The sequence below is a fragment of the Amphiura filiformis genome, chromosome 6 (assembly GCF_039555335.1).
Source record: "Amphiura filiformis chromosome 6, Afil_fr2py, whole genome shotgun sequence".
Classification (NCBI taxonomy): Eukaryota; Metazoa; Echinodermata; class Ophiuroidea; order Amphilepidida; family Amphiuridae; genus Amphiura; species Amphiura filiformis.
The window spans coordinates 51978864-52123042 of NC_092633.1; the positions used below are offsets into that span (position 1 = coordinate 51978864).

Below are 144179 nucleotides of genomic sequence, written 5' to 3' on the forward strand. Positions count from 1 at the left end.
TACAAGCAGGGGATGCGACTGTGCCACAGGTTTTGTCTACGGAATCGGTATAGGCAATTTGTACAGAGTGCCGCTAGCCTGTCTCAATACCATTCAGGTAGTACAGAGGAATGTGTTTTGGATTATTAGCAACCATCTTCAGGGCTCTGCAATCCACCTTTGCACAGTATTTTTTGTGAGACCAGAGAGCATATTAGACACACCAAATTGCATTTCAGTGGAATGTCCTGATGATATCAAATAATTTAGAATTTTTGAAATTTGCGATATAATACAAATTTTATGGCAAATTATGCGATTATGGCCAGTGCTAATCACTGTAATTGTAATTACGCTTGAGAGTACACACTCTATTATCTCTGCATTCTCTGTGTCATTTCTAAGAAGGGAATTGACTTTATTTTAAAATCATTTACAAGAGAATAAATCATTACATGTTTAATTCGCCAGCAGATCCATCAGGAGCTGTTATGGCATGTGGTGGTGAACTCATTGACATGAAATCATGAGTGTGTGCTGGTTCGAATCCAAACGGTTCTGATGTTTTCTCTTCTTTATTTATATATATAGTGCCAGTTCACCTGAGCTTCACTTCTTCATTTATTTTTAAATCAATGTACAAAAGTATATTTGTAGCTTTGGGTATTTTTACTGAGAAGTGTGCATAGAAATTATGACATGTAGCAATTAAGTCTTAAATGCTTAAATACAAAATCCTCGATTAAAAATCAAACGTATATGTATGTGCTCAAGGCGTACACCTAATTTGGGAAATGCGAAGGGAGAACATTCCAGATCTTCTTCATTAAGTAAAACAAAAATACTAAATCAGAATACACTATTTGTTAACCTGAATAAAGATAAATACAGCAAAATTACCATTTGTGTGTAGACAGATTCATTTTATATAGTACTTTTAAAAGTTTGAACACTTTAAGTAATTGTATTGTCATTTCATTGTCTATGGTAGTACCATCAACCATATCACAGACTTCAAGTACTTCCAAGATGGGCTCTAGTGTTGGAGATCTAAAAAGAAGAAAAGCACTAGCCTGGCAGCTTTCTTGAAGCTGGAGCGCCTTTGGAGAAGCCCATCCCTGCCAATTGAAACAAAAATCAAGCTGTTTGAGACAACTTGTGTTACTGTCTTTCTGTACGGGTGTGAGTCATGGGTAATCACCTAGGACACCTAAGATCAATGCCTTCCAAATGAAACCATCTACAATCTGACCAACACCACTCCACTGGTTGCCAGAGTCAGGATTCTCAGCCATATACTGTGTCTTGAAGACGACAAGCCTGTGAAAGAATATGCCCTGAGATACTGAAGAGATGCTGCAGCCAAAGAAAATTGTTTCGCTTGCCCAAGATCCCAATAGTTGGAGAAAGCTTGTAGGCGCCTGCTCCGCAGCCGACTGATGATGATGATGATGATTGTCATTCCATTGTACTTCATTTCTTCTATGTCAATTATATTGCTACAATTCTTATTGAAATACTTTGACAATTACCAATTATATTTGGCTCAAACCTGCAAGGACATATTGCACCATATCAACATGAAGAGTTCAGATGCAAAGGGCTATTCCATTTGATATACGCCATACCCGTGTGGAAGATATAAGAAAAGTCTTTCACAGAGGGAGTATGTTTTTCAAATGGAATTGGTTAGAGATCATTATTTTGACACCCATACTCCCGCTGTATATTGGTTTATCTATATCTTCCACAGCTGGAGTGAGTATTGCAAATGGAAGTTACCCAATTGTCTATTCTATTTGAAACCCATACTCCCTCTGTGGAATATTTGAGCTAAATCCTGCACAGAGGGAATGTGGAATTCAAATGTAATAGCCCAAAAATGTGATGTATCATAAGGCTGCCTTGTGTATATTTCTGTAATAATTATTGCAATTTTTTTGTCTTTATATTTGTGTGTGCTTATTTCTTTTTAAAGGCCAATTAAGTGATCCCAGCATAAGTGTAACAAAATTAAAATTGTTTATAAATTGCCTAAAAGTAAAGGATATGTCATTCAAATTGTTTTTTGGTATTTTTGAAAAGTTTGACAAAAAACAAAGAAAACGGTAAAGTTGAAGCCCAATTCAAAGCTAATTTCTCTACTTGAGTAGAGGAATTTCAGATTTGTGTAAAATGGCTTCTACTTTGTCTTTTTATACAAGGCTTTCAGCTTAACCATTAATAGGCTATGTTAGCACATCTCTGACAGTCCTCCCGATTAGCAAATCACTGAATGGGCCTTTAAGGGGGTACTACACCCGGCCTGCCCAATTTTGTGCCTATTTAAAAAAATTATAGAGCATTGATGACAAGTAAGATATGTATATTATAGGGGCAAGGACTACAACTACTGCACTGGAAATTGTATTGTAGTTGTAGTCCTTACCCTATAATGTATATTTCTTACTTGTCACCAATGCTCTATAATTTTGAGAAAAATTTAAAAAATAGGCACAAAATTGGCCAGGGGTGAAGTACCCCCTTAATGCATATTCATTATTGTGGTATTTTCTTGTATTAAATTATTATTATAAATGAAAAGCACAAGTCTGTGATAGCATATCACTTTTTGCATCTGAAATCTTCATTTAGCCAATCACTCAACATACATGGGAAACATCAAAACAGTTTCAACTGAACATAGCTCTTCCTGAGCATGTGCAGTAGACAATGCGCTTTAATGTTAAGGTCAGGTGAACATAACTGTCTGTGAAATGGCGCAGTTACTCCAATCGAAAACACAAAATCGGTGTTCTCTTTCGCAACAACCGCAATTTCAGCGTGCTTGTCGTAAATGGGTCGTGTCCATGTTGCAACATGCACCACTGAAAGGAACATTGAATCCCACTTTTGTGGGTTTTAAATATTAAAGTAAATGAGTATGTAGTATAATATTTTACATGATACTGGTGGTGTAACAGTCTGGTCAATTATGATTATTTGAACCCACTTTACCCCTGACTGCCCCTACCAAATGTTTTATATATAACAAAAGCATTAGGTCATACATAGTTCAAAGTAAACTTAAGATTGTGATATCAAACCACAACCTGAAGTACAGTCTCTTTGTACAGATTAATTGGGCTTATTAGAGCCACTGAAGTTTCCCCGACAGCCCGGCAGAGTCGTTGCTTTTTATTTTTAGTCTTGCCAATCCGTATGTTGTGGAGTGTATGGGGAGTTTAATTTGTTAACAATACAGGTAGATCGGATGTTTTCAGTGTGATTAAGCAGCTTAATAGCGGCAATGTTTATGTACAGAATGTAACTAAATTTGATTAGAAAATTGTGTTTCAAAGATAATTTAAGGTAAAGTCGGGAGGTTATTGATTTACAATTCACCCTTAAAATTGGATTTAAGTACCACTTAGGCTTACAGGATTCTCTTGCTTCAAATGTGTGGTATGCTTGCAAACGGATAATTAAGGATGTGGTGCTTTTTGGTGTGTTTCAGTTCCCCCCTCCCCACAAAAGTGAGTGTTTGTTTGGAGCCATTGGTTTAACTCGCAAAGCTTTAAAGTTATGGGCCCCATACCTCATGCATAAGTATAGTGTTTATTTGACCCTGACAGTTGTCACAGGTAGGCTGATCACACACCCCTCCACATATACACCTAATCACCTCAGAATACATGTGGGGTACCTGAATATGGGGTACTGTGTGTACATACCAGATACTCTTGTGGAAACATCCTTGTGGGGTCCTGAAACTTCTTTTGTGGGGTCTTCATATGCTTACCATAGTATTCGCGTGGCGTATGCAAGCACACATAAATTTTCCTTGTGTGGAACAATTTTGTGCTTATTTTCACACAGGGTTCACATACACCCCCTATGGTGTATCTCTAAAAAAATGCCATTTTTGACGCTTTCATGCCATATTGGGTCTGTTGAGGTACTTTTACACTGGGGTTGCAAGATTTATACCCCACAGTGTAAAAGTTCCCCACAAGGGGTATGTGGTACGTACCCGATAACCCACAAGAATGCTGGCACACGTGCACACCCTCACATTTTAAACTAATGAACTCTGCTGTATTGGATTAAAAATGTGTACACCATCGTTTCTTGTCAAAGGTTGCAAGTCGAATAATAATGATATGTATCCTATATGGTGAACATAACAAAGGTTTGTACACACATGAAGCTTGTGATTATCACAACACTTTCTCCTTTTGAGGAGAGTGAGAGCAGTCACTCTTTACTGCTCTCCTTACATTCTATTGTAAATGCTCTGAACAGCATTCCTTGCATTGCAAGGCTCCAGAAGAGCTATTTTATGCTCTCCTGCAAATTCCAAAAGACAGTCCCTGTTGTCAAGTACATGACAAAATATTTTGGAAGTTCACAATTTTTTTCTTCCATCAGTGACAGCAACAGCCTCGTTCAACCTCGTAATATACATATATAGCATTTTCATGCATTTCTTATAGACACTTACAACTTCAATTTATATAGGAGTGGCTCATGTAATGAAAAACTGATGGTTGAATTCGTCATTTTGTTATTTCGTCATACAATATAGAGTGGCTATATGTAGAGTTACAAACCGATGGTCGACTAGGTCATTTAGTTATTTAGTCATACAATATAGAGTGGCTATATGTAGAGTTACAAACCGATGGTCGAGTTTGTCATTTTGTTATTTCAGTCATACAATATAGAGTGGCTATATGTAGAGTTACAAACCGATGGTCGAGTTTGTCATTTTGTTATTTCGTCATACAATATAGAGTGGCTATATGTAGAGTTACAAACCGATGGTCGAGTTCGTCATTTTGTTATTTCAGTCATACAATATAGAGTGGCTATATGTAGAGTTACAAACCGATGGTTGAATTCGTCATTTTGTTATTTCGTCATACAATATAGAGTGGCTATATGTAGAGTTACAAACCGATGGTCGAGTTCGTCATTTTGTTATTTCGTCATACAATATAGAGTGGCTATATGTAGAGTTACAAACCGATGGTCGAGTTTGTCATTTTGTTATTTCGTCATACAATATAGAGTGGCTATATGTAGAGTTACAAACCGATGGTTGAGTTCGTCATTTTGTTATTTCGTCATACAATATAGAGTGGCTATATGTAGAGTTACAAACCGATGGTCGAGTTCGTCATTTTGTTATTTCGTCATACAATATAGAGTGGCTATATGTAGAGTTACAAACCGATGGTCGAGTTTGTCATTTTGTTATTTCGTCATACAATATAGAGTGGCTATATGTAGAGTTACAAACCGATGGTCGAGTTTGTCATTTTGTTATTTCGTCATACAATATAGAGTGGCTATATGTAGAGTTACAAACCGATGGTCGAGTTTGTCATTTTGTTATTTCGTCATACAATATAGAGTGGCTATATGTAGAGTTACAAACCGATGGTCGAGTTTGTCATTTTGTTATTTCGTCATACAATATAGAGTGGCTATATGTAGAGTTACAAACCGATGGTCGAGTTTGTCATTTTGTTATTTCGTCATACAATATAGAGTGGCTATATGTAGAGTTACAACCCGATGGTTGAGTTTGTCATTTTGTTATTTCGTCATACAATACATAACGCGTGCTCGCGGTGCGCTATCGCGTAGTGCGCGGATTACCGACGGGCGCGCGCAGTGCGAGCATCGGAAAGCATTACAGTGTGGTTAATCGTGTGCATCTCATCGGATCAATAGGCCTATTATCACGTGCAGAGCATGTTGAGAGACGTACGGTAGGGCCTATATCATAGTTAGTAAAAGGTCAGGGCAAGTAGGCCTATATGGGTAACGGGTGTTGGGTAATTAGAGATAGTCACAAGAACCACCCAACCCGAGAACCGTGAAATCTAGTACAATATAAGAGTGGCTATATGTAGAGTGAGAAACTGATGGTTGAATTCCCCATTTTGTTATTTTGTCGTACAATTATAGACAAAATAAGTGCAATCCGCTGCAAGTTATGTAGAAGGTTGTCAGATGCACTCTTGCCTTCACACATTGGCGCCATCTCAAAGTGTTTATGTAAAGATGCAATAATTGGGCATTGTTGCAGCTAGGATACACCGTGCGAGTAGAGACGATATCTTACAATCCCACAATGCATTGCTTCTATTTCAGCGTTCTGCACTGGTTTGCGATCTAGTTCAACATGGGTTGATATTGGCTACTTGCGTGGTTCCGCCATTATGCACTATGTGCGGGGAGAGCCTCGAACTGGCAGCAGGAGGAAGAATTATGTAACCTTACACAAAATATGACTGGTTCAATTCCCATTCATGTATGCTGCCAGTTTGAGGCTCTCCCCGCATAAAGTGCATAATGGCGGTCGGCGGAACCATGCAAGTAGCGAATACTGACAAAAGGTACCTCAATGAGCAGAGCACATCCAGATCTTGCAAATTAGGTTTTAAATTATTTCATGACTATCAAACCAGTGTGTAGTCAATCTATTCTCAAATGGAACATGTAATAGTGTCATTTGGTGAAATAAGATATATAATGTTGCAAAGAATCCTGGGAAGGGGAAAATATCTTCTCTGCTTCCAAGCAGGTAACCAGGTTTGAACTTTGATTCTTTTCAGAAAGTTTAAAAGTGTAACTTCTGTTTCTGTTATTGGCTCATTACACACACTATTGATATCCCAATTAGGTAGTTTGTGGATTATTAATCACTCCAAAACCGGGGTTCATATTTTTCGAGTGTTTTGGTTAGAAAACAAAGGACTAGACAGGTAGCTCTAAGTACTGTTTGTGACATAATTAATTTGCATCCCTCCCCTAATAAGTGCTGTCTATGGATTTGTTGTTAAGTGACAACATTTTAGTGCGCCTATTCATCTAAAAATGTCAAAATAAATTATGATTTGTTGGGTTTTTTTGGTCTGTGCTTACTTGATAGATTTACAACTAACATAGCAACCCCCATAGCATGATATTATTTTGCAAGGGCAAGGGACATTCTTACATGTGCCATGCATAATGTTGAGTTACATAAAAGATTTATGCTAATTCAATACCGCACTTTGCAATTTGAAACATTTAACACATGTGATGTGATCAAGCAAAATGAGTCGGATGTCGGAAATATTGATTTTGAGGTATAACCAATAATAGTTTCAACTTCCTTTGTATTTTATTTTTCTGATCAACGCTAAAATGACCAAATCTCTGGAACCGTACATAAGTCTAATTATGATGGGGTTTTTCAGCCTCAAAATAAAGCTCTGCAATGTAATGAAATTGATAACTGAATTTTGATTATGATCAACATCGTGCTCATTTAGCTTGATCGCATCACATATTTTGAGCGGAAATTACAGACCGCTTGTTGAGTGGTGGAATTCTGACTTCAAATTATGGCCAGTTGTTATACAGCCATTGCTTAAACTGGTTTGGTCGGAATGTTTTTAGCATAAATACCACCACGTATTGAATGCGGTTATGAAAAAACCATGGAAGTAACATCCAAATTAAGTAGACCACAGTAAATGTGATCTTTTTAATTGCAGTGGATAACACTCATCCATTTCGTTTGAGGCTTGATGAAAATGACGTTCTAGTTGCAGCGTGGTTTTCTGAAACTGATGCCAAAAATTTTGAAATTGGGTTGTTGACCAAAAATATGTGAATGAATGTGTCAAATGAGGTAATGAGGGGACCATAATTGCATAATTTGTATCAAAGTAATAGTGACAATGGTGAATTAATTGTCTAATGACAGGACGTTGGCCTAGTAAGCTATTCCATTTGAAATCCTCACACACCCTATGGATGTTATGGCCTTAATCTTTCACACAGGGAATGTGAATTTCAAATGGGGTTACCTGAATGGGTGATTCCTTTTAAAATCTATATACACCCCCTGCATGGAGATTAAGGGTGTGTCTTCCAGAGGGTGTATGGATTTCAACTGGACTAACCCAATAGTCATGATAGCTTCAAGCCTGTAAAATAAGTTAACGTATGTGCTCCGATGCTGACGCAAGAGGTTTTCTCCCATAACAAATAAGGACTTTTGACATTTCGGTGGCGCCACATAGTCGCTGCTATTTGAGACGATATTTTGGTGACCGGGTTACCTCATATTCTAACGTATGAAAAACGGTGGCGCCAACTGGTTATTTGCATGTTACAGATGAACAAATGCATAGTAACACCTGCGTGATGTGTTTGTAACCGTCCAATAGGGGTCATGCTCTGTATGTGTCGGCCAATCATGTACCTGGGTCCGTGGGTCCATTACTATATTGTGACATGCTCATTCACCGACATTTCAATGTTGTGTAATTTTGCTGCAAAAGAAAGGACCGAAGGCAATTGCTGTAATTATATGTTTTATGTTAATATATGTATACTGCAATTGTATTATGCATCCACAGATTGGTAATATTCTTTTCTAAATCATTGAGAAAAAAAAAAAAAAAATTGTTTTCTGAAGAAGCCGGTTAGCGACATTACGATCGGTTATTGAACTGTGATTGTTATGTTGAAGTAAATTAGAAGTTGGGAAATTGTGGTGTTCAGGGTTAATGCCTTTTCTTTCTTAAGAAGGGTTTATTGCCCCCAGATCTGAATAGAACATGAATACCATTAGTCCATTGCCATAACAATAGCATAGAACAAAAACCAGACCTGAAGGGGCAATTTGAAAAGACATTAACTTCGGGGAAACACTTCTGAGCATGTGCAGTGAAGAATTTAGAGATTCAGCAATCATGTCGATGTGAAAGTTAGGTCGACATGCATGTCTGCATGCATGCGTGCGACCGACTTACCCGCTTCGCAGACAAACGGAGAAAGGTGTTGGCTTTATTGCAGTGTAACGGCTCATTATTATGTATTTGCGTGGGAAAGTAAGCTACCATTGCATTTAACCAAACAATGTCAAAATATATTTGCGCCTAAATAGAACACTGTGACTTGCGGTTTAATAAGCAAGACCTGGTTTGTTGTACGATAAAATCAATAAGCCCATCCGCTTTGAAGTGCGGACATTGAATGGAAGAAGATTGGCCTACAAAAAAGTACGCGAAATATGGTTACTTACATAAATTGTAACCTTGTGAACTGTATATTGGAAAATGTAGGCTCAATGAATATGTTTTAGGATTTACTATAATGATATTAAAACTTACAGGAATTGTGACCCAATTTATTTGAAAAATGGAATTCTTTTAAAACTTACACGGAGCCCCTAACATAAAATGTTGTCCCCTTCAAGCATTCATGCAAAAAGAACACATAAATGTGACTAATTCCACAAGTTGCCACCACTAGGAATTGAACCTGGGACCTCATGCGCAAGACCACTAGGCCATGCTTTCTCTTTAAACAATTAGGTAATGCTTTATTTGACCAGTAGTTGCACTAGAATTTATCTGGGGGCAAGAATAATGAAATATACCCAAATATTCTGCAAGCTGTTTTTTTTCTGGGGTCAAGGCCCCAAATTGGGTGAGTGATCAGAATGCCCCCATGTACCTACATTGACCCTTATAACATCATACATGATTATTTGTCTCAGTGTGCCTACTACGACCCTTGTAATGTGATTACTTACCTTGGCCCTATTGGGCTATTCCATTTGATATCCATACTACCCCTGTGGAAGATTTTTGAAATAGGGGGAGTATGAATTATGGAGTGAACACATCAGCAGTCCCATTTGAAACTCACCCTCCCTAAATGAAAGATTCAGGTTGAATCTTTCTCGGAGGAAATTCAATAAGCTACCTAATGTGTTCATTCTATTTCAAATAATTCATACTCCCTCTGTGGAAGATACTTCCAAAATCGTCCATAGGGGTAGTGTGGATTTTAAATGGAATAGCCCAATCATTATGAGACAGTTTTTATCTTGCTGTAGGTAAGAGCAGGCGGCGGATGACATGATCGAGCCGGCAACTAGTGAAACTGCCCGGCAGTATGGCATTTTCCATATACTCGGTTAGTTTTGTGGGGTTCATTATCGAACCCCAACGGTTTTAGCTAGTATTTATATTATTTATCAACATAGGCCTATTTGTTTGTGATATTTCAAGTGTTTTAAAATTTCAAAATAATCCCATTCAATTACACGGTTGACGATGAAAATTTACTGAATTTAGGGACTGCATGTCATACACCACCTGGGTAAGAGACTTCACCTTTTTGTCTGTATAGATCTCTGTACTGATTTCCAAAATTTTAACAAAATGCTCTCATCAGGTAAAGAGTTCAAATCTCCTTGCAAGCAAACTTGGGGCATAGCTGTAGAATGTGGATCTTCATGTTATGGTTTTGTGTCACAGAATTTGAAGATCAGTTCAAGGTCGCAGAAGGTAATTTGAGGTCAAATTAATGAAGCAATATAATAAAATGGTCTGGGGTGAAGAGTAGCCTAGAGTTCAAATCTCATTGCAAGCAAACTTAGGGCGTAGGTGTAGTAGGGGTGGGGGTAGGGGGTAGGGTATTCATGTGATATTATTGTGTCACATAATTGAAAGTTCAAGTAAACTTGGGTCATAGGTGTAGTATGGTGGTCTTCAACTCAGAAGTGGTGAGGGTCAGAATCAGGAGGAGTGTAGATTGGGGCTTGGTTAGGGTTAGAGGTGGGGCATTTGTATGTTGTGGTAGGGCTAGGGTCATGGTAGGGTTGAGGTATGGAAAGTGTAGGCAGTGTGGTAGGTAAGGGCAGGAGTGGGGTTGGTCATTTCAAGGTTAGCAGGGGTCATCTGAGGTCAAATTTAGAAAGATTGTTGGGATTTTCATAAAGCTTGGGAATTTTAGGTCACTCAAGGTCAAAACAGTAAAGATTATTTTGATTTTTAAAAAACTTGGTACTTCTACTTGGAAAAAAATAGAAAAATTGTTTTCTACCAAATAATCAGCTGCTTTAGCTTATTTTTGAAATTCTTCGTGATTTTAAACAAGTGCGAAGGTATTTTACGATTAAGGATTGGGTCACGAATTTGAAATCAGTATTTGAAGAGCTTTGTTTCAAAACCCCTTACATCCACTTGCCCATTTTTGAGAACACATTAAAAATTTATCAAAAAAATCACTGATATATGGGGGTTTGCAACAAAATCTGTTTTTGGCGCAATACTTGGTAGGATAAGCATCCCGCCAAAAACTGCTTTTGTTGAAAAACACCTTATATCAGTGATTATTTTGATGATTTTTTGATGTGTTCTCAAAATTGGGCAAGTGGATGTAAGGGGTTTTGCAACAAAGCTCTTCATTTTGCATTTGAATGAAAGTTTGATTTTTATTGCATAAATTGGAATTGCCAAGTAAATATTGAACCATCCCATTTAAATTCCACACTACTCGTGTGGTAGATTTAGCTAAAGTCTTCCACAGAGGGAGTATAAGTTTCGATTAGAATAGACAATTGGGTAACTTCCATTTGAAATACTCACTCACGTTGTGGAAGATATAGGTGAAGCCATATACAGGGGGAGTATGGGTATCAAAATAATTAACCCCAACCAATTACATTTGAAAAAAAATAGGGGCCTACTCCCACTGTGGAAGGTATTTCCAAAATCTTCCACAGGGGGAATGTGGATTTCAATCGGAATAGCCCATTGCACTGAACCACTTTGGTTGGTTCAAGGTGGTGTTGTGGTTGTGAAGGGGGAATAGATTTGTCAGCTTCTTATTTTCAATTTAAGGTTTGTGGTTTGAAAAGTGAGGCAGTTACAAACGATATCATTACTTCAGTACAAAATTAGGGGACAAATTATATGTCCAATGACATCATATAAATGAAAGTCTTTGTTGGGAGGCTTGCCCCTCCCTCCCTCCCTCCTTCCAAAGTAAGTTTAAAATGTTGAAAAATTCAAACCCAAACAACTCCTTTGACCTATATTTTAAACTAGCTTTTTGCTACATAACTTTTTGACCCCCTCCTCCCCCTAGGACATCATCAAACGTTTGGGTTGTTCCCTAAGTCAAATCATGGATCCCATATCATGGGTCCCTTACCCCCTTACAAATGTCAAATACATGTTGAGCAATGTAAGAATTTTATTCACACCTTTCATGCATATAGTTTATGGCAGTTTATTTCCCAAAGTTGTGTTGATAAGGTGTGGACATTAGAAGGAAGATATTATCACTAAGGTCACCCCTACTCTGTTAGCTATTCATTGTACCCTAGTTGGTTTCAACTCTTTGACCCCTGTTTAATTATAACAATTAGTTATGCTGTTTAGTCAAGTGGTTCTGAGGTGCTACCGGCCCCTTAAGGCAAATGTGATAGGAGAACTAGTCAAAGAAAACTGGTTGTTTTCTGATAGTATTTTGTGGCAAGAATTTTGTTTCATATGACTACTGGCATCGCGTAGTACTAGGGGTAATGTACCTTGAAGTAGTTCGGTACTATGCGTCCTGTGCTCACAACATGCAATAGTAAAATCATGAGGCGCCACAGGTGTGTACGTGCACGATGGATGAACGCAAATCAAAATATTATACGTAGGCGAAATATAATGGAGCGAAAAATATAGGCCGAATAGTATATGGTTGAATGATAACTGCGGCATTTTCTCACGTGCCAAACAATTGTGGAATTGACGACATTGAAATTGCTGCCTTTTGTATCAGGGCCCTTTTACCGATGAATGACATGTATTGATATGAGCTGCTTAAATAAAAACGAATTAAATTGGCTCGATTCCATTTCGTAGATGCTCTGTAGATGATGAACTCCTCAACTAAAAACAAAATTAAATTGGTTTGATTCCATTTCGTACATGCTCTAAGAGCTGCTCAACTAAAAATGAATTAAATTGGTTTGATTTCTTTTCGTAGATGATCTAGATTTGATGAGCTGCTGAACTAGAAATGAAGTAGATTGGCTTGATTCCATTTTGTAGACGCTCTGTAGATTTGAAAATTAATACCTCATAGTAGAGCATTTCAGAGAAAAACATGAATGGGTAGTTTAACCCAAGGGTTTTATGTGAAGTGTCCTCAATTTGATATTGTAGAATAAATGTGTTTATAATAGAATGTTTAAAGCAAATATGGTTCATAAGTGTGGAGTAACCTGAATTGGTATTAACTGGTATTTCGAATTCAACACAAGTACGCAAGTTTTCCATGCATTATCAGTTGAAATCGAACTTGGACTTCAAAAGACCGTTACAGATTAAGATAAATATAGATGGGTTCTCAGATTTCATACACTAAATTATTCATCATGTGAAATTTTCTATTATATCAAAGTAGAGCGGTATATGATACCTCAAGGTAGAGGATATCCGATAAGCGCTTTTTAGGACAAGTATTTAAGCAAAACCTCAAATAGATATATTTTCTTTTGGATTCAGAATGTGTGTTGCTTAGGGCGATTACTCTAGGTCCTGCCCACCATCTTTTGTTTACCCCTAGACTGGGGTCAAAGGGCGGACGTACCCTCTCCCTTGTGCCCATGCATGAAGTATAACAGATAATGAAGGAGTCCAAGCCGTAACAATGGGTAATTGTTACGCGACATACCGATACGATTGTTGGCCCTTCTCCACCCAAATTTAATTATTTGAGAAAGTTCATGGATAGTTGAAAGTCCTGCAATTCAGTGAACCAGCAACATGCCTGTACTTTAGAATTACTCAATTTTTTTTTCTTCATTTTTCTGCAAAATCTTTAACGAATTTAAGTATTATATATACTGGGAAAAAATCACTAGTGCGTAAAAGTTTCGTCATAATCGAGATACTTACGGTAAACAACTGTGGATTCAGAAACCCAAAGTGGACCATAACCGGAGGGACTTCAAAAGCCATAACCCCAGACTTTGTTGTTTCCCCCTCCTTAACTTTTGATCCCAATCTTTCTTCAGCTGCCCCAAGGTGAAGCCACAAGTGAAACCAATCCAAAAGACTCAGTCAGCCTCCTTTTTTTGTCCTTACCATGGTTGTGAGTTATAACATGAACATAACATAACCCTATTCCAAAAGACTCAGTCAGCCCCCTTTTTTTGTCCTTACCATGGTTGTGAGTTATAACATGAACATAACATAACCCTATTCTCCTAGCCGCTGCTGTTAATTTAACTAAATATATTTTTGATTATTGTACTTGTGACCAGTGACTTAATGTAAAGGAAGAACCAGCAGTTTGTATTTGTGACTGTCCAGTGACTATAGTGGATGTTTGTGAACTGAAGCTGCTCTTCAAAACGGAAGAGGTGCATCTACACAAAAGAGGAATTTCCAAATTGAAAACAAACAAATCTTATCATTCATATATACTATACGCTGGCGAAGTTACGTAATAAATCCGATTAACTACCATAGCAATAGGTGAAAACAATTTTGAACATATCGCGCTGCACTACAAGCAGATTGAACTAATCACCTGTGTATGTCTGCAATCATAGATTGAACACAATACTGGTCTTTTCAAAGATACTAATCTTACAGGTGCAAGTGATCAGCATGATATGGTTCAATGCAGAGGTACCCGTGAAAGTATCAGTGCAGCGGTATATTCAAAAATTGTTTTCACCTATTGCTATGGTAGTTAATCCGATTATTACGTAACCGCCAGCGTATAATTTTAAGAAAAGGGACATAAAAGGGAGAATCCAAAGACTTAAAAATTACATTCAAGGGCTATTATTCAAACTTGTTCATCTTCATCATTGAAAGTTCTTTGTTGTTTTGATATGGTACCATCTTGACACAAGAATGTGCTAATCATAATGATGTTATTTGCAATGGGTGACAGCAAAGCATTATCAATTGTTTTTCAGTTTAACGGAATTATTTTATGTGAACCATATGCCTAATTTGTATTAGAGATATCATTGTTACAAATTGTAGGTATTGCAAATATGTGTTATTTTCGATTTTGACGGGAAACTTAACAATTTGAATAATATTTAGCAATTATACAATAAAACTTAATTGGTGAGAAAATAACTGGATATATATAGATTTATTTTAAGTTGTTTTATGTAACATCTACATTACACTTCCTCCTACGTAATGTACCGTAATAATCACCAACAACAGGTTTTCTTAATGTTGCTTTGACCATACCTTTCTTTCAAATTTATAAACATGCCGAAAAAACAAAATAATTTCAGATCCATGTAAAGCTGTTATATTACTCATTTACATTGTGATTTCCCCATACGTAAACAGCTAGCACAGATGTTGAAAATGATGTTTAATACGTGCCTTTCTCTTTTGTATTTATTGTTTTATATCATATGTGGGTGGCACATTTATCATTTGATAGGTGTGTACTGAACGATTGGCGTAAGTTCATTAGTGTCTTTTACAAACTGATTTGACACCAGCTGTGATTTGGAATACTCAGTAAACTTAGGGGGGGTCTATAATGTGTCTAAAATAGGCTGATTTGTCATGTGTTTGGCATAAACCAGGAGGGTGGATGAGAGTAGTGGGTGGGGCCCGGGGTGGGGCTCCCAAGCCACCCACTGGGCATTCACATAATGTTATAATCATGTCAAATGGTTATAGAACAGATACTTTTTTTTTAAGGTTAATGACTGCGCATTAGTTGTTTTGAGGGTATTGTGAAATATGTGGAAATATCTAAACATTTTGCTTTGAAACTGAGGAATATCCTGAGATATTTCACAATACCCGAAAAATAAATGGTGCAAAGTCAGGAACCTCAAACATAAGCATCACTTTTAACTTTTTTAATTCAATTTACATCACACATTTTCTTCTTTTAAATTTGAAAACAAAATACAATTTTAATGTCCTCGCCTCATAAAGGCATTATTCCTTACTATGTGCAGTTGCACATTTTAATCCATATGATTTATGAACAAATGCCTACCGGAACATTTTCTCTGCAGGGGGTTCCATGGACCCTCCCGGGGACCCTCCCATCCCCAATTCTGTGCAGACAAATGCTGCTGAAGTGTTAAAAATATTATTGCTAATTGCTAAAAAAAGATTTTGGTTGTTTTGTTTGGTTTTTTGCCTGTAAAATTGTAATTGGAATATTATTGTTCCATAAATTATTGATAATCTATGATTGTTCTTCCCGACTCCCTGGTATCCTTTGCCCATGGTCAGTACTAGCTAGACTTGAGTCCAGTCTTTGTTCACCGAGTTAAGGGTTGGGGTAGGGCAGTCTTGTAATAAATCTAGTAGAGTTGCACCCTATTTGGTAACTATGTAATTATGCTTACATTCTAGTTCTGGGTCAATTGTAAACATATTTTTAATGTAAACGTTGCTTAAAGTATCACATTGGATTTTGTTTTTATTAAAGACACAAGGTCTTTGATTAAAACATTTATTAAAACACCAGGATCATGGATGAAAGACATGATTTCTTGCAGGTCCTACAAATTGGCAAAATAAATGGTCAAATTCAACCTAACTGGATCATAAATGTGACCCGGCAGCACAAATGAGCCGTAAATTCCCTAAATTGTATTCTGAGTTACGGTGTAAAATGTGTACGAAGGTCGTATTCATCGGTAACTTAAGCTGGCCCGACATCTGTCTCATTTTGATAGTCAAAAACTTATCAATAATCCTATTGTTGAAGTGGAGCTTCTACCTTAGATGGCTATAGAACTTTTAATAGCTCTGGTCTTTGTTTGTTTTTGCTAAATCCTGTTCAAGTAGTGGGTTACCAGGCATTGTATTTTGTACAGGTATGCATAACCAACAATTAACAATGAGAGAACTTTCTTAAACCTCGTTGTCTTGGGGATGATTTGAAATGACCGCCAATTATGACTGTTTGATATTTATTGCCAGCAATGTGGAAAAAGAGACACATGTTAAAACGTAAAAAGCTATAATTTTGTTGAAGAAGCAAAGTTTAACAAATCATAACCCCCCTTCTGAGTATTGTTTGAAGTCAAATGATATACCATTTTTAAGTTTATGATGTTTATTTTTCAAACACGAAATAAAACAAAATTGACCGGGGGAGGAATTTACGGCTCATTCGCCGTGAACGGTCACAAATAGGGGGAAATGATCTTAAAAATGACCAGCTGAAAGCTATGGTCTCAACTTGAAAGTAAGGGGCCGTTCACAAACACTTCTTAGGGGGCCTGATGCAAAAAAGATTTGACCCTCTTAAGGGGTGGGATATGAACTTTTGGACAGTATTTATTGTGGGACATTAGAGCACATCAGACATATCAAATTGCATTCTGAATATGAAGAATGTCCTTCTGATATCAAATAATTTTGATTTTTTTAAAATTTGCAATGTAATACACATTTTATGGCAAATGATTAAAAATTGATATTTTTGATATTTATCGGTACTCAAAGTAAACTTTATAAATCTGATGATTTATACTTAAAGTGTATGTAGGTGGGATGAAAAGCTGACGATCAATTGAAAATTTTGACCTTTTGTATTGAAGATATGGATTTTTCCCCAAAACACCAAAAAATTAGATCTTTTGGGGAAAAAAAAATCCATATCATTTTCCTCCCAGCTACATACACTTTAAGAATATATCATTAGATTTATAAAATTTACTTTGAGGACTGTTATATATCAAAAATGTGAAAAATATCAAATTTTAATAATTTGTCATAAATTTTTTATTATATCGTGAATTTAAAAAAATTATTTGATATCAGAAAGACATTCGTCATATGCAGAATGCAATTTGATATATCTGATGTGCTCTCATGTCCGACAATAAGTACTGTCGAAATGCTCAAAACTCTTATTCCAGATCCCTTAAGGAGGCCTTGAAAAAAATGACCACCAATTTTCATGAGAAAATTTAGTTTATGATTTTCTATGGGGTTGACCCATATTCTTTCATGTCAAAAATGGGGGACCTGAAATTTTTGAGATCTGAAAAGGGGAGCCTCGAAAAATTTTGCGATGATTTTTTTTGCATCAGGCCCCCTAACAAGTGTTTGTGAATGAGTACACAGAACAGATTTATTCCTGACAATTTTTTGATCTAAAAGAACATTTGTATCAGAACCGCACAAAAATTATGGATCTCATACGGTAAAGTTTATTTTTTTATTTATTTTTTTTTATGTCGAGCATATCTAGGCATTAACAACTGAAATCTAAGAGATAACGCTGACAAATCTTTGGCCAGGCACAAGTGACCTTGTGAATCAAGGGGGTTGCCATAGATAGCTGGTCGGGGCAATTCTTTTTACAAGACAGTCAAGTGTAGCCAACAATCGGGCTTATTACCCTGATCGTGACCGACTGTAACAAGGTCTTTTATCATGGGTCATCTGCCCCGCCTTTACCAAATGAGCCACGGGGAGAGCAGATAAGATTTTTTTATTTCAGTTTTTACTTCTATGTACTTTTCGTAACTTTTCTTTTATTTGTCAGTTATTTTGTTTCAATTTTTGCTGAACCATGAAATGGATCAGCCTATAACTGCATATGTTACTAGGTTACTAGGTCCCTAACTAACCATTTGGTCTGAAATGGACATATCTCTAAATGCCACGAAGGTATGACCCCATGAGTGGTGTCATATGAAAGAGAAAAACATAAAGAATATAATACAAATATTTCCAAACGTCAGAGGTCATCCAGGGGTCACAGGGGTCAAAAAAGGTCATTTCAACCAAAAATGCTCCGATTGAGCTTAAATTTAAATGCAATGATCCTTATGACATTCTAAACATGTTTAAAACATTTTTGAATTTATTTAAGGGCATTAAGGGGTCCTAAAGGGGTCAAAGGTCAAGTTGTTCAAAATGCTCCAATTGAGCTGAAATTTAAACGCAATGATCCTTATGACATTCTAAACATGTTGCAAATATTCTAAAATTCATTTAAGGTCATAAAGGGGTCAAAGGTCAAGTTTTTCAAAATGCTGCAATTGAGCTGAAATTTATATGCAATGATCCTTATGACATGCTAAACATTTCAAAAACATTTTAAGATTCATTTAAGGTCATTAAGGGGTCAAAGGTCAAGTTTTTCAAAATGCTCCGATTGAGCTGAAATTTAAACGAAATGATTCTTATGACATTCTAAACTTGTTGCAAATATTTTAAAATTCATTTAAGGTCATTAAGGGGCAATAAAGGGGTCAAAGGTCAAGTTTTCAAAATGCTTCAATTGTAGGTATAGGCCTACCACAATATACTGCCGAAGCCACATGGTTCAGCTATGGTGCGGTTATCGCTCTAGTTTTGTTCCTTTTGTTTTAAAGCCAAACGCATAAATTAGCCATTCACCACTCTCAAACCAGATGTCTAGTCTGTGGAGTTTTGAATAGGCCAGTTTGTCACTTCTAAAACTGTACCTTCTCTAATCAAATGCTTGTAACTTTGCTTCTTGAAGTCGCATTTGATTCAATGTGGTGTCATAATGTGTAGGATTAGATAGTGCATCAATTAATAAAACAAATTTACCAAAATATTGTTCAGTATGGAAATTGTGATTATTTTTCCAAGTGTAAGGATACTTTATTGGCGCAGTATAGTTCGCTCAAATTGATACTATACAACAACAGTGGCAGCGAGTCGAGCACAGCAAAGTAAAAGAAAGTAATTTTAATAGAAAACAGCCCAAGTTAGATTTAATAGTGTCAATTGGCACCACAAATTGTCATGAAATTGACATATTATATTTTTATAGGCTTATTTCTCACTCCTAAATTATGTAAAATGTTTGTATCACCTGAACAATTATACATGGGGAAATTTTTAAATGAATAGCCCTAAATTCTGTATGTACATATATATGGGGTGTCTGTCCATGTGTTCCATTTTAATTGCAACTTGGTGTATATACATTTACCTAACGTACAACAATTGAAGGATGTTTCAAGGTCATATTACATGTAGCGTGTGTTCCAAGGTTAACGGTACATGTTTATTGTCTTTGTTATTTTTCTATATATATATTTAAATATGTTTTTAAAAGTAACTATCAAGAGTTTTCTTAAAATTTGAAGGTTATTTCAAGGGCCAAGCTCATCAGGAGGTCATCTGAGGTCAAATAACTCATCAGGTTGCAAATCGCTGTATTTTTGTCTTGTTCCCACCCAGATGAGGATACAGTTCAGCGGAGACCACAGTATGGACTGTCTATGGACGTATGTAGGGGTGTATGTGTGAGTTTGTTATCGCCTCCAAGTAGGGACGTAATGTCCCTGTTTAGGTTCAATGTCATAAAAATTGTGTTTAATTTGTGTTAACTGGTAAAACTGGTGGGGTAAAAGTCAGGAAGTAACATACCCATTTACATCACCATAAACATGGGATCTCTGTCTAGGGGTGCTTTCACTTCGGAGTGTACGTCGGGGTGGATGTGTCATGTGTGTGACAAAAATTTCAATCCAACATTCAATACGCCCCTTGGAATATTCCAAAGGTAACAAGCCTGGAAATAAGCAGACTGGAACCAGGAGCAATTGAACATTGCTCCTGGTTCACTGGGATTTTACAAGCACCAGGAGCAATATTTGAAAAAACAGGAGCAATTTTCAAGTAGTAAATTCCTTTTCTGCATATATACATTTACCATTTCAGCACTACTGCGTCAAGTGCAAAAACTGGAACCAGGAGTAATTTTCTACACTAAATTGCTCCTGGTTCATGTGAATTTTACAAGAACCATACAGGAGCAATTGATGGCTTTACGATGGCAAATTTGCTCCCTTGCCCGCTTAATTCTAGACTTGAAAGGTAAAATGTTTAGATTTTTCACAATGCCTTCCAAATATCCGATGCGCAGTTATTAACCTCTAATCAATGACCTCCGCGTGTGATTTACGCGGTAGAATGACTTCTGCATGTTCGCATCTGTTGCGCCTGAACACTTTACACGCACACAACTACCATATTTGCACATGGCGTGATTGCGCACTAGTGCTGTAATCGGCAAGTCCGTTTTAGCCTGTTCGATTTTCGAAAGGGCGAAATAAGAGGCGAAAGGTAAGTAGTGATAAAAATTGTTTATTTCAACGAATTTCAGATAATCAATTCTTGAGATTTGGTTGAGTGATGAGTTAAAAATAACAGTTATGAATTCGGTTAAGGGCTGGGGTATGAACGTTTGGACAGTATTTATTTTGGGACATTGGAGCACATCAGACATATCGAATTTCATTCTGAATACGAAGAATGTCATTCTGATATCAAATAATTTTGATTTTTTGAAATTCGCAATTTAATACACATTTTATGGCATATCATTTAAAATTGCTATTTTTAATATTTAACAGTATTTGAAGTAAACTTTATAAATCTGATGATTTATACTTAAAGTGTATGTAGGTGGGATGAAAAGCCGACGATCAATTGAAAATTTTGACCTTTCGTATTGAAGATATGGAATTTTTTCCCCAGAATATATCATTAGATTTACATAATTTACTTCGAGGACTATATATCAAAAATTTGAAAAATATCAAATTTTTATAATTTCAGGTCATATATCAAAAATTTGAAAAATATCAAATTTTTATAATTTGTCATAAAATTTGTATTATATTGTGATTTTCAAAAAATGAAAAATTATTTGATATCAGAAAGACATGCTTCGTATTCAGAATGCAATTCGATAGGTCTGAGGTGCTCTCATGTCCCACAAAAAATACTGTCGAAACGCAATAAACGCTCATTTTAGATCCCTTAATAACATGAAAAATCTAAACATTTTACTTTGGACCTCGGGATATTGCTCGGTTAAAGGCAAAATGTTTAGATTTTTCTCAATGCCCTCCAAATAACTGATGGGCAATTATTAACCTATAAATCATGTAATAGTTTGTTTACAATCAATCAATCAAACTGTTTACATCGGTCGGCTCATTATTTGTTATGGCAAGACCCTCTATTCGAATTATTATTAGTGCATTACATCATATGCCCCCCCCCCCCCCCATGCCCAGGTGATCTAATAATAGTACATAAGGGAACTCCAAGATGTGGTTACTATATAGTCATAACTAAAAATAATGTAAAAGCTTGTAAACATGCTTTCGAAGCAAATGTATGAAAGTGTTGTATTGCGCTGTTTGATGTGATTATACAGTTTGCCCTAAAAAAGGATACTTGCAAACTAGGCATTTGCTTTGTGTGGCTTTGTGTAGCCAATGTGCTACTAATCCAGCTAGAACAAAGGAGATTTGGAGTTTGCTAAAGTGCGCATCTTTCCCTTCAAAAGGATTATACACTGCGGTTGATGTCTGGTTTATGAAACAAGTAGGATTAACAGAAGCGAGTGAAAGGTAAAAGCGTTACCATTTTGGAAATGTCATTTGTGTGGTCTTCATGGGACATAAGTTTGGACAATACTTCATAAAAACTGATTAGCAACAAGAACAAAGAAACATCACCACGATGCCTCGACAACTACCACACCGAGGGCCTTTTCTAGGACCTGCGCTGACAGTCATATCATCCAATGTCAAAGGTTTCTCAACTGCTAAGCAAATTAGCCGAGATGTGCAATGTCCTCTGTTTGCAAGAGACACATCGAGGAAGTATTAAACAACACCTGCCCTATCATACCTGGCATGGATTTAGCCATCAAACATCCTCATCGACAGCATGGCAGTATGTCAAGACTGGTTCAATCATAGAATCTACGCCCTTCTCTGCAGATGTAGGCATTGAGATCTTAACTGTGGAAATGAGTAGGGTTGTAGTGACCTGTGTATAAACCACCACCTGTTGACTCCAAGTTCCTGCAAGCCTGCAACCTACTCCCAATGTGCACAACAAGCCTCAAATCATCATTGGTGACCTTAATAGCCACAGCACCCTGTGGGGGTATAGAGAAACCAACAAGGATGGCGATGCTGTGGAAATGTGGATGGACACAAACCAACGCAGTCTCATTCATGACCCCAAGCTCCCTACTTCGTTCTACAGTGCACGCTGGAAACGTGGACACACATTCCAGATCTCGCCATAGTGACTAGCAACATTGCAGTAGTTGCCGGCATGTGCCAGAAGTTTGTAATGGATTCCATCCCACAAAGTCAACACCGTCCAATTGGTATCAAAGTAGATGTTGTCGTCAAACCAACAACAGTGCCGTTCACTCGATGCATCAACTACAAGAAAGGCAAGTGGCAGAATTTTACTGATGAGCTGGATCTGAAAGTGAAACATTAAGCCAACGGCAGGTAACTACGACCAATTCACGCAGCTAGTTAGGAAGACTGCTAGAAGGTACCCACGAGGTTGCAGAGTAAATTACATCCCTGAACTCTCAGAGGAGAGTTCCGAGCTCTATGAGGAATGCGTCACCATGTTTGAGACAGACCCCTTCTCTGACGAAACAAAGGAAACAATTTAGTGATGGAAAGTATCTCTCAAGAGCGTCGCAACACCTGGATTGACTTGAATGGGTTAACAGGCATGTCAAAGAATAGCAAGAAAGCTTGGTCGACTATCCACAGACTCAAAGGTGATCCCAAAGCAACTCTGCAACACTCCAAAGTTACAGCAAACCAAGTCGTACACCAGTCTACTCCTGAATGGTAGAAGTGGCAAAAAGTAGAAAACGATCAGGCTTAACCGTAAGAAGTACAAGGACAGTGGTTTTACAAGACCTTTCACCATGAAGGAACAAGAAGCAGGAATCTCCACTCTAAAAAAAACAGGAAAAGCGATAGGTTTAGACAACATTGCAACTGAGCAGATAAAAACCTTTGGACCTGAGGCAAGGAAGTGGCTTCTACAGCTCTTCAACCTATGTCTGGCAAAAAAAACTCAAGCAACACTCAAGCTACCGAATATCTGGAAGAAAGCTCATGTGACAACACTTCTCTAAAACCTGGAACAGATCCATCAATTGGAAGAAAGCTCATGTGACAACACTTCTCTAAAACCTGGAACAGATCCATCAATTCCAAAGAACTTTCGTCCAATATCACTTCTCAGTCATATATACAAGCTCTTTAAACGCCTAATACTCAACAGAGTCGCACCTGTCATTGATGAATGCATCATCCCTGAGCAAGCCGGGTTCCACCCTGGCAAGCCAACAACCAGCCAAGTTCTCAACCTCGCCCAGTACATCGAAGAAGGTTCTGAGAAAGGAATGGTGTCGGTTGTGTTCGTCTATCTATCAGCAGCTTAGGATACAGTCAACCATCGATGTCTTCTCCACAAGATCCGGGAGCTGATTAAAGATATACAGTTAACAGAACTGATAGAAAGCATGCTTAAGGATAGACTCATCTTTGTTCAGCTGGGTAGCAAGAAGAGCAGATGGCGTAGGCTCAAGAATGGCCTTCCACAGGGAAGTGTGCTTGTACCACTCCTCTTCAACATCTATACGAACGACCAACCATGACAAGAAGTGAGAACACTGTTCGATTCATCTTTGCTGACGATCTCGGTATTAAAGCTCGAGATCTAGATTTCACAGTTGTTGAAAAACGTCTCTCCAAAGTTCTGGATGAACTCACACCATATGAGGATAACCACCTGCGAGCCAACCCATCAAAGACACAGCTGTGTGCCTTCCATTTACGCAGCCGTGAAGCCAAACGCCATCAGTACTTGAATACTGTGAACACCCTGTTAATCTTGGAGTTACTCACGACAGGTGTCTCTCCTATAAGAATCATGTTGAGAAGACAAAAATGAGAAGACAGTACAAGAAACAACATCTTGAATAAGCTCACCGGAACAAGCTGGGTGCAAGTCCTCACTCTCTGAATGCAACGGCCTTGGCTCTATGCTAATCAACAGCGGGAGTAGGTTTATGCAAGCCCTGTGTGGGTGAGATAGCCTCATGCAAAGAAGATGGATCCAGCCCTGAATGCTAGCTGTCGCCTGATAATAGGTTGTTGTCTTCGAGCAACACCAACTGAGAACCTTACACTCCAGCAGGTATAGCGCCACCAGATGTAAGACGTAATGTAGCAAGCATGAAAGAACGTCAGCGCCAAGCCACTGATGTAAGACATCCCTTGTTTGCACATGTCCCTCCTGAATGTCGTCTGAAATCCAGAGATAGCTTCCTGAACACTTGAAATATATTTAATCTGATGCCGTGGACACGCTAAGAAGAAGATCAACATAGAAGCCTATGGGAAAAGGCATGGACAAGCCTGTAAATGAAATTACACAAAGTACATAATTATTTAATTGCTACAATTACTGACACCAAATTGGTACTACAGTACATAATCATGGATTTTAGCTCTCAACTCGACATAAAATGGGAAAAAGTATGTCATCAAATTGTTATAACTTTTCGTGTCCTATAACATCTGTGTCCTCACATCCGCCACCCTGCAAGTTCGTTAGCTTAATTTATCATAAAGTTAATTAACATCAATAGTGGAAAATCCTTGTTTTTGTGTTAAATTTAAAAGAAAGAACTAAGCTTTAAAACAAGATAAGTATTCATCTTCATTTTGAAAATATCATTATCATTTTATTTTTTCAAGAAAAATGTCACGCCGCCACCCTTTTAAAGGTCCCAAGACACATGACCATAACTAAAACCTGAGCACTGAGCAGACGACATTTTTGCCGCCAAAGATATTCTAAGTGTGAAGTCTAGGCTATGCCGGGGGGGGGGTACTCAAGTTTGATTTTGGTTATTTTGGGAGTTGAATTAAAAATATTGAACAGCACTTTTCCTTGCCACCGTAATATGCACATAATAGTGTGATACTAGTACATAATGCCCGGATAAAATATTGCTCACACATGCAGTGGTTTAGTCCGATTTGCTTCAAATCATGAAGAGCGACCCCAGAGTGACCAATAACAAAAATCTCGGTGTTTGCTGATTGATTGGAACTGCACCTGTGGAATAATTCAAGCATCATTAGCAATATAGTAAAGCGATAGTATTTAATGCGTAATGAATTAACCAATCATCGTGATCATCATGGATGGGTAGGAATTAAGTAGGCCACTTCATTTGCTTACGGCTACATATGACCCAACCTGGATTTTTTCCCAATTCGATTGTCCGATTTGGTTTGGCACGTTTGGGAGATTTTAGTTGCTCCCAAAAGAAGGGCGTTTAGATATTGTGAAGTAATAATAATGATACTTACATAAAAAAAAACGGACACTAACGCGTTTGTAAATGCATCCAAACGAGGACCTACATATGGATACACACCATACAACGAGGACACACCTCCAAACGAGGACGTCCTCGGTTTGTTACTATGACCAGGATGACGTAAATGATGCAAAAATGCGTATAAGATAGGTCCCCCATAGGGGGTATAGGACGGGTCACAGTTGGATAGTAAGTTGTCTGTGTTAGGTCCACGGTGTGTCGATTAAAAACGGGTGTGCGAGTCCTCGGTTAGATCCTCGTTAAGTCGAGGTCCTCGTTTGGAGGTATTTACCTGTTTACAAACAGGGGTGTGTGTGTTAACTGCTTGTCGATTAGAACCACCCCGGCAGATAAAGATAATGACAATAATTAACTTTCCTGGTGCATTATGAATAACTACTTTTGCACCAGGTTTCTTTAACATGGCAACTCTGGATCTGGTTCAAAGTAAAGTACATTTTAAAGGCCCAGTCACTGATCCCAGCGAAAGTGTGCATAAATTAAAAGTGGTGCATAAGTCATCAAAATTGTCATTACGAATTTCTGAAATGAAACATCGCCGGGCCAAAAATGAGGAAAGGTGAAGCTCCATTCAATTATGTAGCTAATTTCAATTACGAACCTGAGAGCACATCAGACTTCGAATTTCATTTTGAATACGAGGAATTTTGAATGTCCATCTGTTAATTTTGTAAAGTGAATTGTATAAATCTAATGATATGTAGCTGGGATGAAAAGCCGTCCATCATATGAAAATTTTGACCTTTCGAATTGAAGATATAGATTTGACTCCCCAAAACACACAAAAATGTATATCTTCACTTTGAAAGGTAAAATTTTTCAATTGGTCTGCTTTTCCCAGCTACATGCACTTCAAGTACATATCATTAGATTTATAAAGTTTACTTCGAGGACTGTTAAATATCAAAAATATATCATAACATTTTAATAATTTGCCATAAATTTGTATTATATCGCGAATTTCAAAATTATTTGATATCAGAAAGACATTCCGCGTAGTCCCACAAAAATACTGCAAACGTTGCTATTTCTCAAGTAGAAAAATTACAGATTCGTGTATTTTAAAATGTCGTATTTTGTCCCCGGAATTCGTCTTTATTTGGCTTTCGGCAGACAGAGGCCGCTCATTATTTTATTAGTATAGATATTGAAACAATGTGGCTATAAACATGATAAAGAAAGACGATTAATTTGATATGAGTGTTGCTTCGTGTGCATGTAGCGTCAATCATAGGAATATACAGGGTGTCCCTGAAAGAACTGTGTCGTCGGGAACCATTTTTTTAGGTATTAGTATTTTAACGCATAAACCAAACATAACTACATTGTGTCATTTGTGTGTAAATACTAATAACCGATATGGTTGAGAGATATATTTGACAATTGACCGTTTTTCGTTTTGCTCCGTTTTTTGCAATAAAAGAATTTTACGAAACTACCTCATTTTAAATCCGTTCCACGGAAGCTCACGGAGTCAAATATTAATGCCTCATGCGCTGATGATGTGCAGTGATAAGCAGGTGCGGATCCAGGGGGAGCGGAGGGGGCGCGCGCCCCCCGTAAAAATAGCAAAAGTAGGAAAGATGGGGCGCGCGCCCCCCGTAAAAACGAGAAAAGGGGAAAGGAGAGAAAGAGAAAAGGAGAAAAAGAGAAGAGAAAGGCGAGAAAAAGAGAAGAGAAAGAGAAGAGAAAGGTTAAATTGTGCGTAATTGAGTCCTTCATTTTGCAAAATTTTCCCCCTCAGACACACCTACGTATGCGTCAGACAACTGGCCGTTTTTGCTTTTGTTCGGACACCCGTACACTTTAGGCCTATATTGTTTTAAGTAATAACTGAATAATAATGATTAGGCCTACAGTAATAGTGAATAATGATAATGTTCCACGAATGGCTTCGATTGGGCCTTCATTTTCACACATTTCCGAACTTTATCTAACTTAAATTTTACACAATAATACTTTAATAGTGTCAAAATCGTCCACCAAATGGCTTCAACTGGACCTTCTTTTTGCACAATTTTCCAACTTAGACACCCCCCCTGCGTATGTATAAAGAAGTTGTCCTTTTCTTTATGCTTTGGATACCTGGATCTTTATGTTTAAAGGAATTAAATTTATACAATAATATTGAAAACTTGTCCACGAATGTGAAATGAGCCGGCATGGTCATTTCACAAATTTTCCGCTCTTTAAAACTCAAATTTCACACAATAATAATGTCAAAATGGTCCACCAAATGGCTTCAATTAGGTCTTCATTTTGCAAAAGTTTCTCACTTCTGAGGGGGGCACATCCCCTCAGACACCCCCTGCGTCGCGCAAGCAATTAAATTTATACAATTATAATATTGAAAACTTGTCCACGAATAGGAAATGAGGCGGCATGGTCATTCCACAAATTTTCCGCTCTTTAAAACTCAAATTTGACACAATAATAATGTCAAAATGGTCCCTCAAATGGCATCAATTAGGTCTTCATTTTGCAAAAGTTTCTCACTTCTCAGGGGGCACATCCCCCTCAGACACCCCCTGCGTCGCGCGAACAATTAAATTAATACAATTATAATATTGAAAACTTGTCCTCGAATAGGAAATGAGCCGGCATGGTCATTTCACAAATTTTCCGCTCTTTAAAACTCAAATTTGACACAATAATAATGTCAAAATGGTCCCTCAAATGGCATCAATTAGGTCTTCATTTTGCAAAAGTTTCTCACTTCTCAGGGGGCACATCCCCCTCAGACACCCCCTGCGTCGCGCGAACAATTAAATTAATACAATTATAATATTGAAAACTTGTCCTCGAATAGGAAATGAGCCGGCATGGTCATTTCACAAATTTTCCGCTCTTTAAAACTCAAATTTCACACAATATAGGTTCAAAATGGTCCACCAAATGGCTTCAATTAGGTCTTCATTTTGCAAAAGTTTCTCACTTCTGAGGGGGGCACATCCCCCTCAGACACCCCCTGCGTCGCGCGAACAATTAAATTAATACAATTATAATATTGAAAACTTGTCCTCGAATAGGAAATGAGCCGGCATGGTCATTTCACAAATTTTCCGCTCTTTAAAACTCAAATTTCACACAATATAGTGTCAAAATGGTCCACCAAATGGCTTCAATTAGGTCTTCATTTTGCAAAAGTTTCTCACTTCTGAGGGGGCACATCCCCCTCAGACACCCCCTGCGTCGCGCGAACAATTAAATTAATACAATTATAATATTGAAAACTTGTCCTCGAATAGGAAATGAGCCGGCATGGTCATTTCACAAATTTTCCGCTCTTTAAGGGATCTAACATGAGCGTTTATTGCGTTTCGACAGTATTTTTTGTGGGACATGAGAGCACCTCAGACCTATCGAATTGCATTCTGAATACGAAGCATGTCTTTCTGATATCAAATAATTTTCATTTTTGAAAATCACAATATAATACAAATTTTATGACAAATTATAAAAATTTGATATTTTTCAAATTTTTGATATATAACAGTCCTCGAAGTAAATTATATAAATCTAATGATATATTCTGAAAGTGTATGTAGCAGGGAGGAAAAGCCGACGGTCAATTGAAAATTTTGACCTTTCATATTGAAGATATGGATTTTTTTTCCCAAAAAGACCTAATTTTTTTTGGTGTTTTGGGAAAAAATCCATATCTTCAATACGAAAGGTCAAAATTTTCAATTGATCGTCGGCTTTTCATCCCACCTATATACACTTTAAGTATAAATCATCAGATTTATACAGTTTACTTCAAGTACTGTTAAATATCAAAAATATCAATTTTAATGATTTGCCATAAAATGTGTATTACATTGCGAATTTCAAAAATCAAAATTATTTGATATCAGAATGACATTCTTCGTATTCAGAATGCAATTCGATATGTCTGATGTGCTCTAATGTCCCAAAATAAATACTGTCCAAATGTTCATACCCCACCCCTTAAAACTCAAATTTCACACAATATAGTGTCAAAATGGTCCACCAAATGGCTTCAATTAAGTCTTCATTTTGCAAAAGTTTCGCACTTCTGAGGGGGCAAATCCCCCTCAGACACCCCCTGTGTCGCCCAAGCAATTAAATTTATACAATTATAATAATTGAAAACTTGTCCACGAATAGGAAATGAGCCGTTATATTATAATATTGAAAACTTGTCCACGAATAGGAAATAGCCGTTATGGTCATTTCACAAATTTTCCGCTCTTTCAAACTCAAATTTTACACAATAATAGTGTCAAAATGGTCCACCAAATGGCTTCAATTTGGTCTTAATTTTGCAAAAATTTCTCACTTCTGAGGGGGGCACATCCCCCTCAGACACCCCTACGTCAGCGCAAGCCTGACGCCATGACTGCTTTGCGGCCATATAGTTCGTCGCACTAAAGAAATCTCATGTATTTTGCGCCCCCCGTATTTTTTCTCTCTGGATCCGCGGCTGATAAGCATTACGAATGCAGCTCATCGATTGGTATTTGATTGATATCTGTGGAAAGGCTGAAAAATGAGGGAGTTTCGTTAAATTCTTGTATTTCAAGAACGGTGTGGTCAATTGTCAAAATTCAAAAAGTATGTGATAGCTGATTTATTCTCCAACCACACCAAAGTTGCCAACACAGCCAATACGCGTCTTCATCAACCACACAGTGACTATACATAGCTACGCCGTTTTCCTTCCATCATATGGATGAACTGATTGAGTTAGTGAAGTGAAACCACTTCTGACGAAAACTTGAAGAAGTACCTTGTCTTCCTTCCGTGGACTGATTTAGTTAATTGAGTATAGTGTTTGAGCCCAAACTTAAAGAAACCAAGTAAAGGTTTTTATGTCAGCCGAGATATTACTGATTCCACAAATCGGCGCGGAATAAGCAATCTAGAGGGAGCCAAACTGATCAAAATCAAGGGTCTTTCGGAGTTATTTTAGTGAAATTTATGAGGTCTTTCGGACTAGAAAATGTATAGCATCTTTTACGCGACAAACATACCTATAGTCTAGCTATAAAGCTAACTCTTCAGCATACAAGAGATAAAAAAAAAACGCGATGACTTGTAACCAGAAATACTATGCTACAGATTAACTGTGCCAAAAATGCATTCAAAACATCTGATTCGTGAAATTAACATTTCAATTTGACTTTCATCCTAATTAAACGGTTGGGAAACATTAAATGGAAATAGAATATACCGTAATATGCTGAAATCCTAAACATGGTTATTGTTTAGTGCATATAGAGTGCGAATTGACACTACTTGGCGTAAATAGACTACTGACACTAATATAAAGAAAGTCCGCACTTATGTAACTCGCCATACACCAAACCCTGATCTTCTTGTGACAATTTGATTGATAAGGTCGTGTGCAGAATCTTGTTAGCTCTAATTTGATACCAAATTTACTACCAAACACTCTAAATTCACAGACAGGCATGAGAATTTTCAGGCTTTTGCCTGAATTCAGACAGTTTTGTTGTTCAAATTTACGCTTTTTTTTCAGCCTGTTTTGGGCCTTTAAAGGCTGAATTTACACATTTTTTCAGTCAGTTTTCTCATGCCTGCACAGAGATTGATACCAGTATGAACTTCTAAAAGTTGCAAATTACAAGCGGACCTGTAGAGGTGAATGGCAGATTGCGACCATTGACATAGCCTGAAACAACCACTGGGTCATATCGATCGCATCAAGCCCTAGTATTCATCAGTAAAGCATCGTAACAATCCATGCGTTTTAAATTAACAATTAAATAAAGCGCGCACTTGGGATAGTCAACAGGGGCCCATCGTGGTCAAGTAAGCTGCCCTTGACCAATATTGCCACGCTAAGCAATTTCGGCCGTCTGCATCGTTTTGATTTGTAACGGGGCCGGTATCAATCTTCGTCAATTTAGAGTGTTTGGTAGCAAATTGGAGCTACCAAGATTTGGCACCCGACCTTATCAATCAAATTGTCATAACATGATCAAGTTTTGGTGTAGGACGGATTACATAAGTGCGGGCTTTCTTTATTTGAGTAGTTTACATTACCTTACATGGTTACATTAAACTTTAAGTGACAGATAGTTGTCGGTATTTTCATATTTGCACATTCGTATACTTTTCATGCTCTATTTCCCACATTTCCTGTTGAACTGTAGGCTAATATAAGATAGTATTTAAAGCCTCCAGCATACTTTCCTGCCGCTTGCCGCTGCGGCAAGCGGCAGGGCGTTTCAACCAATGACAAGCCTCTATTATGTCCGTTTGTCTGCAATGCGCGTGCGCCACGCCGCTCAGCGGCAAGCGGCAGGGTAGTATGAAACCAGCATAAGTGAATGTCGTACGTCGCGGCTCCTTGTCATGAATTTTATCGGAGGCAGATTTGGCGCATTTTGGCAAAAGTGCCTTTGCAGATGGGTCAGCAAAAATTGCGAAAAAATAGGTACATGTATGATGTATAGAGAAAGTCAGCATCGGAAAGTCTGAGTGGCATAGCGTACAAAATTAGGTCTTGTATAACATGGTTATTGTAGTTTACTGGCAACTAGTTTTTCTACTTAGTTTTAGCCTACATCATACGAACATGTTTGGATGAGATAGACAGGTCCATCCTCTCCTCTCCTCGTCTCTCCTCTAAGACTGTAAACATGAGTTATTAAGGATTTTAGTGTAATTTCTAATTTTAGTGTAATTTTTTTTTAGTGGATTTTGGCCGCCATCTTGGATTCAGGAAAAAATCGACGTGGCCCGTGGGCTTTTTTTTTCCTTTTAACCCAAGCAACATATGCCAAGTATGGTTCTGGTAGGAAAAAGTGTTAGTTTTTCCCTGGGAGAGCGGTGGATAGAGACAGCGGAGTCCGTTTAATTCCACACATTCAAACCAAAAACCACAGAGCACCGAGAAACGCCTCACCAGTAGAACAACATCCAACCTTGATAAGTGACTTCAAATTCAATCGTTGCACAAATGGCCAAAGCTTCCAGAGCGCGACTCCTCAAGAGCTCAAGTCTGGTAAGCAAGGATATTTCAGAGCTTTGGAAATGATAAGAATACAACTGACTTAAACATGGAAAAGGTTACAGAAGCACTCAAGAAAATGATCGCATATGGTTGAATAGATGACCTGTCGATCGTGAAAACAAACAGCGGGTTTTCCTTCATCATGTTCATTGACAAGCCAAAGATGCCAACGAATATGTCGTGCTCTTACGCGTTTTCATCAACTACACAGTGACCATAATAGCTACGCCGTTTTCCTTCCATCATGTGCATGGACTGATTGAGTTTGTGAAGTGAAGACACTTCTGACGAAAGCTTCAAGAAGTACCCCGACTTCCTTCCATGGGCTTATTGAATTAAAGAAGTGAAGGTCTGCTGATAGGTTCATGAAGTATATAATACCGATATTGTCCATCGTATTTCTTGCTGATAGTTTCAGCAGGTATATGTTCCTCTCCTCGAATTTCTTCCTCCTCGTCTACTGTCATAGCGATAAGGATATTTAATTTTATGTATACCAAGTATAGGTTGTAACAAATGATTTATACAATTTACAAAATAATATTAGGGAAACATGTCACTTATTAATTGTATTAACATTTTACTTGCTTGTCAGATAATCTTGGTTCAAGATAATTTCTTAAGCTACTACATAAGATTTGTTCAATAAAGTCGGTGATCTACAAGCAAAGATGTGGCCAATTGTGCAAAGTAGTCCTAAAACAGCTTAATTTTATGTATACCAAGTACAGGTTGTAACAAAAACATTTATACAATTTAGAAAATAATATTGGGGAAACATGTCACTTATTAATTGTATTAACATTTTACTTGGTTGTCAGATAATCTTGGTTCAAGATAATTTCTTAAGCTACTACATAAGATTTGTTCAATAAAGTCGGTGATCTACAAGCGAAGATGTGGCCAATTGTGTAAAGTAGTTCTAAAACAGCTTGGGCCATTTTCGTGTCTTTGACTAGCAAAAGTGACTGAATTGAGTTGAATCATGAATCATGTGGTCGGTGCTCTTAAGATGGGTAATTTGAATTTGATGTGGTATTTTAATTTATGATTTTGAAATAAATAATTAAAGTATTTATTTACTTATGTCAATTAAGTAAAGGAAAAACATGAAAAACCTTTGCTTTTGTTCTGAGATCTTTGACGATAAGAATGAGAGTTTAATTTACGCGGTACACAAACTTGATGTTCGAAATTGGCTAAAAGTGGCCCAACTCGGGCAATTAAGTGAAATCGGGCATAGCGTGACACACCAAGTAAAGTTATTCTGTTATCCAAGATATTACTGCATATCACATTTACGCCATGACCCCTTTTATTTTTATTTTTCTGAAAAGCACAAGGCAATTGCTAATGCAACTTTGATATGCGCGAAAATGTCAAAAGTGGCCCAACTCGTTTTCTGAACGATTTAGATAATTCAACATAGCGTTTGAGCCCGTGCTAGTAATGAAACCAACTAAAGTTTTTCTGTTATAGCCAAGATGTTACTTTGTCAACTGCATATAACATTTTTGCCATGATCTCTTTTATTTTTTCTGAGAAGCAACATTGCAATTGTTTAATTTTTAGTGTTGCAGTCTGTACACAAACTTATTCCTTCTGCACGTTCTTTTGGCCTGGCTATTGCTTTTGGTTGCGGCCACACGTCAATTATGATTGTGTCCTGTAGTTTGACTTCAAACTTTGCTGACAAACTAGCGCAGATGTGGACAGGGGTCAGTGGATTTAAACCACCATACCCGTTTGACCTACTTCTTAATTATTATAATATCAAAGTATCACCAATTAGTTATATTAATTTATTTATTTAAAAAAAATAAATGTTAATATTTCTGATCGTATTATGTATCACGTTCTTGTTCGTTCCCTCTCTTTCTGTTCTCTTCTCATATCGTCTAACCTCTTCTCTCCTCTCCTCTCCTCTCCTCTCCTCTCCTCTCCTCTCCTCTCCTAGCTCCTCTCCTCATTCTTTTCTGTCCTTGTTTCCAATTGCTTTTTAATCTTTTATATTTCCCTTCTCTTTATCTTTACCTAGCTGGGGGACGGGTTTACACTCCAAGGTAGGTCCTGTTTTGCTATCCGATTCTGCTTTCTTTCTTTCTGGTTTATATTTTTTCTGCCTATCGAACCCTCGGTGGCCAGTCTATGGGTCACAAAGGTTTGTGCCAACGATGCGAGTTCGAGTTCTGTTTGTTCTCGGGAATAATTGAGCTAACTTGAAATTCCCCTGAGGAACTAAATGCTTCTTTCTCTCGTTTACCATGGTTCCATCAGAACTCTGGGAGCTGCTCACGGTACGGGTGCGATGGTTTATTGTATTTGCTAGAGATTGCTCTTCTGATCTACAAATCCCTGATTATTGCTGAATCATGTAAATGGTTTAAATGGTGTCTAGTGTCACAATGACCAGCGAATTCCTGTAATTCTTCGTTTACTCTGCTACTTCTCTTGTACGTTTTCTTCTCTTTGTTTGTGACCCCTTCTTCTCCTCCTCTTGTTCGTCTTCGTCTTTGTCGTCATCTCCTGATTGACATCATTGCAAGTTCATAGCCAATAGACCTTAATCACATTTCAGTGACGAAACGTTGGAATTACACAAAGGATGTATCAAAATACAAACAGTTAATGCACAGTACCAGTATGTCAACTATTTTTTTCTGAGAAGCAATTGTATAAATTTTAGTGTTACAGTCTGTACACCAAACTTATTCCTTCTTCTGCACGTTCTTTTGGCCTGGCTATTGCCTTTGGTTGCGGCCACACGTCAATTATGATTGTGTCCTGTAGTTTGACTTCAAACTTTGCTGACAAACTAGCGCAGATGTGGACAGGTGTCACTGGATTTAACCCACCATACCCGTTTGACCTACTTCGTAATTTATTATTATAAAATCAAAGTATCAACAATAATATTGATTCATTTATTTATTTTAAAAAAATAGAGTAAATGTGTTAATATATACTTGAATGATCGTATTATTGATTGTATCACGTTCTTCATCGTTCCCTCTGTTCCCTCGTTCTCTTCTCATATCTTCTAGCGTCTCCTCTCCTCTCCTCTCCTCTCCTCTTTTCATTCTTTTCGTTCGTTGATTCCAGTTGCTTTTTAATATCTTATATTTCCCTTCTCTTTATCTTTTACATTTATTTCTGCCTATCGAACCTTCGGTAGCCAGTCTATGGGTCACAAAGATTTGTACCATACTAACTGTTAATGGTGTTTGACGATGCGGGTTCGAGTTCTGTTTGAACAAGGAACTAAATGCTTCTTTCTCTCGGTTACATGTACAAGTACAGGAACTCTGGGAGCTGCTCACGGCGGCGATGGTTTATTGGGTTTTATATGTATTTGTTAGAGATTGCTCTTCTTAGCTACAAATCCCTGACTGTTGTTAAATGGTGTCCTGTGCCACACAGTGGCCAGCGAATTCCTGTAATTCTTCGTTACTCTGCTACGTCTCTTCTACGTTTTCCTCTCTATGTTTGTGTCTCCCTTCTTCTCCTCCTCTTGTTCGTCTTCGTCTTTGTCGTCATCTCCTGATTGACATCATTGCAAGTTCATAGCCAATAGACCTTAATCACATTTCAGTGACGAAGGTTGGAATTACACAAAGGATGTATCAAAATACAAACAGTTAATGCACAGTAGCAGTCTGTCAACTATTTTTTTCTGAGAAGCAATTGTATAAATTTTAATGTTACAGTCTGTACACCAAACTTATTCTTCTTCTGCACGTTCCTTTGGCCTGGCTATTGCCTTTGGTTGCGGCCACACGTCAATTATAATTGTGTCCTGTAGTTTGACTTCAAACTTTGCTGACAAACTAGCGCAGATGTGGACAGGGGTCAGTGGATTTAAACCACCATACCCGATTGACCTACTTCTTAATTTATTATTATAAAATCAAAGTATCAACAATAATATTGATTCATTTATTTATTTTAAAAAAATAGAGTAAATGTGTTAATATATACTTGAATGATCGTATTATTGATTGTATCACGCTTCTCATATCTTCTAGCCTCTCCTCTCCTCTCCTCTCTTCTCCTCTCCTCTCCTCTCCTCTCCTCTCCTCTCCTCTTTTCGTTCGTTGTTTCCAATTGTTTTTAATCTCTTATATTTCCCTTCTCTTTATCTTTTACATAATTTATTTCTGCCTATCGAACCTTCGGTGGCCAGTCTATGGGTCACAAAGATTTGTACCATACTAACTGTTAATGTTGTTTGACGATGCGGGTTCGAGTTCTGTTTGAACAAGGAACTAAATGCTTCTTTCTCTCGGTTACCTGTACAAGTACGGGAACTCTGGGAGCTGCTCACGGCTGCGATGGTTTATTGGGTTGTATTATTGTATATGTTTTTGCCAGAGATTGCTCTTCTTAGCTACAAATCCCTGTTTGTTGTTAAATGGTTTATATGGTGCCCTGTGCCACAGTGGCCAGCGAATTCCTGTAATTCTTCGTTTACTCTGCTACGTCTCTTCTACATTTTCTTCTCTTTGTTTGTGACCCCTTCTTCTCCTCCTCTTGTTCGTCTTCGTCTTTGTCGTCATCTCCTGATTGACATCATTGCAAGTTCATAGCCAATAGACCTTAATCACATTTCAGTGACGAAGGTTGGAATTACACAAAGGATGTATCAAAATACAAACAGTTAATGCACAGTAGCAGTCTGTCAACTATCGCGTGTTTTATACGTCTTGCATGTAATGAAGAACTTCCGTTTAATCGCTGATATAAGTAGTTTATAGTTGACCTCTATTGAATCAGCCCTACTTTTGCCGCTTTTCTCAAAAGTACGTATATCGTGATTCTTGCCAGCAAACTGCCGTAGGAAAATAAATGGCGATGGGTCATGATAGTGGTGATTAGCCCAAGTTTGTGAATTGTAACACCAACGTAATATCCCACGAGTAATGTACGTTTTGTGTGATGTCATGGAATGTAGTGGGTAGCACATTCACCGGCGTTTCTGGCAGATAGGCCTATATACTGCCTTACAGCAACAAGTGATTGAAGCTATCATGTAGCAAGCATAAAAAATCTATTTAGAGCAAATAATTGAAATAAAGTATAGCAAGTAAAATAATAGAAGTACGTAGCCACAAAGTATTATCTCTTCTATAAATAAATACATTATTCTAGGATACACACGAAAGTAAATAAAAGGTTTACTAACATAAGTACAATTTACAGATAATGTTATAAAGTGCGTGTTACATTAAACAATCAGTGATTGTAACCATGGTTACGTGTCAATTATAGGCGCGTGTAGGCGACGAGTTAAAATATACAAGTTTCAAATTACACACGATGCGTTATGTCTCCTTGTTGATGTCAACCATTTCCGCGCGAATCGCGATAAGATCACTTCTAGGAATCAATTGATTATTGGCATAAAATAAAGCTTTTGCCTTTCGCAAAGCGTACTTTTTATATTAATAATGACCTATCTTTCAAAGATAAGCATGACCGGGTTTTGACGCGTTCGTCTGTATGATCTAGGTTATCTGCCGGCTTTACTGGTGTATCAGTTGTTCTTGTTGATCAAACGCCCAAAGGTCAACCGAAGACGATTGATTAAATAAAAAAAGGTCCACCTTAATTTAGATTGATAAGGGAATTTCATAATGAAATGGATAGGTGACAGATGACTGATAAAAATTATATTTTTCTTTGTCATAAAATGAATCACGATCATTTATATGATCATCATAACCAGGATGGTAGTGGTGTTATGAGTAGAAGTATTCGCCGTAGAAGTGGCGTTATAAACGGATTAACTACTATATCAATAGATGAATACAATTTTTTAATAGATCGCCATGCACTACAAGCATATTGCACTAATCACTTGTACATGTCTGCAAACATAGATTGAATACTATACCGCTCTTTTCAAAGACACTAATCTTACAGGTGCGAGTGATCAGCCTTTATTTGATATCTATGGTTCAGTGCATAGGTACCGCGTGAACGTTGTAGTGCAGGGCGATATATTCAAAATTGTATGGTAGTTAATCCGATTAATTACGTCACTTCTACGGCGAATAGTTGTTATACAGTGCACGATTGTGTACTATATAAGATAATGTTGACGTTTGAATTATAATTATTGTAACCTCATTTGTAAAAAAAAAAGAAATATTTAGAAAAATGATAAGTAAAATCCAACCCATTAATGCTAATTAAACTATGGATATCGTATTTAAGTTAGCTACCCTTACAGAAGTGCACTGATTTGTCTTTAAGGATTATTTTCAAGGGTTGCTAAAGACGTGACGGAAGTAAAAGTTTCAAAGAGTAATCATGGTGAAATTTAGAGATGGTTGAACCCATGGGTTGAACTCGGGATCTCCATATTGCGCGATAAGTATATGTCTGATGTTTCAGAAAAAGGCAAGAAATTGTTTTATGATTGCAATGATCAGATTGTAATGATACCTGGAACATTATATATCTTGGTAATTTACTCTATACCTCTCACACTCTCATCGGACTATGTATCTCCAAAAGTTAATCGTTCGTGGTTTTCAAATCGTACCAAGTTGACCATCACGTATTAAGCAGCCCACCTATCTTGTGCTTGCATCACCTAATAAATTTGCTTTAATTACACGGTTAATACATATTTGAACCCGCGTTCTACTTATCCCCGGTGTACCCATCACTCGTACGCAAAAGTTCTATTTACAGTCATTCACTGTCATCTTCCATTTTAGGCTTATTATCTCGAAAAGGAGGTCGGGTCGCTGACCTATCAGTTTTTTATCCTATTTATCCTGTCATATTTTATTCTTTCCTTTTATATGATGATCATTATGTCCAATTTGTGATAGGCAATTATTTGGCATACCATATATGCAAAGAAGTGTAAAATATTTCATTTCTATAGTTATTTGTATGACCCTTGAGCAAGTATGTATAGCTGGTCACACTTTAATAGTGCATGATGATACCTTAATAGTGTGGGAGATATCAATGGACATGAAACACACATAATTCTTTGACACCTAACATTCTGAGCTATTCAGACCTAATGTTCGATGTTTCACCTTCGTCTCTCAGAGATAAGCACTTCATACCAAACATGCCAAAGCGGAAACTGAACTTAAAGATGATGAAGGAAAAAAACCCTTAATGTAGCAATAATACTTTCGCCAATGTTAGCACAAAAAAAAATCGTTGCCGTTCTTTTCCAGTATATATACACTATGGACCACTATGGCCGCATCCCTATGGCATAGTCCAATAACCTCAATTAAACAACCATAGTGCAAAATTTGACCTCAAGTTACAGAGTATGAGTTTTTGTACCCAAATTTGTAAAGGTCATTCAATGAATGTACACATTTGTTGGGGTTAAAGAACTGTGCCCTGATAGATAAGCATGTTGTGGATCCTAGTGATAGTGTGCCGGCATTTAACATGCTTTCAAGTCCATTCTTGGTGATGTCCTATAAAATATTTGCTCACTGCAACTTAAAGGCACATTCAGTGATTTGCTCATCCGGACAATCGTAAAAATTATCAAAATTCAGATTTTGGTACCTTTGTCATTGTAATAGATGTGCTAACATAAGGCATTTACATTGAATCTGTAATCATACTGACAGTATATAAATTATGGGGCTTCAACTTCGTCAACACTGCTATTTTCTTTATTTGTTGCCAAATTTTTCATTTCAAAAATACCAAATGACAATTTGAATGACTTATCCTTCACTTTTAAGCAATTTATAAACAATTCTAATTGTTTTACATCTTCGCTGGGGTCACTGAATGGGACTTTATTGGGTTTTTATTTTAACCGCTCACTATTCTGTTTATTGCGCATTCTGCATGTCTCTCAGTATCTTTTTCTCCCACGAAGACTCGTTTTTTACCAGCTGAAACGAAAACAAAGTTTGCGTTGTTACGTAGTAAGAGAACCAGGACAGATCATCTGTCGCTGATCGACAACCGTAAGTGAAGCTCTTCTATATCAAGATACATCAATTGTGATAGTTTGAAGAGGTCTACAATATTATGATCATGAAAGATAGGTAATTGGATCCCAACTTGCCGCAGAGAATTATTATTATTGCCTCAAATTTTATAGTTTTTAATCAGTAAAAAATATGGACTTCGGCCAAAGTAAGCATTTATGGAATTAAGTTAAATAAAGTGTACAGGAGGAACGCCGTAAGTCAGCAACAGTGGCAGCATGCTTCCAGCGCTGCGGCTACTAAAACCAGGACGCTCTTTCTTGGGTCATACGGTCTTCTATCATGTCTATTATGTTTATTGATGTTGTCAAAATGAAACACGTGTGTATTACTATTAATTGGTGCTTGCCTATTCTTCATACAGTTTGCCACCTCCAATACGATGAATTGCTTTACATTAACGTCTTTATTAACCAATTGATTTATATGTGTAAATATACGCACCCTTTCCTTGCGACCTACAATTTTACCACAAAAATATATGCAAACAAACGTGAAACGTTTACTTTTACGAGGACAAGAATTGCGAATCGTCTTTCAGCAATTAATGTTATTAACGTTATGAGCGTACTTGATCGATTAATTAATGAACAATTAACAGAGGCTACACAAGTAATTTCCATATTTTTGTGAAAGTTTGAATGTTGTACTGAATGCAAATCGGCATTTCCCAGCAAACACAAAACGTTTTCTACATTTATTCGCAAAAGGTTAGAAAAGGCCCGGGGGGGGGGCACTCTAACTTTGGAGGTGACGCGTATGTAGGGCTGTTAAGACCCCCTTTTTCAGCATCGCTGTCACCCAAAGACCCCATATTTTTTTACGAACACATGCCTCGCTCCGCGCTCTGTCACCCGAAGACCCCCTATTTTTCCATTTGATCTGTCACCCAAAGACCCTTACAAGTTCAATTTGAACAGCAACTTTCATTTATCACTGATTTTGTTACTTATTTTGAAAAAATAAAGAAATTTGAAGCTATTTAGAGCTAGAAATTCGATTTTCGAGGTTTTTGTGGCGCTGTTTTGGTTCTCACCCAAAGATTCCATTTAAAAAAAAGGTCATGTTCTCACTTAATGACCCCATATTTTTTACATTTTGCTCTCACCGAATGCCAAAAATCATGCTCTCACCCAATGACCCCATATTTTTTACATGTTGCTCTCACCGAATGCCCCTTAGTGCGAAAGCGCCAGCCCTACACCTATATCCATTTCAAATTGAAGTGCCCCCCCCCCCCCGGGAGAAAAGGTTGCCAGCAAACGTTTAAATGTCGGGTTATATAAAGAGGATTAAATGGGTATAAAACGTTTTCATAACATTCAAAAACATTTTTTGAAAACTTTAACTATAAAATATTCTAACATAATGTTATTTAAGTGTTCACAAAATATGTGGCAAAAATTTATGTTTGCAAAAATATTTTACAATAACATTTTGACTACATTTTTAAAATGTTGCTATACCTTAAACGTTCGCCTTATGGCGCTATGGGCTCCCTTGACATAACTGGAATTTTAGACACAAACTAAAAGTGCCCTCCCATAAAAATCCCACCAGCAAGTAAGGGCACATGTACCCTTAATTCTTGTTGGGATACTTAGAGAGCTCTCTATTTGTACATGAAATTTACCCGAGGTATAAAGGAGCACAGGAGCGCCATTAGACGAACGTTTACGGTAGTTGTTTCCATACAAAACGTTTTAAAACGTTTTCATGACCTTTATAATAACCCGATATTTAATGTTATTACAACGTTTTTACCAAAACCAAAATCCAAAATATAACATAAACACATCACAAGAAATAAGTCCCCTCTCAACATTTCGTCATAACAGCGTAGGTAAAATATTGTACCAATAAAAGTAACTTAAAATGATTATATGACTGTTTATTAAGTGTTGTGTGAAATTTAAAGATGTCCATGACTTGATAGCTTAAGGGGTGGGGTATGAACGTTTGGACAGTATTTATTATGGGACATTAGAGCGCGTCAGACATATCGAATTGCATTCTGAATACGAAGATTGTCCTTCTGATATCAAATAATTTTGAAATTCGCAATGTAATACACATTTTATTGCAAATGATTAAAAATTGATATTTTTGATATTTAACAGTACTCGAAGTAAACTTTATAAATCTGATGATTTATACTTAAAGTGTATGTAGGTGGGATGAATAGCCGACGATCAATTGAAAATTTTGACCTTTCGTATTGAAGATATGGAATTTTAACACCAAAAAATTAGGTCTTTTGGGAAAAAAATCCATATCTTCAATATGAAAGGTCAAAATTTTCAATTGATCGTCGGCTTTTCCTCCCAGCTACACACACTTTAAGAATATGTCATTAGATTTATTACTTCAAGGACTGTTATATATCAAAAATGTGAAAAAATATCAAATTTTAATAATTTGTCATAAAATGTGTATTACATTGCGAATTTCTAAAAATCAAAATTATTTGATATCAGAAGGACATTCTTCGTATTCAGAATACAATTCGATATGTCTGATGTGCTCTCATTTCCCACAAAAAATACTGTCGAAACGCCCAAAACGCTCATTCCAGATCCCTTAATGAGCCCAAATGAAAGACAAAAACTGCCCTTTCAAAATTTTCAAAGTAGGCCTTTATGATTGTCACAAAAGTTGATTCATGTTGTGTTAAATTGGGGAAAAACACATGTGGTTGTGTGTAGTTTAAAATGTGTAATCAATTCATGATCATTCAGCCATGCAAATGCCCTTCTTGGTTCAGAGCTCAGCACTGTGAACATGGTGAATTGTCAGATGGCCAGTCTCATTCCTTGTCCCAATACACCTTGCAAGCATAGACCTACTTTGTGACTTTTGGAAAGAGCAGTTTTTGTCCTCAATTTGGGCTCATTCAGCCATAAAGTCATGGACATCTTTAATTTTCACACAACACTTAGTCAACAGTCATATAATTATTTCTAAGTTAAGTTTCATTGGTACAAAATTTTACCTTACGATGTTCCCAGCAAACACAAAACGTTTTCGACATCATTCGCAAAAGGTTATAAAAGGTTGTCAGAAAACGTTTAAATGTCGGGTTATATAAAGGGTATATTAAGAGTATAAAATGTTTTCATAACCTTAAAAACATTTTTGATAATCTACTGCTCAGCAAACAAAAATGTTTTACAGAAAACGTTTAAATGTCGGGTTATATAAAGGGTATAAAAACGTTTTAATAACATTCCAAAAACATTCTTGAAAACTTTATACAAAACATTCTAAACAGAATGTTATATTGGGGAGTTGAAAAAATATTTTGCGAAAAATGTTTGCCCAAAATATTTTCAATAACGTTTAAAAACGTTTTATGACCTTTTATAACCCGACATTTAAATGTTATTAAAAGGTTTTGAAAAAACATTTTAAGAACATCTCTGTGTTTGCTGGATTCAAACATTTTAACATAATGTTATTTAAGTATTGACACAATATTTGGCAAAAATGTTTGTAAAAATAGTTTACAATAACATTTTTTGAAAACATTTAAAAATATTGTTGTACTGTGTTTTCATACAAAACGTTTTAAAACGTTATCATGACCTTTATATAACCCGACATTTTAATGTTATTAAAACGTTTTTAACTAAACCAAAAGCCAAAATATAACTTATTTAAAACGTTTTTAAAACGTTTTTGTGTTTGCTGGGTTATGACCAAATGTTGAGAGGGGGACTTATTTCTTGTGATGTGTTTATTTAAAACGTTTTAGAAACGTTTTGTGTTTGCTGGGTTCATGCTAAATCTGAGCCAAGACGTGACTTTCCTTAAATTCATAATTATTTTTCTTATCCGTCTTGATCTAAGTGCCCCTCAATAAAATACATTTTATGTTATAATAGACGTTTGGTATAAAGTAAAACGTATTTTTATAGCAGATTGTAAGCAGACTAAGGAGGTATTTTAATACCTTGACCGGCTCCACCTTTTGTTTTAAAATAACTTTGTTCTGATGGTCTTTAATCTGTCCATTAACATCTGAACCGTTGCTTTTGTATTTTACACCTTATACGCGCATCTTTTAGTAATTTTAACATCATCAACCCATTCTATTGTTTATATGGCCATTATCTCTACTGGTGACGGTAGATATCCTTGACGCACTCCCTATCCAAACATAGATCCATTCATTGTGTTGTCTGTATTTGAACTGTTGCTTTTGTACTTGTCACCAACCGTACGCGCATCCATCTATTAGTAATTTTAACATCATTTACTCTTTCTATTGTTCCTATGGCCATCATCCCTACATATATTAAGAAGAGTACTGGTGACTGTAGATATCCTTGACGCACTCCCTATCCAAACATAGATAATAGACATTTAAACCTTTTCTGTAAAACGTTGTTTGTTTGCTGGGTATGGACAGAACTGCTTCGTGAAAACCAATAATAAGACCACTTTATTTTGATATTACTAAAACTCTTGTCATTTCAAGAATATCAAATGTTGCATTCGAAAGAAGCAGATTTTCAATAAAACTTCAAAACTGATGGATACCAATTATTTAGCACCAACTGTATACAAATTGACTCCTAGTGTCATTTTTGGTTCATTATTTATTTGAATATATCTATAGAGATCAGAATTATGATGTCTTGCATAATAGTTATCTTTGAACTTGACCTTTAAAATTGGTTTAATGATGCTATATAAAGGGTAATAAATGCATTGAAATATACCTTTTATTTTGCCAAGGTGTTTGGGTAAACTAATGTTATTTCATTGTTGCTCTGGAGTTGACTTATTCAATCAATTGTGTGTTATGGTTCATTTAATTTTACTTATTCCGGAAAAGGGGTTCATCGAACGAAAATGACTTGCAGCAAAACTTTTTAAAGTGCAATTACTGTTGGAAAGAAAGGCACATTTCATTCATCGGGCGCACAATGATGTTTAATATTTTGCCTACATGTTATTGTTTACTTATTGTTTGTACTTATTTGTAAATATTTTTAATTTGTACTGAACATGGAGCGATGATTGTTTAAACAGTTTCATCAAGATGGATCTGCCCACAGTGACGGATAGAACCTAGAAGAACACTCTTCTCTATAAAGATCTCTGATCTGCCGCGGAAGTTTGAAACATTTAATTTTCCGAATTCTCCTACGTAGGCACGACCTTGGCGTTCGTCACACAATATAAGATCGAATTTCAAAGCATGATTTAATACCTCGTGTGACATTATTGTCCAATTCTATTGATATATAGTATCAGTTGATACGGGAATATAATTATAACTTGACAGGTTTGACAATCATGACAAATCATTTGTTTACCGTGTCTGCTATTATGGTTTTAAAAAAATGAGAAAAGATGCGCTACAGATAAAACTTAAGTCCAGGGCGACGAATATATGTCGCCTAATTCCACATTATAAGTAGGCTTAATCTACTTGCAGTTGTAAACCCAGTTTCTGTTGAATAACACAAAAAGGGTATTTACCGGTACGTAATTCCAGTTTTCCCTCAAACTTTGTATTCTAAAGAATGCTGGATTATTCGTTAAGCGTGTTCAGGTAGGATCATAACTGGAAAGTTGTGCAGGAACAAAACATAATTCACTAGGATCCACAGCATGCTCATCTATTAGGGCACAGTTCTTTAACCCCAATACGTTTGTACATATAATTGAATGACCTTTGAAAATTTGAGTATAAAAACTCATACTCTGCAACATGATGACAAATTTTGTACTCTGATTGTTTAATTAAGGTTATTGAACTATGCCATTGGGATGAGGCTATTGTGGTCCATAGTGATTTGTGCGATTTTTATTTACTTGATTCAAAGATCAGTCACTATCTAATCTCCACAAATTATTTGATTGACATGTGTTGAGGTAGGCGACCCAGTTGTAGCCTATTATATTTAGTGAAAATAATATAATTTCGAGTCGCAAATTCAAATAGTCTTAATAAGATAATTTTATTATAGCTTATTACATTTTAAGTGTGTAATTCTTTTTATACGTAAAATCACAGAGATACGCTTTTATTTATATTTGATACTTTTAAATGTTTAATATGTTTAATTGCTTTAAACATGTTAAATCACATAATTTCATACCTACAAAAAGAAAAATTGTCTTATTCCTCGAAGATGATCAGCATTTTTTACATCATGCGCGTATGCATGTGTTCTTTGAAAGTGGGGACCCTGGTGCTCATCTTGTTTTCGTCTTCAAAAAAGGGGCCTGGCAAATGGTCTCCCGTGGCTGACCCTAATTACATCATGCGCGTATGCATGTGTTCTTTGAAAGTGGGGACCCTGGTGCTCATCTTGTTTTCGTCTTCAAAAAAGGGGTCTGGCAAATGGTCTCCCGTGGCTGACCCTAAATCATTTTCACAGTTACCCCTAACGTAATAGCTCCAATGGAGTCTAGACTTGGCGGCGTTCATCATGTTCATATAGCCAATAGAATATACCAGACACAAAATGGTCCAAATAGTGATAACACGTAATTTCACTGATTTATTTCCACCATTGTGCAAAATGTGGGGGTGATTTATAATAGTATTTAATGGATGAAATAATTTATTTCCGCAAAAAGATACTGTTATTATTTTTTTTTCATTTCAAAATGTGTGTAAAGCGCGTGTTTCACGTCGTATTTGAGAATAACCAAGTTACTAATGGTGATGCCCTTGTCTGGTCCCAACCAATCAATAATGCCCACCTGTTTATGTATAATTAATCATTCTGATTGAAACCAAGGCTCCCTCAGCTTCAACCATCTCATGGAAATACTTTCATACATTGTTAGATCAGCGAGAACAATCCGAGAGCAAACATTAGACAAATGCTAGGAGCGTATTAATTGTCATAATTGTGTATAATCAGGGATATGAGCACATCTCTGGTATTCGCCAGCGAAGTGGTTACGTAACTCCCTGGTAACTGGATCACGCACCTTTTGGAATTGATAGTACATGTCATAGACTTTGCGTTGCGATCATTTCCTTCATGGTGCAGAACTCAAAAGCGTGATCCAGTTGGCATAGATCGGATTACACGTAACACTTCGCTGGCGAATTCGCTGTAGAAGTGACGTAATAATCGGATTAACTACCATAGTAACTAGATGAATACAATTTTTGAATAGATCGCCCTGCACTACAACGTTCACGCGGTACCTATGCATTGAACCATAGATGTCAAAGAAAGGCTGATCACTCGCACCTGTAAGATTGGTATTGTATTTAATCTATGTTTGCAGCATGCACAGGTGATTAGGGGGATCTGCTTGTAGTGCAGGGCGATCTATTCAAAAATTGTATTCATCTATTGCTATGGTAGTTAATCCGATTATTACGTCACTTCGACGGCGAATAATGTAATATGCGTAGTGCTTTCGGACGCGTTCATTCTTTTGTGTGGGTTGATGCATTTATCACATTTATCATTTATTTTTGATTGTCCAACATTTTTAGTGACACTTTTGATATAAATATAAAGAAAAGCAAATAATACTGCGGGATTTCTTCTCGTGTATGAAATAAGTTAATAAATGCGTATCACAATGGACTATTCCAGAAAATAGATGCACACCCCTATATAGGAGTTCGGATATCCGGCCTTTTGTCCAGTCGTGACTGTTGGAAATCCAGACTTTTAAAGTGCCCAAAGGCAAAAAAATCCGGCAGAAACATAGTTCAAAATCAGAAATCCTCAATCTGAGAGCTCATTTTCAACATTTCCGTAATTTTTTCTTCATTTGATTGGATTTCCAACCTTTTTCCAGTAACATTGGCAACTGGAATTCCAGTCATTTTCAGAAAGCAGACTTGGAAATCCCCTCTGTAGGGGGTGTGCACTTATTTTCTGGAATAGCCCATTATGTTGCTCGAGATATTGTACAAAACAATGCACAGGTACTTAGATGCAGCAACATCCAAGCACGCGCGTGCATTATTTTGTACAATTGCACTCCCAACAAGTGATACGCACCTATAATTATTTACAGTTTCATTAATAAATTACATGGTCAAAGAAACTCATCCATGAAATTGAGAATGGTTAAAGGAGGATTTCGTGATCCTAGCATCCTCTTTTTATGACATTTTTCACTACTTGTTTAGTGAACCGTCTTTCATAGAGGTAAGACGTGCTTATTTTGCTCTGAGCTTTGTTTGCTACTGAGTTCTAAATAATTTGAACTTGCCTTCAGTTTTTGACTTGAATTTTATTTTTACAAAATTGTTTTTTTTAAACTACAGTTACAGTATGTAGTTTTCGTTGTTTGCTTTTATATCTTGTTGTCTGTCCCTGAAGAAGAGCTGTTTATCTGCTCGAAACGTCGGTTGTATTTTTGTCAACTTTGTCTACCATCCCTGTGGTTTTGGATTTTTTCTAATGCAGACGTAACAGTGCATGTACACCATTCTGGTTTACATACTGCATTAGTTTTTATCTTGTCTTTGTCTTTGTTCCCCACACCAAGTTGGTATACCTGGCTCGAATCTTTCTGTTTTTATAAATTCTAGGTATCCTCTTGTATCATCCTTTGATCCTTGGTGTGTTTTGTACCTTGTCCGTTGGAGGCACCATTACCTACTTTGTAAACATTATGTAGCCAGAGGTTTCCAGTGGTATAAAAATCTCAATATTTTTTGAGAAAAGTGGGGGGATGAGGCTGCGGATCACGAAATGCCCTTTTAAGATCGGGATTATAATCAGGCATTAGGCCTATTCAATGGGGGGGGGGGGGCATTACCACGTACACCCCTCCCCCACACACCCCCACAATTCAATTCAGAAGCTTTTCCACATAAAGCAATATATATGTGCTAGCAGTTGGACAGGTATATGTACAGTGAAATATCGAAATTGGTCCCTTGGATGTATTTTCATGATATAAATGATGATTATAACGAAAGATTTACTGGCGCAGCCTGGGTTTTCAGCAATTTGTCGTTGGATGATTGTTTATTTGTTTGTTTGTTTGTCTCTTGCCTCTTACCAAAGGGTTTCAACAAGCAATGTCAACGGCCCGTTTTTCAAGTGGCTTCACTTCTTTTTTAACGTCATTAATGATTATTATAGCCTACATGCATTATCGGGTTTTTTTTATTCAGCATGTTCATCAGCACTGTGTTCTAAATCATGTGGTCACCGGTTATTATGTGGTCGGAGTGGTAAATAAAACATACGACATCCCCAGAATTATGCCAGTGGCCTATTGGCCTAGTTCTTCTACGTATTGGAGCGTGATACGTTGTTGTAATTCATTCATAAGTAAGGTTGTTGCCCCAAAGGTTAAATCTGTTAGTCGGTCAAACCTCGTAAATTATCGCCACCGATGAACTTGGAATGCAAGAGTTCATGATCTGTTACGCGATGGGTTACAATATCACGGTCGCGGTCGACGACGCGAGTGTCACCCCGGGGTTTCACTTATAGCTTTTTCATCAGTGTTGATGCCATTCTATATAGATGCTATAGATACTCGCTTTCAGATTGATGCACCCGAAACCGAAGCAGTTGATTTTGAAGTATAGCAGTATCAGTAGCTACTATTTTCATGACCTAACTTTATAATCTGCGCACAAAAGGTATCTGTACACTTGACAAAACAATCAAAACAGTAATTACGTACATCTTAATTTTCTAGATGTTGCACCTATCTTATTTTATATCTTATCTCACATCTTATTCTGCACATTCTGTATTGGATCTGATGCGGACTATAAAATTTACAACCTTCGTTTTCAGTTCCTTTGTTTCAGGTTTCTTTAGCTCTTTTGTTTCTTGCAGAGTCTTGTACGCTGCAGCCAGCAACTGGAGATGTTTTTAATGGATAACAACATCCTGGTGGCAGCTCCAGATCTCAAGCCTTTAGAGAACCTGTGGGACATAAGACAAGCCTGATACCGTAGGTTTGCGATGCATTGGAAGTTTGGAACCAGATTGAACAAGGCTAGATCACACGCAATAGCCAGAAGCATGCGACGTCGCACGACAGCAGTTGTGGAAAATAATGTGTTAAAAAAACTGGAATCAGATAGGCCTATTCCTTTCTCGGTACCCAAAAAGCTAGAGCAAATGTTGCTCCATGCAAAAAAGATTGCCAAGAAGCCCTGGGAGACGCTAGAGGCAATTCTTACAAAATGGCATTTCCTGAAAGACGGATAAGTTTGTAAAAATTGACCTAAGTTATGCAAGCTTGACGTAATCCGGGGAAGACCGGGGGAAGAGGGTGCGAAACGCAACCCTGTCCTATTTTTAGTCGTTGTCGAGTTCGTTCAGAAAGATCATTTAAAACAAACAAGCAAACAAAATGGTGGCCACACAAAATATCGAAGGAAACAAAATAATATACTGCCTTTCCTACCTTGGTGACAAACGATAACATTACGAAATTAAATGTTTCTTTTCTTCACCATGATCACAGAATAGTCATGAATGCTATTAAATCGGGTTTAATTTCCGAGTATTTGAATACGATATTATTTTGGGTCACATAAAATCATGTGAAGTGTTTGCTGGAGAGATGCCAAATGCACATGAAGTGGGGGAAGGGGTATAATGACATTTGTCTACCTAGAAAGAAAGGTCGCTGAACACTATGAACACGGGACTATGTGTTTGTCTGACGCAATTTTTCAAAAGGGGCATGTAATGTTCTTACGGTCGTCGACTTCTGTACAAAGAATTACGTAGGATAAGAAAATTAATGTACACCCAGCCTGCCTTTCACTTATTACCATTACCGATGTTTAGGTTAATGATGTTAATCTACGAAATTACATTCATAAATTATTATTAAGGTATTGGTATCAAATAAGCTATCATATTTGCACGAAGTTCACATACATTTGCGTAGGGATGTTTATTACCTTCTTGCTACGTTGTGAGTGATAAAACATGGAAGAGAAAACACCTAAAAAGTGCTGAAATTTTAATAAATCTTTACTAAAAAGAGGAGCAAAACCAAATTAAGGACAGGAAAAAACAGATAAAAGGGCTGAGATTTCAATAGCTCATAATTATTTAATACACATGAAGAAAAGGGGGATACGTAGCTTGCACCGTATACCCACACGAAAATTACAAACTTGGTCCAGCAACCATTTTTACATTCGAGATCATTGTTTTGTTAAAAACCGTTTTATCAAATTAAGTCTTTCCTTCATTAAGAGTTTCCACGGCAAGCAAGGGGGTTTCAAACAATGCCGTGAACCCGGTCGCGAACCCGTGGGTAAATGCATGCTTCACGCTCTTCAAGCGACTTCACTTCCTCGATAACTTCATTCATACGTGGAAAACGAAAGCGATATTGCCGGTGACCGGTCGTTGAAAACGGATGAATATTTCGTCTTGCCGTTTTGTAACTATGTAAAGTATGTTGTTGGGTTCCGTGCAACGTGTTTAGTGCTGAAAGTTTCTGGGTAGGGCACACTCGAATACTATGTTTTACCATCAGGCCCTCGCATTTCTAACCTAAAACACCGATGTATACATATCACTTCTTGACAAAGGGATCATTTTCCATGTTTTCACTGACCACTGTTTTGGATAAAATATTTTGTTGGTCTGTATGTGAAATTCGTGGTAAAATGGCTGCACTTAGTGCCTAGCCTAAGCAGTGAGTCTACTCTGAAGTACAAAGTACCGACGCGGACGCACACATTGTGCCGACTTTGAAGGCACGCATACCTGCAGCAGAGACGCAGTACTACGCACTGTTAACTCGCTGTATACGCGCGCGTTGTCACTTTGTACTTCGGAGTGGACAAACTGTAGTAACACTCATAATTAAATTTTGATCACAGGTGGTGGAGTATCAGCTTTTGTACCTAGCATATGCATTCAAATGTCATTGGATATACAAACATACCGGTTAAAGAACTGTAGCAATGGGGAGTGATGTTACTCTGACTGCAGTTGAAGTGTTTTATATACTGTATAATTGCCTACTTCTTCGCAGTATGTGTAGCCAAGGCGGGGACAGTCATGTGACTTCCATATGGCTTGAGCACTCCCTTTTAAAGGTTTTTTTTTAATTAGCAAAGGAACGTAATTGGTACACGGTCCGTGCTGTTGCAGAAAACATTATACCCTATCCCACGAATTAATCTAATCAAGCACAATCTAAAATGCTAATAATAGTTCAAAGCAGTAATGTCAAAAAATGTTCCTTTTAATAAGTTCGTTTTTCATTCAACACTCAGTGTTCACGGTGTTCCAAATGTGGTCACTTTAGTTATAATGTGGTCTGGTAAGCATGCGACAAACCCCATAATTATTACAGTGGCCTTTTGGTCTAGTTCTTCCCCGTACCGTAGGCCTACTAGAGCATGATACGTTGCAATTTATTCATAGGTAAGGTTGTTGCCCCCAAAGGTTAAATCTGTTAGTCGGTCAAACCTCGTAAATTATCGCCACCGATGAACTTGGAATGCAAGAGTTCATGATCTGTTACGCGATGGGTTACAATACCACGGTCGCGGTCGACGACGCGAGTGTCATGTCACTTAGCTGATTCTTGATCAGTATTCTTGATCAGTATCAGGCCCGTACGCAGGGGGGTGCATACAAAAGTCCCAAAATATGACAATTTGCGAGCTTTTTTGGCCAAAAAAGGTCCAAATTTTTGAGGAAAAGTCCACTTTTTACAAGATCGCCCCCCCCTTGGAAAAAGGTCTACTTTTTCAAAATCAGAACCCCCCAAAAAAAAAATCCTGCGTACGGGCCTGATCAGTATTGATGCCATTATGTATCAGATGATGCACCCGAGAGTGAAGCAGCTGTCCAAGCATGGAAGTTTATAATATAGCAATGACTAGGCCTATATTTCCATGATCTAAGCTTTGCTGTGCGATAGCTTATAGAGTGTTATATAAACTGCGGACAAATAGTATCTTACACACAAAGATGTTTTTCAAACGTTATTTAAACGTGTTATAACTGCGTTTTGGTTTTGATCATATACGTTTTAATAACATTTAAATATATATAGATCATGAAAACATTTTTAAAACGCTTTATGATGAAATACACTACAATAATATTTTTGAAATGTTATCAAAATGTTATATTTTGGCAAACATCTGCGCAAAAAGTTTGTCAACACTTGAATAACATATATGTTACAATGTTTTACATCACGTTTTCAGAAATGTTTTCTGAATGTTATTAAAACGTATTCCATGATGACAATTATGATATACCATGGTGTCGTCACCAACAAAAGCCTCATACTCATATTTGAAGCTTGGTAGTTTAATGAGGCTTATTTCTTTCATTTATTCTTTTTCAATGTAAAAGTAATATTATTTAATAGTAGTTTTTGGTCTTCAAGTTCCAGCAGTGCTCGAGGAAAAGGAGGGGACCCTTTTTCCTTTTAAAATGTGACATTCTGAGGGATAAACCCCTTAGATTACCTCAAACAATTTGAAAGTGCCCTTAAACTCATTTATCTATATAAAGTATAATAAAAATAAATGACAAAGTATACAGATTCAAAAGGTTGCAGATTTAATGATTTCGATCCAATTTCAATAATGTGCAGACTGAGGAGTTGCCTACTAAAGCAATGTTCACGCAACACAGAAATCGGCCCAAGTACTATAATGCAGTGATACTAGTATGACATTCTTTAGAAAGAACTTTAAAAGCAAACGAAAACTTCAGACAAATACAAAACATCACTTAATCAGTTAATAGTACCTTTTTCGGTTCTACATGTGTCTCTTTTTCCACATAGCTGGTAATAAATATCAAACAGTCATAATCGGCGGTAATTTTAAATCATCCCCAAGTCAACGAGGTTCAGGAATGTCCTCTCATTGTCAATTGTTGGTTATACATACCGAGACAAAATACAATGCTTTGTAACCCACCACTTGAACAGGATTTAGCCAAAGCAAACTAAAGCTATTTAAGAATTCTATAAAAATAGGTAGAAAAGCTTATTACCCTCTTCATCAATTAGGATTATTGATTGGTTTATAGGTGTTTGACTGGTGCTATCAAATTTCGCACCAAATACAATTTGCCGACTTTACGGCTCATTCGTGGTGTACGATCACATTTGTTGTAATATACTGCTCCAAAAAGTATCCTTACACTTGAAAAATAATCACAATTTCAAAACTGAACCATATTGGGGTAACTTTGTTTTTTTAATAGATGCACTATTTAATCCGGCACATTTTGACACCCCATTGAATCCAATGTGACTTCAAGAAGCAAAGTTACAAGCATTTGATTAGACGAAGGTCCAGTTTTTAAAGTGACACACTGGCCTATTCAAAACTCCACGGATAGGCATCTGGTTTGAGAGTGGTAAATGGCTAATTTGTGTGTGCCTTTAATTTAGAACAAAAGGAACAAAAGAAAACTGAAGCAAAAGAGCTGACAAATAAAATGTAAGTTATGAGAAGTACAGAGAAGTAAAAACTGAAATAAATACTGCTTTAAATAAGGCTTCATTGCAGAAACTATGTAGTCTCTTTGTTGCGCATGTTGGGATCTTTTTGCGCCTTGTATAGGCCAATTTGTCACTTTTAAAACTTGACCATCGTCTATTCAATTGCTTGTAACTCTACGTCTTGAGGTCACATCGGATTCAATATGGTGTCCTGATGTGCAGGGTTAGACAGTGCATCTATTACAAAAACAATTTTACCCCAATATGGTTCAGTTTTGAAATTGTGATTATTTTTCCAAGTGTAAGGATAATTTCTTGGCGCAGTATATATAGCTAGCTTAACATTGTGCATTTCGTTTTTTGAATATTTTGGCAGGTAATCAGGGCCAGAGGACCAGTGGCAGGTAATCAGGGCCAGATGGGCCAGGCCCCCCCAAAAAATTGCCCTGTGCTTCATTTTTAAGCCCGAAAAACACCATGTTTGGGGCCAAGATAGGGTCAAATTGCAAAATGTTGTGCGCTTCTCGTGCACTTTCCCGTTATATGGCAAAACTCACCTTCATTGTGGGCTAAAATAGAAAAATTGAAAGTTTTTTTGCGCGCTTCTCGCGCAAATGTCATAGTAAAATATATGCTTGTCTGCCGCTAAATTATAGTACTCCTACCGCCACTGTCGATCTTATGCCAAAACCAAAACTTGGTCACTTGCATGCACATGCCGTCCTCACGGTGAGTTTGCGGGCCTCCAAATTTTGGCATGGCCCAGGGTCCCCCAAAAGGTAAATTCGGCTCTGGGTAGGTTGTTTTAAAAAACAACCTGTCAAAATCGACCAAATAGTGGGATTAAGGGGATGTGCCTGGTCATGGCTGAGTGAATATAATGAAGTATTCGGTTGGCCATCCAATGTAAACTTGAGGACAATTAAATGGCAAAAAAAAATCAGTGGAAATAATGGTTAGTTATCACATTTTACGGTATATACGCCGTAGAAGTGACGTCATAATCGGATTAACTACCATAGCAATAGATGAATACAATTTTTGAATAGACCGCCCTGCACTACAAGCAGATTGCACTAATCACCTGTGTATGTCAGCAAACATAGATTGAATACAATACCGCTCTTTACAAAGATACTCATCTTACAGGTGCGAGTGATCGGCCTTTCTTTGACATTTATGGTACAATGCATCGGTACCGCGTGAACGTTGTAGTGCAGGGCGGTATCATTTATTTATTACGATTCTTATAGTGATTGCTTCGACATAATAGGATATAACATATTGTATACATGTTTTACATGGTTGAGCAGAATATGTAGATACAGAATTTAGAAACTCGGATTTAAAACCTCATTCATTGAAATCGTTTAAGAAATGCCCATGAAGACAAGATTATCCAAAACCCAAGGAAGATTCAAATTCAAAAGCTGCCGTTTGCTCCATTGCGTGCCCTGTTGATTTGTACACAGAGCGGTTCTCGAACAAGAGAACTAGCGCCGTGCTTTCCATTGATTATTACATTAAAATTAGCATCGTGCTTTCATTGATTAGAACATACAAGTGCTTGATTCGTTCCTTGCTTAGGTTTGAGATCACCGTTTCTTTAATTCTCAACCAATTCCCAGGCGTCATTATATCCACAGTCTTACAGCTAAAAGCTTATTCACTGGCGAAGTGATGTAATAATCGGATTAACTACCAAAGCAGTAGGGTAAAACAATTTTCAATTATATCGCGCTGCACTAGTACGTTCACGCGGTACCTCTGCATTAAACCATGTTGGCTTTCCTCAACGCAAACTTTTAGACTAGGGTTTATTGATTTTATTTTCATAGGTGACTGCACACCCAGCATTCTTTGTGTACTCATCTCCTTCAATCCACTCATAAACTGTTGTCCAATGTCATCATCCACTTCAGATACTTGACTGAAGTACCAAGTATAGCAATTACTTGCGTTGGAGTCACTCAACCGTGTCCCTCATTTGGAGACATTTGAGTAGATTCTATTCTAAATGTTTGCGTTGCTCAGAGCCAGTATGCCATATCCTGCTGATCACTCGCACCTATAAGATTAGTATCTTTGAAAAGAGCGGTATTGTATTCAATCTATGATTGCAGACATACACAGTTGATGAGTACAAAGTACAGCGCGACATATTCAAAAAATCAATTTTAAGGTTTGAGTTGCGACATGCGTAAACATTGCAAATATGTCAAAAAAGCAGGTTTGAAAACAATTGACCACACTCATTTTAGAAGATCGTACATTATATCTTTAATTCACGTTTGCTACAAAAGTGAAACTTTTGAACATGCATTATTTATGAAGTTATTAAAAACTGCATTTATTTACAAATATAGTCTATTAACATGATGGATGAATACAATTTATTTACTTCATGCAAATATTAACATTTTGCATTGTGTTGAATGACCATATATCGATTATTTGGAAACTATACATTTATATTAAATTTTAATACTCGTTTATTTACAGATTTTTTTTTTACAATTGGTTTTCCAGCTTTACATCAATTATATATTTTATTATCATAATATACATGTATAGAAATTATACAACACGGTATAGAGGTTTGATCGGCATAATACTCTTGCGACTCACCGCTGTCGACCCTCGAAGTTGTGATCGAATAAAGCTTTTATGATATTTATGTACTTAGTACATAACTTTGTAATGTTTTCTATACAAGCAAAGAAAATCCAGATCTGTAAACCCCAACTGATGTTTGATGCATTTTATTTCACTCTTTCACTTCTATTCGTCATTTAAAAGAAACGTGTTGTTAAATCAGCGGAACAAACAAGCAAAACAACGCAACGCCTTTCTCTTCTATATATATTGATATTGCCAATAAAAGCACAAGAGGAAATTTACAATTGACCAACCCGCAAATATTCAAAAGGGAGTATCTCTAATATCTAAAACCATGACTATTTTTCTTTTTTTATTAAAGGACATTCACTACTATTCACATCCAGTTTCTTAATGGCCTGTGTGTTAGCCATAGGCTTCAACATAAAAAAAAAAAAGTCATGAGATATTGTCTCAAAATATCAAGAGCTATCTTAAGAACCACTGAACCAATAATAGGTTTGTTTGTACTCATTTTAATGCATTTGTCATGCTGATTCCAAATATGTACAATTCTGAAATTAGTGAATTTAAAATGCTAAGCTAAGAGTAACATAGTTACAAGTATTGATTGCTGGGAGTGCCCTTGTTTGCTTCATTTACCATGTCTACAGCGTATCCCAATAAAAATTACCGGGTGCTTTTTGTTTGTTATAACTCGCAAAGTACATACTGAAATTACAACTTGTGATTAGAAATACGATTAGAGAACAATCTGTTTCCTACATATCAGTGCAAAATGCGTCCGATTCGGTTCAGTGATTACAAAGAAACATTTGATTATGTAACGCATGTCGCATGCAGCCCATGGATTCCAAATTGGTCTATTCGCTGTCGAAGTGATGATGTAACAGGATTAACTACCATAACAATAGAGAATACAAATTTTGAATAGATCGCCCTGCACTGCAACGTTCACGCGGTACCATGCATTGAACCATAGACGTCAAAGAAATGCTGAACACTCGCACCTGTAAGATTAGTATCTTTGAAAAGAATGATATTGTATTCAATCTATGATTGCAAGACATTCACAGGTGATGAGTGTATAACCTGCGTATAGTGCAGTGCGATATATTCAAAAGTTGTTTTATCCTATAACTGTGGTAGTTAATTCGATTATGTATTACATCACTTCGCCAGCGAATAGATAGATGGTCGAGGCATTTTTACAGGACAGGCAAGTGTAGTCAATAATCGGGCTTATTCATTAGGTTTCACTGCCTGAACAGATTTGATCATGTCTCACCCCTTTTTCAACCAAATCGACGGTAATAACTCTTAGAGTGAGGGATCAACATTTAACTTCAAATTGCCTCAGGCAAACCTCACTTCCTGGGAACTAAAAACCACACAAGGTCATTTTTATGTTACTCATTGACCCATTTGTGTTATATACTGCCTCTAGCTATAATGACAGCCTAGTGATCTGGTCAACACATTGACAGATACCAACCTCCGAAGGGAATTCAATTTTTGATCAATTCTCTTCAGGGAGTGAAACCTAATGTACTCTGATCGGAATCGAATGTAACAAAGTATTTTATCATGGGTCAGATGAGCCACGAGGAGAGTGGAATTAATGGTTGTTTTTTGTTTTGTTTTTTTTGGTCTTGCGAGAAACAGGGACCTCTCACACCAAAGGCAAAGACCTTAACCAGTGTGCCACATTGCTCCCCTTGAGTTACTCCCTTAATTTGGTTATTTGATGTCAATGTTATTTTCGTATGAGCATCTGGGTATTTTTCATTTACTTCACTGGCTGTTATGTATGTGGAGACTTGTGTCTCATGTGTCTAAATAAATTGCAGTTTTGTTGCGCAAAGAAAGGTTTCACATACATGGGACGGTTTCTCAATTTTAAGTGTTTGTCTATTTCCGCTATCTATGATATTAAGTTGTGCAGATTTGCATTGTGTGACTTGTTTTTCAATCAAAGTTTTCACCAAAAATGACCGAAAATACGAGCAATTTCATCAAACCAAAAATTAATCAAGCCTACGCGACGCAACTAAGCGTTCAAAAGCACTGCGTAGAGTACATTGTACACTACCAATACCCTCCGCGTAATTTTTCTAACTGCTTTTCTGATTAGCTGCTAGATATAGGCACTCAGAATGCTAGTCAGTCGATGGCTATTGTTATAGACGAATCCAACGAGCCAAGTCATGGTCAGGATTTGGTCGGCCATCACTGGGTCCCCGCAGCACATAACTGGTGCTGTGACTGCCCAATTGGGTGGATTAAGGGATCTGGAATGAGCGTTTTAAGCGTTTCGACAGTATTTTTTGTGGGACATGAGAACACATCAGACATATCGAATTGCATTCTGAATACGAAGAATGTCTTTCTGAAATCAAAAAAATTTCATTTTTTGAAATTCACAATAATACAAATTTTATGACAAATTATTAAAATTTGATATGTTTCACATTTGTGATATATAACAGTCCTGGAAGTAAATTTTATAAATCTAATGATACATTCTTAAAGTGTATGTAGCTGGAGGAAAAGCCGACGATTAATTGAAAATTTTGACCTTTCATATTGAAGATATGGATTTTTCCCCCAAAAGACCTACTTTTTTTTTGGTGTTTTGGTGAAAAAAATCCATATCTTCAATATGTAAGGTCAAAATTTACGTATAAATCACCAGATTTATAAAGTTACTTCGAGTACTGTTAAATATCAAAAATATCAATTTTTAATGATTTGCCATAAAATGTGTATTATATTGCGAATTTCAAAAAATCAGAAGGACATTCTTCGTATTCAGAATCCAATTCGGTATGTCTGATGTGCTCTAATGTCCCACAATAAATACTGTGGAAGCGTTCATACCCCATCCCTTAAAGCCGCTTAAAATTCGATGTTAGATTCTTTTGTGTTGTAAACTGTCATCATTCTTCTGTCTACGTGTACGGGTGATGCAGTTTAAAATACCCTCCAAGGCCGCATCATTTCACATTTTAGGTGAGGTTGAGCCGACGGGGACCCAGCTATGGCTGCCATTGAGGTGTAGGAATGCGTGAAATTAGTTACTGGAAACAATTGAATTCGAGGTTGAAACTAGCAAAATTTGTAGTTACACTTTTTCACTTCATAATACATTTTCTCGGTCAAATGAAAAGCAATACTTTTTATTTCTTCGGTAAATATCAGAAATAACTATAATGCTTGGTACTACTGTATATTCTTTTCAAACCCTGATGTTTAACTTAGGTGTGAAATTTAGGCTTCTAGAGTAAGATTTTTTTTTTGAGGGGGGGGGCAACGTTTTTGCTTTTCAAAGTAACATAATTCGCTAATGAAAGATATTTCCCAACTTTATGAAGCACATCATATAGGGCTGTTATAATATGTCATAGTTTTGTCAGAATTTCGGTTTTGATTGGACCATTTTTCAATTCCGACTGCCAATTGTCAAAGTCAACTCGCGAATGTACTCATGGGATGGGTGATTTTGCAAGCCACAATAGAAATATCGATTATTTCTGCTGATTATATTAGAAGTGAAGTACTCAGTCGGACATTTTGACAGTCGCAAGTGAAAAAAAGTGAAATCAAAGCGAATATTCTGACAAAACTATAATAATTATATAGACCCACACAATGTTTGTTATAGAGATGGGAAAAGTCTTTCTTTAGCGAACTATATTAGTTTCAAACGCTAAAAAGTTCATTCCAAAAAAAACTCACGGTTGATGTTGAGACCTATAAAAATCTAAAATCTTACACTAAAGACGATTGAACAGACTGATGATAGGTTGTTTCTTCAAGCTATTATATGAAACAAAATGAAAAAGAGTATCATTTGCGTCTGACGTCACTGTCAATCAAACTCCCCACAACCCTTGATTGGGTAGTAGCGCGTAACAGGAAGGTTGATTCATCTGGTGCCTTCATCGGAGAAAAGGAATCGCAGAATAAAAATTACGGTACTTTTGAAAAGCAAAAAGCAACTTTTTTAGGCATTGTTGACACGATGCCTTCATTAAAGAAAGATTCCTATCATAACAACTTACGAGACGTTTTGTATGTTTGAAGGTGCAAATTAACCATAAGGCACGCTGTTTCACCGCCGCGTTCAGAAACTCAATCATGATCATTACGACAACTCGTCCGAGTTTGATTGACAGGTGATATGCAAACTAGTCTTTTTAATTCTGTGTTCGAATAAAGCAGCCGAAATGGCATCATTGAAATGGCAGCCATGCTGGTGAACAGTCTAAGACACTGAGGGACGGGTATCTAGTTCAATTCCACAACCATTCATACATATCACTTGGTTTATGGTATTATTATCATGCGAGTTGCTTCGTGGAGGCCTCCGGATGGAATTTTATTTAAATTAGGATGAGTAACGTCGTATCGATAGGGCCTAGATTACTGTCAGGAGAGGCACTCTAAAAAAAAAAGAGACACATAATTATTTCTAGAAATTAATCAGACACATAATGACCGGTATCAACCAAATTATATAATTGTATAACACAAATGATGTGGCTGTTTCAAGAAAACCGTTGGGCTATTCCAGAAAATAAGTGCACATCCCTATAGTTAGAGGACCTTTAAAGAAAAGAAATGTCTGGATTACCAAGTTTGCTTTCTGAATAACGACTGCAATAATTCCTGTTGCCACTATTACTGGAAAATCTTGGAAATGCGATTAAATGAACGAATAATTGAATTGAATGATAGTATGGAAATAGTTCTCCAAAATGAGCTCTCAAATTGAGGATTTCCGATTTTGAAGTATTTTTCTGCTGGGGGTTTTCCCCTTTGGATATTTCAGAAGTTATTTCCAACAATCCCAACTATACTGGACATAAAGTCCGAACACCTTATTGGGTGTGTGCATCTATTTTCTGCAATAGTCCATTGTCCAAGATATTAGTTACATTGAAATAAATTTACACTGTGCAACAAAAAGTACAAACAAGCATTAAACACTACTTCAAATAAGATATAACTATAAGTTACCAGTGGTTATCAATTGAGTAATGTTTCTAGTTTTTAGTTATATAGCTAGGATTTGTTTACCAGGAGTTTGGAATTGGTAAGCGATAGTAAAGTTGATTGCATTACGTAGATTTTTGCCAATGTAGCCTACTCGGTTCGCATTACGCGTGAAGGCCCGGCCAGTGATGACCAATCGCTTGAATAACTTATATCAAAAAACACTTTCCACTATTCGCCAACGAAGTGGTTACTGGGTCACGCCTCTTTTGGGATTGATAGTACATGCCATAGACTTTGTGTTGCGATCATTTCGATCGTGGTGCATAACTCAAAAGCGTGATCCAGTTGACATAGTGATAATCGGATTACACGTAACACTTCGCTGGCGAATATCTTGTCATTCAAACACATACACATACTTGCGCACTTGACTCCGCAGCCATGTTTACTTTCCACCATCATGACCATGTGTGGTTCCAACTCTGATTCCAATGAACCGATGAAAATCCCCAGTGAAACTCTACCTTTTTATGTTTGTTGTATCGTGAATTTAAACCATTTAATATACACGCCAGCGTAAAACGCGTCAGATATCCAAATACTCAATGCATGCACCCTTACCAATGCCGTGCATTTCTTGACAGCATGACATTGTATCATTAATTGTCCCTTTATCCTCCGCTTTATCATTGTGTTATTGTGCAATAAAAGGAAATAAACTAAACATAATGTTATTGGCATCATTCGTCAGATAAAACTTCATCATGTTCACAACGTTAGACTGTCCCCTACCAACCACTCCCATTGAGGCCTTCCAAAAAATAAGTGCACACCCCCTATAGAGGAGTAACTTATCAATCAAAGAAATGCCCGGATTTCCAAATCTGCTTTCTGAAAACTACTGGAATTCCAGTTGCCAATGTTACCTGAAAAAGCTTGGAAATCCAATTAAATGAAGGAAAAATCACGGTAATGTCCAAAATGAAGTATCAAATTGAGGATTTCTGCTTTTGAACTATTTTCTGCCGGATTTATTGCATTTGGATGCTTTAAAAGTGTGGATTTCAAACAGTCACGACTGGACAAAAGTCCGAAATCCGAACTCCTCTACAGAGGGTGTGCATCTATTTTCTGGAATTAGCCCATTGCCATTAGCAAAACGGAAGGACTGAATTCTGTTCTACTGAATAACTTGAATAATGACCATTTTTGGTGTAGTTCAGACTGTAACAATAAAACATTTACAATTGCAATTTCGCTTTTTAGATAGATATAAAAAAAGATCATAGCAACAATGTTATATGCAGTGGAATCAGTAACATCTTGGAAAAAAGAAATACTTCCTTGCAGTAGAATCAGTAATATTTTGGCTAACAGAAAAACATAACTTGGTTTCTTTCGTAGTTCAGGTTCAAACGCTATGGCCCAAGTAGGGCCACTTTTTGCCATGTTCGTACGTATCAAGTTTGTACAACGTAAAATGAACTTTCATGCTAATCGTCAAAGATTTCAGAACAAAAGTAATGCTTTTTTATGTTTTTCTTTCACTAACATTGCTATAAATAATATGATATTCATTTCAAATGTATAAATTAAAATACCACTTCAAATGCCCAATTGTTTACAATTACCCATCGTAAGAGCACCATCCAGATGATTCAACTCCCTCAACTAATTCAGTCACTTTTGATACACAAAGACATGAAAGTAGCCCAAGCTGTTTTGAGACTACTTTACACAATTGGCCACATCTTCGCTTGTATACCACCGATTTTTACTGAAACAAAGCTTACGTATGTGTTAGCATTGGAAATTAACTTTACTACCAAGTAAAACTCAACACAATCAACAAGTGACATGTTTGCCTGATGCTATTTTTCTCAATTGTATAATAGTTTTGTTACAACCTGTAGATAATACGGATATCAGAAGTTTGATTATTTCTGGACACTGTCAAGGAATACGAAATGCCTTTCCAACATCATTAACACATATATATTGTCATGTACATTCTGTTCCGCTATTTTGAAACTAGCAATATCACAATCTACATTTTGTTAAAATAGTAAAATAAATAACACACAGTCTTATAAACATGATAAATATTACTTTTTATGCCATTATAACTATATAGATACAGTTAAAACACTGGTCACATGCCTCTACCAACCTGAATAGCAAATGTTTGTAAAATAATGTTCATAATGTTCCCGTGTACAAGTTCCTATCGTTGAGATGATGAATACAAGTTATGGTTTGATTCTCATGGCATGCAGTTTCTCATAGAATGGCATACTATGGTCAACGCATTTGAGAATATCGTCTGAAAGTTCGTCACGAGTTGGAAGATCACCAGTGGGGTTGAATTTAGTACTTTTCATCGCTGCCTCATAGAATCCTCCATGATCTTTGGTCATATTTCCTAACATGAACATTCGAGACGCTTTCCAGTTCGTCACCACTGCCGTACCCGGTTCCCACTGCAGCAAGTCTTCGATATTATCGCTTGTTACGCCGACGTCTTGTAAGTACTGAGAAAGAATGGAACCCGGTTGGTTCTGAAGATCGTCGGCATCGATAATAATTGGATCTGGTTCCCCGTTATTGCGCATATATTCTACAAGATCGTACAACTCTTCAAAACCATACTTGGCAGGGAAATCACTTGCTGGTAGCTCGTGCAGATTAAATTTCTGAGGAATCATCTTCCCTAACATTTTCTTCCATGATAAGAAAACTCGATGTGGATGTCTGATAAGAAATGTATGTCTGTAACCATCAGGTATTGAATTGTATTTGTCATGCACTGAGTACGCCATATCTTTACAGAACACAAGCTTCGTGTTTGAATATTCAGCTTCCAACTCTGTTTTGACCCAATTGTACGTACACTTTCTATGATCAAATGATTTTGGTAAGGCAGCTTCCATCTTTCTGGCTGCCTCTAAAAACATAGCTAAGTTTTCTGCGGACTGTTTAGCTTTCTTCTGGTCTGTTGATTGAACTCGATCAGGACCCATATGATATGCCGTGATGTAAGGTTCGTTTATGATCTGAGTTTCGCCAAGTTGGCTCAGACATTTTAACAAAACTGTCGATAAAGACCGCGGCAGGGACCACAAAAGTACCCTTACCGGGTTTTTATGAGACGTACCATTTGACATGCTCATCTGAAATACAAAAGAACGAAAAACATGATCACTGTTAGTGATAAAAAGTTTGTTTACCGGTTAAAAATAAATGAGCTACTGATAAACAGAATGTGATTGACGTTTTGGTCTTCGTGCGTGAACTTGTCATGCCAGTTGGTTGGAAATAAGTGGATCTCAATTTGGCCAAGTTTACAACAAATGCAATTAACAGGCTCGCTACGCCTCCATTTTAAAACTATGACGAGGTCCAACTTCACAGAAAATAAACAGTATGGAATACTGAGAACAATCATTAGTAGTGTTAATTTGATCGTCTTCAAACTACGTATGTTTCAAGTCGACATGTTTAACCCTGATATTTTTGGCTACATTAGAGCAACGCATCCAAGCATAGAATAAAGTATCAAACCTGTCAAACTTTCAATTGTCCCTGAAATGACTGAATTAATCCTGAAATGTAGGCCAAATATAGAAAGTGTATCTAGTGACACAATTTTTCCTATATAGTGAAGACCTGCCAAAAAAGTTATGTCAACAGTTGGTTATGGCTGATTACTAAGCTAACTGGCCATCAAAATAAGTTTTGTTGTTTAAAATATACGGTAAATAAATGTTGATAGCATATTATCCGAAGAAAATTGAATGGATTTTAGCGTTAAGGTAACATCAGATTTTGGTATACTTTACACTGCTTGTTGAAACAAATTGGCTAACACGTGAAGAAAACACCCTGATGGAATATGTTCAACATGCTTATGTCCACATTGACAGATTGGGAATGCTAATTAGGCGACAATGGACATGATGGAGGGATAGTGATGATACCTTTGAGCACGGTCTTTTGGAAATACATTTTTTCACAATGTCGATTCAACAATACTTTCGGAATTTATTTCAGATTGTCGTATTTTCATATGTCAGATTCATTAAAAAATATTTTATTTATTTGTAATGTTTATTTATTTATTTGTGATGACAATCCGATTTTAACCAAATAGGATTTACTACATATATATTCTTTATCGACATGAAATATGACTGTTTACAGCGGTGAAACTGTTGATAATAAGGCAACCTAATTTACAGGTAAACGTCGCGGTATTGGCGCCGTGGATTAACGCGCCTCATTGCACGCCAGTGTATCAGGGTCAAAACTGTCGCCTTTTCCCCGAGTGAAGAGTATAGCGACTGATTTCTATTGCAGGAATTCATTCCGTAACAATTTATTGTTTGACAAGTTGAAAGCTGGACAATCATGACAATTAACACAAAAGTCAGGTATGTGTACGTGTGTGAATCTTTACCAACATGTGTTTGATATAATACTACTATAGCATGAGTTGTATTAAAATTTAGAGAGCTGACTACCTGTGTGCTCTCACACATCTTTATCTACACGCATGACAAGCAGATATAGCGGTTAACATGCATTAGTTATCTATTTTAGCACCTGTCAAAAGACAAAAGGGTAAAAAAAAAATTAAAAAGCCATTATTTATTAGGACAAACTGTTCTATCTTACCTGGTATGTAGGGTTCTATCCTAAGTATCTTCGGTAAAGTATTTTCCGTAGTGTACGCTATTCCTCGATGGAAGCTTTACGAATAATTTGTGGCCGCTAACCTCAGTCCTCGTCAACCACATTTGTAACTTGCAGCCCATAAATGATAACAGTTCGTTAATCAAAGTCAATCATAAGTTAAATATTTGTATTGATGCCATATTGCCGGTCAGTTTACTGCTAGATAACGCAACAAAACGTGAGGCCTAGTTAAAAGATAGTTATCAACACGAACAAAAATCCAAGGTATCACAGTTTACCACTGATGCGCAATCATAACACCGAGCTCAGTCCGTATGCACCGAGTTCCGCGTGCAAAGTAGCAAGTGTTTGTGTATACGCTGTGATTTTATCCAATTTTCCGGAAATGTCGTTAATCACGCCAAGTTATATGGTCGAAAGAATCACTGACTAGCGAATCAAAGTGCCATATCATAACTAACAAAAGTAGAGTGTTGTACACGGACTGTGTACCAGCAAAGGCATTCACCCCAAGTTAGCTAAAAAGTATTTATCTTGAACCCGCCAAAATATTGGCATTCCGCGAGGAAAAATCGATCCATCATATCTTAAATGTTAGTATGTTATTGTGATTTTGGTTTGATAGTATGTCATTTTGGTTGTTAGATCTCTACAACATGTTTTCTTGTTAAGACTAAAAAAAGAGTTAATGGTGGAAATCTACCATGTCTACCGTGTTCCAAATTATATTTATCACCATTTCAGGAACAACCATTTTTCAGCGAGTGACGCGAGAAAGGCTCGAAAATAAGAGCGCGGGACAGAGAACTTGCGCCCACACGTGCAAATTTCATGCATGCGTACAGTCCAGCTTCATCATGGCATGGTGACGTCAATACATGCTCCAGTGTTCATGTACGTACACGTGAGAAGAAACTAAAAAGTAAAGTACTGACGTCACTGCTTTGAGGAAACCAAAATGACTATAATAGTTTTAGCAATGAACTTGAATCAATGTGAATCTTTCACATGCCCATAAGGAGTTTACATTGCTTCACAAACTCTTTTCATTGCTAGGTCTTTTTCTGTACATGCTATTATACGAGTTTTAGACACGATACGTCGATAGCAATGATTAGTTTTTGAAAAGGGGCAAATTGATACGAAAACGGCGACAAGAAAGACGGTATTACTTCCTGTGAAAAACGCCATGCAAGACTCGTATTTCCAATGAACATGTTTGGCTTGCGAAGTCAAAATACAGTGTCTGCTAACAAATACTATAGCAGGTAAAAAGCTTGCAACATTAAGAGACTAGAGAGACGAACTTTTACTCCCCAAATCAAAACTTAACAATGACAATAAGAACATTTCTTACTTTCGTCCATTTCTCATATACGTCAATAGTAAAGCGGTTAGTTATGCAAATCCCAGCAAACACAAAACGTTTTCGACAAATATTCGCAAACGGTTAGCAAATGTTGACGTAAAACGTTTAAATGTTATATAAAGGACATATAAAGGGTATAAAACGTTTTCATAACATTTGCTGATAATCTACTGCAAATATTCTAACATAATGTTATTACAAAATATTTAGCAAAAAATGTTTGCAAAAAATATTTTACAATAACATTTTAAAACATTTAATGTAACGTTTTAATCTAAACCAAAACCCAAAGTATAACATGTCTAAAACGTTTTAAATATATTTTTGTGTTTGCTGGGATGCTAACTAAAACTTTAGAGGCAGCCAGAAAGATGAAAGCTGCCTTACCAAAATCCTTTTATCATAGAAAGTGTACGTACAATTGGGTCAAAACAGAGTTAGAAGCTGATTATTCCACCAAGAAGCTTGTGTTCTGTAAAGATATGGCGTACTCAGTGCATGACAAATACAATTCAATACCTGATGGATACAGACCATACAGACATACATTTCTTATCAGACATCCACATCGAGTTTTCTATGGAAGAAAATGTTAGGCAAGATGATCATGATGATTCCACAGAAATTTAATCTGCACGAGCTACCAGCAAGTGATTTCCATGCCAAGTATGGTTTTGAAGAGTTGTACGATCTTGTAGAATGTATGCGCAATAACGGGGAACCAGATCCCATTATTATCGATGCCGACGATCTTCAGAACCAACCGGGTTCAATTCTTTCTCAGTACTTACAAGACGTCGGCGTAACAAGCGATAATATCGAAGACTTGCTGCAAATACAGTTCAATACCTGATCGTTACAGACGTACATTTCTTATCAATTTCTTATCATACATTTTGACTTTCAGACAAAATGTTTCCAAATTAAGTATCCAATGAATTGTAAAAATGAAACTCTCATTTATGCATTTATTACTTGTATTATTTGTGCAGGGAAACTAAATTGGGCAAACCGAATATTGAACTAAATTCGAGAATCGAGTTCACCGCCAACAAATCCGTGACCCTAAAACACTTTGTCTTGGAAATTAATAAATATAGGATATTGGTTTTGAAGAAGCGTGTTTCTTTTGTATGGAGTAGTAATGAATTTAAAAAAAGAAAGTTGTATTAAAAATATTTGTAAATCTCCAAAAAGGGGACATTCTAAATCCAAAAAAATCTCGCGATTTCAAAATAAAAAGGGTGGTTTTTACACACAAAAAAAACACCTTGTGTATCCGATAGCTTGTAGAGTGACGGGTACGCACCTAAAATGCTTACTAAAATCATAATTACAGGCACGTAGCCAGGGGGTGTGGGGTGCGACCCTCCCACCCCAAATCGGTAAAAGGTCTGCTCTGTAAAAAATATCAAAATTAGGCCAAAAATGTCTAAAGTATAGACAATAAGGATACCCCAAATCATGAACTTTCTGTGAAATTTTTCTAAAATATAGACTCCAAACATCAAATTGTAGAGGGGGTAATTAAAGGTCTGCGGGTTTGGCCGGAATGGAGATCAAGATGGTCCAGATAGTTAACGCTGAAATCCATACACCCCCTATGGAAGATATTGACCTCCCACACAGGGAGTGTATATTTCAAATGGAGTCGCCACTTAAATCACACTCCCGGTGTGCAAGAAGGGGTGTAATGCCCCGGTGTATGGATTTCAACTGGAATAACCCTATTGAACTATATGTAAACCAGAATAAACGATATGGCATGTATGAGCACCGGGACGTGTGGTCGGGAATGGAATAACTAACTGCTTAAATCAATTCCCGAATTGGACCTGTACAGCAATATTTTCTGCTTCAAATATTAGGCAAAATGAAAATTGTTTAAAACAAGGTTTTCAAGCCCGTCAGAGTTTTTGTATTTAATTCGTCAACCAAGAACCTATCCTTGACTCGACATACAATAAAAGCGTCCGTGAAACTAAAGAGAATACGACCCATTTGTCACTGATTACTCCAGTAACAACATGCAAATCATCAGAAATAACTATAACATTCCACTTAAGCCCTTTGGTCTATAGAAATGCAATATTACAAAATACGAAACAGAAGAAAAGGAAGTCCTTGGGCAATGTTGTTTGGTGAGATTTATATAAATATGCTACGAAAAGTCTGCAAAAAAGAATTATTAATATTAAAATCCAATAATTTACAATGACCATGTCAATTTTTAAGCCCTTCAATGTATGCTTCATTCTGACGAAATATGCCGTCGCCAAAATATTGCGTAAAGGACTTTTGAAGCATCTGTATTCATTCCGTTATTCCTAGCGATTTTGACGAAGGTGACGAAAAGACTAAATGAATACTCGGATAGTGCAGATCTTAGGAACCCGGGGTTAGGAAGTGAAAGGAAAGTCATCTAACTATCATTAATTAAAGAACTTCATTATGCATCTTCAATTTGCTTAACTCACTGGTATTGTATCATAAAAATAATACTGTTGGTTAAAACCTTTCAAATATTGTTCGACACGCCCGCCAAAGCCTTTTTGTAATCAATGCTAATAATAGCAAAACATGTTCATTGGAAATACGAGTCTTGCATGGCGTTTTTCACAGAAAGTAATACCGTCTTTCTCGTCGCCGTTTTCGTATCAATTTGCCCCTTTTCAAAAACTAATCATTGCTATCGGCGTATCGTGTCTAAAACTCGTATAATAGCATGTACAGAAAAAACCTAGCGATGAAAAGAGTTTGTGAAGAAATGTAAACTCCTTATGGGCATGTGAAAGATTCACCTTGATTCAAGTTCATTGCTACTCAAATGTAATCTTTTATGTTGTCAACTCCAATGTAGCTAACACCATGGGAATAAAATACTCCTTTGATAAAATTAAAGACATAAGTTCATGGTTCAATGTCGATACTTTTTACCCCTGCAAGGCTCCTTTATTTCCCCCTGCCAGACAGTTTCAAGGTCGCTCAATATTATTGTAACATAATAACATAGTACCCTTGGCCTTGCCGTGTAGTATTTGGGTGCATTGGCTGCTAGCTTACTTGATCTATTATTATTCGTATAGCGTAAACCGGGCCAACAAGATGTGTGGGACAATTTGATAAATATGCCTACTTTATAGGCTACCATGAAATTAAAGCTAAAAAAACATTATTTATTTCGGATAAAATGAAAGCATCTGCCGCTTTACTTTTTCCTTCGTGTGATCTTAACAAATACACTTTCAGCAATAAAGGTTTTACTTTTTGCCCTTTATATGGAACCCGCCGAGAAAAAAGTTTTTAAACTTAAAGAACAGGTTTTTAACCCTTTGTTGACTATTTTGACCTTTATAGAACCTTTTTGGTTCATTACAGAACTATTGAGGGTTCCATATAGAGGACATAGGTTAGAGTCCTTTTTGAGAATGGATCCCCAGCAAACATAAAAATGTTTTTGAAACGTTTTAAGCATGTTATATTTTGGGTTTTGGTTTAAATAAAAACGTTTTAAAAACATTAAATGCCGGGTTATATAAAGTTCATTGAAACGTTATAAAACGTTTTGTACGAAAACACACTACAACAATATTTTTAAAATGTCTTCAAAATGTTATTGTTAAAATTTTTAACAACATTTTTTTTTTTGTCAACACATAAATAACGTTATGTTAGAATATTTGCAGTAGGTTGTCAACAAACTGTTTTTGAATGTTATGAAGACGTTTTATACCCTTTATATGTCCTTTATATAACCCGACATTTAAACGTTCTCAGGCAACCTTTTCTAACGTTTTGCTAATAATGTCGAAAACGTTTTGTGTTTGCTGGGTCAGTACCTTTCGAAACACATAAAACGAGCATCAAAGATCGTATACCATCTGTGTTTGCATCAGAGACAAAAACACAGTCAATTTATCATGATTGATTAGCACAGAAAATACACTTCCAACAAGAACGTTCATGAACAATAATTCACACCGAACTATATTATCCATTTCCAGCAACGTTTTTTACGAGAAAATTGCCAGTAAACCTGTACATGTTGGGTTATATAAAGGGTATATAAAGGGTATAAAACGTTTTCATAAACATTCAAAAACATTTTGTTGAAAATTTACTGCAAGATATTGTAACATAATGTTATTTAGGTATTGACGAAATAGTTAGCAATAAATATTTTACAATAAGTTTTGACAACATTTACTAATTTGTTGTTGTATTTTCTTTTATAAAAGAACGTATTAAAACGTTTTCATGACCTTTACAAAACCCGACATTTAATGTTATTAATCGATTTAAATTAATACTGGGGAAAACCCTTTTTTTTGAAAAATTTGAACTTGAGTTGGCTTCAGTCATGACCTAAACGACATAATCGCATGATCGCAATTCGTAACGAAATGGGACTAGTTTAAAACTGTACTGAGACTATAAGACTGCGTTCTGTCGCATTATGTAAAACTTGTGTTATTTCAAATATGCTGACAAAGGCATATACATTATACATAAATTCATATAAATTCTACATGTATACATCTATAATTCAATTTTCGTTATGTTATGCAATTAGTTTCTGTGGAATTTTTGTAACTTCGTATACTTTGAATAAAATGTATCATGCAGCTGGTATACATGAAGTGCAGAGGCAGAAAATTGTTTGAGTTACTTGACTACGAGAAAACGCCCAGTCTGTGTTTAATGGGTTAACCCTAAAATATGGTCCCAAAGACGAGGGACTTGTACCATGGTTGCATCTATGCCATAGTCGATTTTCGATAAATAGAAATATGTTTTAATCATGATGAACGCATTCAAAATTATACTGATGTTTATCACAATTAAAGTGTTCAATAAATGGTCATGTAAAAAGTTTATACATTAGTGAGAGTAAAAGTAAAGTATGTTATGTTGAATGCAACATAATTATCTTGGCCGTTTATAAATTATAAACGGCCAAGATAATGTTCACCACAGATATTGGCATGTGTTCCAATACATTTATCTGTGGGCTCACTTGCTGAACAATTCTGATTTTGGGATCTACCAGTTTATTGATCGCAAAAGCCGGAATAAAAAAATATCGGCATCACATAAAAAGTATGATGACTGAAAAATCAGATGTTAAAATCTATTAATTGTACACAAATTAATACATATCAGATTTCTATGCTTAAAGGTAATCACCAGAGTATGTACAATGGGCAAGTGGACTACGGAGAAGTCTACGTACCATCTTATGCTGTCCCGATAATGAAACTAGTCTTCAGGTGGAACTGACAGTCCACCAGGTACCGGTTTAGTGCATATAAGTATTGAAGATGTTTAAATTTCAAATTTCGAAAATTCTACAGCAAAAACAATGATTCCTTTTCTGCCTTATACAGTAAGCCAAAGAATTAAGGTACCAGTTATGTTCACCCTTGTATATCCTAAACAAAGACAAATATTTCAAAATTAAGACAAGCAGCCACTACCTGTACTTTTTAGCTATGATTTAAGACCTTATCGGGGACCTTATTTGTTGAAATTTGTTGAGAATTAAAGAAATGGTGATCTAAAACCTAAGGAAGAAACGAAATCAAAAGTTGTAATTTTGTGTTCTAATCAATGAAAGCACGACGCTAGTTTACGGTAATCAAATGGAAGCACGGCATTAGTTTTCTTGTTCGAGAATGCCTTGTGTACAAATCAATAGGGCATGCAATGGAGCAAACTGCAACTTTTAAATTGTCATCTTACTTGGGTTTTTGGATGTCGTGTTTTTATTTCTTGAACAATTTCAACAAATGAGTGCTTAAATTCGAGCTAAAAGACCCAGCTATTGACTGCTTGTTCCAATTTTGACATACCTGTCTTTGTTTAGGATATACAGGGGTGAACATAACTGGTACCTTAATATTTTGGCTTACTGTACTTTATAAAATGGTGTAGCAATAACATAGGAAAGCTGAGAAGAAGTTGAGGATACATATAGTTTATATGACATGTAAATGCTAATCAAGTTAACACTTGAGCAGTTGAGTAAGTTGCGTATTGAATTGGGAACATATTTTATTAACATAATGTATAGGCCTACACGAAGCATGATATAGACAGGCTTATACAGGCCCAAAGGTAAAGTTTCCATGACAGAACAAGACAGGCTTGGCTAAAATAAGAAAAAGAAATTGTGTACAAAACTTGCAACATTATTTTCTCATCAGGTTCAAGTTATAAAGCGTGTCACAGGTCAATTCCGATTTGATTTTAATTGACATCGGTCAGTGTTATGGTATGGTCAGCAACACCAAAGAAGCAATTTCATGCATATATGCATATGGTCAAAAGGTAAGAAAAATATTTGTGGATGTGGTCATTTCACACTTTCCGCCGCTTCTCATGGTGAATTAATTTGGAAAAAGAGTGAGAGAGTGGTGTGATTATAGCCTAGGAGTGTATTTTTTTTGTAGACTGTGTATAACGCGTACGGTGCGTTGATGCGACAATTGGAGGCCATAGGACCACAATAGCCTCATCCCAATGGCATAGTTCAATAACCTTAATTAAACAATAGTGCAAAATTTGACCTCAAGTTACATACTATGCGTTTATGTCCCCAAATTTTCAAAGGTCATTCAATTAATGTACAAATGTATTGGGGTTAAAGAACTGTGCCCTGATGGGTGAGCATGTTGTAGATCCTAGTGTATGTGTGTATATTGGGAAACTATTTGTAAGGTAATTAACCCAGATTTGGTTGATCTTATTCACACGATTTCTTTTTCTAAACTTACGCCCTTGTTCAATATCTGGCAATGAAATTAACAATTGTGACACTTCTCAGTCGAACCGTTACTTATTGACCTACTTCGAGCTGACCGACCGTGCGTCCTCGCTTCATGCTCGGGACATCGGTCCAACAAATATTTACAGGTCCATGATTATGACGATTGTTAGTGTATTTACGATAACAACTGTCCTTTTGGAAAATGGTGTCAACATGGTCAGGGTGACAGAGTAATTGTTAAGTTGAAACGCATCCAACTTAAAGGGGCATTTCGTGATCCACAGCCTCATCCCCCAAAAAAAAAAAAAAAAAGTTGAGATTTTTATATCGCTGGAAACCTCTGGCTACATAATGTTTATGTACAAAATATCTCTTGCAGATTAATTCGTTTAGCTAAGATATCGTGAAATTTGAATTTCGTTCTGGCGCACCAGAACGAAATTACAACACATTGTCTATGGAGCAGTGTAATACACATAATCATGCATAACTCGCAAACGCAAAATCGGAATCAACTGAAATTTTGGAAATAAGCTTTTTCGTGGATATCTACTGAAAATGTCATAAAAGAGGATGCTAGGATCACAAAATCCTCCTTTAAGGTGAATTGGTCGATAGGCTATACTTCGCTTCATGTGACTCCTCCCCGGACTCCTAGCTCTAGTTTTCGAGAAAAACATGTGCGAAATAACTTGAATCTAGTATCACAAAATTGAGATCTGTCACATTAGGTAAAAAAAAGGCCAACAACAACAAATAAACAAAATGCGAACATGATATTTGCTGGTATGTGATGATATAAATGTTAGAACTTTTTAGAAGTAGAAACCCAACTACCCTAAATCTTTCGATCCTAACCATGCTATTAGTATTAAACATGTTAAGGGCTGGGGTATGAACGTGTGGACAGTATTTATTTGGGACATTAGAGCACATCAGACATATCGAATTGCATTCTGAATACGAAGAATGTCATTCTGATATCAAATAATTTTGATTTTTGAAATTCGCAATTTAATACACATTTTATGGCAAATCATTAAAATTGATATTTTTGATATTTAACAGTACTTGAAGTAAACTTTATAAATCTGATGATTTATACTTAAAGTGTATGTAGGTGAGATGAAAAAGCCGACGATCAATTGAAAATTTTGACCTTTCGTATTGAAGATATGGATTTTTTCCCAAAACACACAAAAAAATAGGTCTTTTGGGAAAAAATCCATATCTTCAATATGAAAGGTCAAAATTTTCAATTGACTGTCGGCTTTTCCTCCCTGCTACATACACTTTAAGAATACATCATTAGATTTATAAAATTTATTTCGAGGACTGTTATATATCAAAAATTTGACAAATATCAAATTTTAATAATTTGTAATAAAATTTGTATTATATCGTGAATTTCAAAAAATTTGATATCAGAAAGACATGCTTCGTATTCAGAATGCAATTCGATACGTCTGAGGTGCTCTCATGTCCCACAAAAAATACTGTCGAAACGCCATAAACGCTCATTCTAGATCCCTTAAATGCTAACCTTATTTTAGGGTTATGGTTACTCTAATCATAATATTGAGGAGAGGCAAATATTTTAAATTCTTGCCACTAATGTTTTTATTTAATTATTTAATCAATTTATTAATTATTATTCATAAGTTTAATAAATATAATTTGCCACGATATAGAGAAAACCTGTTAAAGGAGTATTTCGTGATCCTAGCATCCTTTTTTATGACATTTTCAGTAGATATTAAGCTTATAAAAAGCTTATTCCCAAAATTTTAGTTGATTCCGATTTTGCGTTTGCGAGTTATGCGTGATTACCTATGTGCAATACACTGCTCCATAGACAATGTGTTGTAACGATATCTTTGCTAAACGAATTAATCTGCAAGAATTTTTTGTACATAAACATTATGTAGCCAGAGGTTTCCAGTGATATAAAAATCTCAACTTTTTTGTTGAGAAAAGTGGGGGGATGATGCTGTGGATCACGAAATGCCCTTTGAAATCATGCGTTAGAAAGAAGTACTATGAACAATCATGGTGTCTTCAATTATAATCAGCAGAACGTTGCGTTACGATTCATTATTTCAAGCGACAGTTAACAATGATATATACAGTATCCAAGTAGTCAACAATGCAGGTTACCGACCAAATTTTAACTTTTATAAGTTCCAATCAAAACTTATTTGTCACATGGGTTGGAAAAAACCCCATTTCTCATTACCAATTGTTTTTAACATGAAATGGAAGGTTTTATATTAAGTGGTGTGCCGCCGGAACGTGACTCAACACATTAATGTTAATGCGTACATTTGAGCGGATCAGAGGGGTGCCCTTCTGGGTCGTGCTGCCTTGTGGAATTGCTAACCATGAAGATCCAGCCCTGTATTATTATCAAAATGTCACAATCAACATTTTTTTATTTAAAAAAATTAATTAATAATTACCAGGTGGATGTTATTAATAATAATGGCAATGATACATAGCCTATGGTGTTTCTTCGTGTTTCAACCTTGGTTGTTTCCTTATGGCATCAACTACATCTCAAAATTGTTTAAAATTGCCAATTTTACATCAGATCAATAGTAATCTTAACACGCACAGCGCTGTTGTTGCTTCTAATATCACACAGAGAATCTAATAACAATCATTTATTTTCTTCGTTTTAAAGGTCGTAACTTTTCACACCTGTAACTTTACAAATTGGTATGAGGTTCAATCATCTTCAGAGTCTATGGTTCAATCAACTATTGTTTAATTCTTCTTCTTATTATTATTATTATTATTTATCATTATTATTATTATTATTTATTGTTTATTTAGCTTTTATTAGTTACTTTCATTTATTCTTTTCTTGACTTGCATAACAGTTGTAGGAACTTGTAGCGATTATAGGTCAGCCAACATTGTAAACACTCAAATGAACCAGATCAACCAGCAAAGATGACTTTGCGCTTATTAGAACCATCCTTCCGAATCGCGATTGTGGTGTGAGTGTGCGGTGCGGGATGTGTTGCGGTCTATAAAAAGTCAACCGACCTTTTTCCAAAATGGGAGAAAAATAACTTAAATAAGTGTTAACGAGCTGACGTTAGTTTCCGAGACGGGCTCCGAGAGGTTAAATAAAAAGATGAAGAACAAAATAAGTACGCTTTTCTCTTTCATCATCAAAAGAGATATAGGTTTGGTCACAATTATACTGATCTCCGCCATATTCCCGCTTTTATTATTTATTCCCCCAAATTTTAATTCCCCACCCTTTTTGCAAAATACTTTCCCCTTTTGCAAATATATACCCGGTAGTTCCCCCGAGTTTTCAAACAGTTTCTCCCTTTTTCCCTTTTTTACAAAATAATAGTTCGCTCTTTTTTTTACTTTCCCCTTTTTCAAATAGTTTCCTTTTGCAAACATAGTTCCCTTTTACTTTCCCCTTTTTCAAATAGATTCCACTTTTTGCTAGTTCCCCCTGTTTTACTTTCTTGTCAAATAGTTTCCCCTTTTGCAAATATAGTTCCCCTTGTTTTACTTTCCCCCTTTTTCAAATAGTTTCACCCTTTTGCTAGTTCCCCTGTTTTACTTTCCCCCTTTTCAAATATAGTTTCCCCTTTTTGCAAATAGTTCCCACTTCGTTACTTTCCCCCTTCCCCCTTTTTGCAACTCAAGTTACTGTCCCCTTTTTGGAAATAGTTTCCCCTTTTTCACTCTCCCCCATTTTCAAAGTTTCCCCCTTTTTACACTTAAGAATGGTTTCTCCCATTTTTACTTTCTCCCTTTTCAAAGTATATTCCCCAATTTTTACTTTTGCTTCGCTTTTTGGTGTGCGTGGATTCATTTTACTGTTCTTTTGCAAACGCACCCACGAGTTGCTTTTTTGCAAATATAATAATTCAAATTAATTCAATTCAATTCAATTCAAAGTAGTTTATTCACATAATTATGCTTTTCCCATCTTACATAGCGATCACATAGTAACAAGGCACATGATAACTATTAGGTTATAATAGTATATAAATAATAAATAAGATGCAGTGTAAATATATGAAAACATGATTTACTTTACACACAAATTATATGAGTTGGAATATGTATGGAGTCCACTACCAGATTCAAAGTTAATGCGCCCTTAAAAGTTGTTAACACACATTATAATGTTGTTCATAAAAATGTAATATAAAGTTTACCCAACCTCTAACTTTTTGAAAATAGAATTATTTATGTATTTTAAATTAGTCAGTAAATGCATGGGAAATTGGAAACAAATACCTACCAAAAAGTAACCACCCCCTCAATGAATGACCATTGTTCTAATCTAAAACGGTTGGTCGTATTTGGGATGCTTTCGAAGCAGAATTTATTGTATGCGCCCTGATGTGAATAATGACATCGTTATTGATTATCACATGTTTTGATCATCTCCAAATGCATGAATCAAAAAGGATTATCCAGTGAGAGCTAAACAGAATAGAGGTTATCCATGTTCTATACGCCGTAGAAGTGACGTCATAATCGGATTAACTACCATAGCAATAGATGTATACAATTTTTGAATATACCGCGCTGCACTGCAGCAGGGTGCACACATCACCTGTCTTCAATCATATAATAAATTAAATACAATACCCCTCTTTTCAAAGAGACTAATCTTACAGGTGCAAGTGATTTGCATTTCTTTGACATCTATGGTTCAATGCATCGGTACCGCATGAACGTTATAGTGCGAGGCGATATAGCCAAAATTGTATTCATCTATTGCTATGGTAGTTAATCCGATTAACTACGTCACTTCTACGGCGTATTTATAAGCTGCATGTCCTATCAACGACTGCTATACCTTGTTTAGGACATTCTAAAGAAGTACCTGCATGTGCAACCATGACTGTTTCAAAATAGCCCGCCAAAGTCATGCAGGTAACTCCGAGGTCGTGTATTGAATTAGTTTGAATGAGGAATACTACGGGAACCAGTGCCTTTTGTTAGAAGTCACACATGAGTGAAGTGGATAACCTCTATTCCTTTAATTGTTAATGGATACTGAATAAAACTTGGCAATATGATTGTGCTGCAACTTTCAAATCTTGGGTTATTTTCATTAAAATGTACCCTGCGACATTAATATTGGGACCATTGGAACAAATAAGGTGTCATAATGGCCAAGAGTTTAATCATTGGGGAAAACACCTAAGGCAAAGTTTTAGTGATTCAGATGTCCTTCTTTAATCTTTTCTTGTAGCAGTTGAGGCGTTTATACCCCTATGCACTCGAAGAATTAGTGACACTTTTTGTAAAGATAATTTGACACAGCGCCGTCAATTGAGTTTCCCATTCCATTTCATTTCACTGACTGATGGGGCTGTTAAGCTCAATGTTTCTTTGCAGCCACTGTGTCACCGTATATCCTCGTGAATTATTGTCAGGGGCAGACTGACGGTTTACCGGATAGGACGAGTTATTTTGCCTTTTATATTAGAAATGACATTGCTTTTATCAAGAAAGGTCCTATCACATCTAACAACGCATAAAATAAGCGCTGAAAAATTATAAAGAAATCCATCTTACGGAAAGTTATGTTTGTCTACAGAACATGTTTGTTTGAGAGGGAACTTTAGTCCCGATTATAAATTTCCGTAAAATTAATGAACACACTTTTTCTGCAGTGTATTCAATTCAAAGCTAGGCAAAACCACTACTGAAGACAGCAATCACGATTATTATAATGCTATCTACTATACTAAAAACAGCTAATGCTAATGCTAACTACTGCCGACAGCAACTCACTATTATAATGATGCAATCTACTTAAGACAGTGATTATAACCATGATAATGATATCTACGGAAGATACCAATTATAATTATGATAATGCTATCTACTGAAGACAGTAATAATGATTATGATGGTACTACCGATAATGCTATTTACCTATAAGACAGCAAGTATGATTATTATGTTTATGCTATCAGCTGAAGACAGCATGCACGTATGATATTATGATAATGCTGTCTACTGAAGAGAGCTGTCTACTGAAGAGAGTTATATACTATCTACTGAAGACAGCAATTATAATAATGACACTGTTATCTACCGTAGACAGAAATTATGACTATGGTAATGATATCTACTAAAGACAGCCATCTGATTATGAAAATGCTATCTACTGAAGATATCAATCATGATTATAATGATACTGAAGACCACAAAAAGATTATAATATTTATATCTACTAAATTTATCATGAGTATGGTTATAATGATGCTATCTACTGAAGACAACAATTATGATTACGGTGATGCTTTATACTGCAGATTTTAAAATCATTTAATGGTAATGCTATATATTCGTATTGAACATAGCAATCGTGATTAAAATGATGATATCTGCTGATAAAACTTTGCAATTCCCAGTCCACAATATTTTAATATTTTGGTTAGATTTTTCTATTGGGAAGGTGTCCTATTAAATAATGTTTGCTAAGTATTGTTTGTTCCCCCTTTCACCCTGCCAAAATTGATTTCCCCCTTTTGAATGCTCATTTCTTTGCCGCCTTAGTTTATCATTGTGCCTGTGCTCCTAAAATATTACACATGTCGTTGTGGTAAGCCCTTTTCCTGTCCCCTGCTCAGTACATAAAATAACTGAGGTCTCTTGAATACTTGGTTGCAAAGTTTTTAATTTTTTTCTCCTCACTTTTTGCCTATATCTGGGTTTTATTGTTGCCGACATTAGCCTGATTGACCAGATCTGGTCACAAGTTATGGTTATAAAAATTCAATCTACTGAAGACATAACTTTTAGCGATTATGATTATGCTTAAGATGATGATATCTATTGAAGACAGTATTATTGACTATGATAATGCTATCTACTGAAGACAGCAAATATAATTATGGTAATGGTATGATTTGCTCTCTGTAGAAAAAAAGCAATCATGATTACAATGATGCTATCTATTGAAAACATCAATTTTGATTATGATACAGTTTGAACCTTGTAATTCTCAGTTCACGAATTATTTTGGTAAGAATTTTTAGGTGTTTGCTAAAACTTGTTTATCCTCCCATTCGCCCTGTAAAAATTGCGTTCCCTCATTTTGATTGCTCAATTGGTTTTGCCCTCCAATTTTATCCTTGTCCCTGTACTCATAAAACATTACACATGTCTTTATGGTTTTACCCTTTCCCTGTCCCCTGTGCTCATAATTATTGCACAGGCTGTTATGGTTCTGCCTAGCTTTGAATTGAAAACAATGTAGAAAAAGTATGTGCAGCAATTTCAGCCCATTATAATGATGGTAACTACTGAAGACAGCAATTATGACCAAAATGATGCTATCTACTGATGACGACAACAATTATGATTATGAAAATTCAACATACTGAAGACACCTATTTAGCAATTATGATTATGCTTATGATGATGATATCTATTGAAGACAGTATTTATGACTATGATAATGCTATCTACTGAAGACAGCAGTTATAATTATGGTAATGGTATGATTTGCTCTCTCTAGAAAAAAAGCAATCATGATTATAATGATGTTATCTATTGAAAACATCAATTTTAATTATGATACAGTTTGAACCTTGCGATTCTCAGTCCACGATATTATATTATTTTGGGAAGATTTTTTAGGTGTTTGCTAAAACTTGTTTATCCTCCAATTCGCCCTGTCAAAATTGCTTTCCCCCTTTCGATTGCTCTTTTTTTGCCCTCCAATTTTATCCTTGTCCCTGTGCTCATAAAATATTACACATGTCTTTATGGTTTTGCCATTTCCCTGTCCCCTGTGCTCATAATTATTGCACAGGCTGTTATGGTTTTGCCTAGCATTGAATTGAAAACAATGTAGAAAAAATGTGTGCAGCAATTTTACGGAAATTGTCGGGAAGAAAGTTCCCTGAAGTGTTCCGTAAAAATGTTCTATAGACAAACCTAACTTTCTGAAGATTGGAATTCATTTTCATATTTTAAGAAAGAGTGTTGTTAGACGTGATAGGTCTTTGCTTGATAAAATCCATATCATTTGTACGATAAAAGTCCATTATTATTATCTACTCGTCTCATCCAGTAAATCGTCGGTCTATTTTTGAAAATAATTCATAAAGATATACGGTGACACGGTGGCTACAAATATGCTCAAGTCTCATTGACTTTAACAGCCCCATCAGTCAGTGAAATAAAATTGGATCGAAATTAAATTGACGGCGCTTTGTCAGATTATTTTTTACAAAAAGTGTCACTACTTCTTCGTGTCATGCCAGTGCATATGGGTATAAATGCTATCTACTGAAGACAGCAATTACGATGACAATGCTATCTACCAGTGTCTACTGAAGACAGCAATTGTGATTATAAAAATGCTATCCACTGAAGATATCGATTATAACTATGGTCATGCTGTCTACTGAAGATGTCATTATAATAGTGCTAGCTACTGAAGACAGTGATTATGATTAAGATATGCTATCTTCTGAAGAAAACAATTACGATAATGCCAATTCTAAAAACTGTAGACATAGATTATGCCTATGGTAATGACATCTACTGAAGATAGCCATCTTGTTTATGACAATGCTATTTACTGAAGATAGCAATAATGATTATGGTAATGTTATCTATTGAAGACAGTAATCTGATCATGACAATGTATTATGCTGAAGACAGCAGCAATGGTTAAAATTATATCTGAATCTGAATGCACCAAGTAGATTGTGCTAATACTATTTATTTGCGACACCAATGATAATTATAATGCTATCTACTGAAGGCAGTTACGTTTATTATAATGCAAATCATAGAAAGAGGGCAATTATGTTTATGAAGTTGAGTTGCTCGGTAACATTGGACTGTTTGAGGTACTGAAACTAATAATAAATCTATCTAGAGTGACTGACTAGATTTTAATTAACCCTAACCCCCTCGGACTTTTTCGCGACGGGAAGGGAAAGAAGGAAGGAATAAAGAGAGAAAACAAAGAAAGAAGTTGTTTGCTCTGGGTGGGATTCGAACCCGAGACCCCTCGCATGCCAAGCACTGGGTCGGCGACACCTTGCCACGGGTCTTGGGCTTCGCGGGCCAGCGAAACCGTGCCTATATATCACTTGGGGCGATTGCGCCATCACACCACGTGGGATGCACGCACGAACAGCTCTTATATCAAGTAGTATTTTGTGGTACTTGGTCCTGTTAGGGTTAAGCGAATAAAAAAGTATGCGCTAAATACAATGTAAAGCATTATACATACAGCCAGCAATACAGCGTGCGGGTAAACCCACGTCACTTAAAAGTTGTCAGAATATGGTAAGGTTGTACGCGGACGTAATAAACAAAATATATCAACAGAAACTCGCACTTTATTATACATGCACTTTAATTTCATATCTTAGCATAAGTAGCATTTCAACTGCTGAGTGAATTATTGAAATACAAAGCTATTTTATACAGCAACTTTGAGCTGCAAAACAGTATGTATTTCAGCTAAAACATGTAAAAGCTGGTGTTTTAATGCATTAGTCAGTATTGATCCAGACAAAATTTTAACTAACCCCACTTTAAACTTTCACACCCTCTCAAATCAATCAAATACGTTCATAAGGCAGATACATTTATTTTGAGACAACGCTTAAGGTTAAAATTATGTATTCACAACAGCCAAATACCCTCATCCATTTTTTTAACCAATTTGTTCAGCAGGAGAAGATCAATAAAAATTATTCATTGTAACTTTTTTATTTATTATCTTAAATAGCAAAAAAGAAAGGTCTAACTATTTCGAATTATTGAAATTGGGAAGATAATTTTAATAACATCCCCACTTCAAACCCCTTATCTTCTCATCAGGCAAATAACTTCATAAGGCTGATGTAAATAATGCAAATTCAGTTGAATAGTCAATTGAATAGCTTCAGTATACTTAAATTCTTCCAGCCAAATTCTTAGCAGCCAAATACCTTGTTAAGAGTAATAATGTTCTTTAGCCAATTCCAAATTTAAAGAATCCCCGGACCGTATGAGCTCGTAACAACAAGTGGAACCTGTTTAACGCGATCTTTGAGAAGAATTTCATTGGCGGCTTCACGACCAGTAGAAACGGCACGTTCCATTAACGCTGATGGGTAAGAGGTATGCAGCCAATCACCTGCGAACACTGCATTCGGAATCCCACACTGCATCGCAAATGTGCAGTTGGGGCGAAACGACGCGCTTCCCATTTCAAAAGAAGGGAAATTTTGGTATGTATTCACATGATAAGCTAAGATTGTGAAATTACGATCAAAAATTTCGGGATAAATTTGTTTTACTGCGGGTGATATAATACCCCATACATTTGCATCGGGTACATCTCCATGCGCCCATGTGTAGAGATGGAATTCCATCACCGATCCACCTGTTTTGTTAGCCCACTCAATGTACTGTTTCTCAAGTTTGTGGTATTGTGCAACAAGATTTATTGGTACAAAATTGGGCGTTTCCAGTATGGTTTTCGCTCTGGAGTCTTCGAGCTGCATATCAAACCAAACTCGCATCACTTTATATGGCGGCGCTACATTCAAGTTGGTAATTTTCTGTAGAATTTTCTCGACGCGCCCAGAGAGACTGGGTTTATTTTGATACATTTCTGCTGTATTTGTTAGAATATTTTTGATTGCTGGAAGATCGGTTGCCATGACAACGTAATCGTAATATCTTCCAGGGGTAGTGTCGTTGGTAATACCTGTGAATGCTGCAGACTCTTCGTCCATCACAAAAGCAGTCACTGAGGAGTTAAGCTTGATTCTGTAAGCAAATCAAAATGAACAAGATACTTCTTAAGAGTGATTTCATTGCAAAGTACGAGGCTTAAAAGTTCATTTGGGCATTTTGTAAAATCATCATGTCAATGTCAATGTCATTTTTATCCGTTTGCTTGTAAAGAATATTTTGTTTTGTTGTTTTTATCAAATATATCTCTAGTTTTCAGCACAGTCTGCCAATTTGGCGTATTCGGAACTGAGGTTCTGTTTGGCTAATTGAATCACGTCATCGTTACATCGGCACCTCATTCGCTGGTCAAACTGCGTAGCATTGTGTAATTCCATCGCGCGACCTACAGTTCTTTTTACGCGATAATCAGACAGAACAGACGGACACCGCTGAAGTAATTTACTGAATAGTATACAACCTGTCTCAAAAAAAAATTGTGCAAGTGAAAAGCGCCCTCTATGGCAATTAGAAAATACCGGTGTGACATGATGCTTACATCAACGTCAAGGGCGCAGTCTTAGCTCTCAAATGCCGTTTGTTCTGTTCAATTTGCTTGTTTTAATCTCGAGATATGTTTAAGGGTAAAATCACAATTGTGCCACTTTTACTAGGGAAGAGGGTTGCACATGAAAATCAATGATATATGCGTCTAATGCACTCCCCCTTCGGGGCTCGTGCATAAGACGCATCAACATCAGCGCGCGTGCATTATTTTGTCTAATTTCTCTCCCAACAAGTAATAATAATGTTTGTCTTTTAACCTGTCTTGAGTGACAAAGAAAACAGTATTTACCATGATAAAATCATTGACATAGATGCACATAATTTACAGCAAAATATGAAATATCTATATATTTCTCTTTTAATCCGTTTTAAGTGGGAAAAGGGAATCATATAATACCTGTATCATGATAAAACAGTAGAAACTATTTGTATTTTTATATAGTTGATGCGTTCTTTTGCTTTCACGAAGGAACTCTTGATATACTTAATGCTATCATTGATTTACATGTACAGTCCTCTTGATCTTCCATAGTAAAAGTGGCACAATTGTGATTTTACCCTTTCGTTATTAACTAAACATATCTCGAGATTAAAACAAGCAAATTAAACAGAACAAATGGCATTTGAGAGCTAAGACTACGCCCTTGACGTTGATGTAAGCATCATGTCACAACGGTATTTTTAATTGCCATAGAGGGCGCTTTTCACTTGCACAATTTTTTTTGAGACATGCTGTATAGACAATATAGACCTAACTCTATACTCATCAGACTTTGTGAATCCTGAGATATCTGTTGAAATGGGACAATATTAGGTAATTTAAAACCATGGTAATTTCAAGTGCCTGTACCCAAGGGGCAACTTGAGCACTACGTACCTTATATAGAGGTATATGACTGCAATATTCAAATACGACGTACATTGATTGATGCCCTTTTTAGTTGTGATATATTTTTCAATCAATTTGTCAAACGTTTCCAATGTAATCAGGCTGTTGACCTGAGTGGTCTTATAACGATGATCATGATGGTATGCAAGACAAACTATGAAATGATCTACCACTAATCATGTTAATTGCAACAGAATCCATTTCACATGCAGCATATTTCATAAAAGTTACAGAAAAAGTCTAGGAAATCTAGTGGAACTACGACTAATTTGCCACATATTTTCAACTTAATGATTATGATTGAGCGATGTTTTATTTGGCAAAACAGGATAATATTTTTAACCCCAACATTTACAATCAGAGACGGAATTAAAAACACCTGTTTGCATCTGATGTCATTGGCAATCAAACTCTCCCGGCCACGACCCTTGATTGCCTGGTTAGTAGTGCGTAGAAGAAAGGTTGATTGATTCATCTGGTGTCTTCATCGTAAAAAAGGAATCACAGAAAATTGCGAAAATGACGGTACTTTTACAAAGGCAAAAGGCAATTTTTCTAGGCATTGTTGACATGGTGCCTTCAGAAAAGAAAGTTTCTTATTCCCAAAACCTAACCTTTGAGACGGCTTGTATGTTTAAAGGTGCAAAATTAACATTAAAGTGACCAGTAGATACCAGTTATAGTCCTACTATGCACGACATATTGGCTGCCCATATATTTACAAGACTAACCGTGCCTTCAAGGTGAAATAAACCTACCCATATTACCGTCTGGCCATGGTCTGGCCTGCTGTCTGACGTTTTCCTGGGAAACGATGATTTCCAATGTGGAGGGTTAAGGTAGGCTGTTTTACCGACGCGTTCAGAAATTTCTACCGTTTCTGAGTTTGATTGACAGGTGACGTCAGACGCAAACTAGTATTTGTATCTTTGGCTCCGATAATAGTGTTGCAGTTTTTCTAGAATCGGGAGTCGAGCTCGTTAGATAATGGCATAACGCGTATGAATGAACGATGATTTACTTACTCCACTCCGAAAGATTGTAGCTTATTTATCCAGGGATTAAAGAGAGCAGTTAAGTAATTTTGTGTTGCTGTTTCCCGATAGTCTGCCTGTTTGTATGAAAATGGTGGATAAATAGAATTTACTCAAAATAACTATATATAATAGAGACTAGACTTGACACGTAAAAACAATTTGGGCCAAATAAAGATCGACTAGTCTAGACATTTTAACGAGAGAAACATTTATCAATTTCTGAGGCAGGCTGTAAACAGTGTACCTCGGTTATAGACGAATCCAACGAGCCAAGTCATGGTCAGGATTTGGTCGGCCATTATTGGGTCCCCGCTTAAAATTCAATGTTAGATTATTTTGTGTTGTAAACTGTCATCATGTTTTTGTCTACGTGTAACACGGGTGATAGAATGCAGTTTAAAATACCCTCCAAGGCCGCATCATTTCACATTTTAGGTGTGATGGAGCCGACGGGGACCCAGCTTTGGCTGCCATTGAGGTGTAGGAATGCGTGAAATTGGATTCGTCTATATCTATAAATTCGCTTATATAAATGCGCACGTGACCCATGGACACGACATACCAAGACCACCAAGCGTGACTAAAGCCTCGTGCATTGACCACTGTACAGAAAAGAATAGGAACTCTGTAGATAAATATCATCAAATTTAAGTATTAATTGAATTGCAAAATTATTACACATTTTGCAGTTCCGAATTTGTAATATGTAATTAAAAACAACATTTCGAAAGTATTTGATGACGGAAAAAAAAACGACGGAAACGTTTACCAAATAATCACAAAGTTGAACACAATAGACAATTTTGCTGCACAGCAGTCTCATTTTTCCCGCCTTGCATTCAAATGTATAGAGCCATTCCATGTCAACTCCAGGGATGTGCACCGCAGCACCTCTTCAATTTTGTGGTAGACATTAATAAGAAAGTAAAATCCTGAAAATTTGAGCTTCATACTCCATTTCGTTTTCCCGTGGCATCAATTTGAAATTTAGAGGGGTCAACGTAAAAAATGTGTCGCAACGCGAAAGACGATTTTTGGAGGTCCATAAATGTATAAATGGAACCCCAACTACTTTGAAAAGTATGTATCCTGGGGTACTTTTTTGTGTAGAATTCAAATCTGACATCAGAAAACTTGTGACTCCTTTACTTATATAGGGCCCTCAAAATGTAACTTCGTCCATCCAGGACCAACTTTGGGGGGTCAGAACTCCAAAAGTTAAAATAATTTGTGGTCCATTTTTTTGCCAGTCAGAGCACTTTGGTAGGACATTACTCTTATCCCATTATTGAGCCTATTAGAATACTTTTAGTTGAGATATTACCCATGCAAAACTCCAATTGTACATTTTTTGTACATTTTGACCCCCCTGAAAACCAATGTCAGATATTTTGCCCCACCATCAACTTAAGGTATGTTGAAAATATGTTCTTGGACAACATTTCTGAGAGATATTGGCTTTGGGACTCGATGACTTTGCTTTAAAAAAAGGTTTGCCTACTCACATGTCATTCCAACCACACCAACAAAATGGGTTGAGTGTTCCAACACGCTACTAATTCAACGACGCAACTTGAGAGAGCATAAAGTGGGGGCCTGGGCCAAATTTTGACAAGCCATATCTCCAAAACCGCTTAGAGTTGAGCATTCATTTTTTTTTTTTTGTGTTCATTATGCTCATAGAGGTATGCTAGAAATGATTTTCAGCAAAATTTGAGTGGATGACCACTGACCAACCAAAAGGTGCTGCGGTGCACATCCCTGGAGTTGACATGGAATGGCTCTATAGAAAGACCACTCGCTATGTAGAAGGTCACTTTGAGACTTAATACTGTCTATAAGCTGTTATGGCAGCGCAGGGGTGGTCACGTGCGCGTTTATAAAAGCGCATTTATATATATAACCGAAGTACACTGGTAAAGTGTGCTGAGGTTTGTGGATCATCAACGTCTAGGCGTTATGCATGTGCGTAGCGCACTATAAATCAATACGCTTTTTTTTTCTTGCTTTTTTTTCTGAAAGATCGGTACCGGTACTCCAACGATTGTTTCCTTGCAAGGATAAATATCCAAATTAAAACAAAGTATGAGGATTTACGTGATACTATCATTTTTTATACTTGTGTAAGAAAACAACAAACGAACATTGTTGGCCTTTTTCCTTCTTGGTTGAAAAGGAAGTAGGAAAAACAAGTGTTTAAAATATTTTTCTCTCATTTGTTTTTTTATATTATGCTTGTGTTAGAAAAGAAAAACGATTATCATAGAAGGCTTTTTCATATTTATTTTTTCTAGGTTGCAAATGAAATATGATTGTCTGATCATATACACGGACCATTAAATACAGGCATTTGCCTTTTGCTGCATCTTCTCCATCTTGTGCTTTTTAATCATTTTGGTTTTAAAGTATTCTTTGTAATTTTGATGGAAATAAATTGAATTGAGTACCTTCGAGTCGCTAAGGAAATACAACTGCATCATCATCAACATCTCAGCCGCACTGATTGTAGCTTTGTCGTTCAGTGTCACTGAAGCGGCCGGTGCAATTATGATATCAAAAAAGTCTTTTGGGATGCGTCGTAATGAAGCCCATTCGTCTGGGAGCAGATAAAAAAGGAAAACTCTATATTCTGATATTGGCGGCGAGCGATTGGCATAAATTTGACCAATAAGGTAGCGGGCTTTTCCTACCGCAACAAAAAGCGCTCTACCTCATTGGCTAAAACCTATCGCTGTCGCTCAGCGATTGTACCTAAGTATCAAGCTTCTTCTGGAAATAAAATATCCTGATTTATGCCGGTGGTTTGTCCCTTGTTGTCAGCGATTCATGGTAGACAGCCTGCTGACTAATGATCTGAAAAATATATTATCCACTATGTACACTTACAAAAATACAATGTTCAGAAATTTTAACCCTGTGTGTGATATTGTACACTCCAGTGCACCTTCATGCTTGAATACGATTCGTTGTTAATGCTCATTCGTAAGTTTCAGAGTCTCAGTCAACTGGACGCTGAAATAGACCCTTGTAAGCTGGACTCTGAAATACATAACTGGAGTGATGATAAGTATGTATTGCACAATGTCTAAATGTCCATATTCTACTGTCTTATATTTTGGTTCATCTCATGTTCGGAAGTATCGAATTGCGCGCGTAAAGTTAAACGCCCTGAGTGCAGGCTGCAAAATAACTGAAGGCACCGAAGGCAAGTTGCCGTCGGTGCCCCTACCAGTTACCTTGATGCCCTATTAATTGCTGCTATTCTTTAACATGTAATTGCCTTGTAAAATAGATGTGCCCTTTCAAAATTTGCCTTGAAATGGGTGTCCTTCAGAATCCTTAATTTATGTCCTGCCTGAGTGTACATGCACATCGATTGACTTTACATTGACTTTGACTTATTTCCACGCAATCACGATAGGATTTTGCGACAATGCTGCGCGTCAAAGTAATAATTGTTCGAAGTTCACTTGGTTTATGAGAGAGCTGCCTTTTGCATCATCCCGTATCTTGATTCTGAAGTTTTTCTGAATTAACAAGGAAGGGAAGTAAATCTGTGCACACTTACCCAGAGTCATATTATCGTACTTTTGGTAGACTTTATTATAGTCGAATTCAACTAAATCCGGTAGAGCCAGAACAGCTTTCAATGCATCAGTTAGTACCAGATTGGGACTGTCAAATATTATTCCTAAAAATAGAGTAAAATAATCATAATAATGGGTTTTTTATTAATATTTTGAGAGCTTTGACGTATTGAATTTACTGCATCATTGTTTGATGGGAACTAAATATTGTGATGAAGCCTGTATAATAATGACCAATAATAATAATAATAATTATAATAGTAATAATTATATTATTATTATTAGTAGTAGTAGTAGTAGTAGTAGTAGTAGTAGTAGTAGTAGTAGTAGTAGTAGTAGTAGTAGTAGTAGTAGTAGTAGTAGTAGTAGTAGTAGTAGTAGTAGTAGTAGTAGTAGTAGGCCTACGTGTTATTATTATTATTATTAGGCGTGCAGCCTAACTTATTTCTTTCTTGACATTTCTTTCTTTCTTTCTTTCTTTCTTCTTCTTCTCACAATTTGCTACTACTTCCACATCCTTGATCGGATTTCGACCAAACTCGGTCACAAGCAGTATTGGGTAGCTGGCTGCAAAAGTTATGGGTTGTTTAACGTCAGAGGTCATCCAAGGGGTCACAGGGGTCAAAAAAGGTCATTTTAACCGAAAATGCTCCGATTGAGCTGAAATTAAAATGCAATGATCCTTATGACATTCTAAACATGTTTCAAATATTTTAAAATTTATTTAAGGTCATTAAGGGCCATAAAGGGGTCAAAGGTCAAGTTTTTCAAAATGCTCCAATTGAGCTGAAATTTATATGCAATGATCCTTATGACATTTGAAACATTTAAAAATATTTTGAAATTCATTTAAGGTCATTAAGGGGTCACAAAGGGGTCAAAGGTCAAGTTTTTAAAAATGCTCTAATTGAGCTGAAATTTCAATGCAATGATCCTTGTGATATTCTAAACATTTAAAAAAATTCATTTAAGGTCATTAAGGGGTCATAAATGGGTCAAAGGTCAAGTGTTACAAAATGCTCCAATTGAGCTGAAATTTGAATGCAATGATCCTTATGACATTCTAAACATGTTGAAAATATTTTAAAATTCATTTAAGGTCATTAAGGGGCAATAAAGGGGTCAAAGGTCAAGTTTTCAAAATGCTTCAATTGAGCTGAAATTTAAATGCAATGATCCTTATGACATTCTTAACATGTTTTAAATATTTTAAAATTCATTTAAGGTCATTAAGGGGTCATACAGAGGTCAAAGGTCAAGTTTTAAAAATGCCAGCTATCCACGATTAAGGTTTATTAAAACGGCAATTAATGAAACAATCTTATTAAAATTAATACTATCCAGCTATCCAGCACGATCTGATCAAGCAGCACGATCTGATCAAGCAGCAAGCTTGATCAGATCGTCACAGTCTTCCGCCTAACTTACCTCGTGCCCTTGCAAAGGGCACAGTTGCTCTAGTTAATATTATTATTATTATTATTATTATTATTATTATTATTATTATTATTATTAATTACCTACCTAAAAGATTCAGCGGATATGGACCTTTACTGGCAATACTTTCTGGTTTGTAATCTTTAAAAATGTAGTCTACAGCCTCCCAAGGGACAAAGTACTTGTCTATGTCCAATCGCTTGCGAATATCTTGGAAGTTATGGTAATTGTGGAACCAAGCTGTAGGAATGAATTAATTAGTGACAAATTAATACATAGGATTATGATATACCGTAAAGATTCGCCTAATGGCGCTATGGGCACACTTGACATAAGTGGACTTTTAGGCACAACCTAAAAGTGTTCTCCCGTAAAATTCCCACCAGCAAATCAGGGCACGGAACATGAATTCCTGTTGGGATTTCAAAGGAGGGAGCCCTCTATTTGCACATGAAATTTACCTCAAGGCAAAGGAGCCCAAGTGCGCCATTAGGCACATTTTAACGGTATATTATAGGTTAAATACCACTTATTCTCTATAACACAGTTTTCAATGTAATTTCAAGCACGATTTTCTCATGCCTGGAACTCTTACAGCGACAAGACATTATTATCAATTCTATTACTCTTACGACCCATTATTCAAAATCGCGCACTCTGATTTGTTAAAACACGTCACGTGAGAGCCCATTATTCTGCAATAATGGGTCGAGCGCCGTAACACATTCTACGCACAGCATCACGCTTAGTTACGCGTGCAATATTTCCGCGATACGCGCTGTCACTTACGCGTACGCGCTCCACCTTGAAGTAAACAACTTAAAATATTTGTGCCAAAACATGATATTTTTTCTTAAAATCGCACTATTTTCTGGTAATAGAATAGAAATAAAGTGTGCAGCATTATCCTTTACACGCAAATAATGTGTCCTCGGCAGTTAAAACGTTTAAATAATGGGTTCGGCTGCGCCTCACCCATTATTAACGTTTTTACTGCCTCGGACATATTATTTGGGTGTAAAGGATAATGCATTACCCTTTATTTCTTAATTAAGAGTAGAAGGTGGAATCTCCAAACGAGAAAATCGTGCCTGAAATTACCTATTTTTTCATTGAAAACTGTGTAATAGAAAATGAGTGTTATTTAATCCTAAAATGTGAATGCATCCAGCGATAAGTGGATTTATGCAGGAGTTCCACATGGGCCCATACTTGGCCTTCTTCTGTTCATTACAGACGACATCACACAGACTTCTGCTTGACCGTATCCTTACACTAAACCGTGACCATGACTTTTCACTCCCGCCCACCCACTCTCCCGGAAAAGAAGTCCAGATGCACATTTTATGATAATTAATCCTGATGGTAAAATTCATCTCAAGTATAGGTATTGTTAATAGGAAAAGAGGTGAAAAAAAAAAAGTAAAAAAAAAAAAAATGGAAAAGAAATAGGAGAAGGAAGAGAATTTGATGAAGAAGAAGATCTGAAAATATAAATATTTATTTCGCGAGTGTTTGGCACATCCGGTTTACTTGGAATGCGAGAATTACTGATACATATAATTTACTGGGAATGCGAGAATTACTTATACATGTATCAAGTTGCAATCAGTTTATCTGCATCATTCTATAGGTTTTTTTGTTGTTGTATATTTAACAGTATTTCTGCTTTAACTCCCATAAAATATGCAAAATCTAAAGCAAGGTATTTGAATTGCACTTCCCCTGGCTCAGGAACTTGATTTTGTTGTAGTTCATGTAAACCTTTAAATATTTTCGGAAACAGAACATAGATGATTCTAATATAACGACTCACGTCAACACGGTTTTCATTTCATACTTATGATACTTATCCACCATGTCATGGCATATAATGGGCTATTCCATTTAAAATCCACACTACCCCTGTGGAAGATTTTGGAAATATGTTCCACAGGGGGAGTATGAATTTCAAATAGAATCAGCAAATTAGGCAGTTTCATTCGAATTTCATACATCCCCTTGAGAAAGATTCAACCTGAATCTTCCACAGAGGGATGTTTGAGTTTCAATTAAAGCTGCCTAATGTGTTGATTCTATTTGAATTATACTCCCCTGTGGACGATATTTCCAAAATCTTCCACAGGGGTAGTGTGGATTTCAAATGGAATAGCCCATTAGATTGAATAGTAGGTTAAATGTCCGACTAAATCATGTTGTTTGTCTACAGCGAGTGTCGCTGCAGCTCTCATAACATGATTATTTAAGGTCAAGCAACGACAGAGGATTGTATTAAGATGTTTTGCTCTAGTGTTCAGTCATATACCCCGCAACCATGAGTAAATGTGTGGATTACAAAAAATACCTAGCCAAAAACATACAACATTGAGGTGGATGTCTGAGTGACCAAAACAACACTTCATTATTTTACTAAATTTAACATGAGTCGGCATAATCAAAACAATCATGTCCACCACCAAGTTAGATGAAGAGGACTTCTACCTCTATCATCAACATCATCACCACCATCACCACTGACACCACCACCACCACCACCACCACCATCACCAGCACCATCACCACCTCATGACAAACAACACCACTCACGGTTGTTTGATGTGACCATTTTTTTAACAAAACATTATTATAACGTTCATTCTAGACCTGAATAATACCAACAGCTATCACACTAATAAACTGTATACACGTATATTTTGTAGCAAGTTTTAATATAAATATTCGTTTCTATGTCAAATTATTCATCTTTTTCTGTTTTTTCTGGTCATTTTAATTCTATAAATTGCACATTTGTGTGCAAATTGAGGGCGCTATTTACATATATTTTAAATTCAAATTAGCCAAATAATATGAGTGATATCCTACATTTCACTTCATTAAAAAAAGTTTTTAGAAAATTCCCTTGTCATTTGTTAGTCTGTTTGCTGATGTTCTAATACCATTTTACAAATGTCTACCCCTTGTAAAATGCAAACAAGATTTTAGATAAATAGTGCCATCATTGTTCAACTATTCTTTAAAATGATTCAATTTTACATACCATTAAACAACCGTGCACTATTACCGGCACCACTACCAACAACACCAGCAACGACACCACCAACAACACCACCAACAACACCACCGTCACTACCGCCACCACAATCATCATCACCACCACCACCACCACCAACATCATAACCTCACCAACACCATAATCGCCACCACAACTACACAATTAATACTAACACCATCAACACCACCACCATCAACGCCACCATCACCCACCACGGGCTACAAAACCAACTAACCATCTTACCATGAAATCCATGTTCCACTTGCCAGATTTGACCAAGAGCTTCAAATTTAACAGAATGAGCTCGTCCACCAACATAGGACTCCGATTCATGGATTGTTACGTTGTAGCCTTTTTCAGCGAGTTCCAAAGCAGCCGAAAGACCAGCTAGTCCACCACCTTTGTTTCATGATGTGAAGCAAACAAAACGTAATGAAATTAAAATTATGTTAAATAATAATGAAATACATATCGATTACTGATGTAAATCTACACAAGCGGCTACGGGATGCCAGGTACTCGGTAATTTCTTGTCAACCTAACCCTAACCATAACCCCCCGATTAGATGTCGATTGTCAGGATAGCGGTCAACGGATTACTACTAGTAACAATAGGTTACCAGGCGTCCTGTAGCCGCTTCTCTGATGTACTCGTTGGGCACAAACCTTAGCCCTTCTTATTCAGTCATCAGCCAATTGTGACCTTTGCGTAACCTCAGATGCCCTTAAATTATTCTTCTGTCATAAAGTAGTGTATTCACCAATTTTCATGAAATTCGTTCTATCTTAAAAAATTTCTGTTGACATAATGGCTCATCTTCTAATCATGAGTATGATATTAATCATCCTCCATCAAAGTCAATCAGTCTTTACCAATATGACCTGTGAATGACCTCAGATAACGTTCATATCGAGGGGTCAGAGCCAAAAGGCCCTAAGTGCATTCTTGGCCAAAATGAGATTTTGGTACCAAAATAATCATACAACAGTGGGCACAATAGTTTCAGTCAGCAATGACCTCTGTACTACCTTAAATACAAAATTAGCCATCGAGAGTGGTGTTTGGGACTATATTATTTTGGTCTAATTGCATGAGAGATTAAACGCAGGAGCTAGAGCATGCAGCCGCAAAACTTTGACAAAAATTTTTTTTTTTTAAACGATTGAGAGGAAACACAGAACCTTGGCCATGAGAATGGTCAAAGTAAGAAATAGACCAAAGTCAACTAAAAATTAATAATGAATGCAGTTTTCACGGAGAAAGAAACGTACCCACAATTAGGACATTCCTAGTGACACCAGGTGGGAGACGTTGTGGATCATCGGGGTTTACAGGTGGTATTGTTCTTGGTGGTTTTGGAAACGCCTCGACGACACATAAAAGCGCCACTGTAAGAAAGTAAAGACAAATTAAAGCCACGAACACCACGTTCTCTCACAAGTACCTGGATATGCATAAAATCAATATAACGAATTGAAGCCATTAATGGACTACTATTATCTATTCCACCCAGGGGCGGACTGGCCACTGTGGCGTTGTGGCGATCGCCACATGGGCCGCTTGGTTCTGGGCCGCTTGCTCAAAAAAAAGAGAAAAAGAAAGAAAAAAAAGGAGAAGGGGAGAAAAAGAGAAAGAGAGAACAGAAAAAAGAGGAGAAAGAAAGGGAAAATAGAAGAAAAGGGGAGAGAATGGGGAAGGAGTATCTTAAGACATAGGCCCTAGGGCCTGAGGCATAGGTCCGAGAGCCGAAGGCGTAAGGCCCAAGCTCAAGACATAGGCCCTAGGGCTTAAGGTATAGGCCCTAACACTAAGCTATTATAGGCCGGCCACTAGTACACCGTCGCGGCATCACCTACAAATGGCCTTTTGAATCAATTCTCTAGACCGTAAACACAGCAAAAGGCCAATACTCTAGATGCGATACAGTAAAATTTTTAAATTTTAAGGGATCTAAAATGAGCGTTTATTGCGTTTCGACAGTATTTTTTGTGGCACATGAGAGCACTTCAGACCTATCGAATTGTATTCTGAATACGAAGCATGTCTTTCTGATATCAAATAATTTTCATTTTTTGAAAATCACAATATAGTACAAATTTTATGACAAATTATAAAAATTTGATATTTTACGAATTTTGATATATAATAGTCCTCGAAGTAATTATATAAATCTAATGATATATTCTTAAAGTGTATGTAGTAGGAGGAAAAGCCGACGGTCAATTGAAAATTTTGACCTTTCATATTGAAGCTATGGATTTTTTTTTCCCAAAAAGACCTAATTTTTGTTTGTGTTTTGGGAAAAAATCCATATCTTCAATACGAAAGGTCAAAATTTTCAATTGATCGTCGGCTTTTCAACCCACCTACATACACTTTAAGTATAAATCATCAGATTTATAAAGTTTACTTCAAGTACTGTTAAATATCAAAATATCAATTTTAATGATTTGCCAGAAAATGTGTATTAAATTGCGAATTTCAAAAATTCAAAATTATTTGATATCAGAATGACATTCTTCGTATTCAGAATGCAATTCGATATGTCTGATGTGCTCTAATGTCCCAAAATAAAAACTGTCCAAACGTTCATACCCCAGCCCTTAAGCCAACAGCAAAATATTTGGCTGGCTGTCAATGGAATATTGGTATTTCATTGCGGCTGCGGAATGAGGCTAGGGCCGGTATGGGCATTTGGTATTAGGCAGACATAGGAGAAAGAAAGGAAAAGAGAAGAAAGGAGGGGGATCATTGAGGGGGATAAGAAAGGAAAAGAGAAGAAAGGAGGGGGATCATTGAGGGGGATGAGTAATATAAGGGCCTACACAGTGTGCCCGCTGTTTGTCTGAATAGTGATAGGGCCTTTAAAGGCCTGTAGAAATAGGGGCTGATAGGCCTACAGGCACTCGACTTTCGAAGTGACGGGGATGTGCGGACATGGGACACCAGTTTGAAACTATACATGCTATAGGGGTCTTTTGGTGAGAGCTTCGACGCCATATAACCAAGGGGGTCATTCAGTAAGGAGGCCTCAAAGGGGGGTTCTTTCAGTGAGACTGGGACAAAACTTGGGTCAAAATATAAAGTTGACAAATTTTTGATAATTGTTTTTCAAAAGTCATCAAAATGGGATTTTTTTTTTAGAAACAACGGTGAAAGACCAGAAATGTGTCAAAATTCTTTACAAAGGGAGTTCTTATTGTGACAAAAAAAAAAAAATAGGGGTCATTGAGTTCAGTAATTCAGTAAAATACAAAATTAAAAAGTGGTCATTGAGTGAGAGGGAGTTGAAAAATGGGGGTTAATGTGGGTTGTCGGCGCACTGCACCGTCCTGCACGCACATCGCTTCACTCATTTTTAGTGAGTGCCCCTCCGGCCTTTGGCCCTTTGGACCACCATCAGCTGTCAAAAGCACGGCTAGACCATCATTCGAAAACCTCTGGGCTGGGGTGCTCCTTGTAATGCAGGGATTACATTACATAATACTTACAGCCACATTACTCAGTTCAATACTCAAACCAATTTCTTTCCCTTTTGATGTTTCAACTCATAGGCGTAGATCCCAGGGGATGGGGGATAAATGCCCCCCAATATTTTAAAAGGGGGGTGGTCCATACAAGCCCCCCATGATGACACCTGTAGGCCTATGTGAGTTTCTGACCAAATCAATCTCATATTTGGCCATTTTAGCCTAAAAAGTGTCAATTTTTTCGCGCTTCGCGCGAATTTATTCCACTGCATCATCACCAGTTTAGCTTCAATATGCCAAAAATGTCTGTGCGCTTCGCGCGCATTTATACAATAAACTTATGTCGCCAAAAGGTGCTATTTCAAGAATATTTTTCCAACCCCAATGTCAAAAACAAATCTACGCCACTGTGGAGTTTTATCACGCTCGCTATGAAATGATCAATGCAATTTTTGCCAAAGCTCACTACCATTCGCTAGATGCTGTGAACTACCAAATCGCAATAGTTTAAAAAAGTTGCTATTAACCTTTACCCAGTAGGCCTAAACAATTTTAGCATTTGTCTTTTAATGATTGAACATTATACTCACGATATGATAACACAGTTCTGCAAAGATGTAGGCCTAATTCTATATGTGTGCAAATGAGTCAAAACATAAAACATGCACTACTTATAAATTGAATAACTGTTGGTTTGATCTTGATTATTGCAAGTGAGTGACAATGGATAAAGAATATTTCAAATCTGTACAAATGGAATTTGGCTTCAGAAATCGTTGTCAAATCCGGGCTTCCTGACCCCTAGAATAGCTAAAACCCTTAGTTGTCAGGGGGCTTCGCCCCCTGGACCCCAACCAGGGGCTTTGCCCCTGGACCCTACCAGGGGCCCTTGCGCGGGCCCCTGGACCCCATGCGCTAGTCGCTACGCTCGCTTCGCTCCCTGCGCTCTATTTGAGTAATAGGGCCGGTCTTAATAAATTTGCCACAGCCGCCTAAAACCACCAGTCCGCCCCTGATTCCACCTCCAGTGACACCTAATTAATATCCCTGGACCTTTGGATTCATTGAAGTAGGTTAGCATTTTATTTTGAAAAATCAATATAACAGGGCTAGTTTTCATGCCCCTCCGGTGAACATCCTACCTAGGAAAATATGCACGAGGTGTCAGTGGAGATGGAACAGATCGTAATTCTTGTTTTCATTATAAAGGCAAGATTATTAATTTCTAAACATGAAGACACGTATTGTTGACGCTACATTAAAGAGGTTGCGATTGAAGATTTTGCACGTACGAAATAAACGTGCGGACGGCGTAGAAAATGTGTCCATTATTTCACAATAATTATATTGAACACAGTCAATGATAATGAATATACGAAAGAAAGTTTTAACTATATCAGTGACAACCCCAACTGACTGACTGTCAGTTCTATTACAAAATATCCATGTCTCAAGCCAGACCCACACCACTCTTCGCCATACATACAGCCACATTTCCCTAACATAATATGAAATTTAAAAAAAAGGACATTTATCTCGGCAGAGGTGCCGGCGGGGCTCGAACCCACGCTGCACTGAGCCGCTATCATGTAGGCAGCATCGACATATCACCAAGTAATGACAAGCAAAGACAGAAAACGTACCATTTTTGGAATTTTATTTGTTTAAAAACATTAATGTGTATTAATAGCGCTCAATTGTTGATAACTGCGTGTTCTATATACAGAAATCCGACAATAAATGAGCCTATACATGCACAATAGTTTTTTCATACATTATATCGATTTTGACTCGCACGTGGCTATTCGCCGTATATGTCGGTCAGTATGTGGCCTACCATTTTTCTTGTAACTTCTTGTATACACGTCGATATTTTTATCATTTACACAAGAAATCCACATTAGACCCCTAATTTTATTTCAGGAAATAAAAGATTAGATTACCATAAAAACGAAACAGTAATCTTTGGCGGGGTCTAATGTAATTTTTACATGGAATTTTCAACGTTTTTTCTATCGCCATTCTCGCTCAATTAAAAAATATTTTGGCGTATATAAAATTGAAATAAAATTCTCTGCCTCATAAACGACATCAAATGTGCCACAATTGGGTATCACGAATCGTTATATATGATGTGCAGTTAATATTCATATTTTCTTTTATACAGAGGATGCTTCAGTTTTGACAGGAAAAATATTTTATTGAAAACCCTCTCACTCGGTTATTCAAAAAGGTAACCACGCTTCCCTAGAATGTGCAATAAATTAGCATTAAAAATTTTCTTATTTTAACAGCATTCTAGAAACTCTTGGCGTTTGGCGAATAGAGGATTAAGTCAGACCTATAGGTTGAGCAATATGCCAGTCTTATTGCGCAAAATCCAATTGTGAGTGACATACATAGACCATGTAGACTAATCAAGCTCTGGCTCCATCAAAATACTCATCTCGTTTTATTGCCCTGTATGTATATCCCTAAATCATTGTAATTAAGGTTCTGAACGTGGCACGTATGTTTGACAAAGTCATTTATATTTCGACTGCTCAGTGCCAGAAGTGGGTAACTGCAATAGCTGCCATGTGTAACTGCTATGTGAAGATGAGTACAATATACTGTGTGTAAATTGCCAAATATTCACATGGCAGTTATTGCACTTACCCACTTCTGGCACTGAGCAATCGTTTGTGCTTCTTACCAGCTGTTACGATTATTGTTGTACTGTGCATGATCAGTAAACACGACAATATTCATACGTAAATCTCAACAAATGCAAAGTTGGTCAGATGTTATATTATGACCTAAACAGATTCACCATACATTCGTCCTTTATAGGCAGTTAATAGGTATTATAGCTTGCGATATAGTTGTGTCACACCCTTCGCAGCTCTATCAGCGATTTGCCTCTCGGTATGGATCATGGAGAGTCTGTGACAAAGACTATTAGGTTTACAACGAAATATTTTGCACATACAAAATATTATACATATCGTGCCTATCCAAGCTTTACTAACAAACAATGCCAGAGATAAAATTAAATAAGACATCTACAGTTCCAATGGATCATGGATAATCATTTTTATCTTGTGCTTCAAAGGTTACCTTTTATTTACACTCTTGTTGTAAGGTTACGCTAGGGGCTGTGCATTAATTATGAGTTGCGGGGGGAGTACAATTTCCAAGCATACAATGGCAAAGGAAATATTACATATTTAAAAACGTTTTTGCACTGTTTGCATAAGCCTTTATTTAAAACGTGACCCGTAAATGTGTGCCAAAAATCGCTTCCCCTTCGACCTGCTAAAAATTTCTCGTAAGACACATATAATGATAATATGGTTCAAAACAAATACTCCCGCCCCCTACGATTACAAAACATTTCTTTGCATAACTTGACATAATTTGGTTGTTTTAAAAAATATAAAAATCTGTAAAACATTTTTCTATCCTCACAAATTTCTCCCTTCTCAAAATCATTTTTCTTTGGTCAACAATAATCACATTTTAATCAAGTTTTTATTCAATCACTATAGGAAGAGAAATAAGATGTGTAGAGAAATGCTTAGTTCTTTCGATGGCAAGAAGAGATGGAATTTACTTGTAAATGGTAGATTGAAACAGTTGCAACGGCTTTCTTGAATAAAGGCGCACAAGTCAAAAAAGAAACGGTTATCGGATATAGCATGGAAATCGTACATTTAATGTGCCTTACGGTCATCTTGCGCGTATAGGCTACTTAATTCGTTGGAAACCATTTGTGCCTAAAATTATTTCATCAATCTGAATATTAAATATAATTATCCAAAATTCATTCCTCGAATACAACCATGTTAAAAAACAATACGGTTTTCCTCATAGGGTTGTATCCGGTCATTGTTTTACCACAGCTGCAGGAGCTGTAATAATCAGAAACGAGCTGCTGTGATTGAAAGGCACCTTTGTATGACTATTATTATGAGCCTATTTTATTAACACACCTTGCATTTAAAGTTGATTGTGTCGGATGAGAAAAAATGATTATGAAGTGGTGCTCATTTATATATTAACATGCCAGCAATCGTCGTGGTCAAAGTCCACAGGCATCTTACTACCGTAACTATGGGCAGAATAGTTATGGCCGATTTTCTTCAAACTGCATCTCTGATTGAATGTTTTATTAATTTGTGAAATATTTTGATTAATGCAAACAACATTGTTCCTTACTTGGACAAATTGGGCTATTCCAGTTAAAACCCACACACCCCCATATGAAAGATATGACCTTAATCTTCCACACAGGGAGTGTGAATTAGGGTTACCTGAATGGGTGGCTCCATTTGAAATCTACACCCCCTGTGTGGGAGATTAAGGACATGTGTACCATAAAGGGTGTAAGTATTTCAACTGGAGTCGCCCAATATTTTAATTACTGTACCTTCCATTTTATAGCTTGTATCGAAGAAAGGTCAAACTTATTCATATCATAGCAATGTTGCTCCGTAGTTAAAGATTAATAAGAATTTAGAAAGAGAAACATTGATTTGCTGAAGGTGACAAAATATTCCACACTTGTCTGCTTCCGCTAGACTGAGGGAATCAAAGCGATACCACCTTGCCAGCTATAATTATATCTAATTTGATTTGCATGGTTTCATTCGTTACAAATTTAATTTATAAAAAAATATCATTTAGGAAAATCATTTCACAATATTGGTTATGCCAAGGTCTGTAACTTATTAAATCAAGCGTTTCTTATTATGGTATTGCACTGATTTATTTAAACAATAGAAGCGAGGCATTAACCTCAGTATCAGGAGGTGACATACATATAACAGGAGCAGGGTATAGTGTAATTTATCCTACGCATAATGCCGTATCTGAATGACTGCAAAAGGAATAAAGTGACTGTGATGCCAAGCTATAGGGTTTACAACTTATTATATTTATTTAAAATTATTTTTTTTAATCACTGATTTAAATCAACTTGTTCAATTATGACCTTTTTGATCAACAAAATAATTGTCAACTTCATTAATCGAAAGCAACCCGGTTAAAAAACAATACGATTTTCTTCACAGGGCTCGGTATCCGGTCATTGTTTCGCCACACCTGCAGGAGCTGTAATAATCAGAAACGAGTCTGCTGTGATTGATAAGCACCTTTGATGACTATTATAATGAGCCTATTTTATTAACACACCTTGCATTTAAAGTTGATTGTGTCGGATGAGGAAAAATTATTATGAAGTGCTCATTTATATATTAACATGCCAGCACTCGTCGTGGTCAAAGTCCACAGGCATCTTACTACCGTACGGGCAGTGTAGTTATGGCCGGTTTTCTTCAAACTGCATCTCTGATTGAATGTTTTGTTAATTTGTGAAATATTTTGATTAATGCAAACAACATTGCTCCTTACCTGGACAAATTGGGCTGTTCCACTTGAAATCCATACACCCCCATATGAAAGATATGACCGCAATCTTCCACACAGGGAGTGTGAATTAGGGTTACCTGAATGGGTGGCTCCATTTGAAATCCCCTGTGTGGGAGATTAAGGACCTGTGTACCATAAAAGGTGTAAGTATTTCAACTGGAGTCACCCAATATTTTAATTACCTTCCATTTTTATACAAAATACCCCTGTCTTAATTCAGACCTATAGGTTGAGCAATATGTCAGTCTTATTGCGCAAAATCCAATTGTGAGTGACATACATAGACCATGTAGACTAATCAAGCTCTGGCTCCATCAAAATACTCATCTCGTTTTATTGCCCGGTATGTATATCCCTAAATCATTGTAATTAAGGTTCTGAACGTGAACGTGGCACGTATGTTTGACAAAGTCATTTATATTTCGACTGCTCAGTGTCAGAAGTGGGTAACTGCAATAGCTGCCATGTGTATAAACTGCTATGTGAAGATGAGTACAATATACTGTGTGTAAATTGCCAAATATTCACATGGCAGTTATTGCACTTACCCACTTCTGGCACTGAGCAATCGTTTGTGCTTCTTACCAACTGTTACGATTATTGTTGTACTGTGCATGATCAGTAAACAGGATAGTATTCCTACGTAAATCTCAACAAATCCCAACAAATGCAAAGTTGATCAGATGTTATATTACGACCTAAACAGATTCACCATACATTCGTTCTCAGTCTTTTATAGGCAGTTAATAGGTGTTTATAGCCTACGATATAGCTGTGTCACATCCTTCACAGCTCTATCATGTCTTTCAACGATTTGCCTCTCGGTATGGATCATGGAGAGTCTGCGACAAAGACTATTAGGTTTACAACGAAATATTTTGCACATACAAAATATTAATATACATATCGCGTCTATCCAAGCTTTAATACTAACAAACAATGACAGAGATAAAATTAAATAAGACATCTACAGTTCCAATGGATCATGGATAATCATTTTTTATCTTGTGCTTCAAATTATTTACACTCTTGTTGTAAGGTTACGCTAGGGGCTGTGCATTAATTATGAGTTGCGGGGGGAGTACAATTTCCAAATGGCGTGTCATACAATGGCAAAGGAAATATTACATATTTAAAAACGTTTTTGCACTGTTTGCATAAGCCTTTATTTAAAACGTGACCCGTAAATGTGTGCCAAAAATCGCTTCCCCTTCGACCTGCTAAAAATTGCTCGTCCCCCTTTTGGCTTGCCAAACAATGTCTTCCCCCTCTCTAAATTTTACCCTTCCAAAAGCTCATCATTACTGCACAGCCCCCTGCATGTTATAATAATATCTTTGATTGAATTATTTACATTTAAAGACACACATAATGATAATATGGTTCAAAACAAATACTCCCGCCCCCTAAAATTACAAAACATTTCTTTGTATAACTTGACATAATTTGGTTGTTTTAAAAAATATAAAAATCTGTAAAACATTTTTCTATCCTCACAAATTTCTCCCTTCTCAAAATCATTTTTCTTTGGTCAACAATAATCACATTTTAATCAAGTTTTTATTCAATCACTATAGGAAGAGAAATAAGATGTGTAGAGAAATGCTTAGTTCTTTCGTTGGCAAGAAGAGATGGAATTTACTTGTAAATGGTAGACTGAAACAGTTGCAAAGATCTAGAGCTCTCTTGAATAAAGGAACATAACTTGAAGTCAAAGGAGAAAATGGTCATCGGATATTGGTTGCATTAAGGGACGGGGTATGAACGTTTGGACAGTATTTATTGTGGGACATTAGAGCACATCAGACATGTCAAATTGCATTATGAATACGAAGAATGTCCTTCTGATATCAAATAATTTAGATTTTTTGAAATTCGCATTTTATGGCAAATGATTAAAACTTGATATTTTTGATATTTAACAGTACTCGAAGTAAATTTCATAAATCTGATGATATGTACTTAAAGTGTATGTAGGTGGGATGAAAAGTCGACGATCAATTGAAAATTTTGACTTTTTGTATTGAAGATATGAATTTTTTTCCCAAAACACCAAAAAAATAGGTCTTTTTGGTGGAAAAATCCATATCTTCAACATAAAAGATGTTAAACACACAATTTTCAATTGATCGTCGGCTTTTCCTCCCAGCTACATACACTTTAAGAATATATCATTTACTTCGAGGACTGTATATATCAAAAATGTGAAAATATCAAATTTTAATAATTTGTCATAAAATTTGTATTATATCGTGAATTTCAAAAATGAAAATTATTTGATATCAGAAAGACATTCTTCGTATTCAGAATGCAATTCGATATAGCTGATGTGCTCTCATGTCCCACAAAAATACTGTCGAAACGCTCAAAACGCTCATTCCAGATCCCTTAAGAGGTTGAAATTCATAGGAAATCCATAGCATGGAAATCGTACATTTAATGTGTCTTACGGTCATCTTGCGCGTATAGGCTACTTTATTCGTTGGAAACCATTTGTGCCTAAAATTATTTCATCAATCTGAATATTAAATATAATTATCCAAAATTCATTCCTCGAATGCAACCACGTTAAAAACCAATACGATTTTCCTCACAGTGTTGTATCCGGTCATTGTTTTACCACAGCTGCAGGAACTGTAATAATCAGAAACGAGCTGCTGTGATTGATAAGCACCTTTGTATGACTATTATTATGAGCCTATTTTATTAACACACCTTGCATTTAAAGTTGATTGTGTCAGATGAGAAAAAATGATGAAGTGGTGCTCATTTATATATTAACATGCCAGCACTCGTGGTCAAAGTCCACAGGCATCTTACTAGTACCGTAACTACGGGCAGTATAGTTATGGCCGATTTTCTTCAAATTGCATCTCTGATTGAATGTTTTGTTAATTTGTGAAATATTTTGATTAATGCAAACAACATTGTTCATTACCTGGACAAACTGGGCTATTCCAGTTGAAATCCATACACCCCCATGTGAAAGATATGACCGTAATCTTCCACACAGGGAGTGTAAATTAGGGTTTATGGGTGGCTCCATTTCAAATCTACACCCCCTGTGTGGGAGATTAAGGCCCTGTGTACCATAAAGGGTGTAAGTATTTCAACTGGAGTCGCCCAATATTTTAATTACCTGCCATTGTATAGCTTGTATGAAAGAAAGGTCAAACTTATTTATACCATAACAATGTTGCTCCGTAGTTAACAATTAATAAGAATTTTTATAAGAGAAACATTGCTTTGCTGAAGGTAGCAATATTTCACACTTGTCTGCTTCCGCTAGACTGAGGGAATCAATGCGATATATACCACCTTGCCAGCTATAATTATATCTAATTTGATTTGCATGGTTTCATTCGTTACAAATTTAATTTATAAAAAATATCATGTAGGAAAATCATTTCACAATAATGGTTATGCCAAGGTCTGTAACTTATTATATCAAGCGTTTCTTATGATGTTATTGTACTGATTTATTTATACAATAGAAGCGAGGCATTATAACCTCAGTATCAGGAGGTGACATACAGATAACAGGAGCAGGGATGAGGGACGAGGGTAATTTATCCTAAGAATAATGCCGTATGTGAATAACTGCAAAAGGAATAAAGTGAATGTGATGCCAAGCTATAGGGTTTACAACTTGTTTTTTAATCACTGATTTAAATCAACTTGTTCAATCATGACCTTTTTGATCAACAAAATTATTGTCAACTTCATTCCTCGAAAGCAACCGGGTTAAAGAACAATACAATTTTCCTCACAGGGCTATATCCGGCCATTGTTTCACCACAGCTGCAGGGGCTGTAATAATCAGAAACGAGCTGCTGTGATTGATAAGCACCTTTGTATGACTATTATTATGAGCCTATTTTATTAACACACCTTGCATTTAAAGTTGATTGTGTCGGATGAGAAAAAATGATTATGAAGTGCTCATTTATATATTAACATGCCAGCAATCGTCGTGGTCAAAGTCCACAGGCATCTTACAGAGCATCTTTACTACCATACGGGCAGTTACTACTATATGGCCGATTTTCTTCAAACTGCATCTCTGATTGAATGTTTTATTAATTTGTGAAATATTTTGATTAATGCAAACAACATTGTTCATTACCTGGACAAATTGGGCTATTCCAGTTGAAATCCATACACCCCCAAATGAAAGACATGACCCCGGGGACATGACCGCAATCTTCCACACAGGGAGTGTGAATTAGGGTTACCTGAATGGGTGGCTCCATTTCAAATCTACACCCCCTGTGTGGGAGATTAAGGCCCTGTGTACCATAAAGGGTGTAAGTATTTCAACTGGAGTCGCCCAATATTTTAATTACCTGCCATTGTATAGCTTGTATGGAAGAAAGGTCAAACTTATTTATACCATAGCAATGTTGCTCTGTAGTTAAAAATTAATAAGAATTTTATAAGAGAAACATTGCTTTGCTGAAGGTAACAATATTTCACACTTGTCTGCTTCCGCTAGACTGAGGGAATCAATGCCATATATACCACCTTGCCAGCTATAATTATATCTAATTTGATTGCATGGTTTCATTCGTTACAAATTTAATTTATAAATAAAATATCATGTAGGAAAATCATTTCACAATATTGGTTATGCCAAGGTCTGTAACTTATTAAATCAATCGTTTCTTATCATGGTATTGCACTGATTAAATAATAGAAGCGAGGCATTAACCTCAGTATAAGGAGGTGACGTACGGATAACAGGAGCAGGGATGAGGGTAATGTATCCTAAGAATAATGCCGTATCTGAATGACTGTAAAAGGAATAAAGTGACTGTGATGCCAAGCTATAGGGTTTACAACTTATTAAATTTATTAAATTTTTTTTTTAATCACTGATTTAAATCAACTTGTTCAATTATGACCTTTCTGATGAACAAAATAATTGTCAACTTCATTCCTCGAAAGCAACCAGGTTAAAAAACAATACAATTTTCCTCACAGGGCTCGGTATCCGGTCATTGCTTCGCCAAAGCTGCAGGAGCTGTAATAATCAGAAACGAGCTGCTGTGATTGATAAGCACCTTTGTATGACTATTATTATGAGCCTATTTTATTAACACACCTTGCATTTAAAGTTGATTGTGTCGGATGAGGAAAAATGATTATGAAGTGCTCATTTATATATTAACATGCCAGCACTCGTCGTGGTCAAAATCCACAGGCATCTTACTACCGTAACTACGGGCAGTGTAGTTATGGCCGGTTTTCTTCAAACTGCATCTCTGATTGAATGTTTTATTAATTTGTGAAATATTTTGATTAATGCAAACAATTGTTCATTACTTGGACAAATTGGGCTATTCCAGTTGAAATCCATACACCCCCATATGAAAGACATGACCTTAATCTTCCACACAGGGAGTGTGAATTAGGGTTACCTGAATGGGTGGCTCCATTTGAAATCTACACCCCCTGTGTGGGAGATTAAGGACCTGTGTACCATAAAGGGTGTAAGTATTTCAACTGGAGTCACCCAATATTTTAATTACCCGCCATTGTATAGCTTGTTTGGAAGAAAGGTCAAACTTATTTATACCATAGCAATGTTGCTCCGTAGTTAAAAATTAATAAGAATTTTATAAGAGAAACATTGCTTTGCTGAAGGTAACAATATTTCACACTTGTCTGCTTCCGCTAGACTGAGGGAATCAATGCCATATATACCACCTTGCCAGCTATAATTATATCTAATTTGATTTGCATGGTTTCATTCGTTACAAATTTAATTTATAAATAAAATATCATGTAGGAAAATCATTTCACAATATTGGTTATGCCAAGGTCTGTAACTTATTAAATCAATCGTTTCTTATCATGGTATTGCACTGATTAAATAATAGAAGCGAGGCATTAACCTCAGTATAAGGAGGTGACGTACGGATAACAGGAGCAGGGATGAGGGTAATGTATCCTAAGAATAATGCCGTATCTGAATGACTGTAAAAGGAATAAAGTGACTGTGATGCCAAGCTATAGGGTTTACAACTTATTAAATTTATTTAATTTTTTTTTAATCACTGATTTAAACCAACTTGTTCAATTATGACCTTTCTGATGAACAAAATAATTGTCAACTTCATTCCTCGAAAGCAACCAGGTTAAAAAACAATACAATTTTCCTCACAGGGCTCGGTATCCGGTCATTGCTTCGCCAAAGCTGCAGGAGCTGTAATAATCAGAAACGAGCTGCTGTGATTGATAAGCACCTTTGTATGACTATTATTATGAGCCTATTTTATTAACACACCTTGCATTTAAAGTTGATTGTGTCGGATGAGGAAAAATGATTATGAAGTGCTCATTTATATATTAACATGCCAGCACTCGTCGTGGTCAAAATCCACAGGCATCTTACTACCGTAACTACGGGCAGTATAGTTATGGCCGATTTTCATTCAACTGCATCTCTGATTGAATGTTTTATTAATTTGTGAAATATTTTGATTAATGCAAACAATTGTTCATTACTTGGACAAATTGGGCTATTCCAGTTGAAATCCATACACCCCCATATGAAAGACATGACCTTAATCTTCCACACAGGGAGTGTGAATTAGGGTTACCTGAATGGGTGGCTCCATTTGAAATCTACACCCCCTGTGTGGGAGATTAAGGACCTGTGTACCATAAAGGGTGTAAGTATTTCAACTGGAGTCGCCCAATATTTTAATTACCTGCCATTGTATAGCTTGTATGGAAGAAAGGTCAAACTTATTTATACCATAGCAATGTTGCTCCGTAGTTAAAAATTAATAAGAATTTTATAAGAGAAACATTGCTTTGCTGAAGGTAGCAATATTTCACACTTGTCTGCTTCCGCTAGACTGAGGCAATCAATGCCATATATACCACCTTGCCAGCTATAATTATATCTAATTTGATTTGCATGGTTTCATTCGTTACAAATTTAATTTGTAAAAAATATCATGTAGGAAAATCATTTCACAATAATGGTTATGCCAAGGTCTGTAACTTATTAAATCAAGCGTTTCTTATGATGTTATTGCACTGATTTATTTATACAATAGAAGCGAGGCATTAACCTCAGTATCAGAAGGTGACATACAGATAACAGGAGCAGGGATGAGGGTAATTTATCCTAAGAATAATGCCGTATCTGAATGACTGCAAAAGGAATTAAGTGAATGTGACGCCAAGCTATAGGAGCTTATAGGGTTTACAAGTTTTAAGTTTCCCCTAATACTTTTAAAAATAAATCGAAACATATTTTACGAAATGTAGAAAGCTATGTGTAGCCTTTTTTGTTTTACACATGTAGACCAATTTATAGCGTCACACATCATCGCGTTCAGTAACAATGGTTAATTGTGTAAAAAAAAGCTCACATAACGTTTGATGAATAGACACTATAATTTGGTCCATATGTGTAAGATATTAAATAAGGGGAACTTATAAGTTGTGAACCTTAAATAGGGTAACACTTTTAAGACTGGTCGGAGGCACAACAACAACAATGGCCTCATCCCAATGGCATAGTTTAATAACATCAACCAAACAATCATAGTGCAAAATTTGACCTCAAGTTGCAGAGTATGAGTTTTTGTGCCCAAATTGTCAAAGGTCATTCAGTGAATGTACAAAACTATTGAGGTTAATGAATTGTGCCCTAATAGATGAGCATGTTGTGAATCCTAGTGAGGAGATCATGATCCACCGGTGCTTGTACTCAATATATTGATACAAATGAAGTTGAGGGTTGCAGAAAATTTTCAATAGAACCACAGTGCCCTTTCATTATGAAATCTGCATATTCTGTACAAAATCATTGCATGACGTCGCAGCAAACAACAATATGAAAAATACAATGTTGTAGCTGACTGATGATCAGGAATGTGACGAAGGTATTATAAAATACTATGGGTCTTTTTATCTTTTCAGGTTCGGTTCCAGTTTTCGGTTTCAGATCTCATTGTTATTTTGAAGTGTTAGCATGGTACGTGTGAACAATCATTTTATTCTAGCCTTTTGTTGCTCACTGAAAAGTTGAACGAAGAGAATTTTTGTTTTCGGTTTGGTGAGTTATGTTAATTTCTGACATGAAAACTTGAGAGGGTTGGTGCTAATCTAGACAACGGTGTCTAAATTTTACGGTCTTAAATTCGCAATAAGTTGTACGGCTTCAATTGACTTGCGTTTGCTGTATAGACGAATCCAATTTCACGCATTCCTACTCCTCAATGGCAGCCATAGCCGCGACGGGGACCCAGTTATCTCACCTAAAATGTGAAATGATGCGGCCTTGAAGGGTATTTTAAACTGCATTCTATCACCCGTGTTACACGTAGACAAAAGAATGGTGACAGTTTACAACACAAACGAATCTAACATCGAATTTTAAGCGGGTTCTCACAACACCTGTTTGGTGCATGCGGAGAACCAAATATGGCCGACCAAATCCTGACCATGACTTGGCTCGTTGGATTCGTCTATAGGCACGTCCGCCTAGGCGAGAGTGGCTCGTGAAAATTTAGCATAGAAAAATATACTACTCATGTTGCCGAGAAGTACGCAAAAGTCGTTCCGATTGGCGACTAAGCGAGAGAATGAAATTACCAAATATCGCCCAATTTGGGCGTGCAAGTGGCTATTTGGTAATCGCGTTATATTGATATGATCCTGCGTCATATACTGGGGTACCCAAATGTTGTTTTTGTTACATTTTGATGTGCAGCTTGAGGCTAATTTATTCTATATTACTCATGTATTTATCCTGTTTTAAAATAATTTTTTATTATTTTCTTATGACGTTTGGCATGAAATGTGCCAAGGGTGGTTGTGGATTATGGGGAGGTGGATTAGAGGGAGGGATTCATATCGTAAATTTGATCTAAAACCCCCATTAAAAATTTGAATCTGGTAAATAAATGTCTAAATGAGCGTCCAGACATCTAAACCAAGTAAATAAATACAGAAGGTCATTTAAAAGACTAATATTTGCTCAGAATTATTGTAAATGTGGAAAAAAGAGATGGGGTTAAATCCCACCTACTTTGTGATTGTTTTTGCCCGCACTCTCTCATTTTTTAACCGATTTCCATAATAAAAAATAGGTGTCAAAATGCTTAGGAGGATGCACCACTTCAATTGAGACGTGTAGGTAAAATGTTTGAAACATTTATTTTTTTTTGCTATGTAACACAAAGGTGTTACACAGGACCATATGCAACAGAAAAGAATTGCATTCGATCGAAGGTAATTTATTCTATGGTCACTAAAATGACCCAGGCCAAAATCACCTGCTTCCGAGTTCACGCAACACCAAACACGCAAACACACTGTTTATTACATATAACAATTTATGATTATTTATTAATTAGTGCAGTGTGGCTATCAATCAAATCCTTATACAATATTACAACAATTACTTAAAATTACAATAAAGATTTCTTTATGCTATGGTTACTTAGCTTAGCCTGGAGATCTTGATTGGCTGACTTTCTGATGCGATTCCTTTGACAATCTCAGTTCTTGATCAAAGATCCGGAAATGTCCAAGATCATGTCTACTACAGTCTCTGTCCTAGCTGCTGTGCTAGTATTTTCCAAATGGTCGTCTAAGTTGACCGTAAGCTCCTCTCTCGGAGATCTCTGCTCCACTTGACAGGCAGATAACATACTATGTTATTACAGCAAAATGTCACAGTTCGTTGATGGAAATACTTTAGTGTGCCGCTTCTTTGAGTCGAAAAAAACGAGCAGTATTGGCTCTACTATCGCCTTTGGCGTATTTTATTCTCTCCAACACCCCCCCCCACACACACACACAAGAACCGCGAACCGAAGTTTGAAGACTTCACACAATAGTGGTAACTTTGTAGCAATACTGGCTCTGACTGGCTAACATAAGTTTCACAGAGTTCCCTCTTATAACTCTAGTCTCCTGTCTCCATCATTTCCAATCCAGGATTAATATACCATTTCTTAACTTTCTAGAATAATCTTACAACTATTTATGGCATAATTATTACAACATTTAATCATCCCAGATATGGACAAATTGTTTAGGGCAGGATACGGGATATATCTAGGCAGCAATAATGTAAAAAAACACCAAAAAAACCCACAAGAAACTATTTGTGTAGTTGAGAATGACGGAGGTGCTGTAAGGAACTAAGGATTAGAGATGTGACGGACGTATTATTATATCTTAGTGTTATTAAGAATTATAATATCTTGAGAATAAATAATATAATGAGAATCAAGAATGTGACGGATGTGACGAAGGTATTATAATAGCCCTTATAATATGTGACGTGTCATGTCAAAAGGAGACACTTTTGGGCAGGTTATGAATTTTGAGTTTTTTACATATCTTAAATATAGAGATATTTTGCTCCACAACGCCGTTTACCCCAATGAAATCGGACATTCCTAAGCGAAGATATTGAGTTCGAAAGTTATGGTATTATAAAATTGGAAATTGAGATATCGGCCTTTAAAATATTATTGACAATGTTGAGAGTAGGAATTAACTTGAAAAATGTCTCAAAAACTACAAGATGCCAGTTATATTCCGGTCTGAAACTATCAGACAATATTTTTAGCATTAATAACATCGCAAATTTGCAACAAACCCAAATTGTGAAAAAATCACCCACCGGTAGATTTTTGGCTATTTCTCCATTTATGATCCTGCCCAAAAGTGTCTCCTTTTGACATGACACGTCACATATCTTAGTGTTGTAGCTGAGGATCAAGAATATGGTGGAGGTACTATAATATCTTAGTGTTGTAGCTGAGAATCAAGAATGTGACGGAGGTATTATAGTGTCTTAGTGTTGTAGCTGAGGACAAAATATGTGACGGAGTGATAATTAGGGGCTGAAGAAAATTTAGAGGATTGCAGACAGAAAGCTAGCTAGCTAATCAAAGGTGAGCTATTTTAGCTGTTTTGAGAACAAAGAATAATTGTTCTCTATAGCCGAGAATCGGGGATTTGACGTAGGTATTATAATGTACGGGTAACATAGAGTTGTAGACGAGGATCAGGGATATGATGGAGGGATTGTTCTCTTATTAGTGTTATATAGGTGGGTATTTGGGATGTGACGGAGGTATTAATCTCTTAATGCTGTAGCTGAGGATCATGGATATGACAGAGGTATTATAATATCTTAGCGTTGTAGATGAGGATCAGGAATGTGACGGAGATACCAGGGGTTATTATCTTAGTGTTGCATAATGACTGAGGATCATTGATATCCAGCATTATAATCAGGGATGTTACGGAATTATTATAATGTCTTGGTGGAGTTGCAGGAAGGTATTATTATGGGAGTACTGAAGTAAGGTTTGAACAATAGTAAAATAAAGCAATCATAATAAGTGAAAAAAATACTGAATCCTACTATGAAAACTGAATAATATATTTTACAGAATGTAGCAAGGTCATCTTTTACACTTTAATAGACAATCTATTAATGACCTGAACCTTGATCAAAATAGCATGGACAAATCCCATTGCTTTTATACACATAAAAGGATTTATTTTACATCTCCACGATTACCTCCCTTAAGTGTGTCTCAGGACAGCCCACTTTTATCGGTTTTCTGTCGCATCTGCGCATCACGCACAAATCTTGGAGGAATTGCACTGAGCGAGAGAGATATTATTGTCAATGCTGTGTAACGACAAGCTGACAATGTACAAATGCAGCGGCGGCTCTTCCTCACACTGCGCTGCTGAATCGACTTGTTTTCTATCTTGATTGCCTACCTTCGTGATAATATATATGTAGATTTTACTACAATGGGTCTCCTAGCTAGCATGTTGATATACGAGTGACATTCATCACGACTTTATTGGAAATTCAATTTGCTGTACTGTGTGAATTATAACGATTTTGTTTTGCCATTTTCTGCAAAGGTATATGGCTAGTGCCGTGTGTGAATAATGAAGTATTCTAAATTATTCAATTTTGTCGAAATAACAGTATCACATTTATTTGTGTAAGAGTCAAAGGTAAAGGTTGCAAGCTGTTGCAATAATGCACATTGCCAGTTGTTTATAAACGACTGTATTGACTCTTTTATTTTCATTTTATCGCCCATAAAGACTGTGTGATAATGGCGTTAACATCACAGATAGGTGGAAAACAAAAGGGAAAACCTTCTGGATCGCATACAAATAACAGTTCCAGGACTGCATCATCCACAGCAACTTACACCCCAGTGGCGCCTTGTTATCATCCCTCTTCAGCTGGATTGCCTACTAAAGAGGATTCCATTTCCGACTATTCAAGCGTAAGCGATAGGAAACTTGCAATAAAGATAGACAACATTGAAAAGGAATCCACAAGCCATTTTAAATCTCGTCAACGAGAAGAGAGAGCATTGAAACAACTATGTCGTGACTTACGACAACATGCGGGACTAGAAAATTCTGCCAAAGATAAGTCATGTGATAGACTCAATCTTCCACCGATTTTTAGTGATAATCAGGTGCTGTATCAGCGTAGATCGTTAAGTGCTTCAAACTCACCTGATACGCAAAGGAGATATAAAGCATCTTATCCTTTTGATCGTGAGAAACGCAGACCAGCCTGGTTAAGCGATACAAGAAGCAGCAGTGCCGATGATGCTGCTGCTGATGAAGATGGTAAAGTTGCAATAGCTACAGGGGTGAATACTTTGTTTCCTGATCATACGCCTTTGTCAGGACGAAGATCGATGCCACATGATTCGAAAAGAAATCGTAATTTACAGAGGAATCACAGTGTTGGAAACCCACTTACTCGCACTCCATCCATAACTGTTGAGGAGTGTTCTGAGGATTCCGTACCTAACACTCGTCAACAAAACGATCAATACCTGTTTGGGAACTTGGGTTGGTTCCCAGACGTCGTGCGCGGACTCCGGAAGAACTGCTGAAAGCAGATCGTGCCAACTCTTCTCCCAGCAGCAAACATATCACTAAACATCACAAGTCAGATAGTAATCTGCTCAAATCATCAAATAAAAGTGCCTTCGATCCACGCTTTGAACGTCTGGAATCTATATTAATACCTTGCAGAAAGCCATTGGCTAAACCAACTATTACAAAAGAGCACTCAAACGATAATTATCTAAGTGCAAATGACAGCAGCATTATTGACTACTCTGAGGACATTAGAATGGTACGAAGCGCTCCTTCATCACCACGTGGAAGACGAAAATATGTGCTGTCCCAAACTTCAGCTGATAATCTGAATATTAGTTTAAAGCCGTCACCTCCGCCACTTGGACAAAGAAGTGCACCTGGAAGTCCTCTCGGACGACCAAAAATTGTGATAGGTAGCAACCGATTGGAGGATTCTATTAGCGAACAACGACGTAAATGTGATCAATGTCAAACTGACAACGAATCTTTTGATTTTTCAAGATTGACTCCAGATCCAATTCTCGTAATGTCACCACCACCGCTAAATGAATTTGGGTTTGGATGAAAAGGACTCCAGTTAACATGACTGGTTAACTGTGGCGACTTGTGCGAAAGGATGATAAGGATCTCATTAAAAATGAATGTAAAGTCACAATCAGTAATTTGCTTCACAATGCTATACCCTACAATTTATCACAAGTTCTGATTTTGGTATTATTTATCTTGAAACAAATTATAATGTGATAACCCAGCAAACACAAAAATGTTCTTAAAACGTTTATTCAAAATGTTTTAATAACATTTAAATGTCGGGTTATATGTGACGTGTCATGTCAAAAGGAGACACTTTGGGCAGGATCGTAAATGGAGAAATAGCCACAAATCTGCCCGGGGTGATTTTTTTTTTTTTCACAATTTGGGTTTGTTGCGAATTTATGATATTATTAATGTTAAAAATATGTGATGCGATCAAGCAAAATCAGTCGGAACTCGGAAATATTGAATTTCCAGTGTCTTATAGGATAGTAAAAAGCATTTACAAAGCTGGATTATTCAGAAAACACCATTAAAATTGAACAACCTTTCCAAAGAGATGAGCAATTAAGGAGTTTCCAAATAAACAGGAAACAGAAGGAAATATTTGCTTTGTTTGGCTATATCTCAAAATCAATATTTCCGAGTTACGACTGATTTTGATATGTCTGATAGCTTCAGACCGGAATATAACTGGCATCTTGTATTTTTGAGACATTTTTCAACTTCCTACTCTCAACATTGTCAATAATCAGATAATATTGTCAATAAGGCCGATATCTCAATTTCCAATTTTGTAATACCATAATTTAATTATGCAAAAATTGATCACCTGCCCAAAGGTGTCTCCTTTTGATATGACACGTCGCATATAAAGATCATGAATACGTTTTTAAAGCGTCATTGTACAATATTTGGGCAAACATTTTTGCAAAATATTTTGTCATCGGTTAATAACATTCTGTTGTTTTGCATCACATTTTTTTTTATAAACGTTTTTATTTCCTTTATATATTCCGACATTTAAACCTTTTCTGTAAAACGTTTTGTGTTTGCTGGGAATTAAATGTGCAAATTTGGCACAGGATGTATGGGCTTCAAAATGGGCTATTCAAGAAAATGGATGCACACCCCCTATAGAGGAGTTCGGATTTCCAGACTTTTTATCCAGTCGTAATTGTTAGAAATCCAGACTTTAAAGTGACCAAAGGCAAAAAATCCAGCAAAAAATAGTTCAAACTCGGAAATCCTCAATTTAAGAGCTTATTTGTTGATAATTTTCCATTCATTTAATTGCATTTTCAAGCTTTTTTCAGTTTTTCAGTAACATTGGCAAGGGGAATTCTAGACGTTTTCAGAAAGCAATTTAAGAAATCATGACATTTCCTTTATTGAAAAATTAGGGGGTGTGCATTTACTACTTGAAATTCATACTCCCACTGTGGAAGATATTTCCAAAATCTTTCACAGGGGTAGTGTGGATTTTAAATGGAATAGCCCATTATATGAGCAGACGACAGTATGAGTTACTTGCAGAATGAATGAAAACAAAAATATTGAGGCATTATATGATCAAATTGGCATAATTCATACTTGTGAATTATGCTCAAGGTTTAAATGGAACAGCCCAATATACGAGCAGACGACAGTATGAGTTATTTGCAGAATCAATGAAAACAAAAACATTGAGGCATTATGATCAAATTGGCATAATTCATACTTGTGAATTGTGCTCAAGGTTGCCAAAAAAGGTAGGTGCCACGGTGCCTTGATGATATTTTTAACAAATGAAGTTATTACCCAGATTATTATACAGCCTGTCTCAAAAAAAAATTGTGCACGTGGAAAGCGTCATCTTTGGCAATTAGAATTCACTGTTGTGACACGATGCTTACATCAACGTCAAGGGAGTAGTCCTATCTTTCAAATACCGTTTGTTGCATTCATTTTAGTTTCGGCAATCCAGAGATCAATAAACACAAATGTATGAAAACCCCTTTGTGCCACTTTTTTGAAAATTGAATAGAATGTTATATCCAAATATCTGTACAGCACAGTTAATAAAAGAAAATTCATTCGTAGGATTAGAAATGATTATGTAACAATTATTCAGTTTGTAATAGTATTGAATACGATGGGATGCAATGCTACAGGTGGGGTCGGGCTCTGAGTGACCCATGTACAAGAACAATAATGTTAAAGACCAAACTGTAAAATGGACTATACTGTTGATTTCAATTAATGTCGGATTCAGCTGATGTACACTCGGAAATATTATAATTTATACTTATGATTTGATGCAAAATCATCAATGGATTTTAAATCTTTAGTGTAACAGAGAACAGTATTTACCATGATTAAATCAAAATCATTGACATGTACATGTATTTAATTTTACAGCAGAATGTGAGATATTTATTATCTTTTAATCTGTTTTAAGTGGAAAAAGAGAATCATTATACCTGTATAATGATAAAACAGTAAAAACAATTTTGTATTGTTGTGTAATCGATATATTATTTTGATTTCACGAAGGAACTCTTGATAAACTTGATGCTATCATTGATTTACATGATTGTACAATGTACAACCCTCTTCCCTAGTAAAAGTGGCACAATTGTGAATTAACCCTTTCGTTGTTAACGAAACATATCTCGAGATTAAAACAAGCAAATTGAACAGAACAAACGGTATTTGAGAGCTAAGACTGCGCCTTGACGTTGATGTAAGCATAATGTCACAACAGTATTTTCTAATTGCCAAAGAGGGCGCTTTTTACTTGCACAATATGTTTTGAGACAGGCTGTATAATAGGTCATTATTTAATGGTAGATGTATCAGATAACAAATTTATAATCTATTTTGATACGTCATCAAGACCCAGACTCGGCAATGTGATGTATACATAAAATAAGTAATTGTGATCTGGTTATATTTTTGTACATACTTGGTCTAGTTGGAGAGCACCGACATTGCAAGCACACTTCCCTGCACTATCATGTTAATTGCATAAGGATTCAAAAGCGTCCTTATATAACACGCACCTAAATTAGACATGTGCAAATACAATTAGGCATGCATAGGCAACAAATCTGAACGAGTACTTTCTTCTGGTGTATAGTCTGGTCGGGTTAACTAAACAGACATTAACTTTGCCATATGAATCAAGATGAGATTCCTTGTGTTTAATATTGCCCAACCACAAATCCCTAAAGCAGCGCCATGGAGGTACTAACCAATATTAACAATGCCCCTTTGATATGTAGAGTAATAGTAAGGGAATGTGCAATAATTTTTGGGATCCCAATTTCCAAACTTTAAATGGTCTATATACATGTTGCGAGCGCAGCGAGCAGGAAAATGTGCATATTTACGCGTTTCCGTATCGTTTTCCTAAGCCATTTTATCGCGTTTTTGAATGTGTGCCAAAAATCGCTTGCCCCCCCAGCTCGCCAAAATGTCTTGCCCCCCCCATTTTACCCTCCCCAGGGCTCAAATTATTGCACAGCCCCTAATATGTGGAGAACATTTTTATTTACCACATCTACCAGAGATTACTCTTACTGTAAAACTGACCATGAGGAGCAATTTATCAATTCGTGAGCCCGTTCGTGAGCAACTTGTGGTTTCTGTTCACTTACATTGGTTGCACTATACATTAAATTTTTTTTTGAAAGCCGCATTTTCTGTTTATTATATTCTAGTATATTAACTTATATTATTGTTGCGCTATATTTACAAAGTTGTCATTTTGAATAGAAGGGATATAACGCCGCTGGGACAGTTTCCCAGCATACTCCAGCTTGCATTAAAACAGAATCGGTAAAACATGAACTCAACTGCTCAAATGTACAGCAATGGAAGAGTGGGGGGGGGTAGTTATTTGCTTGTCCAGCCAGGACAGGTTTGTCTTAAGATATCATATGAACAAAGATTAGTCATGTTAGTATTACTCATGCATTGAACTTCACCCGAGTCATTTGTCGTTGGAAAATGTTTATTTTTTATCAACAATGTGTAATTTCGTTCTGATATTTTATCTGCGAAATAAGGCGGCTTAATTCGGAGCCATAATTCATTCATTGATCCTTAATCAGATACCACCTGCACATTCAAGACATTACGTCATTTAATGGTGCATTATGGGACGACTTTTAATAATAAATTATGTGTTTGATTTATCGTTCAGGTGCTTTTTCCACAATTTCTATTTGGTAACACGAGTCATGTTATCATGTCTGTTGTTTGATTACTTCTCTGCCGACGGGTATGTCTTTGCAATACAAATATGAGATGTTCTGTAAAATATTATGGGCCGGTAAAATAAAATTGTATACTGTAATGTTATATTAAACAACCAGTGTTTCCTCTAGATCTGTATACATTTTGTTCATATACATGTGTAAGCACGGAGTTCCATGATATAAGTAATAAAGAAGACAAAAAGCAGGAACATAGTGATGTTTCATCTTTGTCGACACGTTGATGTCCTCGGGCTCTCTCTCTCTATACATATATATTTATATCTCATACATTTGTTCTTTTGTTTTCCTGTAACAGAATACACAGATCACGTTGTAACATTGCTATCAAAATATAAATCAAATGTGACAGATTATTTTATTTACCTTATTTTCTTCTCACTAATTTACGGAGTTCTACTGAATCACAGAGAGATAACAGTTCCATGTGTTACTAGTAAAATATATTCAGATCTACATGTATAAGGTAAATTATACTAGTGGCAAATGGTGGTCATAGACCACAAACCTAGCTGGGGCATGTTGGTGTTTTGGACGTATATGACCCCTGCTAAATGTTCCAAACATTTTCCCCTGGTCACTAGGTTTGTTGTCACCGAGTTTGAGCCCCATACGAGTTACAGATGTCCAGATAATACAATTCTAAGATTTGACCCCAGATGACCTTTGACCTGACACATGCATGATGTTCCTTGATACTTCCCTGGTCTTGAGGTTTGTTATCACCAAGTTTGAGACCATACCTCTTACAGATGTCCAGAAAATGAAATTTCCCGCAAAAGACACATCTTCGACCGTCCGTGACCCCTCCGTGACCCGTGCCATGTACTGCCATGGTCAATGACTGTTGTGACCAAGTTTGATCCATTTCGGTCAAAGCATGCCTGATCTATAGCAATGTTGATAGGAAAAAGTCGGAGGCGGAAGGAGAAGAACAAAACTGAGCACTCGAAAAGAAAACCTTAGCTAGGTAGTTAGCAAGTCCTAAGATCTAAACTCTGTAATAAGAAGTATGTGTGCAGTGGGATGTGGGTGAGGAGCATGTGGGGGTGCGTGTGCGACGGGCCCGGCTGGGTGGGTGGAAGTTGTAGATGTATGGGGTGTGGGGTGTACGTGTGACTGCTTTATAACTTTGTTTTGCAACGTATATGTTAAACGGCTCGCACGATTTCTCGTAATTGTAACCCGTGATTTTTGCCAGGTAACCCGGTGCATAGAAAGTGTACATTAACGGTCATTTATCGTTGGTGTCATACTGCAGTTACTGTCCGTTTTCCTATACACAATACACAGTGCTCTCACCATTGACGCGTGACCTCTACCAATAGTGTATGTTAGAAGTATAGGCCATTGCCTAGTTAACGTCACTGTGTGAAAAATAACCGGCCAATATTTAAAGTACTCTCCTGAAATTCTAGAAAATATAGTTTGGTAACAATGTCCTAAATTTTTAGCTAATTTAAATGGTTAGAAATATTCGCACTTTGGCGTTTTAGTGTATGTTATAGGTAATAGGACATTGCCTAGTTAACGTCACTGTGTGAAAAATAACCGGCCAATATTTAAAGTACTCTTCTGAAATTCTAGAAAATATAGTTTTGTAACATGTCGTACATTTTAGCTAATTTAGGTGTTTGGAAATATTCGCACTTTGGTGTTTTAGGAAGGATATGTAAACGACAGATAACACCAAAAATATGAAGAAATTATTTCCAAACCGTGTTACGGTCTACAACCATTATGTTCCTCATTTTCAAGAATGCTGGTTAACAATATGCACACTATTGTCTCATTTCGTAAACAAATGCTGGCACAGTATTGTTACCTTGCGTTTGCTTTATAATCGGTTACCAAACTGAAACTATAATACCAGCTCATTGCAATACCGCACAGGTAAAACAGAAACAAGTGTAGTGTAGATTTAACCAGAGAAGATCTGATGTAACATAGTTGAGCTGTTTTCAATGAGTGTTATCTTGGTTTAATAGCTGTTAATGGGGTTTAAGTCCTGCAAAGGTCGTGGTGAATTCTACTGTAGACATGACTGCATCATGTATTAAAGCCTTGTAGGCATATACCACTATGAGGAAGCATTGACGACACATGGCGTACAATGTTTGTATCATTTTCATAATTATTCGTAAAGCTCGCTACCTCCTTCCGGATATATGCCCTACGCATTTAGGTAAACAATTATACAGTAGCCCTGATATTTTTTGCTTTGAGCAAATACTCTGTCAATTTATGAATTAAGAAAATACAACGTCAATGACAACTTCACTATAGTAATTCAACATTACGTATACAGCGCTTCAGTTGATATTTTGTTTACCTTATTTCAACATAGACTGGAAATTCAATACTAGTACTTTCATTATAATAATCGTTTTGAGATTTGGGTTTACAAGCTTTGCTATAAATTATTAGTTGCTGTGTTAGCTGTGTTAGCTTGAATATTGCAAATACATTTAGTCATATGCGTTGATATATGCCTACAGAATACGAGTAGTATTATTACTATAATTGTAAAAGGAGTTTGATCAAACATGTGTAAATATGCGTTTATAACGTTCCTGACATGAGTAAATAGATATTTAATTTTATTTCAATTCAATTTATTTAGGTAGGAAGCATAAGATTCAAAAACACAGACAAGTTACTTGATGTGCCTAAGCTATAAGAAATGTTTTACATTTCACTTTACAAATTAAACATAATCAACTGTTCAACCAGCAAAAGACATACAATATTAAAAATACTGATACCATTGCCTACACATTTGGAAAAAATTGGATCAAATGAAAGCACACAATACATATTTCAAAAACTTGAAGTTATTAAACAAAAACATTGGGTCCAGCCTGACTTCCGGTAATTAAAGAAATGTTGCACGTTTATTCTTAGAGATCTGTTTAAAAAGCGTTATTTAACATCACCATCTGCTGAAGACGCTAGTCGTACTAGTGTCAAGATATCATCACAGCATCACCATCTGCTGAAGACGCTAGTCGAACTAGTGACAATATATCATCGCAGCATCACCATCTGCTGTAGAACCAATTACAATAATTGTAGGCCATTTAGGACCCTTTTGGTAAGAAATAAATATTGAAATCTCACAATTCACAATTCAACATACGTGAACTATGATAACTGGTGTAAATTGACAATGTTATTGATTATCATATGTTTTGTTGGGCAGTCAAGTTAGCTCAATCGATAAGGCGTTCGACTGTGGTACGAGAGGTTACGGGTTCGAACCCTGGCGGTGCCTAGTACGCTCACGTGAAAAAAATTGAGTTAGCTTGAAATTCCCTGGACAAGGAACTCACTGCTAATTTGTCTCGTTGTAACCCGTACGAAACTCGGGGAGCTGATCCTGGTTGCGATGGTTATTTGTGGAATGTCTAGGGTGTGCGCTCTTGAAGCAGCAAAGTCCCTGATTTGTTGTTTAATGGTTTGTGGAATGATGTGGGGCCGCGTGGTCAGCGACAACCTGTAAAGTGTGCTGAGGCTTGTGGATCAACGCACTATAAATCACTGCGCTTTTTTTTTTTTTTTTTTTTCATCCCTCCAAGAGCATGAAACAAAAAAGGATAATCCAATAAGAGCTGAGCAGATTTCCTTCCATGGACACTGAATACAAGGCAATAGAATTTTGCTGCAACTTTCAAATCTTGGGTTACCTTCATTTAAAGGGGCATTTCGTGATCCACAGCCTCATCCCCCACTTTTCACAAAAAAGTTGAGATTTTACACCACTGCATACCTCTGGCTACATATTGTTTATGTACCAAATATTTCTTGCAGATTAATTCGTTTAGCAAAAATATCGCCAAATTTGAATTTCGTTCTGGTGCACCAGAACGAAATTACAACACATTGTCTATGGAGCAGTGTAATACACATAATCATGCATAACTCGCAAACGCAAAATCGGAATCAACTGAAATTTTGGAAATAAGCTTTTTCGTGGATATCTACTGAAAAATGTCATAAAAGAGGATGCTAGGATCACGAAATACTCCTTTAAGGTGGTACTACACCCCTTGATAAATTTGTGACTATGTTTGCATTTTCCTCAACAAAATAATGACACACTGGTAACAAATGTTATATATATTATAGGGGCAAGGAATCCAGTTACTACACTAGAATTTCAGTGACTCAAGACAAGCGGTACGTTATTTATATGATAAGAAAAGAGGTACCGCTAAAATGTACCTCATTTTTTAACATATATAATGAGCCACTTGTCTTGAATCACTGAATTTTAGTTAAGTAATTTGATTTCTTGCCCCTATAATATACATAACTTTTGTTACCAGTGTGCAATTATTTTTTGAGAAAAATGCAAAATTTAATAGTCACAAATTTTATCAGGGGGTGTAGTACCACTTTAAATGTACGCTGCGACATCAATTTTGGACTATTGCAACATATGAGGTGACAGAATGCGCAAAAATAAATTATGCTTTTCATGCATATCCCACATTTGGCATACGATCAACCGTTTTGGAATAATGGTCATTCATCCAAGGGGGTAATTAATTTTTGGTAGATGTTTATATTATATACTAATAAAGGGTTCAAAAGAAATAACTCCCCCCTAAAATTCCAAAAACATTTCTTAGCATAACTTGACATACATTTGGTTGATTTGACAAATTTAAAAACCTGTGAATAGAGGAATCTTTTTGCTACCCTCCCAGTTTTCTTCATTTTTGTAAATCATTTTTGTTGGTCAAAAATTATCCCATTTTTCAAAAATGGTGCTTTTAGAAAAAGTTGCACTTTTCAACATCCTATACTTGCAATGTACAAAAACGGCGATATCAACGTGATCAATGTTTTGATTGATTTAATTGTTAGTTTATTTTCTTAAATTTTATGTATCCGATTACTCAGTCACCCATGCAATCATCTTTCAGTATAAAACAATGATTCATTGACATGAATTTTGACATGAATGGGGTTTTCAGTTGGTGTTTCAAAAATGGTAAAATCACTACAGGAGTAGAAATAAGGTTTGTAGTGTGATGCTTATTTCTTTCATTGGCTAGAAGAGATGAAAAATTTACTTGCAAATGGTAGACTGAAACAGTTGCAAAGATCTATAGCAACGGCTCTCTTGAATAAAGGCGTACATGACAAAGAAGAATTGGCCAACGAGATTGGAGCTTGGAAGTCAGCATCCAGCCAATTAACTGCATGCAGCCAGTCTGTTGTGGCCACATCACGAGTGTTACACCTTTATCCAAGAAAGCCATCATTTTAAATCAAAATGCAAGATGCTTCAACAGACCCAATACAGGTAAATGTTTACCCTTTTGGTCAAATGTATGCGTGGGAACTCATTCCTAGTGATTTTATCATTTTGAAACAACTGCTGATTAAAAACTTCAAAGAAAATCTCATTTTACGTCAAAATTAAGTTCAAAATATCTTTGTTTTGCACTGAATGATGGTTGCACGGGTGCCTGAAGGATCAGAGACAGAAATGTGAAGGAAAAAACCAAGAATTAAATCAACCTTAACATTTAATATCGAGAACGTTTTGCACATTATGTGGTAAAGTGCAACTTTTTCTGAAAGCATCATTTTTGGAAAATTTGATTATTTTTGACCAAAAATATTGTTTTTGCAGATAAAACCACTTTGGGAGGGTTGCAAAACGATTCCTCTATTTACAGCTTTTTGAATTTTTCAAATCAACAAAATGTATGTCAAGTTATGCAAAGAAATGTTTTGTAATTTTAGAGGGGGAGTTATTTCTTTTGAACCCTGTATATCATAATATTGAATGTTCAGAGAGTAACTGATCAAATTAAGCAAATTGCTATCTAATTTTTACGAGCAGCGGTCACATTTAAGTTTAGCTGATGTGTCAGCTTTTTAGAAAATGTTTCTAATATTGAAAAAGTGTTCTTAAATTGTGTCTTTGTTAAAAGGTTATGATCAGTAGCGTAGACAGGAGGGGGCAGGGGCAGAGTGTTCCTTGATAAAAAAAAATGAAACAGGAAAGTGGCCTTCCGACAAAAATTGAAAAAAAAAAAACGGGAAAGGAAAAGGAACCACAAGAAGCCCGTTTTCCAAATTCACCCCGACCGATTTTTTTTTTTTTTTGATCAAGCTCAAACTGACGAATAATCTTTTGATTTTTCAAGATTAACTCCTGATCCAATTCTCGTAATGCCAACACCACCGATAAATGAATTTGGATTGGATGAAAAGGGGACGCCAGTTTGCATGATTAACTGTGGCGACTTGTGTGAAAGAATCTCATTAAAATGCATGTAAAGTCACAATCAGTGATTTGTTTAACAAGGCTATACCCTACAATTGATCAATTTTGGCATTTTTATTTTGGAACGAACTAATGTGATAATAAAATGTGCAAATGGCAAACGCTAATGGAATCGGGCTACTGCATCAAAAGTTTACACTCCCTCTGTGGAAGATTTAGCTAAAGGCCGTGTGTCCTGAGCTCGCCACCCTTAGCGTTACATGACAAATATTATGAATTTTTACACCAACCGGGTTTCTAATTAGATTATCTCGACACTCATTATACAGGGTGACCTGCAAGTTATACAGGGTGGAATAAAAAAGATTTTGATAAAAAATGGGTCACTCAATGCATTGCTTATTACCAACTTACAGTAACAAACTGAAAGTAAACAACATTCATTTGGTTAAAGGATATGGAGAGCCAACTGACTTTGGAAGAAACCAAAATCACAGCTGTTTGGTAATCTAGGAATATAGGGTGTCCCAAAGTATGTTAGATTTTTTTACAATTCAACATATTTTGAACCTAAACATTTTCCCCTAACCGATACAGAAAAAATATGTCCATATTTAGATTCCTCGTCAAATATCCCTTCAGAAAATCTATACTTTGACTATGATATGATAAGTAATTAAAATTTTACAGTAACTTTTAGATTTTGAAGACATCTGCAATACTTACTACAGTGTTTAATATGACAACGGGTAGTTATGTATGGAAAAGTTTGTATTTTCTAGACTAAACCAATCATAAATTATTAAAAACAATTAGTAGAATTGTTTAGCTGTAAGGCCATGAGTGTTTTAGATGCTAAATAGAGTCCAAATCCAATTTACAGCCTTTACAGAAGCAGATTACGCACTAAGAATACCAATCCATAGAGTTTGTGTGTACCACATCCCCCACCACCGCCACCCTGCCCATTCTGAATTCTATGAAGCACAGTGTCAGTATTAAAAAAGCTTAAGTATTTCTTTTTACAGGGTTGAAAGTGCATTTTATTTAGCAATAAAATGAGACCACAAACATGACAATACCTTCTTGCTTGACAGAGATATCATCATTTGTTTTGAGTCGACTTTGGCAAAATGTAACGTCGCCACCTTTTTTTGGTGGCGAGCTCAATTAAGACACACGACCTAAAGTCGTCTACATAGGGTGTATAGATTTTAAATAGAATAGACAATTGGGTAATTTTCATATAGCGTAATTATGCGAGAAGTCGACGCTTACAACATGAGTTATGTGCAAAATTAATGAAAAAACATCAGGTATTGTGATCAAATTGGCATAATTTTGTGAATTGTGTTCAAAGGAGAAGCCAACCAGGAGGTGCATTAGTGATATTTTTAACAAATGTGCTTATTCCATTTAAAATCCACACTACTCCTGTGGAAGAATTTGGGGAAGAATTTGGAAATATCTTCCACTGAGGGAGTATGAATTTCAAATGGAATAAGCACATTTGGCATTTCCATTTGAATTTCATACACCTTCTGAGAAAGATTCAACGTGAATCTTCCACTGAGGGAGAATGAGAGCCCCTGCTAATGTGTTAATTCCATTTGAAATTCATACTCCCCCTGTGGAAGATATTTCCCAAATCTGCCACAGGGATAGTGTGGATTTTAAATGGAATAGCCCAATATATGAGCAGACGACGCTTACAGTATGAGTTACTTGCAGAATCAATGAAAACAAAAATATTGAGGCATAATCAAATTGGCATAATTAATACTTGTGAATTATGCTCAAGGTTTAAATGGAATAGCCCAATATACGAGCAGACGACAGTATGAGTTATTTGCAGAATCAATGAAAACAAAAATATTGAGGCATTATGATCAAATTGGCATAATTCATATTTGTGAATTATGCTCAAGGTTGCCAAAAAAGCTAGGTGCCACGGTGCCTTGATGATAATTTTAACAAATGAAGTTATTACCCAGAATATTATATAATATGTCATTATTTAATGGTAGATGTATCAGATCACAAATTTATAATCTATTTTGATACGTCATCAAGACCCAGACTCGGCAATGTGATGTATATACATAAAATAAGTAATTGTGATCTGGTTATATTTTGTACATACTTGGTCTAGTTGGAGAGCACCGACATTGCAAGCACACTTCCCTGCACTATCATGTTAATTGCATAAGGATTCAAAAGCGTCCTTATAACACGCACCTAAATTAGACATGTGCAAATACAATTAGGCATGCATAGGCAACAAATCTGAACGAGTACTTTCTTCTGGTGTATAGTCTGGTCGGGTTAACTAAACAGACATTAACTTTGCCATATGAATCAAGATGAGATTCCTTGTGTTTAATATTGCCCAACCACAAATCCCTAAAGCAGCGCCATGGAGGTACTAACCAATATTAACAATGCCCTTTGATATATAGAGTAATAGTAAGGGGCTGTGCAATAATTATGAGCCCCGGGGGGGGGGGTAAAATTTCCAAACGGCTGGCCAAAAATCGCTTGCACCCCCCCCCTATCGGCCCCCCTTGCACATGCCAAATTTTTGGGATCCCAATTTCCAAACCTTAAATGGTCTATATACGAGCGCAGCGAGCAGGAATATTTGCATATTTACGCGTAGTTTCCGTATCGTTTTCGTAAGCCATTTTATCGCGTTTCGCCAAAAATTTCTTGCCCCCCCCCCCCAATTTTACCCTCCCCCTAGGGCTCATAATTATTGCACAGCCCCTAATATGTGGAGAACATTTTTATTTACCACATCTACCAGAGATTACTCTTACTGTAAAACTGACCATGAGGAGCAATTTATCAATTCGTGAGCAACTTGTGGTTTCTGTTCACTTACATTCATTTTTTTATATTCTAGTATATTATTGTTGCGCTATATTTACAAAGTTGTCATTTTGAATAGAAGGGATATAACGCCGCTGGGGACAGTTTCCCAGCATACTCCAGCTTGCATTAAAACAGAATCGGTAAAACATGAACTCAACTGCTCAAATGTACAGCAATGGAAGATTGGGGGGGGGGGGGGTTATTTGCTTGTCCAGCCAGGACAGGTTTGTCTTAAGATATCATATGAACAAAGATTACTATTACTCATGCATTGAACATTCACCCGAGTCATTTGTCGTTGGAAAATGTTTATTTTTTATCAACAATGTGTAATTTCGTTCTGATATTTTATCTGCGAAATAAGGCGGCTTAATTTGGAGTCATAATTCATTCATTGATCCTTAATCAGATACCACCTGCACATTCAAGACATTACGTCATTTAATGGTGCATTATGGGACGACTTTTAATAATAAATTATGTGTTTGATTTATCGTTCAGGTGCTTTTTCCACAATTTCTATTTGGTAACACGAGTCATGTTATCATGTCTGTTGTTACCTAGCTGGGGGGTTTACACCCCCCAGCTAGGTATTGTAATCGTTCGGGTTCTTCCGCTGGCAACAAACCACTGTAATCTGCCCGTTTTCTTCTGCTGGCACCAAAGTGAAAATGCACATGTTTTTTTTTTGTTACCCTTTGAGTATGAAACCCTGACTTGATGCTATGTAAGAATTATTTGACTAGTGAAGATATGGTTTGGTCTTTTGAATCATTGTTTTCTAAAGGAATGAATGTGTTTGTTAGTTTGTTACTGTAATTTGTTATTTAACCTAAGGCACTTAATTAGTTGAAAAGGTAATTAATGACCTGTTGTTTCTGCAAGCCCAGGGAATATATGTGTGGGAGGATTGATGGCTAATATGATTTTGGATGTAGTTAGTTGGAATTGAAAGGTTGTTGCAGAAAACTTGGATAATAGTGACAGTAGTTTGTGTAGGAAGCAATAGTTGAAATAATGGCATATGGGCACATGAACAAAGTGAATAACTTTAGGTGATTGCAAAGCCAAAGGTTTTCTTTAAGGTTGAATGTCAATGCAGTGGAAATAAGCAGTAATGGCATATTTATATAGGTTTTTTAATAGAAATTTGATTTTGATATGAACCATGCAGGTGTGTTAAAGGCACTCCTTAACAGTAATTGTAGTATAAATTTATGGGTTTAATATTATGTTTACTATTAAAAGTACTAGTATTAGGCTCTGGCTTATCTTTTGATTTTGATTTTGCACCCGTATTTTACAGACTTTGGTGGTATGTTTGGAAACAGGGGATTAATGAGCCAGGCTTTAAAATGTTTAGCATTTATTTCTGTATGGTTATATGTCCGACCTCTTTCTTTGTATTAATGAAAGTGTTCTCTGGCCTCTTTCTTTGTAATGAATGTGTTTTTGGCTTGATTAGTAATTCCAATGTTAGTACTGGTATATGAAACTATCAGATGTGTTTCCTTTGCAGTAGGAACTTTAATTCTTTCAGTGCCATTATCATGGCAGTTAATATCAAACTCTAGCTAGCATTTGTTTACAGGCTCTATGTTTTGCTTAAGTAAATGATTGTTGGGGATTTTCTTGTCTTCTGATGTTAGGGTTTTTTGTTTTATACTTATATCTTAGAGTATGTATCTTATTTTGTTTGATTAAAAACATCTTGCATTAATATATATTTGAATCCCAGTTAACTAATTTGTGTGGTTTAAAACATTAACAATTGGTGTTCTTGTATTTTACAGGGAAATTAAACATGGTTTAAGATTATGCGCAACACAAAAATAGCTTGCAAAATGGAATAGACCTACATGAATGCGGGATATGAATTCATTTGTTTTCCCTACCTTTTTTTTTGTTTATGAAGTTGGGGAAAATAGTATAAAAGCCTTTAAAAGTCTAGTAATTGGTAACTGTAAAAGAAGTGCAGGTACCCTTCATGATACCACTGGGTATTATACTGTGCGTGGCGGCAGCACTATTGTGGTGCCACATTACATTTGATGTAGTATATATGTCATGGACTGTAACATTTGAGCTGTTTTAGGGGTCAATTGGTCATGGTATACAAGTAATATTGTAAATAATTTTATTGCACAACCTTATGCCCTACAACAAGTTAAAACTGCATTTCTAAAAGGTTTCAGTGTTAGATGAATTGGTTAGTGCATCGTGGTATGATAAAATTCCTTCTATAATCTGTGGATAAATGTTTATAATCTGTGAGTTAATGGTACCAGTACATTTTATTGTTATCATGGTTATCACCCATTTGCTGTTTTCTGTAATCATGGTGATCTTGAATGAGAAATACTAGCTAGTACTAACAAGGTAAGACTGATCATAGTTTAATTAATTTAATTCTATAGTGATAGTTACAGGACTATTCATGGGTATTGGAATAATTCTGGTAGACCCTGCGCACAAGTATAACCCTAACCCTAAGCAACCCCAATTATAACCCTAACCCTAATCCTCACCGTTTATAAACCTAACCCTAATCCTAACCCTAATTTAAATTTAAATTATAAAGGGCTGTCATTTTTCTTTGGAAGGGGTCATGAATATACTGGGGAGTGGGGGTCATAGAAGTTTTAGACCAATTATAGGGGGTTATAATTTTTCAACACCCAAAATAGGGGGTTAGAATTATTAAGGGCTGGTGACTCAAACTTTTCGCGCGCTGTGCATGTATTCTTGCACACAATCTTTCATTATATAATGCAGATATTTTGCGCATATAGCGCGCCTTCCTTACACACACAATTAAATTTTAACGCACTCCACACACTTTCTTTGCTCTAAAGTTTTGATGCGCTCCTCGCCTTTGTTCCGGCAATGAATAATTTGTCTTGAGTCTGTGTAGGTGGAAGTGGGTGGGGGGGTCATAAAATTTTCGACCCAACATAGGGGGGGTCTAAAAATATTGTGCCCGCAATAGGAGGGTCATAAAAATTTTTTACTCCGGTCACCGACCCCCCCCACCCGACGAAGAAAATGACATCCCCCTAACCAAACCCTAAAACACAGGGTGCACAGGGTAAACCAGAATTATACCTGGGTAATAATAATAATTCCTATTCATGTTTTAGTCCAAGACACAATCCCAGCAAACACAAAATGTTTTCGACATCATTCGCAAAAGGTTATAAAAGGTTGTCAGAAAACGTTTAAATGTCGGGTTATATAAAGGGTATATTTTAAAGTTATAAAACGTTTTCATAACCTTAAAAAACATTTTATGATATTCTACTGTTCAGCAAACAAAAATGTTTTACAAAAAACATTTAAATGTCGGGTTATATAAAGGGTATAAAAACATTTTAATAACATTCCACAAACATTCTTGAAAACTTGATACAAACATTCTAAACAGAATGTTATTTTGGGGTTGAAAAAATATTTTGCGAAAAATGTTTGACCAAAATATTTTCAAAAACGTTTTAAAAACATTTTCATGACCTTTATATAACCCGACATTTAAATGTTATTGAAAGGTTTTGAAAAAACCATTTGAAGAACATTTTTGTGTTTCCTGGGTTCAAATATTTTAACATAATGTTATTTTAGTATTGACACAATATTTGGCAAAAATGTTTGCAAAAATAGTTTACAATAACATTTTTTGAAAACATTTAAAAATATTGTTGTAGTGTGTTTTCATACAAAACGTTTTAAAACGTTATCATGACCTTTACATAAAATTTTTCGACCCAACATAGGGGGTCTAAAAAAGATTGTGCCCGCAATAGGAGGGTCATAAAAATTTTACTCCGGTCACCGACCCCCCCCCACCGACGAAGAAAATGACATCCCCCTAACCAAACCCTAAAACACAGGATGCACAGGGTAAACCAGAATTATACCTGGGTAATAATAATAATTCCTATTCATGTTTTAGTCCAAGACACAATCCCAGCAAACACAAAATGTTTTCGACATCATTCGCAAAAGGTTGTCAGAAAACGTTTAAATGTCGTGTTATATAAAGGGTATATTAAGGTTATAAAACGTTTTCATAACCTTAAAAAACATTTTATGATAGGGGAGAGCGGGGAGTGTTCGCCCTAGGGGTAGGTTCGCCCACCCCTTGTTTCTCAGCACTACGGCTATCGGGGAATTTGGTGATGGCAAAAGTAGGTGACATAGGTCATTATAAACTTCTCATATTAGCTACGCGACATATAGGGATGTGTTCATCGAACTGCAGCCAAAAAAAAAAATTACACCAAAACGTAATTTTTTCTTGCATTAATAATGTTGTATTATCATTGATACATAAATACAGATGGTTTTAATGGATATCTGTATTGGGAACATATGGGATTTGTCAAAGATTTAATGCAGTTATAAATTCCTTATTCGATTTGTATTTTGCATACCCTGAAGAAAATACAAAAATGTGCACAAGGGGCTAGTTCGCCCTTTTGAAGATGGGGCATGTTCGCCCTGTATCTTCCCCGGGCGGACTTACCCCAAACTGGAGGGCGGACCTGCCCCATCAGCGTATTATGCAAAATATTTATAATTATACCATTAAACAAGGTAAAACTAATGAAAAGCATGTTTTTTAAAGTTATGTGGTATCAGTATTACTCATACCACCGTTTATGTCCTAATCCATAATCTCCCCGAAGTTGTAAACATGATACGTTTACACTCACTTTGGACCCCTACATTTTACCCTGACCCGATACCTGCAACAAATTTAGTGATTCCCCAGAAGAGAATGAAATTCCTGTATACTCTTGCTAAATGTTTGCACTTAATATGTTATTGTTATGCTATGTTTAAACCTTTTTTGTGATTAGGGTGAACTTACCCCACCTTATGGGCGAACCTGCCCCAATATGGGGCAAGTTCGCCACTTTGCAAAACTTTTTTGTTTGCTCTATCCTGTTGCTATTGTAAGGACTATAGTTCTGGGATTGTGGCTGTATATAGCTAAGACATAGGGCTTTCACATGGGCTAATCAGGTCATCCCTAACCTTAAAATTGACATCGCTAGGCTGGTCAGAAAAATATAGGGCGAACACTCCCCGCTCTCCCCTATTCTACTGTTCAGCAAACAAAAATGTTTTACAAAAAACATTTAAATGTCGGGTTATATAAAGGGTATAAAAACATTTTAATAACATTCCAAAAACATTCTTGAAAACTTGATACAAACATTCTAAACAGAATGTTATTTTGGGGTTGAAAAATATTTTGCGAAAATGTTTGCCCAAAATATTTTCAAAAACGTTTTAAAAACATTTTCATGACCTTTATATAACCCGACATTTAAATGTTATTGAAAGGTTTTGAAAAAAACATTTGAAGAACATTTTTGTGTTTCCTGGGTTCAAATATTTTAACATAATGTTATTTTAGTATTGACACAATATTTGGCAAAAATGTTTGCAAAAATAGTTTACAATAACATTTTTTGAAAACATTTAAAAATATTGTTGTAGTGTGTTTTCATACAAAACGTTTTAAAACGTTATGGGGGTCTAAAAAAAGATTGTGCCCGCAATAGGAGGGTCATAAAAATTTTTACTCCGGTCACCGACCCCCCCCACCCGACGAAGAAAATGACACCCCCCTAACCAAACCCTAAAACACAGGATGCACAGGGTAAACCAGAATTATACCTGGGTAATAATAATAATTCCTATTCATGTTTTAGTCCAAGACACAATCCCAGCAAACACAAAATGTTTTCGACATCATTCGCAAAAGGTTGTCAGAAAACGTTTAAATGTCGGGTTATATAAAGGGTATATTAAGGTTATAAAACGTTTTCATAACCTGAAAAAACATTTTATGATATTCTACTGTTCAGCAAACAAAAATGTTTTACAAAAACATTTAAATGTCAGGTTATATAAAGGGTATAAAAACATTTTAATAACATTCCAAAAACATTCTTGAAAACTTGATACAAACATTCTAAACAGAATGTTATTTTGGGGTTGAAAAAATATTTTGCGAAAAATGTTTGCCCAAAATATTTTCAAAAACGTTTTAAAAACATTTTCATGACCTTTATATAACCCGACATTTAAATGTTATTGAAAGGTTTTGAAAAAACATTTGAAGAACATTTTGTGTTTCCTGGGTTCAAATATTTTAACATAATGTTATTTTAGTATTGACACAATATTTGGCAAAAATGTTTGCAAAAATAGTTTACAATAACATTTTTTGAAAACATTTAAAAATATTGTTGTAGTGTGTTTTCATACAAAACGTTTTAAAACGTTATCATGACCTTTACATAAAATTTTTCGACCCAACATAGGGGGGGGGGTCTAAAAAAAGATTGTGCCCGCAATAGGAGGGTCATAAAAAATTTTACTCCGGTCACCGACCCCCCCACCCGACGAAGAAAATGACATCCCCTAACCAAACCCTAAAACACAGGGTGCACAGGGTAAACCAGAATTATACCTGGGTAATAATAATAATTCCTATTCATGTTTTAGTCCAAGACACAATCCCAGCAAACACAAAATGTTTTCGACATCATTCGCAAAAGGTTGTCAGAAAACGTTTAAATGTCGTGTTATATAAAGGGTATATTAAGAGTTATAAAACGTTTTCATAACCTTAAAAAACATTTTATGATATTCTACTGTTCAGCAAACAAAAATGTTTTACAAAAAACATTTAAATGTCGGGTTATATAAAGGGTATAAAAACATTTTAATAACATTCCAAAAAACATTCTTGAAAACTTGATACAAACATTCTAAACAGAATGTTATTTTGGGGTTGAAAAAATATTTTGCGAAAAATGTTTGCCCAAAATATTTTCAAAAACGTTTTAAAAACATTTTCATGACCTTTATATAACCCGACATTTAAATGTTATTGAAAGGTTTTGAAAAAACATTTGAAGAACATTTTGTGTTTCCTGGGTTCAAATATTTTAACATAATGTTATTTTAGTATTGACACAATATTTGGCAAAAATGTTTGCAAAAATAGTTTACAATAACATTTTTTGAAAACATTTAAAAATATTGTTGTAGTGTGTTTTCATACAAAACGTTTTAAAACGTTATCATGACCTTTACATAAAATTTTTCGACCCAACATAGGGGGGGGGGTCTAAAAAAAGATTGTGCCCGCAATAGGAGGGTCATAAAATTTTTACTCCGGTCACCGACCCCCCCCCCCACCCGACGAAGAAAATGACATCCCCCTAACCAAACCCTAAAACACAGGATGCACAGGGTAAACCAGAATTATACCTGGGTAATAATAATAATTCCTATTCATGTTTTAGTCCAAGACACAATCCCAGCAAACACAAAATGTTTTCGACATCATTCGCAAAAGGTTGTCAGAAAACGTTTAAATGTCGGGTTATATAAAGGGTATATTAAGGTTATAAAACGTTTTCATAACCTTAAAAAACATTTTATGATATTCTACTGTTCAGCAAACAAAAATGTTTTACAAAAAACATTTAAATGTCGGGTTATATAAAGGGTATAAAAACATTTTAATAACATTCCAAAAACATTCTTGAAAACTTGATACAAACATTCTAAACAGAATGTTATTTTGGGGTTGAAAAAATATTTTGCGAAAAATGTTTGCCCAAAATATTTTCAAAAACGTTTTAAAAACATTTTCATGACCTTTATATAACCCGACATTTAAATGTTATTGAAAGGTTTTGAAAAAACATTTGAAGAACATTTTGTGTTTCCTGGGTTCAAATATTTTAACATAATGTTATTTTAGTATTGACACAATATTTGGCAAAATGTTTGCAAAAATAGTTTACAATAACATTTTTTGAAAACATTTAAAAATATTGTTGTAGTGTGTTTTCATACAAAACGTTTTAAAACGTTATCATGACCTTTACATAAAATTTTTCGACCCAACATAGGGGGGGGGGGGTCTAAAAAAAGATTGTGCCCGCAATAGGAGGGTCATAAAAATTTTTACTCCGGTCACCGACCCCCCCACCCGACGAAGAAAATGACATCCCCCTAACCAAACCCTAAAACACAGGGTGCACAGGGTAAACCAGAATTATACCTGGGTAATAATAATAATTCCTATTCATGTTTTAGTCCAAGACACAATCCCAGCAAACACAAAATGTTTTCGACATCATTCGCAAAAGGTTGTCAGAAAACGTTTAAATGTCGGGTTATATAAAGGGTATATTAAGGTTATAAAACGTTTTCATAACCTTAAAAAACATTTTATGATATTCTACTGTTCAGCAAAAAAAAATGTTTTACAAAAAACATTTAAATGTCGGGTTATATAAAGGGTATAAAAACATTTTAATAACATTCCAAAAACATTCTTGAAAACTGATACAAACATTCTAAACAGAATGTTATTTTGGGGTTGAAAAAATATTTTGCGAAAAATGTTTGCCCAAAATATTTTCAAAAACGTTTTAAAAACATTTTCATGACCTTTATATAACCCGACATTTAAATGTTATTGAAAGGTTTTGAAAAAAACATTTGAAGAACATTTTTGTGTTTCCTGGGTTCAAATATTTTAACATAATGTTATTTTAGTATTGACACAATATTTGGCAAAAATGTTTGCAAAAATAGTTTACAATAACATTTTTTGAAAACATTTAAAAATATTGTTGTAGTGTGTTTTCATACAAAACGTTTTAAAACGTTATCATGACCTTTATATAACCCGACATTTTAATGTTATTAAAACGTTTTACCTAAACCAAAAGCCAAAATATAACTTATTTAAAACGTTTACGTTTTTGTGTTTGCTAGGATGTTTATCATCACCGTTCAACATCTTTATTAACCACTCCCGTTTACTAACTGCTCCTGTTTACTCTACTAGCTCCCGCTAGTTTTGAATAAAATAAACACACTATCTGTGGTCATCTTGTGACTCCCTACATTTTGGTCATCAAAAGTATTATGCCCCCCCCCCCGTATTTTTCTTTCCGAAAATTTATGACCCCCTGTATATTTGGGATCCTCCTTCCAAAGAAAATAATAGCCCCCTAAGGGGTATTTATGGGGCTCAAACTCAGTGACAACAAACCTCACAACCAGGGGAACATTTTGCAGGGGTCATGTCAAATCTTAGAATTGCTGCATTTTCTGGCAATATGTAGGGGGTACGGAGCTCAAACTCAGTGACAATAAACTTGATGAGAAGAGTAACATTTTGGAATATTTTGCATGGATCAGGTCAAAGGTCAGCTGGGGTCAAATCTTCGAATTTCAATATCTGGACATCTGTAAGGGTACGGGGCTCAATCTCGGCGACAACCTCATGACCAGGGGAACATGTTGGAACATTTTGCAGGGGGCAGGTCAAAGGTCAGCTGGGGTCAAACCTTCGAATTTCAATATCTGGACATCTGTGAGGGGTACGGGGCTCAATCTCGGTGACAACCTCATGACCTGGGGAACATATTGGAACATTTTGCACGGGTCAGCTCAAAAGACATCATTCTGGGGCCAAATCTTAGAATTGCGTTATCTGGACATCTGTAAGAGGTACAGGGCTCAAACTCAGTGACAACTCATGACCAGGGGTGAATTATGGAACATCTTGCAGGTGTCTGGTCAAAGGTCATCTGGGTCAAATCTTAGAATTGCATTTTCTGGACATCTGTGAGGAGTACAGGACTCAAAACTCGGTGACAACAAACCTCATCACAGGGGAACATTTTTGGAACATTTTGCAGGGGTCAGATACCTCCACAACACCAACATGCCCCAGCTAGGTTTGTGGTCTATGACCACCATTTGCCTCTAGTTTGATTACTTCTCTGCCGACGGGTATGTCTTTGCAATATTACTTACAAATATGAGATGTTCTGTAAAATATTATGGGCCGGTAAAAATAAAAATTGTATACTGTAATGTTATATTAAACAACCAATGTTTCCTCTAGATCTGTATACATTTTGTTCATATACATGTGTAAGCACGGAGTTCCATGATATAAGTAATAAAGAAGACAAAAAGCAGGAACATAGTGATGTTTCATCTTTGTCAACACGTTGATGTCCTCGGGCTCTCTCTCTCTCTATATATATATACATATATATTTATATCTCATACATTTGTTCTTTTGTTTTCCTGTAACAGAATACACAGATCACGTTGTAACATTGCTATCAAAATATAAATCAAATGTGACAGATTATTTTATTTACCTTATTTTCCTCTCACTAATTTACGGAGTTCTACGGAATCACAGAGAGATAACAGTTTCATGTGTTACTAGTAAAATATATTCAGATCTACATGTATAAGGTAAATTATACTAGTGGGGCATGTTGGTGTTTTGGAGGTATATGACCCCTGCTAAATGTTCCAAACAATTTCCCCTGGTCACTAGGTTTGTTGTCACCGAGTTTGAGCCCCATACGAGTTACAGATGCCAGATAATACAATTCTAAGATTTGACCCCAGATGACCTTTGACCTGACACATGCATGATGTTCCTTGATAGTTCCCTGGTCTTGAGGTTTGTTATCACCAAGTTTGAGACCATACCTCTTACAGATGTCCAGAAAATGAAATTTCCCGCAAAAGACACATCTTCGACCGTCCGTGACCCTCCGTGACCCGTGCCATGTACTGCCATGGTCAATGACTGTTGTGACCAAGTTTGATCCATTTCGGTCAAAGCATGCCTGATCTATAGCAATGTTGATAGGAAAAAGTCGGAGGCGGAAGGAGAAGAACAAAACTGAGCACTCGAAAAGAAAACCTTAGCTAGGTAATTAGCAAGTCCTAAGATCTAAACTCTGTAATAAGCAGTATGTGCGCAGGGGGATGTGGGTGAGGAGCATGTGGGGGTGCGTGTGCGACGGGCCCGGCTGGGTGGGTGGAAGTTGTAGATGTATGGGGTGTGGGGTGTACGTGTGACTGCTTTATAACTTTGTTTTGCAACGTATATGTTAAGCGGCTCGCACGATTTCTCGTAATTGTAACCCGTGATTTTTGCCAGGTAACCCGGTGCATAGAAAGTGTACATTAACGGTCATTTATCGTTGGTGTCATACTGCAGTTACTGTCCGTTTTCCTATACACAATACACAGTGCTCTCACCATTGACGCGTGACCTCTACCAATAGTGTATGTTAGAAGTATAGGCCATTGCCTAGTTAACGTCACTGTGTGAAAAATAACCGGCCAATATTTAAAGTACTCTCCTGAAATTCTAGAAAATATAGTTTGGTAACAATGTCCTAAATTTTTAGCTAATTTAAATGGTTAGAAATATTCGCA

At 36.4% G+C, this 144179-nt stretch overlaps 2 protein-coding genes across 2 annotated transcripts; both read right to left on the reverse strand.

The window, feature by feature from the left end:
• Positions 1-59741: 59741 nt before the first annotated feature.
• LOC140155580 (uncharacterized) lies at positions 59742-68217 on the reverse strand. The gene is made up of 2 exons (XM_072178483.1): positions 67738-68217; positions 59742-66233 (listed from the first exon to the last, which is right to left on the reverse strand). The coding sequence occupies exon 2, from the start codon at positions 66231-66233 to the stop codon at positions 65313-65315; it is 921 nt and encodes a 306-aa protein (XP_072034584.1). The 5' UTR covers positions 67738-68217; the 3' UTR covers positions 59742-65312.
• A 17355-nt stretch (positions 68218-85572) lies between these two features.
• On the reverse strand, positions 85573-98641 carry LOC140154596 (carotenoid phi-ring synthase-like). The gene is made up of 8 exons (XM_072177164.1): positions 98629-98641; positions 98430-98546; positions 97401-97556; positions 94193-94345; positions 92650-92772; positions 91529-91677; positions 89070-89155; positions 85573-86684 (listed from the first exon to the last, which is right to left on the reverse strand). The coding sequence occupies exons 1-8, from the start codon at positions 98639-98641 to the stop codon at positions 85898-85900; spliced, it is 1584 nt and encodes a 527-aa protein (XP_072033265.1). The 3' UTR covers positions 85573-85897.
• Positions 98642-144179: the final 45538 nt, after the last annotated feature.

What these genes read in the sequence shown, in the direction of transcription:
- LOC140155580 (XM_072178483.1), bottom strand. Translation starts at nt 66,233, where the DNA reads ATGAGCATGTCAAATGGTACGTCTCATAAAAACCCGGTAAGGGTACTT.
- LOC140154596 (XM_072177164.1), bottom strand. An exon ending in TAGGAATGTCCTAATTGTGG is followed by an intron (nt 97,557 to 98,429) that starts GTACGTTTCTTT and finishes CATGAAACAAAG; the next exon opens with GTGGTGGACTAGCTGGTCTT. An exon ending in ATTTCCTTAGCGACTCGAAG is followed by an intron (nt 89,156 to 91,528) that starts GTACTCAATTCA and finishes TCATACAAACAG; the next exon opens with GCAGACTATCGGGAAACAGC.